This window comes from Pan paniscus, chromosome 5 (assembly GCF_029289425.2).
Source record: "Pan paniscus chromosome 5, NHGRI_mPanPan1-v2.0_pri, whole genome shotgun sequence".
Taxonomy (NCBI): domain Eukaryota; kingdom Metazoa; phylum Chordata; class Mammalia; order Primates; family Hominidae; genus Pan; species Pan paniscus.
In genome coordinates this window covers 39,707,863-39,825,168 of record NC_073254.2, presented here as the reverse complement: position 1 = coordinate 39,825,168, position 117,306 = coordinate 39,707,863, and the positions used below count along the sequence as shown (strand labels likewise).

General features: G+C 39.9%; 2 protein-coding genes and 1 pseudogene across 2 annotated transcripts; 1 reads left to right on the top strand and 2 right to left on the bottom strand.

Moving 5' to 3' along the window:
* Positions 1 to 26,008: 26,008 nt before the first annotated feature.
* Positions 26,009 to 26,517, bottom strand: LOC112440087 (soluble calcium-activated nucleotidase 1-like; annotated as a pseudogene).
* Positions 26,518 to 37,455: 10,938 nt separating this feature from the next.
* LOC117980544 (nuclear pore complex protein Nup50-like) lies at positions 37,456 to 39,273 on the bottom strand. Its single transcript, XM_034961577.3, is given in 2 exon segments — positions 37,456 to 38,903; positions 38,906 to 39,273. Coding segments are annotated over 2 exon segments (1,317 nt in total). The 5' UTR covers positions 38,997 to 39,273; the 3' UTR covers positions 37,456 to 37,677.
* A 1,087-nt stretch (positions 39,274 to 40,360) lies between these two features.
* Positions 40,361 to 98,533, top strand: CMAH (cytidine monophosphate-N-acetylneuraminic acid hydroxylase). The gene is made up of 15 exons (XM_008976810.5): positions 40,361 to 41,017; positions 41,268 to 41,471; positions 52,563 to 52,654; positions 64,448 to 64,557; positions 65,779 to 65,969; positions 69,504 to 69,651; positions 70,026 to 70,107; positions 70,894 to 71,031; positions 73,116 to 73,251; positions 82,398 to 82,538; positions 85,907 to 86,081; positions 87,591 to 87,707; positions 92,674 to 92,789; positions 95,009 to 95,105; positions 97,721 to 98,533. Exons 1-15 carry the CDS (start codon positions 40,941 to 40,943, stop codon positions 97,736 to 97,738), a joined length of 1,842 nt encoding a protein of 613 aa, XP_008975058.4. The 5' UTR covers positions 40,361 to 40,940; the 3' UTR covers positions 97,739 to 98,533.
* Positions 98,534 to 117,306: the final 18,773 nt, after the last annotated feature.

Here is a 117,306-nt window from a genome sequence, read left to right as displayed (position 1 = left end):
CCGAGCAGCCTAACTGGGAGGCACCCCCCAGCAGGGGCACACTGACACCTCACACGGCAGGGTATTCCAACAGACCTGCAGCTGAGGGTCCTGTCTGTTAGAAGGAAAACTAACAACCAGAAAGGACATCCACACCAAAAACCCATCTGTACATCACCATCATCAAAGACCAAAAGTAGATAAAACCACAAAGATGGGGGAAAAACAGAACAGAAAAACTGGAAACTCTAAAACGCAGAGCGCCTCTCCTCCTCCAAAGGATCGCAGTTCCTCACCAGCAACGGAACAAAGCTGGATGGAGAATGATTTTGACGAGCTGAGAGAAGAAGGCTTCAGACGATCAAATTACTCTGAGCTACGGGAGGACATTCAAACCAAAGGCAAAGAAGTTGAAAACTTTGAAAAAAATTTAGAAGAATGTATAACTAGAATAACCAATACAGAGAAGTGCTTAAAGGAGCTGATGGAGCTGAAAACCAAGGCTCGAGAACTACCTGAAGAATGCAGAAGCCTCAGGAGCTGATGCAATCAACTGGAAGAAAGGGTATCAGCGATGGAAGATGAAATGAGTGAAATGAAGCGTGAAGGGAAGTTTAGAGAAAAAAGAATAAAAAGAAATGAGCAAAGCCTCCAAGAAATATGGGACTATGTGAAAAGACCAAATCTACGTCTGATTGGTGTACCTGAAAGTGATGTGGAGAATGGAACCAAGTTGGAAAACACTCTGCAGGATATTATCCAGGAGAACTTCCCCAATCTAGCAAGGCAGGCCAACGTTCAGATTCAGGAAATACAGAGAACGCCACAAAGATACTCCTCGAGAAGAGCAACTCCAAGACACATAATTGTCAGATTCACCAAAGTTGAAATGAAGGAAAAAATGTTAAGGGCAGCCAGAGAGAAAGGTCGGGTTACCCTCAAAGGGAAGCCCATCAGACTAACAGCGGATCTCTCGGCAGAAACTCTACAAGCCAGAAGAGAGTGGGGGCCAATATTCAACATTCTTAAAGAAAAGAATTTTCAACCCAGAATTTCATATCCAGCCAAACTAAGCTTCATAAGTGAAGGAGAAATAAAATACTTTATAGACAAGCAAATGCTGAGAGATTTTGTCACCACCAGGCCTGCCCTAAAAGAGCTCCTGAAGGAAGCGCTAAACATGGAAAGGAACAACCGGTACCAGCCGCTGCAAAGTCATGCCAAAATGTAAAGACCATCGAGACTAGGAAGAAACTGCATCAACTAACAAGCAAAATCACCAGCTAACATCATAATGACAGGATCAAATTCACACATAACAATATTAGCTTTAAATATAAATGGACTAAATTCTCCAATTAAAAGACACAGACTGGCAAGTTGGATAAAGAGTCAAGACCCATCAGTGTGCTGTATTCAGGAAACCCATCTCACGTGCAGAGAGACACATAGGCTCAAAATAAAAGGATGGAGGAAGATCTACCAAGCCAATGGAAAAAAAAAAAAGGCAGGGGTTGCAGTCCTAGTCTCGGATAAAACAGACTTTAAACCAACAAAGATCAAAAGAGACAAAGAAGGCCATTACATAATGGTAAAGGGATCAATTCAACAAGAGGAGCTAACTATCCTAAATATTTATGCACCCAATACAGGAGCACCCAGATTCATAAAGCAAGTCCTGAGTGACCTACAAAGAGACTTAGACTCCCACACATTAATAATGGGAGACTTTAACACCCCACTGTCAACATTAGACAGATCAACGAGACAGAAAGTCAACAAGGATACCCAGGAATTGAACTCAGCTCTGCACCAAGCGGACCTAATAGACATCTACAGAACTCTCCACCCCAAATCAACAGAATATACATTTTTTTCAGCACCACACCACACCTATTCCAAAATTGACCACATAGTTGGAAGTAAAGCTCTCCTCAGCAAATGTAAAAGAACAGAAATTATAACAAACTATCTCTCAGACCACAGTGCAATCAAACTAGAACTCAGGATTAAGAATCTCACTCAAAGCTGCTCAACTACATGGAAACTGAACAACCTGCTCCTGAATGACTACTGGGTACATAACAAAATGAAGGCAGAAATAAAGATGTTCTTTGAAACCAACGAGAACAAAGACACAACATACCAGAACCTCTGGGACGCATTCAAAGCAGTGTGTAGAGGGAAATTTATAGCACTAAATGCCTACAAGAGAAAGCAGGAAAGATCCAAAATTGACACCCTAACATCACAATTAAAAGAACTAGAAAAGCAAGAGCAAACACATTCAAAAGCTAGCAGAAGGCAAGAAATAACTAAAATCAGAGCAGAACTGAAGGAAATAGAGTCACAAAAAACCCTTCAAAAAATCAATGAATCCAGGAGCTGGTTTTTTGAAAGGATCAACAAAATTGATAGACCACTAGCAAGACTAATAAAGAAAAAAAGAGAGAAGAATCAAATAGACACAATAAAAAATGATAAAGGGGATATCACCACCGATCCCACAGAAATACAAACTACCATCAGAGAATACTATAAACACCTCTACGCAAATAAACTAGAAAATCTAGAAGAAATGGATACATTCCTCAACACATACACTCTCCCAAGACTAAACCAGGAAGAAGTTGAATCTCTGAATAGACCAATAACAGGCTCTGAAATTGTGGCAATAATCAATAGTTTACCAACCAAAAAGAGTCCAGGACCAGATGGATTCACAGCCGAATTCTACCAGAGGTACAAGGAGGAACTGGTACCATTCCTTCTGAAACTATTCCAATCAATAGAAAAAGAGAGAATCCTCCCTAACTCATTTTATGAGGCCAGCATCATTCTGATACCAAAGCCGGGCAGAGACACAACCAAAAAAGAGAATTTTAGACCAATATCCCTGATGAACATTGATGCAAAAATCCTCAATAAAATACTGGCAAACCGAATCCAGCAGCACATCAAAAAGCTTATCCACCATGATCAAGTGGGCTTCATCCCTGGGATGCAAGGCTGGTTCAATATACGCAAATCAATAAATGTAATCCAGCATATAAACAGAGCCAAAGACAAAAACCACTTGATTATCTCAATAGATGCAGAAAAAGCCTTTGACAAAATTCAACAACGCTTCATGCTAAAAACTCAATAAATTAGGTATTGATGGGACATATTTCAAAATAATAAGAGCTATCTATGACAAACCCACAGCCAATATCATACTGAATGGGCAAAAACTGGAAGCATTCCCTTTGAAAACTGGCACAAGACAGGGATGCCCTCTCTCACCACTCCTATTCAACATAGTGTTGGAAGTTCTGGCCAGGGCAATCAGGCAGGAGAAGGAAATAAAGGGTATTCAATTAGGAAAAGAGGAAGTCAAATTGTCCCTGTTTGCAGACGACATGATTGTTTATCTAGAAAACCCCATCGTCTCAGCCCAAAATCTCCTTAAGCTGATAAGCAACTTCAGCAAAGTCTCAGGATACAAAATCAATGTGCAAAAATCACAAGCATTCTTATACACCAACAACAGACAAACAGAGAGCCAAATCATGAGTGAACTCCCATTCACAATTGCTTCAAAGAGAATAAAATACCTAGGAATCCAACTTACAAGGGATGTGAAGGACCTCTTCAAGGAGAACTACAAACCACTGCTCAAGGAAATAAAAGAGGACACAAACAAATGGAAGAACATTCCATGCTCATGGGTAGGAAGAATCAATATCGTGAAAATGGCCATACTGCCCAAGGTAATTTACAGATTCAATGCCATCCCCATCAAGCTACCAATGACTTTCTTCACAGAATTGGAAAAAACTACTTTAAAGTTCATATGGAACCAAAAAAGAGCCCGCATTGCCAAGTCAATCCTAAGCCAAAAGAACAAAGCTGGAGGCATCACACTACCTGACTTCAAACTATACTACAAGGCTACAGTAACCAAAACAGCATGGTACTGGTACCAAAACAGAGATATAGATCAATGGAACAGAACAGAGCCCTCAGAAATAACACTGCATACCTACAACTATCTGATCTTTGACAAACCTGAGAAAAACAAGCAATGGGGAAAGGATTCCCTATTTAATAAATGGTGCTGGGAAAACTGGCTAGCCATATGTAGAAAGCTGAAACTGGATCCCTTCCTTACACCTTATACAAAAATCAATTCAAGATGGATTAAAGATTTAAACGTTAGACCTAAAACCATAAAAACCCTAGAAGAAAACCTAGGCATTACCATTCAGGACATAGGCGTGGGCAAGGACTTCATGTCCAAAACACCAAAAGCAATGGCGACAAAAGCCAAAATTGACAAATGGGATCTAATTAGACTAAAGAGCTTCTGCATAGCAAAAGAAACTACCATCAGAGTGAACAGGCAACCTACAACATGGGAGAAAATTTTCGCAACCTACTCATCTGACAAAGGGCTAATATCCAGAATCTACAATGAACTCAAACAAATTTACAAGAAAAAAACAAACTACCCCATCAAAAAGTGGGCGAAGGACATGAACAGACACTTCTCAAAAGAAGACATTTATGCAGCCAAAAAACACATGAAAAAATGCTCATCATCACTGGCCATCAGAGAAATGCACATCAAAACCACTATGAGATATCATCTCACACCAGTTAGAATGGCGATCATTAAAAAGTCAGGAAACAACAGGTGCTGGAGAGGATGTGGAGAAATAGGAACACTTTTACACTGTTGGTGGGACTGTAAACTAGTTCAACCATTGTGGAAGTCAGTGTGGCGATTCCTCAGGGATCTAGAACTAGAAATACCATTTGACCCAGCCATCCCATTACTGGGTATATACCCAAAGGACTATAAATCATGCTGCTATAAAGACACATGCACACGTATGTTTATTGCGGCATTATTCACAATAGCAAAGACTTGGAACCAACCCAAATGTCCATCAATGATAGACTGGATTAAGAAAATGTGGCACATATACACCATGGAATACTATGCAGCCATAAAAAATGATGAGTTCATGTCCTTTGTAGGGACATGGATGAAATTGGAAACCATCATTCTCAGTAAACTATCGCAAGAACAAAAAACCAAACACCGCATATTCTCACTCATAGGTGGGAATTGAACAATGAGATCACATGGACAGAGGAAGGGGAATATCACACTCTGGGGACTGTGGTGGGGTGGGGGGAGGGGGGAGGGATAGCATTGGGAGATATACCTAATGCTAGATGACGCGTTAGTGAGTGCAGCGCACCAGCATGGCACATGTATACATATGTAACTAACCTGCACAATGTGCACATGTACCCTAAAACTTAAAGTATAATAAAAAAAAAAAACAAAAAAACAAAAAAAAAACAAAAAAAAGAAATTCAGTGAAACAATTATATTGCATTTGTATTTTTCTTCTGCACTGCCATTAATATTGGTTGGTAAAAATTATTCCATACTTATTTCCATGAATTTTGAAAAGACTTAAAACTGCCTGATATACTTGGGTGATATTCTTCCAGGAATGATAAAATGAGACAGAAATGGCCTTTGAGTGTTTTCAGGAAGGGAAAATGGAAAATGAAAGCTGGACTAAAAGGTGTTACAAAAGCAAACTAGTTAATACTTCCAAGAAATGAATATGCTAAGATATTGTTTGCTGATCAACATTTATTAAACATTTACTGTGTACCACTGATCTAGGCTCTTGGCCAGATATGAGCAACAAAAAGAAGATAGTATAGTGCTTGCCTTCCAAAATCTAGCACAGTCCTAGAAAGAATTCAGGTTTCACTAAGGCTACTTAGGGAGAGAGTTCTCTAGGTTCTAGAAATTAAGGCAGGCACCCACACAAAGACTCAGTTGCAAATGGGTGGAAAGAATGATTTTTATTAATCAGCACAATATCTTAAAAATCCCAGTGTAGCCTTCTTTGATAAAAGACAGAGTACATGACAAAGAGGCTTAAGAGGGGTCCTCTACTGCCCATTCTGGATTTCTGTTTTGAGACTTGGAAGTTCTAAAGTGCTTGCAGAGGAGATTCTGAGGCCCACCAGTAGCCTAAAAACTCCAAGCCTGCTCCCCTCACTGCCCCCACTCCTGGGTGGAACACAGACGTAGAAGATGCTACTCAGCTCAGTGGCCCTGCCCACCATGCACTTGACCCTGTGAATGCCTGTGGCTGGCCGTTCAGGTTAGTTCTTCTTCCCTCCTCTCCCACACCATGGAGACACAGGAAGAGAGGGAAGATACGTGTTTTTCTCTAGTGCTGACATTAGAGCCCGAGACTCCGGCCTTGCATGAGGCCAGATGGGCTAAGGTTTCTATGCTGGGTTTTTTGAGATCTCCCCAGACCCTTCCAGCAAATTCCTCTTTTTACTCGAGGAGGTTTTGGAAACAAATGAGTAAGACAGACATAGTCTCTGTAATAAGAGAATGGTGAGGCAAGGACACCTGAAAAACAGTAATAGCTAAGGTCGGACAGAATAGAAGGGAAAAAAAAAAAAAAAGCAAAAAGAGCTCTGGAGACACAGGAGAAAATGAAGCTCAGATGTCTGGGAAGGCGAGAGTATCTAAAACCTTTACCAGAGAAGACTGGAGGGCCTCTTTGGGAGATGAAACTCTCTGTTACCTGGAGATTCACCAAAGACTCTGAGGCTGAGGGGAACAGTATACTGTGGAACTGATTTCTGAGATCACAGTTGGAAATTGTGTGTTCAGAGTCCTTACAAGTCTGAAAAGGCCTTTATTTTTACAGCCACACTTGAGTCACCATTTGGCTGTAGAATTCTCCCTCAGAATTCTCCCTCAGAATTCTGTAAACATCACTCCACTGGGTCTCCTGGCATTTTATTTCCAAATAAGAGAGCAATGTCCACTGGTTTCTTTGCCCTTGGCAGACACCTGATTTTGGTGAAGGTGTTGGAGTGTCTTTTGTTGGGAGAAGTGAGTGTGAGGAGGGTAGGGGAGTGTTCTGGAAGTTTGTAGGATTTCTTGTAGGATTCTTTTCTGTCATTTACAAATTTCAACAGATTATCTGTAATATGGCTTTTTTCAGTATTCCTGCCCAACAATCCTTAGATTCTTTAAATATGAAATCTAGATTTTCTTCTATTGAGAAAAATGTTAACTTATTCTTGATCATTCCTTCATTTGTTTTCTGGAATTTCTGTTATGTAGAAGTTATCATATATTATTCTTCCTGTTTCTTAATTTTCTTTCATAACTTCTCTGTTTTTTAGGAGATTCCTTAAATTGGTTATCTGTTTCACAGTTGCCAGGTTTGGTTTTTGGCATATTATTCTGCTACTTAAGATCTCCACTATTTTTTTGTTTTGTTTTGGCACCCATGATTTTATTGGAAAAATCCTTTTGTTCTCTCCTTTTTTGTTACCCCTTTTCATTTATGTGACACCTTCCTGAAAATTACCCCTCACTTTGAGATTTAAATAAAATGTCTGGCTCTTCATCCCATTCTTGATGGGAAATTTAATGCCTCCCCTAACTCCTGTTTTTTTTTTTTTTTTCAATTCCAAGAGGTTTTGTACTTGGTCCCCACCTAGGTCCAATTTTCTTTGTCCTAGATTTCCTAATTGTACCTCTTCTTAGAGTCTGTTCTTATAGCCTGTCCTGGTGCAGACATGGAACACATCGTTTTCCTTTGTGTTCCCCAAATGGCATTCTTTCATTCCATTCACCTTGTGTGGACACACTTTCCTGAAGGTCTGAGGTGGCGAAAAGGGTGGCGTCACAGCTCTCCAGAGAGTATTCATGTGTTTTAAAAAGTCCTCCATCTGCCCCATTACCAGGGATTTGTCACCTACCACCTTACTAACAAGGCTCCTCTTCTGTCCTGTTGAAAGGAAGAATCACTAATGGATGCTAGCAGGGCTTAGTACCTAGGTGATGGGATGGTCTGTGCAGCAACCTGCCATGGCACGTTTACCTGTGTAACAAACCTGCACATCCTGAACATGTACCCCTGAACTTAAAAGTTGGAAATCAAAAAAGAGAAAGGGCCTCTGTTCTCTGCCTTTCTTATCTTCCAGACAGAACTCCCTTTACCTGAATTCTAAAGTCCTCTTTGTTTCTATCTGATATTTAAGTCAAAAAGATGTTGCCACACCTGTTCTCTCCTTCAGAGAATTCAGGTTCCTGCTATTATAATCCCTTTTTATTCCTTGATGCACTAAATTTCTTTTTCTGAAAATTCTTCCTTGTTTTCTTTACTAAATCTATCTTGCAGAAAGATATCTTTGCCCTGATTGTTCAGCTTATTTCTGGCAGCTAATTTTTCCCATATGTCTAATGTTTCTTGTATAAGAGAAAATAGATGGCTTTTATTTCTAATCAGAGGTCTATTTTTCTCAATGTTGGCAAATCCTGTGGGTTCCCTAAGCAATTGTGCATCTCAGGGTTTAGTTCCTTCTGGTGGTTTCCTGCTTTCTTTTCCTATGTGAGGCTTACGTAGAATTTATTTAACATGCAATGAATATGCAACCTCCAGCAATAAAATATGCACATAACATGAAATATGTTTACAATATGGATAAATTCCACAATCATAATGGTAGGAGAAAGAGGCCAGATACAAAACAGCATATGATTCCATTTATACAAAATTTAAGAGTAGGCATAACCAGTCTATGGTGATACAGATTAGAGGAGTGGCTATCATTTGAGTAGATGTTGACTGGGAAGGAGTTAGCTGGAGTCCTAGAAATTTTCTATATCTTGATGTGGGAGGTAGTTACATGACTGTATACCTGCGTAAAAAAGTCATAGAGCTATACATTCAAGATTAGTGCACATTACAGTATGTAAGTCATACCTCACTTTAAAAAATGTCATGTGATGTCATCTAGAACTAGGGAAGGAATAATTTGAGAGACCTTCTTGATTTGGAGAGGAAAAGAATATTTTGAGGGCAGGTGTTACTTAGAAGAATTGCTCTACATAGCAGTCTTTTCTTCCTTTATCCTGCTATCAGACATTTCTCCAACTAGAATAAGATGTGGTTACAACTGTCCTCTTGCTGTTTCCTGAGAATTGCTTAGTTGTTTCCTACACAGAATTTTAAACGTTGTGGTAAATACAAGTTCAAAGTCACATTGCCAGTGCTTCGGAAACTTATAATCTAGTTGGAGAGAAAAGACTAACATAAAAGAGAATTTAGTGTTGCTTTTTTTTTTTTTTTTTAAGTGCAAATTTTGAGGCACAGAATTCTCCAGGGATTCAGGAGAAAGAGCACTCAGTGGGAAAAGGAGGAACTGATTTTAATGAAGCGGGGAGGACTTAAGGTGAGTTTTTGAAAATACCTGGGCAGGCACAATGCCAGCTAGTTCTTCACTGTATTGTGTTTGTTTAAAGAAACATAGAACACCTGCTTGCTAGAGCTGAAACAGTGACTGGGCAAGACACGATATTTATCAAACTGGGGAAAATAAACCAAGTGGCATACAGATGTCTCAAGAGATTTAGACTTGGATTCTGAATTCCCACTAGTCTGAGCCCTCAGGGTTGAGAGGACAGTACAGTCAGGGGAGGGTAGGGATCGGGAAGGAACAGAGGCCAGGCCTAAACTGTATGCCCCGGTGGGAAATACTATACAGAGGTCTTTTCTTTTACAACAAAGCAATACTTATTATATTACAAAGAAAACCAAAATCTGTGTTTATGACAGGATGACTTACAGAAGGATACAAAAAATTAGGGAGTGATATATTAAGTTCTCCTTAATATTTTCTCCTCTGACACTACATTCATGTGTCTGCAAAAACATACATGTGCTTTCAGACACACATATGTATGAACACACACACACACACACACACCCTTCATACTCCTGTGCTGGTGGGGAATTCGGAGTTTATCTAAAGTACACACTTCATACTCCTGTGCTGGTGGGGAATTCAGAGTTTATCTGAAGTGCTCTTTGCTAGGCTCTGTGGGTGGAGCTGGGAGGGTAATGGTAAGGTTGGCAGATATATGAAGACAACTGAAATTCATATCAGCAGGCTGAATGTTCATGTCGCCAGAAGTCTGACTCGCCTGCTGTGCTCTTGCCTGCTGTGCTCTCGTAATTACTTTCGGAAAGGTTTTCTGGCTACAATAAAATCTGATTAAATTTGTTACCAAGCAAATTGAATTGTTCAGGCTGCAGCCTTTCTAGAAGTTTTAAACGTTATTTAAAAGAAGATTTCAACCTCACTCCATTTCAGCTTTCTCTGAGGAGCTGCTCTTGTGCTGTTTGGCCCCTGCCTACTCAGAATGGAACAAAGGTATGGTGTGTATTGTTTTTCTACTGAATTTAGGATATTTATTTTTGATGGTTTGTCTTCACGTCTTCTGTAACTAGATATAAGAATTGAGAGTTCTTGCTAGGGGATGGGGAGGGATTTAGGATGTTAAAACAGTTTTCAAATATATAGTATTTGCCGTCTTCAGAACACCTGATTTACAATTCACTCAGTTACTTGGGTATAGAACTTGCTTGTATCGCACCCTGCTTACCCTTGATATTCTATCTGCTTGAGCCCTCTCTGCAACCCTGTCCACTTTACCCAACCCCCTTATCAGCAACACTGCCTTTTCTGTATACTTCCCTTCTTTTTTCTGTGGCTGCTAGCAGATCTTGTTTTTGGAGCTTTCCTTCTGTCAAGACATTACTTACTGCTTTGCTCAGGTCTCAGAAAGCTTTAGGATCCAGAGAGATACTAAAGGCTGAAAGGGCATGGAAGACCCAGGGTTTGGACTTGAGGGGTGCTCTGGACTAAATGGTACACTGAATTCATGGATCAAAAGTGCAGTTAGTCTTAAAGCTCCAATCGATACAATGTTGACTACTTCATGGGGTAAGTAAGATTTTTGTGGGCTGGTTAGAACTTACTTGCCATTCCCAACTTGTTTTTATGGGAAAATATCAAGTGCAGTATAAAATAAACGTTTAGACCACTACCTAGTCATAAAGGGGGGGGTGCTTTCTGTGGTATATTTAATTAAACACATATTATTATAACATTTTGCTAAGTTCTAGTTCTCAAGTAAATATAAAGCTGTTCTAAAGATATTTTAGGAGTGGTGACATGTTTAAATCTCAGGTTTATAAAAAGGGTTGTAAGAATGACTGTTATGAGCCATTAGTTTCAATGTTGATTTATTCTCTCAACAAATATTTGTTGAAATCCTCATGTGCGCTAGGCTGTGGGGGTGCAATGGAAACCTAACACAAACTTGGTTCCTTCCCTTGCATAGCTTACAGTTTTCTAGGGGACACAGATATTAATCAACCAACCTCATAATTAAAAATGAAATTATTGGCTGAGCACGGTGGCTCACGCCTGTAATCCCAGCACTTTGGGAGGCCGAGGTGGGTGGATCATGAGGTCAGGAGATCGAGAGCATCCTGGCTAACACGGTGAAACCCTGTCTCTACTAAAAATACAAAAAAAAAAAAAAAAATTAGCCAGGCGTGGTGGCGGGCACCTGTAGTCCCAGCTACTCAGGAGGCTGAGGCAGGAGAACGGTGTGAACCCGGGAAGCGGAGGTTGCAGTGAGCTGAGACCACGCCACTGCCCTCCAGCCTGGGTGACAGAGCAAGATTCCATCTCAAAAAAAAAAAAGCCCTCCCCCTCCCCCTCCCCCCTCCCTCTCCCCACGGTCTCCCTCTCCCTCTCTTTCCACGGTCTCCCTCTCATGCTGAGCCGAAGCTGGACTGTACTGCTGCCATCTTGGCTCACTGCAACCTCCCTGCCTGATTCTCCTGCCTCACCCTGCCGAGTGCCTGCGATTGCAGGCTCACGCCGCCACGCCTGACTGGTTTTGGTGGAGACGGGGTTTCGCTGTGTCGGCCAGGCCGGTCTCCAGCCCCTAACCGCAAGTGATCCGCCAGCCTCGGCCTCCCGAGGTGCCGGGATTGCAGACGGAGTCTCGTTCACTCAGTGCTCAATGGTGCCCAGGCTGGAGTGCAGTGGCGTGATCTCGGCTCGCTACAACTTCCACCTCCCAGCCGCCTGCCTTGGCCTCCCAAAGTGCCGAGATTGCAGCCTCTGCCCGGCCGCCACCCCGTCTGGGAAGTGAGAAGCGTCTCTGCCTGGCCGCCCATCGTCTGGGATGTGAGGAGCCCCTCTGCCTGGCTGCCCAGTCTGGAAAGTGAGGAGCGTCTCCGCCCGGCCGCCATCCCATCTAGGAAGTGAGGAGCACCTCTTCCTGGCCGCCATCACATCTAGGAAGTGAGGAGCGTCTCTGCCCGGCCGCCCATCGTCTGAGATGTGGGGAGCGCCTCTGCCCCGCCGCCCCGTCTGGGATGTGAGGAGCACCTCTGCCCGGCCGCGACCCCGTCTGGGAGGTGAGGAGCATCTCTGCCCGGCTGCCCCATCTGAGAAGTGAGGAGCCTCTCCGCCCGGCAGCCACCCCGTCTGAGAAGTGAGGAGCCTCTCCACCCGGCAGCCACCCCGTCTGGGAAGTGAGGAGCGTCTCTGCCCGGCAGCCACCCCGTCCGGGAGGGAGGTGGGGGGGGTCAGCCCCCCGCCAGGCCAGCCACCCCATCCGGGAGGGAGGTGGGGGGGGGTCAGCCCCCCGCCCCGCCAGCCGCCCCGTCCGGGAGGGAGGTGGGGGGGTCAGCCCCCCGCCCGGCCAGCCGCCCCGTCCGGAAGGGAGGTGGGGGGGTCAGCCCCCCGCCAGGCCAGCCGCCCCGTCCGGGAGGGAGGTGGGGGCGTCAGCCCCCTGCCCGGCCAGCCGCCCCGTCCGGGAGGGAGGTGGGGGGGTCAGCCCCCCGCCCGGCCAGCCGCCCTGTCCGGGAGGTGGGGGGGTCAGCCCCCCACCCGGCCAGCTGCCCCGTCTTGGAGGGAGGTGGGGGGGTCAGCCCCCCACCCAGCCAGCCGCCCCATCCGGGAGGTGAGGGGCGCCTCTGCCCGGCTGCCCCTACTGGGAAGTGAGGAGCCCCTCTGCCCGGCCAGCCGCCCCGTCTTGGAGGGAGGTGGGGGGGTCAGCCCCCCGCCCGGCCAGCCGCCCTGTCTTGGAGGGAGGTGGGGGGGTCAGCCCCCTGCTCGGCCAGCTGCCCCGTCCGGGAGGGAGGTGGGGGGGGTCAGCCCCCTGCCCGGCCAGCTGCCCCGTCTGGGAGGGAGGTGGGGGGTCAGCCCCCTGCCCAGCCAGCCGCCCCATCCAGGAGGTGAGGGGCGCCTCTCCCCGGCCGCCCCTACTGGGAAGTGAGGAGCCCCTCTGCCCGGCCAGCTGCCCCGTCCGGGAGGGAGGTGGGGGGGTCAGCCCCCCGCCTGGCCAGCCGCCCTGTCCGGGAGGGAGGTGGGGTGGGTCAGCCCCCCACCCGGCCAGCTGCCCCGTCCGGGAGGTGAGGGGCGCCTCTGCCCGGCCGCCCCTACTGGGAAGTAAGGAGCCCCTCTGCCAGACCAGCTGCCCCGTCCGGGAGGGAGTTGGGGGGGTCAGCCCCCCGCCCGGCCAGCCGCCCCGTCCGGGAGGGAGGTGGGGGTGTCAGCCCCCCTCCCGGCCAGCTGCCCCGTCCGGGAGGTGAGGGGCGCCTCTGCCCGGCCGCCCCTACTGGGAAGTGAGGAGCCTTTCTGCCCGGCCACCACCCCGTCTGGGAGGTGTGCCCAACAGCTCATTGAGAATGGGCCAGGATGACAATGGCGGCTTTGAGGAATAGAAAGGCGGGAAAGGTGGGGAAAAGATTGAGAAATCGGATGGTTGCCGTGTCTGTGTAGAAAGAAGTAGACATGGGAGACTTTTCATTTTGTTCTGTACTAAGAAAACTTCTTCTGCCTTGGGATCCTGTTGATCTGTGACCTTACCCCCAACCCTGTGCTCTCTGAAACATGTGCTGTGTCCACTCAGGGTTAAATGGATTAAGGGCGGTGCCAGATGTGCTTTGTTAAACAGATGCTTGAAGGCAGCATGCTCGTTAAGAGTCATCACCATTCCCTAATCTCAAGTACCCAGGGACACAAACACTGCGGAAGGCCGCAGGGTCCTCTGCCTAGGAAAACCAGAGACCTTTGTTCACTTGTTTATCTGCTGACCTTCCCTCCACTATTGTCCTATGACCCTGCCAAATCCCCCTCTGTGAGAAACACCCAAGAATTATCAATAAAAAATAAATAAATTTTAAAAAAATCAGTTTGAAAGTGATGTGAGAGAAAAAGACATAGTACTGTGAGACTGTGTCACAGTGGGATTTGACCTTATATGGGGAGTCAGGGAATTCCCAGTGGGGCTACTGATTGAACTGAGACCTGAAGTATAAGGCACTGGGGGAACCTACTCCCAGTATTTCAACATAGTTTCTTTCTATTTTCCATAAGTGTCGGCTGGCTGAGAAATAAAGGGAGACAGTACAAAGAGAAGAATTTTACAGCTGGGCCGCCAGGGGTGACATCACGTATCAGTAGGACCATGATGCCTGCCTGAGTCTCAGACCAGCAAGTTTTTATTAAGGGTTTCAAAAGGGGACGGGGTGTAAGAACAGAGAGTAGGTACACAGATCACATGCTTCAAAGAGCAAAAAGCAGAACCCACTGATAAGGGTCCAACAAAGATCACATGCTTCTGAGGGGACAGGGCAAAGGGTAAAAGCAGAACCACTGATAAGGGTCCAGTAAAGATCACAGGGCAAAGGACAAAAGCAGAACCACTGATAAGCATCTATGTTCAGCAGTGCACTGCATGTATTGTCTTTTTTTATTATTATTAAATTTTTTATTTTATTATTTTATTATTAAAATTTTATTATTATTATTATTATTACCCTAGAACTTTAAGTTCTAGGGTACATGTGCACAACATGCAGATATGCTACACATGTATACATGTGCCATGTTGATATGCTGCACCCATTAACTTGTCATTTACATTAGGTATATCTCCTAATGCTTTCCCTCCCCCCTTCCCCCACCCCACAACAGGCCCCGGTGTGTGATGTTCCCCTTCTTGTGTCCAAGTGTTCTCATTGTTCAATTCCCACCTATGAGTGAGAACATGCGGTGTTTGGTTTTTTTTGTCCTTGCAATAGTTTGCTGAGAATGATGGTTTCCAGCTTCATCCATGTCCCTACACAGGACATGAACTCATCACTTTTATGGCTGCATAGTATTCCATGGTGTATATGTGCCACATTTTCTTAATCCAGTCTATCATTGATGGACATTTGGGTTGGTTCCATGTCTTTGCTATTGTGAATAGTGCCGCTATAAACATACTTGTGCATGTGTCTTTATAGAAGCATGATTTATAGTCCTTTGGGTATATACCCAGTAATGGGATGGCTGGGTCAAATGGTATTTCTAGTTCTAGATCCTTGAGGAATCGCCACACTGTCTTCCACAATGGTTGAGCTAGTTTACAGTCCCACCAACAGTGTAAAAGTGTTCCTATTTCTCCACATCCTCTCCAGCACCTGTTGTTTCCTGACATTTTAATGATCACCATTCTAACTGGTGTGAGATGGTATCTCATTGTGGTTTTGATTTGCATTTCTCTGATGGCCAGTGATGATGAGCATTTTTTCATATGTCTGTTGGCTGCATAAATGTCTTCTTTTGAGAAGTGTCTGTTCATATCCTTTGCCCACTTTTTGATGGGGTTGTTTGTTTTTTTCTTGTAAATTTGAGTTCTTTGTAGATTCTGGATATTAGCCCTTGGTCAGATGAGTAGATTGCAAAAATTTTCTCCCATTCTGTAGGTTGCCTGTTCACTCTGATGGTAGTTTCTTTTGCTGTGCAGAAGCTCTTTAGTTTAATTAGATCCCATTTGTCAATTTTGACTTTTGTTGCCATTGCTTTTGGTGTTTTAGACATGAAGTCCTTGCCCATGCCTATGTCCTGAATGGTATTGCTTAGGTTTTCTTCTAGGGTTTTTATGGTTTTAGGTCTAACATTGAAGTCTTTAATCCATCTTGAATTAATTTTTGTATAAGGTGTAAGGAAGGGATCCAGTTTCAGCTTTCTACATATGGCTAGCCAGTTTTCCCAGCACCATTTATTAAATAGGGAATCCTTTCCCCATTTCTTCTTTTTGTCAGGTTTGTCAAAGATCAGATGGTTGTAGATGTGTGGTATTATTTCTGAGGGCTCTGTTCTGTTCCATTGGTGTATATCTCTGTTTTGGTACCAGTACCATGCTGTTTTGGTTACTGTAGCCTTGTAGTATAGTTTGAAGTCAGGTAGCGTGATGCCTCCAGCTTTGTTCTTTTGGCTTAGGATTGACTTGGCAATGCGGGCTCTTTTTTGGTTCCATATGAACTTTAAAGTAGTTTTTTCCAATTCTGTGAAGAAAGTCATTGTTAGCTTGATGGGGATGGCATTGAATCTATAAATTACCTTGGGCATAATGCTCATTTTCATGATATTGATACTTCCTATCCATGAGCATGGAATGTTCTTCCATTTGTTTGTGTCCTCTTTTATTTCCTTGAGCAGTGGTTTGTAGTTCTCCTTGAAGAGGTCCTTCACATCCCTTGTAAGTTGGATTCCTAGGTATTTTATTCTCTTTGAAGCAATTGTGAATGGGAGTTCACTCATGATTTGGCTCTCTGTCTGTTATTGGTGTATAAGAATGCTTGTGATTTTTGCACATTGATTTTGTATCCTGAGACTTTGCTGAAGTTGCTTATCAGCTTAAGGAGATTTTGGAGTGAGATGATGGGGTTTTCTAAATATACAATCATGTCATCTGCAAACAGGGACAATTTGACAAAACTTAAAGTGTAAAAAAAAAAAAAAAAAAGACTTCCTCTTTTCCTAATTGAATACCCTTTATTTCTTTCTCCTGCCTGATTGCCCTGGCCAGAACTTCCAACACTATGTTGAATAGGAGTGGTGAGAGAGGGCATCCCTGTCCTGTGCCAGTTTTCAAAGGGAATGCTTCCAGTTTTTGCCCATTCAGTGTGATATTGGCCATGGGTTTGTCATAAATAGCTCTTATTATTTTGAGATACGTCCCATCAATACCTAATTTATTGAGTGTTTTTAGCATGAAGGGATGTTGAATTTTGTCAAAGGCCTTTTCTGCATCTATTGAGATAATCAAGTGGTTTTTGTCTTTGGTTCTGTTTATATGCTGGATTACATTTATTTATTTGCATATGTTGAACCAGCCTTGCATCCCAGGGATGAAGCCCCCTTGATCATGGTGGATAAGCTTTTTGATGTGCTGCTGGATTCGGTTTGCCAGTATTTTATTGAGGATTTTTGCATTACTGTTCATCAGGGATATTGGTCTAAAATTCTCTTTTTTTTGTTGTGTCTCTGCCCGGCTTTGGTATCAGGATGATGCTGGCCTCATAAAATGAGTTAGGGAGGATTCCCTCTTTTTCTATTAATTGGAATAGTTTCAGAAGGAATGGTACCAGCTCCTCTTTGTACCTCTGGTAGAATTCGGCTGTGAATCCATCTGGTCCTGGACTTTTTTTGGTTGGTAGGCTATTAATTATTGCCTGAATTTCAGAGCCTGTTATTGGTCTATTCAGAGATTCAACTTCTTCCTGGCTTATTCTTGGGAGGGTGTATATGCCCAGGAATGTATCCATTTCTTCTAGATTTTCTAGTTTATTTGTGTAGAGGTGTTTATAGTATTCTCTGATGGTAATTTGTGTTTCTGTGGGATTGGTGGTGATATCCCCTTTATCATTTTTTATTGTGTCTATTTGATTCTTCTGTCTTTTCTTCTTTATTAGTCTTGCTAGCGGTCTATACATTTCATTGATCTTTTCAAAAAATCAGCTTCTGGATTCATTGATTTTTTGAAGGGTTTTTTGTGACTCTATCTCCTTCAGTTCTGCTCTGATTTTAGTTATTTCTTGCCTTCTGCTAGCTTTTGAATGTGTTTGTTCTTGCTTCTCTAGTTCTTTTAATTGTGATGTTAGGGTGTCAATTTTAGATCTTTCCTGCTTTCTCTTGTGGGCATTAGTGCTGTAAATATCCCTCTACACACTGCTTTAAATGTGTCCCAGAGATTCTGGTATGTTGTGTCTTTGCTTTCATTGGTTTCAAAGAACATCTTTATTTCTGCCTTCATTTTGTTATGTACCCAGTAGTCATTCAGGAGCAGGTTGTTCAGTTTCCATGTAGTTGAGTGGTTTTGACTGAGTTTCTTAATCCTGAGTTCTAGTTTGATTGCACTATGGTCTGAGAGACAGTTTGTTATAATTTCTGTTCTTTTACATTTGCTGAGGAGTGCTTTCCTTCCAACTATGTGGTCAATTTTGGAATAAGTGTGATGTGGTGCTGAGAAGAATGTATATTCTGTTGATTTGGGGTGGAGAGTTCTGTAGATGTCTATTAGGTCCACTTGGTGCAGAGCTGAGTTCAATTCCTGGATATCCTTGTTAACTTTCTGTCTCGTTGGTTTGTCTAATGTTGACAGTGGGGTGTTAAATTCTCCCATTATTATTGTGTGGGAGTCTAAGTCTCTTTGTAGATCTCTAAGGACTTGCTTTATGAATCCGGGTGCTCCTGTATTGGGTGCATATATGTTTAGGATAGTTAGCTCTTCTTGTTGAATTGATCCCTTTACCATTATGTAATGGCCTTCTTTGTCTCTTTTGATCTTTGTTGGTTTAAAGTCTGTTTTATTAGAGACTAGGATTGCAACCCCTGCCTTTTTATGTTTTCCATTTGCTTGGTTGATCTTTCTCCATCTCTTTATTTTGAGCCTATGTGTGTCTCTGCATGTGAGATGGGTCTCCTGAATACAGCACACTGATGGGTCTTGACTCTTTATCCAATTTGCCAGTCTGGGTCTTTTAATTGGAGGATTTAGCCCATTTACATTTAAGGTTAATATTGTTATGTGTGAATTTGATCTTGTCATTATGATGTTAGCTGCTTATTTTGCTCGTTAGTTGATGCAGTTTCTTCCTAGCATTGATGGTCTTTACCATTTGGCATGTTTTTGCAGTGGCTGGTACCAGTTTTTCCTTTCCATGTTTAGTACTTCCTTCAGGAGCTCTTGTAGGGCAGTCTTGGTGGTGACAGAATCTCTCAGCATTTGCTTGTCTGTAAAGGATTTTATTTCTCCTTCACTTATGAAGCTTAGTTTGGCAGGATATGAAATTCTGGGTTGAAAATTCTTTTCTTTAAGAATGTTGAATATGGGCCCCAACTCTCTTCTGGCTTGTAGAGTTTCTGCCAAGAGATCCGCTGTTAGTCTGATGGGCTTCCCTTTGTGGGTAACCCGACCTTTCTCTCTGGCTGCCCTTAACATTTTTTCCTTCATTTCAACTTTGGTAAATCTGACAATTATGTGTCTTGGAGTTGCTCTTCTCGAGGAGTTATCTTTGTGGCATTCTCTGTATTTCCTGAATCTGAATGTTGGCCTGCCTTGCTAGATTGGGGAAGTTCTCCTGGATAATATCCTGAAGAATGTTTTCCAACTTGGTTCCATTCTTCCTGTCACTTTCAGGTACACCAATCAGACGTAGATTTGGTATTTTCACATAGTCCCATATTTCTTGGAGGCTTTCTTCGTTTCTTTTCATTCTTTTTTCTCTAAACTTCTCTTCTCGCTTCATTTCATTCATTTGATCTTCCATCACTGATACCCTTTCTTCCAGTTGATCGAATCAGCTACCGAAGCTTGTGCATTTGTCACTTAGTTCTCGCGCCTGGTTTTCAGCTCCATCAGGTCATTTAAAGACTTCTCTACACTGGTTATTCTAGTTAGCCATTCGTCTAATCCTTTTTCAAGGTTTTTAGCTTCTTTGTGATGGGTTCGAACTTCTTCCTTTAGCTCGGAAAAGTTGATCGTCTGAAGACCTCTTCTCGCAACTTGTCAAAGTCATTCTCCGTCCAGCTTTGTTCCGTTGCTGGTAAGGAGCTGCGTTCTTTTGGAGGGGGAGAGGTGCTCTGATTTTTAGAATTTTCAGCTTTTCTGCTCTGTTTTTTCCCCATCTTTGTGGTTTTATCTACCTTTGGTCTTTGATGGTGACGTACAGATGGGGTTTTGGTATGGATGTCCTTCCTGTTGATTAGTTTTCCTTCTAACAGTCAGGACCCTCAGCTGCAGGTCTGTTGGAGTTTGCTGTGGGTCCACACCAGACCCTGTTTGCCTGGGTGTCAGCAGTGGAGGCTGCAGAACAATGAATATTGCTGAACAGCAAATGTTGCTGCCTGATCGTTCCTCCGGAAGCTTCGTCTCAGAGAGGTACCCAGCAGTGTGAAGTGTCAGTCTGCCCCTACTGGGGGGTGCCTGCCAGTTAGGCTACTCGGGGGTCAGGGACCCACTTGAGGAGGCAGTCTGTCTGTTCTCAGATCTCAAACTCCATGCTGGGAGAACCACTATTCTCTTCAAAGCTGTCAGACAGGGACATTGAAGTCTGCAGAGGTTTCTGCTGCCTTTTGTTTGGCTATGCCCTGCCCCCAGAGGTAGAGTCTACAGAGGCAGGCAGGCCTTGAGCTGTGGTGGGCTCCACCTAGTTCGAGCTTCCTGGCCGCTTTGTTTACCTAATCAAGCCTCAGCTATGGCGGGTGCCCCTCCCCCAGCCTCGCTGCCACCTTGCAGTTCGATCTCAGACTGCTGTGCTAGTAATGAGCGAGGCTCTGTGGGCGTGGGACCTTCTGAGTCATGCATGGGATATAATCTCCTGGTGTGCCATTTGCTAATACCATTGGAAAAGTGAAGTATTAGGGTGGGAGTGACACCATTTTCCAGGTGCCATCTGTCACCCCTTACCTTGGCTAGGAAAGGGAATTCCCTGACCCCTTGTGCTTCCCAGGTGAGGCGATGCCTCGCCCTGCTTCAGCTCACACTTGGTGGGCTGCACCCACTGTCCTGCCCCCACTGTCTGATGAGCCCCAGTGAGATGAACCCGGTACCTCAGTTGGAAATTCAGAAATCACCCGTCTTCTGTGTTGCTTACGCTGGGAGCTGTAGACTGGAGCTGTTCCTATTCAGCCATCTTGGAACCACCTGACACGTTTTGTCTTGATAAACATCTTAAACAACAGAAAACAGGGTTCGAGAGCAAAGAACTGGTCTGACCACAAATTTACCAGGGTGGAATTTTCCCAACCCTAGTAAGCCTGAGGGTTCTGCAGGAGACCAGGGCATATTTCAGTCCTTATCTCAACTGCACAAGACAGACAGTCCCAGAGCGGCCGTTTATAGACCTCCCCCAAGGAACGCAATATTTTCCCAGGGTATTAATATTAATATTTCTTGCTAGGAAAAGAATTTAGCAATATCTTTCCTAGTTGCACGTACATTTATAAGCTCTCTGCAAGAAGAAAAATATGGCTCTTTTTGCCTGACCCTGCAGGCAGTCAGACGTTATGGTTGACTTCCCTTTTTCCATAAAAATCGCTATTATTCTGTTCTTTTTCAAGGTGCACTGATTTCACATTGTTCAAACACATGTTTTACAATCAATGTGTACAGTTAACACAATCATGACAGTGGTCCTGAGGTGACATACATCTTCAGCTTACGAAGATAACAGGATTAAGAGATTAAAGTAAAGACAGGCATAAAAAATTATAAAAGTATTATTTGGGAACTGATAAATGTCCATATTAAGATGAAATCTTCACAATTTATGGTCCTCTGACACAGTTCCGGCCGGTCCCTCCGTTTGGGGTCCCTGACTTCCCATAACAATAAGGAGAGTTAAATCTGTGAGGAAGGGATCAAAAAAGAATATTCTGGGTATAGGGTTGTACACTGAGGAAATGAAAGAAGACCAGCTATCATTAGGAGGAAGAACATAGTACAAAATAAGCTGGAGGAAGTGCGTAGGGGTCATTACATATGCTTCACCTCCTAGGCTATGTTAGGAATTTTGCTGTTTCTCCTAGGAACAATGACAGACTGAAGTGGAAAAAAAGGTTGATAGGGTGGAATTATTTTAAATTTCCATTTAATCTATGTTATTCTGCCTCATTCTTCATGACATTATTATGCGTTGCGTGCCTGTGTCAAAACGTCTCATATACCCCACAATTATATACATCTATATACTCACAAAAATTTAAAATTAAATAACTATGTTATTCTGGTCATTGTGGAAAGAACAAATGAGAGAAAGAGTGAATGTAGGGTGACCAGTTAGGGGTCTATGGCGGTGGTCCAGAGGGCCATGGTGATGGCTTAGATTAGGGTGACAGGGAAGATGGTTATGAGAGAGAATTAAGAGGTAAGATTAATGGATTTGACTTAGCTATAGGGTAGGGAGAGAAAGGGAGTCGTTGAAGATAACAGGTCGTCATGAAGGACATTTGAAGGATGAGAATGAGTGAGATGCACTGAGCTGAATTTTGGATATGCTAAGTTTCAGGTGTCTTTAAGACATCCAAATAGATATGTATGAAAGGCAGTTAGCTATACAGATACAACGTTATGGCTCAAGGTCTGCCCATATATGTGTTTGAAAGTCATTTGTGTTCAGGAGATAATTGAAGCCAAGAGTATGGAGGAGACTCTGTAGGGAAAAAGTGTCAAATGAACAGGACACAGAACTGAGCCTTGAGGAGCTACAACATTGACCAGATAGAGGAAGGATCCATCTACAAAGCAAACAAAAAAGGACTGAAAATGTAGGAAGAAAACTAGTAAGCTGTTAGGTGTGCAGAAACAACAACCACAAAAAGTATACCTGGCTATAAAGAAAGGGAGAAAGAGAACTAGCTGGAGGGTCTTTGGGGCTGAAATGCTTTAAAAAAAAAAAAGGTTTGGAAGGTTTAAAAAAGCAATGTAATGTAGATTCCTTCTACATACCATTCTTGAAATGACAATATTGTAAGGATAGCTGGGCAATCAGTGGTTGCCAGAGGATATGAACAGTGGGGATGTGACTGTAAAGGGTAGTCCTTGGGAGTTTCACTGAGGAAGTTCCTTGGTGGTGATAGAAGAGTTATATGTCATTTTGTTTGTTTGTTTGTTTGAGATGGGGGTCTCGCATTGTCAGCCAGGCTGGAGTGCAGTGGTGCAATCACAGTTCACTGTAACTTTGAAACCTGGGGCTTAAATGATCCTCCTCTCTAAGCCACCCAAGCTGTAGCTGGTACTACAGGTGTGCACCAGCACGTTCCACAAGAACTATATATCTTTTTGTTCTTCACATTCCTGTCAGACTTTATAAAACAAATGGATCCAGTAGGGAACAAACACAATCATTATGCTGACTGTCAGGAATATAGAGGGAAAGAAAAAAGGTTAGCCTTAAAGTATTTGAAAACCACTGACTGTATGAAAATGCTACTTCCAGGCACCTGGGCTGTGGCTCAGATGCTGATATTAACACATCAGAAAGGTCTCAATTTAGTGACTGTCCCACATGCTCCAGCCTTCCTGATTTTATCTCTCTGTATTTTTTAAATGACAGAGCCTGAACATCGTGGACAATAATTGAGGAGGATCAGAGAGCCCAGCCAGGCAAAATTAGAACAGACTTGGGTCTTGCAGGCTATACCTGGTGAGATCTGAGTTCTTGAGAAATGTGTCACATTCAGGAACCTGCCTTCACTTTTTCTGCTACTTATTCTGTAATGGAAGAAACAGACCACCACTGTGTGAGAGGGGTCCTTCCTGGCTTCCCTCCTCACAGCTGTGTTTCAAAGGGGAAGAGATCTGTGAAGGGCAAGCACAGGCACAGAGCCCACAGAGTCCACTGGGACCAGCATGGGGACAATCAGAGTCTGTGGTCCTCCTGCCTACTGCATGCCCTACACTATCCTGTGGGGGTTGGGGGGAGATAACTGCCGTGGGGGAGGAGCACTGTGACTGAAGGAAACATCTTTTCTCAGCTGTGGGCGTGCCTAACCTCTGTCTCAAACCCAACTCTGCCTTTACCTTGGAGTGTCCAGAAAAGACAGCAGGGGCCAAATGACAAGCCAAAGTTAGTGTGACATTTCCACGGAGTAGGGGTTGCAGAATTGCCATTGGAAAGAGGAGAAATAAAGGCCATGGAAAGAAACTCTAGGGAAATGACAGGCCTTATTCACAGACTATGTCCAGAATAAAGGAGCCCCAGGGTCAAGGGTCAACAGTAGGCCTGTTGGAAACTAGGGTCCCATTGGAGTCAGGAAATAAAAAATTCAAGTCATTCATAAAAGTCTTGAAAGGCATGACAATTTCTAACAGTTGCTAGAAATGGTACCAACTCTGGGTTCTTGGGCTGTTAATGCACAGAAATTGGCATGAGACTGAAAAAGTTTCCTCAGACAAGGCATTATTGGAGTTTATACCTGGACATAAGAGAGGCAGCACAAGAGAGAGAGAATTGCCTGACTGAAGCCAGTAGGGCTTTTTTTTTTTTTTTTTTTTTTTTTAAATTAGGCAAAGCATGGGAATTGACTTCAGGGGTAGGGTATGCAGGATGGGCTGGGAAAGTGTGAAGGGTAGGGTATGCCAGTCAGCATATCTGGTTACAGTGGTTATCTTCAATAATGGGCAACCTGGTGATCTGGCTGGCTACAGCAACAGTGTAAATCAATGGCTCAGCATTCCTTACCTATGTGGGACACTCAACAACCTTGGTTATCTCCTAAGGCCAGTTTCTGGAATTATTTAAGTAAAAGGCATGGTTCAAACATTGTGGCCTAAGCAAGGTAGTAGTGTGGGTTTGTGGTGAGTAGGGATGCACGAAAGAATGTTCTAGTCGATATAGGCTGAAGCCAAGCTCCGTTCCTACTCGGTCTCAGAAAAAGGCAATGTTTTCTTTAGTATACATTGGCCAATAACTCAAACTTTTATAAACTTGCTTGACCAGTTGTCACTGCTTCATTGTGATCTCTTCCGCCACTGGGAATGGATTTATTAACTACAGGGCTTTGTGTTGTGGGAGAAGATTTAGTGATTCCAAGAAAGGAATTCACTTTTATTAAAATAGGTTAATAATTAAAACTTCAAAGTGCTACCCAGCCATAGAAGTTTCCTGAAGAAAGAAAACAGAGAGTCATTGGCCATATGAGGTGGAGATGGTTTCATCTGAAGTGTGGGAAAAAACAGATAGGCTTGTGTTCTTTCCTGTGGCAGGTGTGGGTAAATGTGTCCCCCCCAGGGGCCTGCCCTTGTCCATAGCCCTACAGTGTCTTGCAATGTAAACATTTTCTTTTCCAAGGATCTGGTAGGGTGGACATAAATCCAAGGCTCATAAAGTAGGAAGAAAAGGGGGTGGCCTGGGAGTTCCTAGCAGGCAGATCCTCCTCATACTCATTGTATTTCCGGGGTGGGGCAGTGCTTCACACATAGTAGGAGCTCCAGGAATACTTATCGAACAAAAGAACAAAGGTAAAGGGAAGAAAGGGAGGTCAGATGGAAGAAAGCGCATGACCAATTCAAAAACTAGACCCCCTATGAAGTTGCCTGCAGTGATCAATTTTACCATGAGCTGGCAGCACAGAGAAAAGTTCTGGCCAGGGCAACCTCGAGGTTCCTGAACCTCTGCCCCTTTTCTCAGCCTGGGACTGAACTCCCTGTTTTGGAGATCTCTAAACCAAGTATACACCTCATTGTTCCAAAAACAAAATAAAACAAAAGTGCAGTCCTTCGGCATTTATAAAATGTGAGTTCCAATGTAGCTTAAAACTGCCCACCCCTCAGCCTTGCTTAATGTTTTAATTTTTAAAATTTAAATAAATTTTGTTCCTTCATACTTTACACTTCGAATTTTGGTGCCTGGCAGAAGGACTAGTCCGTCGAGAGAGAAAGACCATGATACAGGTGGCGATTTGGCCGCTGTCCTCTTTGGACTTGAGGTCCACAATGATGTGGTCGTTGGTGTTGGGGATGAACTTGAAGAATGAACTTTAACGTGCGCGGGGCCCACCTCCCCCATGTGGCTGACGGAAATGTAACCGAAGTCCTGGGTGGTGCTCAGGAGTCCTCGCTGCACCGCTGGGGGCAGGACCGGCGCTGCAGCACTCTCCAGCAGGCGGACTAGGGATGTGAGGCAGCCTGGCGGTCGGATTTCCGTGGCGGCCCTGGGAGCATTGCAGCTGCACACCCAGTTCTTGTGGTCCACGCTGCCCTTGTGGCCTGCCACTCTCACCCATTCCACGTTCTCAGTCACTATGTCCCCTCCTTGCCCAGGCTGCCCCCCTACAGACGCTGGCCCTCCACTGCCATGAACCCCTTCTCCACTGCCCCATCGCCTTTGGAGAGAATTACCCGAGACACGGCCTTGCTGCCATCTATCTGATAGGTCACCCCTCTCCCATGGTCCATAGAGTAGTTTCCCACCAGAGACGTTCAGATCCGAGAGCTCCATGCCCCTCTCCACTTTCCACCAGGTGGGACTCTAGAATGCAGTGGTCTTTGTTTCATTTCACCACCACCCTGTCCCTGCTGTCTGATAAGGTTGGGTATCCCCTTTTCAGGTAACTGAACCAGGTGTTTTCTTCTTGGGCCCTTGACCCTGTGCCCAGGTCAGCAATGACTGCGACTGGGTATTGAATCCTACCTGGCGTCCTCTGGAAGGCAACCAGGGGGTAAGTGTCATTGTCCATGGCCTTGGTCATGGGCGCAAGCACAGGAAGGCCCCGCACACTTATCTGGAGAGAGCGCACAGACTCATTCCATTCCAGGTGGTCAGAGGGCTGGGCAGGCATGAGACTGAAGGGCAGGCGGGACCCAGTGGAGCAGGGAGTCCGACTTCCACCCTTAGTAAAGCTCGCCTGGCCTGAGTTATGTGAGAGTAGTGATGGCTACACAAATTAAAGCATAGAATAAAATTTCATAGAACTGTATACACACACACACACACACACACACACACACACACACACACAAATAGATGCCTGTGAAAACTGGTGACATGAGAATAAAGCCTGTGCTCTAGTTAACAGTACTGTACCAATGTCAATTTCCCGGTTTTGATATTGTAATACAGTAATACAGTTACATAAGAGATCACTATTGGGGAAGCTAACTGAAGGGTACAGGGGACTCTGGACTATTTTTGCAAATTTCTGTGAGTCTACGATTATTTCCAAAGAAGATGTTTTAAAAAGTGAAAGAATGAAAAATATGAAATTTGCAATGACTTTTTCTTTAGTATTTTGCCCTTTAAGTGTAATCTAATTATTACAATCATCATTATTACTCATGCATAGTGTACAGGAAGCACTTCTCTTATTAAAATATAACTCAAAACTTCCAGAACTTGTCACTGGAAGACACTCCATAGAGGCAGTTTGGCTGACTTGAAAGCCAAACCTGTTTGCAGTAGGACCTTCCTTAATTACAGCGGATTATAGCTTGATTATACTTGATTATAGCTGGTTGCAGGAGTGGGCTGCTCTCTCTTGAGAGGTCAAACTTTACTTACAATTGTACATCAGAATAAGTGAGGAGTGAATATACTTTGAAAAGGCATATTTGAAACAGCAGTTTCCTCATTGTTTTTATTGTGGAATATAACATACAGAACAGCTCAAAAACCATAAATGAAGAACACTTAGAAAATGAACACCAGTTTAACCTAGGTTTAAAGGAAAAAAAAAAAAGAAAATGTAATATTACCTGTGAGCACCCCAGAAATCTCTCATATGCTGCTTTCTTTCTTTCTTTTTAAAATAACTTTATAGATAATATGATTTAAATACCATAAAATTCACCTGATTTAAGTGTACCATTCAATGGTCTTTAGTATACTTAATGGAGTTGTGCAACCATCTTCACAATCTAATTTTAGAATTTTTCCATCACCTCATGAAGAAACCATGTGCCCTTGATCAGTCAGTCTCCATTTTCTGTCTACACCCCCACCATTGTCTCTGATAACCACTAGTCTACTGTCTCTGTGAATTTGCCTATTCTGGACATATCATACAAATGGAATTATATAATATGTGGTCTTTGGGTCTGACTGCTTTCATTTAGCAGAATTTTTTGAGATGCATCTATGTTGTAGCATGTATCGTAATTTATTCCTTTTTATTGCCAAATAGTATTTCATTATATGGATGTATACATTTATCCACTAATTGATAGACATTTAGGTTGTTTGTACTTTAGGGCTGCTATGAGTAGTAGCAAAGTGAACATTTATATACAGGTTTGTGTGTGTGTGTGGACATATGCTTTCAGTTCTTTGGGTGGAGACCGAGGAGTAGAATTGCTGGATCAACAGAAACTCTAACATGTTGAGAATCTGCCAAACCTTTCAAAAGTTTATCAGCAACAGTGTTTGTTGGTTCCTGTTTCTCTGCAACCTCAGCAACACTTGATATTACCTTCATTTTTTCTTATAGCCATCCTAATGGATGTGAAGTACCATCTCACTGTAGTTTGGTTTGAGTTTCTATCATGACTAAGGATGGTTAACTTCTATTCATGTGCATTACTGACCATTTATATATCTTCTTTGGAGAAGTGTCTATTCAAATCGTTTGATTGTTTTATTTTATTTATTTAAAGATGGGAGTCTTGCTATGTTGCCCAGGCTGCTCTCAAACTCCTGGGTTCAAGTGATCCTCCTCCCTCAGCCTCCTGAGTAGCTAGGGCTACAGATGTGCACAACCATGCCTGGCTCCCCTTTGATTATTTTTAGTTGGGTTGTTTTCTTATTATTGAGTTTTAAAGTTTTTTGTATATTCTTGATACAAGGTTCTTACAGATATATAATTTGCAAATATTTTCTCGCAGCTTGTGGGTTATTTTCATTTTCTTGATGGTGTCATTTGAAATGCAAATGTTTTTAATTTTGATAAAGTCAAATTTCTCATTTCTTTTCTTCTTTTGCCTGTGCTTTTGGTGTTGTATCTACAAAATCATTGCCTGACCCAAAGTCACATAGATATATTCCTATATTTCTAAAGTATAGGTTGGTGCAAAAGTAATCATGGTTTTTATCTTGAAAAGTAATGGCAAAAACTGCGATTACTTTTGCACCAACCTCACAAATGACTCAAAGATGTTCTCTGTGTGTTGGCTCTTAGGTTGTTTATTTCTTCACAGCAGACTGAGATCCATTGGCTCAAAGGCTGCCAGCACCAGACTTAAAATTGTACACATACAATTGTTTTAAACATAGCCCAAATAAGCAGATTTTTAGCCATTTAGGGCCTGATCTGCATACTCTATGAAATTGGCAATATTTATTATCCATAGATAAGATAAGCCCCAGTGTTATAAAGTTGCCAGGCTGCTGCTGTCCTTTGAGTTCACTAACTCTGAGACTCCCTGCTGTGCCTCTGACTTATCCCCTTTCCTAGAAGTTTCCTTGCTCTCCTCCCCTTCTGAATGGTGGTCCCTCCAAGACTCTGGATAGTTTCAAGATGTGAAGGACTCATTCCTCCTGCTTACTTGCTAAAGCAGCACCCTGCTAAAGTTTGTGCATGTTGCTGCCAGCTCATCATATCTTTTTCTTCGATCAGTCCAGAAATTCTGGAACTCACTCCCTACAGTTTTCCTCTAAAAGTGTTATAGTTTTAGCTATTATATTTAGGTCTATGATTCATTTTGACTTATTTTTTGTATGTGGTGTGGGGTAGGGGTACAAATTATGCTTTTGCATGTGGCTATTCAGTTGTCCCAGCACCATTTGTTGAATACAGGATTATTCTTCACCCCATTGAATGGTCTTGACACTTTCTTGAAAATCAATTGACCACACACACGAGCTTATTTCTGGACTCTCAATTCTATGTTTATCTTCATGCCAGTACTACACTATCTTGATTAGTGTAATATTGTTGTAAGTTTTGAAATGGAGAAGTATGAGTTCTCCAACTTTGTTCAAGATTATTTTAATCAGAGTCCTTTGTGTGTTCTTAAGAATTTTCGGATCAGCTTGTGAGTTTCTGGGATTTAGAAAGGAATTGCATTAACTCTGTAGAAAAATTTGGGGAGTACTGCCATCTAACCTTCTGATCTATGAACATGGAGTATCTTCCTCTTTATTTAGATGTTTAATTTTAAAAATATTCTGTAGTTTGCAGTGTACAAGTTTTGTACTTCTTTTGTTATACTTATTCCAAAGTGTTTATTGTTTTTAATTACATTCTGAATGAATTTTTTTCTTAATCTCTTTTTTGAATTGTTCGTTGCTAACATGTAGAAATGCAATTGATTTTTGTATATTCATCTTGTATCTGACATTTTGCCTAACTTGTCTATTAGCTCTGGAAATTTTTTAGTAAATGTTTTAGGATTTTATATATACAAGATCATGTTGTCTGCAAATACCTTTACTCTTCCTTTCCAACTTGATGACTTTATTTTGCCTAATTTTCCTGTCTAGAACCTTCAGTAAAATGTTGAATAGAAGTGGTGAGAGCAGATATCCTTATCTTCTTCTTGATTTTAGGGAAAAAGTATCCAGTCTTTTGCTATTGAGTATAATGTTAGTTTTGGGTTTTTCATAGGTTCCCTTAATTAGATTGAGAAAATTACTTCCTACTATTAGTTTGTAAAGTGTGTTGTTGTGAGGGGGTGGGAGTTAGTCATGAAAGGGTATTTTTTTTCAAAATTTTTTTCTGCATTATAATTTCTTTTGAGACTATTACGTGGTTTTTACCTTTTATTCTCTTAATGTTAAGGTATATTACATTAATTGATTTTCATGTATTAAATCAATCCTGCATTCCTAGGATAAATCCCAATTGATCTGGACAAGTTTATGGACTATCAGTACTAATTTTTCTCTAAATGTTTGATGGAATTCACCAGTGAAGCCTCTGGGTTCTGTTTTTCTTTGAAAATACTTTAAATTACTGATTCGATCTCTTTTCCTGTCATAGGTTTGTTCATGTTTTCCATTCCTTTATGAGTCCATTTTGGCAATTTGTGTTGCTCTAGGAATTTGTCCACATTACCTAAATTATCTAATTTGTTGGCATATATTTATTCATAGTATTTACTTATAGTCCTTTTAATATTTGTAGGATTAATGGTAATATCTCCTCTTTCATTCCGGATTTTTTTGTAATCTGTGCTTTATCTCTTTATCTCGTTCAATCTACCTGAAGGTTTGCCAATTTTGCTGATCTTTTCAAAGAACCATTTTTTGATTTTACTGATTTTCTATTTTTTTGTTTTTTCTACTTCTTTTATTTTTACCCTGTTATTATTTTCTTATTCTACTTGTTTTTGGTTTTGTTTGCTTTTCCTTTTCTAGATCTGAAGTTGAAGTCTTAAGATTATTAAGATCGTTCTTCTTTTCTATTATAGCCATTTAAAGCTATAAATTTGCCCCATATCTTGCTTTAATTGCATCCTACATATGTGCTCCTTTCTGATTAAAACTCTCTCATTAAAGATATATACTACCCTGACTCTTGTAATATTTTTCTCATTTTCTGAAACAATACACTTTAGTTTTCTTGTTAGGGAACTTTATTTAAATGGAGTCACGTTGCCTCTGTGTGTGTGTGTTTTGTTCTTTTTATCCAATATTATGTCTGGGCATTGGTGCACGTTGTTACAAGTAGTCTTAATTGGTTTATTTATATTTTTGTGTTCCACAGAATGCTACTTTACTGTTATAGCGTATAATTTACATAACATATAAATACATAATTTATCATTTCATTGTTGATGAACATTTGCATTGTTTCCAATGTAATATACTCAAATGTAATATGAGTAATGCTGTGATGTACATTCTTGTGCATGTATCTTGAAGAACATATGCACATATTTCTCCAGTGTTGAGACTTAGCTAAGAGTAGGATTGTTAGGTGACAGTATATGTGTATTTTCTGTTTTAGTGTAGAATGCCACACTATTTTTCAATGAGATTGAACCTCACTACATTGTCATTAGTAACATATGAGAGTTTCCATACTCCTATTATCAACATTTAGTACTTGCAGTTGTTTTAATTTTAGTTGTTCTGGTAAGTATAGTGGTACTTCATTGTGGTTTTTATTTTCACTTCCCCATTGCTAGTAAGGCTGAGCTCTGTTTATACAGTTAATCATAATTTGGATATTCTATTTTATGAAGTACCTATTCAAACCTTTTTGCCCATTTTTCTTATAGATTGTCTTTTTCTTATTGATTTGTAGACATTCTTCTATATTCTGCATAGAAATCCTTTGTCATATTTATGTTGCAAATTTTCATTATGTGTCTTACCTTTTTACTCTTTTATTGTGTTTTGGGGTGTATATGTTCTTTTGGTGTAATCTAAAATTGCAATAATTTTCCTTTTGGGTAGAGCTTTTTGTGTTTTGTTGAAAAAAATCCACCGTGTCCCAAGATTATAAAAAATTTCTCCTAAATACCTTCCAAAAGCTTGATTGTTTATCTTTTAAATGTAAGTCTTTTAACTTGTCTGAAATTGATTTTTATCTATGGAATAAGGAAGGAGTCCAATCTATTTTTCCAATATGGGTTCCCAATTACCCCAGCAAGTTTAGTGGAAACATTTATCCTTTCCCTAGTGATCTACAGTGTCACTTATCAAGTGTTGGTGTATATGTGGACTTGTTTCCAGGCCTCTATCCTGTTCCCTTGATTATTTTATCTACCACTGAGCCAACACTATACAATCTTAATTATTATAGCTTACAATAAGTCTTGATATTTGCTAGGACAAATCCTCTTTCATCTCCCACCTTGTTCTTCTTGAAGAATGTTTTTTCTCTTTTTGGCCCTTTGCATATCTTAATAAATTTTAGAGTAAGTTTTTAAGCTGTTAAAAAAAAATCTGGGGGTTTTATTGAGACTATAGTAAATCTACAGATAAATTTGGAGTAAATTGATTATCTTCATAATATTGAGCTTCCTATCTATGAACATAATATAACTCTTCATTTATAGATACACTTAATATCTCTCAATAGAGTTTTATAATTTTCTCCAAAGAGATCTTTTGTTAAATGTATTTCTTGATATTTCATTTTTTATGCTAGCTTTTAATTTTTATTTATTTATTTATTTTTTGAGATTGAGTTTCTCTCCTGTTGCCCAGGCTGGAGTGCAATGGCACGATCTCGGCTCACTGCAATCGCTGCCTCCCAGGTTCAAGCAATTCTCCTGCCTCAGCCTCCTGAGCAGCTGGGATTACAGGCATGTGCCACCACACCCGGCTAATCTTGTATTTTTTGTAGAGACAGGGTTTCACCATGTTGGCCAGGCTGGTCTCGAACTCCTGACCTCAGGTGATCCACCCACCTCGGCCTTTTCTGCTATCTTAAGTGATATATTTTTAAATTCAATTTTTGTATTTTTTATTGCTGATGTGAGAATAAATTGATTTCTTAAACTATTGATTATATATCTAACAGCTGTACTAAACTCTCAGAGTCTTATAATTTATATGTGGGTTCTTCTGAATGTTTACGTATACAGTCAGTTCTAACTATCTTCAAAAATGATTTTTTTTCTTCCCACTCCTTATGTGTTTGACTTTTTTTTTTCTTGCCTTAATGTGCTGAGTAGCTTATTCAGGTCTCTTTACTTTTACCTAATGTCTTTTTCTGTTTCAGGGTTACATCTAAGATACCACATCACATTAGCTAAGGAGCTATCATGTCTCCTTAGGCTTCTCTTGGCTGTAATATTTACTTAGATTTTTCTTGTTTTGGATGACCTTGAGTTTCAAGGAGTACAGACCATGTATTTTATAGGTTACCTCTCTACTGGAATTTATCTGATTTTTTTTCTCATGGTTAGACTGGGATTATGGGTTTTCAGGAGGAAGACCACATCATATTAAAGTTACATTCTAACATAATTTATCACCGTTGATATTGATGGATTGTCACATTTCATTACTGTTAAAGTTACTCTTTGTTTTCATCATTTCCATACTGTACTCTTTGAAAGGAAGTCTCTATGAAAGGAAGTCTCTATGTGCAGACCACATTTAAGAATTGATTATTTCAGATTTTCTACATATGCAATCATGTTATCTGTGAACAAAAACAGTTTTCTTCCTTTCTTCCCAATTTGTATACCACTTATTTATTTATTTGCCCTATTTTATCATCTAGAACTTTCAATGCAATGTAGAAAAGCAGTGGTGAGAGACGACATCCTTACCTTGTCCTTATCTTAGTAAGAAAGCTTCTACTTTCTCATTTTTTGTAGATGTTTTAATTATTTATTTATTTATTTGTTTATTTATTTTTTTAAGATACAGGGTCTTGCTCTGTCTCCCAGGCTGGAGTGCAGTGGTGTGATCATAGGTCACCCCAGCTTTGAACTGTGGGCTCAAGTGATACTTACATATTGGCCTACGGAGTAGCTAGGGCTATAGATGCATACTGCCATGCCTGGCTAATTTTTTTTTTTTTTTTTGAGATGGAGTCTCACTCTGTCACCCAGGCTGAAGTGCAGTGCCATGAGCTCAGCTCACTGCAACCTCCGCCTCCTGGGTTCAAGCAGTTCTCCTATTTCAGCCTCCCAAGTAGCTGGGATTACAGGCGTAGGCCACCATGCCTGGCTAATTTTTGTATTTTTAGTAGAGATGGGGTTTCGCCATGTTGGCCAGGCTGGTCTTGAACTCCTGACCTCAGGCGATCCACCTGCCTCAGCCTCCCAAAGTGCTGGGATTACAGGCATAAGCCACCGCACCTGGCGCTTTTTTATTTTTATTTTTTAGCAATGGGGTTTTGCTATGTTGACCAGGCTGGTCTTAACCTCCTGGCCTCAAGTAATCCTTCTGTGTTGACCCCCAAAAACACTTAGATTAATGGGTATGGGCCGCTGTGCCCAGCTGTAAATGTTCTCTATCAAGCTGAAGAAGTTTCACTGTATTTCTAGTGTGCTGAGAGTTTTTATCATGAATGAGTGTTGGATTTTATCAAATGCATGTGATCATGTGACTTTTCTTCTTTAGCCTATTGATGTGATACATTATATTAGTGATTTTTGAATGTTGAACCAGCCTTACATGCCTGGAATAAATCCCATTTGGTCATAGCATATAATTCTTTTTATCCATTGCTATATCTGATAATATTTTGTTGAGTATTTTTGCATCTATGTTCATGAAAGAAATTAGCCTGTAGTTTTTTTTCTTGTTATAACTTTGTCTGATTTTGGTATTAGGGTGATGGGCTCATAGAATGAGTCAGGAAGTATTCCCTCTGTTTCTGTCTTCTGGAAGAGATTTTTGAAAATTGGTATAAATTCTTCTTTAAAATTATAGTAGAATTCACCAGTACACCCATCTGGGCCTGATGCTTTCTGTTTTAGAAGGTTCTTAGTTACCAATTCAATTTATTTAATATATATAGTACTACTCAGATAGTCTATTTCTTTTTGTACAAGTTTTGGCAGATTGTGTCTTTCAATGGATTGGTCTGTTTCACCTAGATTATCAAATTTGTGAGCGTAGAGTTTTTCATAGCATTCCTTTATTATCTTTTTAATGTCCATAAGTTCCATAGTGTTGTCCCTTCTTTCATTTCTGATATTGTATTTTTTGTTTTTGTAGACACAGGGTCTGTTTTTTTTTTTTTTTCCTTTGAGAGAGGGACTCGCTCCGTCACCCAGGCTAGAGTGCAGTGGCACGATCTCAGCTCACTGCAACCTCTGCTTTCTGGGCTCAAGTGATTCTCCAGTCTCAGCCTCCCAAGTAGCTGGGACTACAAGTACGAGCCACCAATGCCTGGCTAATTGTTTTGCATTTTTTGTAGAGATGGGGTTTCATTGTATTGCCCAGGCTGGTCTTGAACTCCTGAGCTCAAAGCAATCCGCCCACCTCAGCCTCCCAAAGTGCTGGCATTACAGATGTGAGCCACCACACCTGCCTTAGACACAGGGTCTCACTTTGTTGCCCAGACTGGTCTTGAACTCCTGGGCTCAAGTGATGCTCCTGCCTTGGCCTCCCAAAGTGCTGGGATTACAGGCATAAGCCACTGTGCCCAGCCTGATATTAATATTTTTGCATCCTCCCTCTCTCTCTCTCTTTTAAAATATTAGTTAGCCTAGCTGTGGGCTTATCACTTTTTTGATCTTTTCGAAGAACCAGCATTTGGTTTTGTTGCATTTCTCTATTAGTTTTCTGTTTTCAATTCCATTGATTTCTGCTCTAATTTTCATTTCTTTTTTTCTGCTTCCTTTGAATTTAATTTACTTTCCTTTTTCTAGTTTCCTAAAGTGGAAGCTTATGTGATTGATTTTAGATATTGAGTATCACAGGGTACAGTAGGTAAATTTTTCTTCTTTTAACCATGGAGTACACATTTTGTTCGTGTGAGGATATTCTTTAATTCACTAGATATTTACTGAGCACCTACCACGGGACAGGCACTGTAGTCTTGGCCTTCATAGAGTTTACCTTTTCTTGAACAGAATACTGAATATCTTCCCATTGAAAACAAAATACCTAAGACGGAGAGCAAAATGTACATACAGACTGAAAATTCTGAATGAGTTGCCTTTTCTTCCTCCACCCTTTTTCTCAGATTATAACCCTCTGGAGGATTTCTAGCTTCATAAGTAGTCTTTATTTGGGCTCCTTGCCCTGCTTGGACTGAAAATATAGTTGACATTTATATCATTCCTATCCTTGCCTCTCCCTCAGCTCTGAGCTTAGAAGCCCCAGCCACTGGTCTTTGAAGAGATCCTCAGGGTGTGAGGTGCCATCAGAGCATGAATGAATGGCATTTTTACCTCATAAAACTCTACTCCTCTGTATTTTTTTGAGGTCTAGATTTTGAATTTTCAAAATAAGTTTCAAGAGCATCACTGTTTATTGCATAGGCCCTCGAAATAGTAAACCAATGACATTTTTATTAATATAGGTATTTTCTGTGATCTCTAGTGAGGTAGATTTTAAAAATTCATTTGTTACACACTTATATCTGGTTCCTGCTAATCTTCAGAAAAAGAACAGGATGGAGATAAGTCAGGTGAGATACATACATTGACTATGACGCTGACTTCTAACTAGTTCCTAGTTTAGATCATAATTAAGCATCAGAAAATAACAGAGCCCAGGATTAGGGTGAGACAAGTGAGACCACTTTTAAGTTGTAGAAAATTTAAGGAATGTAAAAAAAATCTTGATTAAAACAAATTATTTTAACACTATATTTTTTCAATTTTTTTTTCTTTTGAGATGGAGTCTCACTCTGTCACCCAGGCTGGAGTGCAGTGGGGCGATCTCAGCTCACTGCAACCTCCGCCTCCTGGGTTCAAGTGACTTTCCTGCTTCAGCCTCCCACGTAGCTGGGACTACAGGTACCTGCCACCACACCTGGCTAATTTTTGTATTTCTAGTACAGACAGGGTTTCACCATGTAGGCCAGGTTGGTCTTGAACTCCTGACCTCAGATGATCCGCTTGCCTTGGCCTCCCAAAGTGCTGGGATTACAGGTGTGAGCCACCACACCTGGCCAACACAATATTTTTTTAAGGCCAAAATGAACGCACAAATTCCATGACAAACGAAATATCCAAAACTTAAAGACAGGATGTTATACTGCCACACTGCCATTACTTCTGAGGCAAAAAGGAAAAAGTGTGCCCCTGTATAAATGTATTTTAATGGTTATTTTCAAGAATATTAATGTATTTGAAAAAATATTGAAATGTTAAAAAGTAGGTGTATTAAAATTCATTTTAGTTTTTTTTTTTCCAAAAATTGCATTCAAATGTATTTTACACTTTAGGCAGTTCTTAAGAAGGGAGAGTGCAGTTTCTTGACACTTAACATTTAAAGGTTTTATTGGCCACATTAATCTTCCTCACAAAAGTTTTAAGTTATCTATAAGTTCTTAGAATGTCAAAGAAGAGAAGAAAAACTGACTAAGGGGCAGTGGAAGAAGCAGCAACTTGGCAATAATTCCGCAGCCGACTTCGCGTGTTCAGGCATCCTTTTTCTCCAGTAAAATTTTGTGCAACTCGTCTGCATCCTCGCTGGTTTTTACCCGAATCAACATGGTGACTGGCATGGTGGCATTCTTCTCGTCAATTGGTGGATTTGGAACACAGATGATAAGAACGTTATTCTTCCCTGTTCGCGTACATGGCATATTGGGTGGAATCAGAACATTCAGCAATATGTTGCCTAAATTGGTGTCTGCCCGCACCAAAAGCTGTGTCTTCTGATTTGCTGTAGGTTTTAAATGCAGAGTACCTATGCCTTTCTCTTTAAACTCATTGTCTTTCTTGTAAAACAGTTTACACTTTTTGGAGTAAAAAGCATCTTCTTTTACTTCGGTAACTACTACTTTGGGCGGCTCATCATTCTCTTCTTCATCTCCACCTTTGCATTCACCACTGTCACCTTCCGCTTGGCCCTCCAATGGTTTAGTGGGAAATGGTGAAGAGACTGGTTTACTCTGGGTAGTATCTTTGCCAAATAAACTGGAGTTTCCAGGGGAGAAAGAAAATCCAGTCAGGGGGACAGAGCTTAATGAGCCCAAAACAGAGCTATCAACTTTCTTGCCGAAATTAAATGAGGCACTTGTCGCTCCTAGTGATGATGGGTCCGTTTTCTTTTCAGATGCCACCTCCACCTTCTTGTCAGGTGTATCTTCAGTTTTGTTGCCATGAAACAAAAACGTTGACTCTTGCTGTAATTTTGTTGAGCCAAAAAGGGAAGGAAACTGTGTTTCAGCCGCCACTTTGTTAGATTCACTTTCAGAATTCCTGCCACTGTTCCCGTGTTGCTGTTCAATGTTTGCTAAATATTTCTCATAGTCTTTAAAGACAGGTGTCAGATCACAGAGGGGGTTTGTATTCACGTGCTTCACTATCCAATCCCGCACGGAGCAGTTCAAGGCGGCCAACTGCTTGTGATAGGCATTTCCGACACAAGCTTTACTGGAAGCAAGGCCAGAGGAGGAGGGCTGCTGACTGTCCCCATTAGTTTTGGGATTTGAAACTTTATCAACCAAGGCGGTAGGGCCATTTGCAGCAAGAGAACCAAAGGCTACCTTGGGCTCTGCCGCTGCCTTTGCACTGGTGAAGGGAGGGGCACTGGTTATGTTGTTTCCATTCGACAGTCCTTCCAAAGGCTTCCCTCCAGCGCCACTACCAAATCCAGGAAAGCGTCCTCCTCCAGAAGGTACCACCAAACTTTTAAACCTTTAAGGGCTCCTCCAGTGTCAGATTCGAATCCAACATTTCTGCGCTTTGCTTTCTTTATGGCTCTATTCTTCAAGACTTCCTCACTGGCCATGGAGAATGTTCCCACCTCTTCAGCTTCATCTTCTTGATCCCAATTCCTATCTGTCAGTTCCTTCTCGGCATTTCTTTTGGCCGTGTTTTCGAACCTCCTCGGCGGCTGCCGCTGTACTCGCTGGGTCTTGGGTGCGGCGAAACCCGGGGCGCAGCGGCGCAGGGGTCTGGAGCCCGCAGGGGTCGCCGGGCTGAGCGCGCTCGGCCGCTTCCGGTGCTGCGCTGCAGGACTCGGAGGACTTGGTGTTCGGCAAGCCCAGAGACTCAAACACCATGTCCATGGGGGGGGGGGGGCGGGGGGGCTCCTCACGCTGTGTTCAGCAGGGAGGCGAGAGCGCCAGTTCAGCCAGAGACCGCTGGGGAACCGCGCCGAACACGCTCCGGGCGGCCATTTTGTAACTCGAATCTACCCCCAAAACCAATTCGAAAAAAGGCAATTCATTTTAGTTTTAATGTTTTATAGCAAAACAAGAATTTGCTACAGTTTTATTTTTCTGATTTTGATAGAAGCAAATTCATTGATATCTTTAAAAATACTTTGGGGAAAAACTAATCATTTAAACAATACACAGAAAAGCATGTATATAGGTGCACATATTTTTTTCTTTTGCCTTCTGCTCCAATGTGACTTTCATGTGGAACTGAGAACAAAAGTGTGGTTGAGTGAACCTGTTCTACATGGTTGTGATATAAGTTGAAATCTAACACAGAACTTTGGCTATATGAATTCATTCAATGGAACAACAAAAATCTAGAGAGGTTTGCCTTTTATACTCTCAGACTAATTATTCCAGGAATTGCCTCAGTGCTTCTGTTAGCTTGGTGTCAGATATCTGTACTCGTAAGAACAAAGTCAAAAAAGAAGTCATGAAATTTAGAATGGATTCTTCCTATCAAATACATTTAGAACATATTTTTGGAATAATTTCAAGTCCATTGGGAACACAATTACTAGGAATTTGGGACAGAGGTGACAATGAGAATCTGCTTTGAGAAAGTAGATCATAATATTACAGAGCTATGCCTTCATCAGTTTAAAATTGGAAGTGGTTTCTCTGTTATTTTCTACCCTGGAGTGTTCTTAAAATTATTTTTATCTCCTTTAAGAAATTTGCAGCGCTTCTAAAAATGAAACTGAAAGTGCCACAAATATGCTTGCGCTCCAAATCAGTTTTAAGTTAACATGCAAAGAGAATTTTGGCTACTTTTTGTTTGGAGTCAAATATAAAACTAAACAACATGTGCCCAGATTTCCTACCATGGATTTGCAAAAGATATTTTGAAACCTTTTTTGGCAAAAATCATATTCCGTTATGAATCAGTGTTGCACTGTAAACAGAGTGTTTAGAAATTTGGGTTTGAGAAGTGTAACGGCTAGTTTCCTTAAAAAAAAAAAAAGATTCAAATGCTTGGTTTGCAGCTGGAGCTTTTTGTAAATTAATCAAATTGAGTGCAGTGGGAGGGGTGATTCATTAAGTAGAGAGCTAGTGAAGACATATCCTGTGAAAGGCAGTGGGCTAAGTGGTAGGGGGAGAAGGAAGATACAGAGTGCTTTCAAAAGTGCCTAAATGTAAGTCAACAGGGCAGTGTGCCAATTACAATGTTATAATGTTCTACAGAAGAGGGATGTACACCAAGAATGCCAGCCTGGACCTCTGGTGTGTCTTGGAAGACTTAACCAGGAAGGGGACGATTCGTTTCTATTTGACCCAAGACTGATGCTGCATGGTGAAGGAGAGGAACTGCGTTCCAGGCAGAGGAAGTCCAGATGCGCAAGAGCAGAGATGGGAGGGACAGCACAGTGGCTTCTCAGAATTGAATATGGTGTTAGACTTCTAAAAGAGCTGTGGTAGAGGGAGAAAACTGTCAAAGGAAATCAGTAACTGTTAAAGGAAAATACCTTAAACGTCCTGTTTTCAGGCTGACTAATGCCTTAGGGGAGCAAATGAGCAACAGAAACGATACGAGCAACTGCTGTTCTTTCAAAATACCCAGGCAGAGGAACCGGCAGACGATGGGCAGGCAAGTAAGAGGGCTATTAGTTCCCTAGAAAAGTGGAGAGGCATATTTAACAAGTAAGATGTATATTTACATTCATATCAAGGTGAGGAGAAATGCATCCTCAGGTAGCCACTAAACCTGGGTACTTGGAACGCAAGGGGCTTACAAAGTATTTTAGGGAAAAGGGGTTTTGAGCTGTCAGTTTGAAATGATTGTCTCTTAAAACCTAACATTATTAACCTTCCCCCTCAAAATGTTTGCCTTTTCATAGCACCGAACAAACAACTGAGATCCTGTTGTGCCTATCACCTGTTGAAGTTGCCAGTCTTAAGGAAGGAATCAATTTCTTTCGCAATAAGAGCACTGGCAAAGACTACATCTTGTACAAGAATAAGAGCCGACTGAGGGCATGCAAGAATATGTGCAAGCACCAAGGAGGCCTGTTCATAAAAGATATCGAGGATTTAGCCGGAAGGTACCAAGAGTCCTTTGCTTTCTCACTGGTGACCTTTCTTGCAATTAGATTTGGCAGGAAATGTGTTCATCTAGAAATTTTAAATGAACCAATAAGCAAATTACTTCCCCTAGAAAATTTTACTCTTGCGTGTTTAGGCCATTTCTCTGATCTAAAAGTTGTATGTTCTATTTAATTTTCCTCTCTCTTATAAGAACTCTAATTTAAAATTTATTCCTGACTTGATAAATAGTAAAACCTCTCTGGGGTATGTGTGTGTGTGTGTGTGTGTGTGTGTTTGGTGTGCATAGGTAAAGCACACATTTACCTGGTTTGGTATTCAAAGACCCAAGCCTCCTATGGGTCTCCTTCCTCTCTCTCCCATAAGTGTGTGTGTGTGTGTGTGCATGCTCCTGTGTGTGTGCATGTGTGTATAGGGGGGCTCTTTTCCAAAGCCTGCTGGACAGCAGATAGAATTTTCCCGGGAGGCTAGTTGTGATTACTAAACAAAAATAGCAGGGCCCCGACTGTTCCTGCCCTGAACAGTGACTCTTCTGATCATTTCCTAGAACTGATATTGTTGCCAACTTCCCTCCCATCCCCTCCCCTCCTCTACTGTCCCTTCCCCTTCTCTCCCTTCTGTATAGATCACCTCTCCCCAGTGCAGCAGCAATACCAGGACAGGATTGTTTTGTTAGTTTTTTTCTCAATGACTGCCAAAGAAATAGCAGCATGGCCTGGCAGAGCCAGATAGCACTCTTGGGCATGTGTTTTGTCAGTCTAATTCTCAACACCAGTAACTCTGTGAGTGTTTACCCCACCTTTCAAGCTTTGCTTTAGCCTAATTTGCCCTATGTGGCTTTAGTCACTTGGTATTAGGCTTTTTTCTTCCACTGTGTTGTCAATCTTATTTCTCAGGTCATTTAGGGGTAGTTTAGTGCTGGTGCATTCAGAATAAGAGCTGAGTAGTTGTCCACGAGTTACCTGTTACCCAAATCTAGAATGCTGTCTAACGTTCACACAGATTTACTTTGCTCTGTACCTAGTATCAAGGCCCAGCCCCTCATGTTATTTGATTTTTAAATGCTAACTAACCACTATGAATCCTGAAGACCTGACACAGGTCTCAGTTAATTTAGAAAGTTTATTTTGCCAGGGTTGAAGACGTGCACCCAGGACACAGCCTCAGGAGGTCCTGACAACATGTGCCCAAGGTGGTCAGAGCACAGTTTGGTTTTATACATTTAAGGGAGATATAAGACATCAATCAACACATGTAAGATGAACATTAGTTCGGTCTGGAAAGGTGCAGGGAGGGGGCTTCCAGGTCATAGGTAGATAAGAGACAAATGGTTGCATTTTTTTTGTTTCTAATTAGCCTCTCCACAGAAGGCAATGATATATGCATTTATCTTGGTGAGCAGAGGGATAACTTTGAACAGAATGGGAGGCAGGTTTACCCTAAGCAGTTCCCCACTTGAAGTTTTCCTTTAGTTTAGTGATTTGAGGGGCCCAAAATACTTTCACATTTCCCCCCTTTTCTTTTTAAAAATCTGTTGGAGAAAGCATTTTAGAAGAAAATGAGTCTCTGGCCTCAGGTTGCATCTGATCTCTCATGGCTAGGATGGTTTATTCCTAGATAGGTAGGTCCTGAGTTATTAGGAAAGCTCCTTTTTAGAAGGTTGTGAAGTCTCATGTCCTGTGAAGAGAAAATAGGGGGAGGACAACAACAAACAAAAGAACAATTCTGGAAAATAGATATATGCCACATTACTCTGAAGTCCATACATCAGTAGGCAGGTATGAAAGTGGCTTATGTATGTAAATAGGTCACTGTTATTTTCTTCTGAAGCTCAAGTTGTTTAGCTTCATTTCACAGGGCTTTATGAAAGCACATCTTAGTTTCCAGTGACTCCAAATTTGGAAAAATGGAGGAAAAAAAGAAGGAAAAAAATTGAAAACATTATTTTGAAGACATGTAGCTAAGAAAAATTAGAATTCAGTCAAAACTGTAAAAATAATAAAAATTGAAAAACATTACACAAGACTAGAATCTAACAATAGATGTACTATAGTTTTCGAAACATAATTTTTCTCTCTCCCCTTTCCCATTTTTATGAAAGACAAATCATGGCAGGACTGGTTTTCTTTATTATACTTGGCCTAATTCTTTGTATACAGTGCAGCAAGAATAATTATTTTTTATATAAGCTTTTAAATTGGCTTTGATGGAACTTTTTCCACAGAAGGAATCTCAGAGAAGACTTTTTTAAAGCACAGCCCAGCCATGGATTTGTACCATGAAATACCTATGAGTTGGGTGAATTCCTCTCCTTTTGAGCTCCTAAGAAAAACCTGGGGCTCCTGGGCCTGTCAGTAAGTGACCTTTTTTACTTACCACAGGTCAGGAACCCTGTACAGGGACTGTGGAGACAAAGGTATGAGGCTAGTTTTTCCAAGGGACTTTTTATTGGCTCCATAAGTCAAGTTTAATTCTTTAAAGGAAAGCACACTATTCCAGTCAAAGCCTTGGTAAAATAACCAGTTTCTTCAAATGTGTGCTGTTACAAATGAAAACAGATTCTTATTGCACTTATGCAAATAACTGTATTGTCATAAGTAAAGAATACTCACAAATATATTCCAAATTCTGTAGAAATCAGGTAGTTTTAAAAACAAATATGCTCCAAATTTTGTTCAAAGGAATATACTCCATTGTTAAAAAGCTGTAAATAGCTTAAAAGTTTCTTGATTTTGAAAAACAAATTATCAGCAACATTTTAAGCAAAAAGCTAAAAAAGATTACTTCAAACTTCTATTAGTTTAGTCCATGCAGTTAATTCTTGTTCTGCTTGATATTCATCAACATTTCAGCTCTCCATGAGTCCTCGAAGTTTTTTCTCTATTTTGATGTCACAGTCTCCAGAGCTATCAGAAACATGCATTCAAGAACACCTGTTAAGAGTTTTATAGCTGATTATAAAACTACCTCTGAAAAGGACCAAAAAAAGATGACAATTGTCTGTGAATAATGAAAAGTTTTACGGCAGCCATAGTCAGACATTCTGTTACCTCTGTAGCACACAATAATTTAACATAAAAATTATAATTATTACTGATAACATACAGTGTGTCATATCAGAATAATAGGAGTTTCCCATAATTTTGGAATACATACCAATAACATATTTATACAAATACAGCCCAAAGAAAATCAAACACCATTTCATATTGGACAATGCTTCCTGTATAATTTTCATACCAAAAAAGCCAAGTATGTCATTTTTGGACTTTAGGGAACCCATTAATACCATCTTAAAGGACTAATTAGTTCAGAAAAAGACATAATGTATAATTTGATTTCAGAAAGTTTGTCAAATATCAAAGGTTTTAAACACTTAATATCACAAAATAGGATTACAGGTCATTGTAAAATAAGTCATTCATTTAGCCAAAGTGATAAGGATTTCAAAACAAAAGGGCAAAAACCTTCATTCTTTGAGAGAGAAGACTTAATTTTCTAAACATTAAGCCCTAATAAAAAAACAGCATGAAGCCAATTAAATTTGTTTTCCAAAATTTTATAAACAATCCATAAAGGTTTAATCTTGATCATAAGATATACCTTCCATGAGCCTTTTATATCTTTGTAACCTTTATTAAGGAGTTGGTTAATGTTTTAAGAAAACCTTGTTAATTTGACATGGGTTGATATGCTGGTCTTGCATCAGTGTGCCTTTGACATTAATGGTTAATTTATAGAGAAACTGAGCTCATTTTATCTCTAAAAATTAACTTTGTGATCTCACAATCCCACCTCTTCTGCAATAGCCCCTGGGCCTTGAGGAGTTGAATGCCTTTAATTTCTGGCCCTGCGTCTCAGGAATGCAGTTTATTTTGATTGGCATCTTCTAGGGGGCCTGGAGATGAGGTTTTAATTGCTGTCAGTGTTTAAGATTTAGCAGGACTTGGTGTTCTTTTTAGACCCAAGAGTCAAAGCCCTGTAACTCAATGTCACAAGGACTTTAAAAGCACATACAGGAAGATACAAGAATGTAATAACCTTAATTAAAAAAAATTTTACATCTCAGTTTTTCCTAAGGAAACCAAATTTAATAATAATGGCATGGGAGTTATTTTGATAAATGTAAAATCTGTTAGGCCAGTTACCAAAAGGCAAAAGAAAATACCTTCTGCAGTGCACAGAATATTATGTTGGAAGAAAACAATTCCTTTAGACCTTTAAGGAAATGTTGTTAGCATCAGGCCACCAAAAACAGAAACTGAGCAGGGAAAAAAACTTATATGAGCTGAAAATGAGTTGAAGGGGAGTGTTACTATTTCACACTTTTTAAAAGAGGAGAGAAAACCAAAACCAGCGAGATGTAATATAAGTGTATAAGTGGCATTTTTTTTAACATCAAACCCAGCCTCTAGAAAGACCATTATTATTTCCCTTTAATCATAGGCAACTTGATCATATAAAAGTTTTTGTTTTGTTTTGTTTTTTATAAATCTTCTTATTGTGACTTATACAGATTGTTCATGACATGCTTGGGCTTTCTGGTTTGTCTTGAACTAACTTCCTTCCTTCCTTTCTCTCTCTCTCTTTCTTTTTCTTTCTTTCCTTTGTTTTTTTTGAGATGGAGTCTCACTTTGTTGCCCAGGCTGGAGTGCAATGGCACGATCTCAGCTCACTGCAACCTCCGCCTCCTGGGTTCAAGTGATTCTCCTACCTCAGCCTCCTGAGTAGCTGGGATTACAGGTGCACACCACCATGCCTGGCTAATTTTTGTACTTTTAGTAGAAGCAGGGTTTTGCCATGTTGGCCAAACTAGTCTCAAACTCCTGACCTCAGGTGATCCACCTGCCTTGGCCTCTCAAAGTGCTGGGATTACAGGCTTGAGCCACTGCACCTGGCTGAACATCCTTCTTTCTTAAACAGTCATTTTACTCTAGGACTAAATTTACCATACAAGATTCTTTCTCATATGGAATTATTTCTCTTTAAGCTTTCTTACTGAAAAAAGCTCTTTATTTTTATAACTTTCTTTACATGTCTTTTATTTCTTGGTTCCTTTTACCTTGTTTTATACATGCCCTTTAAATAAGCTTTGAATTAGACAAAAATTGTTCACCTTTTTTAAAAGGACATACTGCTTTTTTTTTTTTTAGAAAGAATGTTTTCCTACAAATATATTTTTATTGGAAAATGCCCAAATAATGAAATATCTATTATTTAATATAACTTTAGATTCTAAATTATAATGAGTTTGTCTACAAGTATTTATCCTATTACATTTACCTAATTATTTTAATCATTTACCTAGATCACTTGTAAAAACTGCGATTATCATTATTTGAAGTTATGGAATTGCCATTGCAAAATTATAACTGAGACAGTGAAAAAGATTTGACCTAACTGACTCCATCCTGCTCTTGCTTCTAACCTCCAAGCTGTTCTTGTTCATTTCTGGTTGTAGGTGGGCCAAACTAATTTTGGGAGGAACTTAGTTTATAGTTTAGCTTTGAAACAAAGATAGTAACAGTCCTTTCCCAAAACAAACTTTACTGCTCATGAACTAGACTGCCTAAAGCCAAAAGATTAGAAGTTATGGTAATCTTACTAAATTCAAGATGTTGCTATTTTAATTAAACTAATATCAGTGTCTTATTTATGAAAGATTACACAAGTAAAGATCATTCTGTCTTGGGCTGAATTTATAGTTTTATAACCCCTATGCCAAAGTTTGACACCTTATAGTATTTGGCAGGGATAACTATGAAACTGCTTGATTAATAAATGTAAACAAAAAATGTATGCTGGCAATTCTTAAGACATTTCTAATATTACTTTACCAATAATTTTTAAAGCTAGCTTATTTATTAAAAATTTTACTTAAGTTATGTAAAGTTGAAAAAGCATTTTACTAGTCTTTTCTTCTCTCCTGATAATGTATTTATTTATGTATTTATGTATTTATTTATTTATTTATTTATTTTTTAGTTAGAGTTTCGCTCTTGTTGCCCAGGCTGGAGTGCAATGGTGTGATCTCAGCTCACTGCAACCTCTGCCTCCTGGGTTCAAGCAATTGTCCTGTCTCAGCCTCCCAAGTAGCTGGGATTACAGGTGCTTGTCACCATGCCTGGCTAATTTTTTTGTATTTTTAGTAGAGACGGGGTTTCACCATGTTGGCCAGGTGGGTCTCAAGCTCCTGACCTCAGGTCATCTACCCACTTGGGCTTCCCAAAGTGCTGGGATTACAGGTGTGAGCCACTGCACCCAGCCAACACTTTTAGTTTCTTAAGCCAATTAATTAGAGCTCTTTTGTACATTTTCAGTAGTGAAACACTGTGTACACAACACGTAAATACATAGATATATTGGGCATGCTGATAGAAAAGTACATCTTATAGATTTATAGAAACCTTTTTTTCCCCTTAGACTTTCAGATTCCTGATAAACTGTTTCACAACCCTAGGCAGTTGTCAGCTAAATAGCCTTAAATTTGCATACTAAAGGAAACAACTCGGGTGAAAATCATATAGCAAAATTTATGTCATAAGGTACAGAGAGGAAAAAGTCTGGTGGTGTTAGAGGGAGATTAAAAATGGATGCCAAATTAAACATAAAATTATAGAAGTCTAGCATAGGATTCTATAAGGAGACTAATTTTATTTAGGTAGGGAATGACTACCTATCTTTTAACTGGATCTCTGAGCTCTGGGCAGAGCCCATACTGAATCCTGGGTCTCCAAAAAGGGAGAATTAATATGAGATTAGGCTACATGGTGCTTTTACAGTGCACTCAGAAAAAAAAAAATTAAAGACATTTCTAAGTGTCTAAACCACATTCTTCCTTAAAAACCCAAGAGTAACCTCTGTTGCAATAACTATTTTAGTCAAAAAAAAAAAAGTAACACAATACAAAAGTAAGCTGTTCAAGAGCTGAGACAAACTTGTCTGTTTACATTCTTGAAAAAATTTGTTTTCCCTGGAAAGGGAGAGTCTGGTGCCTTCTCCATTTTCTTTAAGGAACCCCAGGCTATTATAAACTATTTTAGGTCCTCCATGCAGCAGAGGGTGCAAGAGAAAGGAGAGATAGTAGAAGTAAATGAAGAAAACAGAATTCTGTCAACTGAAAAGAAAAAAACTTTTGCTCAAAAAAAAAAAAAAAAAAAAGACAAGGTCCCAGGAGAAAAACAAAAACATGAAGGCCTTTTAAATACAAACACACACATATGCGTGCGCGCGCACACACACACACATGCATCTTGGATGTCAGGTTTTAATTAAGCTGACTTTTAACCATTGAGCTCCTTAAAAAAAAACTTTTAAAATCTCATTACCATATTTCAGCTAGGACAAATTGCTGCTATTTCAGAAGTATAGCCATTGCTCTTTCAGTTTGGCCTGGCTAACAAAAAGGTGGCCTTGTTATGTAAATGAAGCCCCTTAGAATAAAAAATTTTTCTTTTTGGTTTTTTTTTTTCCTTTTTCTGGCCATTTTTTCCCCTCCACCCCATACCACATGTGTGTGTGAGTGTGTGTGTGTATGTGTGTGTGTGTGTGTGTGTGTGAATTTAGCCACTTCAGAGGCCTTGTTCCCCATAATTTGGAATTTCCTTTGGATTTGATCAAGTTGGATAGAGTTGATCAAACCCAATGGGAAAAAGTCCAAAACAACAATGAAAACAGGAATGAACAACAACAACAAAAAAAACAGTTAAGCAAAACAATCACACAACTTATATCATTACTGAGTACTCTAATAGTAAGGAGAAATTAAGACCAGCTGGTTGTTAATCTTAACTTTAGCCAAGACAAACCCCAATTCAGTTACTTACCTAGGGATGGGTCTCAGGGTGTAGACTGCTCTCTACCATACTAGAAGCAGAGAGAAAAAAAACTCATCTTCCCTGTTGGAAGTGAGCTCAAACTCCATAAAGGAGTTACCTGTCTTCCATAGCCATGGAAACAGGAAATCTTCCCTTCCTTTTTGGAAGCAAGTAAAAGTTTTTTTGGAGTTTTACTTGCTTTTTTTTTTTTTTTTCCAGCAAAATAAACTTAAGATCTCTACCACATTTGGGGCATCAGGGATTCTCTGGAGGGGGGTGCTCTCAGGCCTCAGCAAATTGTCCTGTTGGTTTGAGCCATAAAGTTAGCTCATGCTGGTACCAAGCATAGATTTGTCAAAGGTCAGGGGCATCTCCACTCAGAATCCCTTCATGGTTATCAAAATGTGAACCCTGAAAATCTGAGACAGGTCTCAGTTAATTTAGAAAGTTTATTTTGCCAAGGTTGAGGACATTTGGCCATGACACAACCTCAGGAGGCCCTGATGATATATGCCCAAGGTGGTGAGAGCACAGTTTGGTTTTATACATTTTAGGGAGACAAGAGACATCAATTAACATATGTAAGATGAACATTGGTTCGGTTTGGAAAGGCAGGACAACTTGAAGCAGGGAGGGGGCTTCCAGGTCATAGGTAGATAAGAGATAAATGGTTGCATTCTTTTGAGTTTCTAATTAGCCTTTCCAAGGGAGGCAATCAGATATGCATTTATCTCAGTGTGAGCAGAGGGGTGACTTTGAATAGAATGTGAGGCAGGTTTACCCTAAGCAGTTCCCAGCTTGACTTTCCCTTTTAGCTTAGCGATTTGGGGGGCCCAAGATATTTTCCTTTCACACCAGTATTGCACCTGTAGCTTGCTTGGCTCCTCAGATAGGGCTGCCAGCTTGACCAATAAAAATACAGGATGCCCAGTTAAATGTGCATTTCAGATTTAAAAAACTAATGTGTTTTTAGTATAAATATGTCCAAAGTAGTTAATGGGACACCCTTTTAGCTGGCAACTCTGCTCTAGGAGAACCTCTAAGTAATTCCCTGATGGCCCATTTTGATGTTCTTCCATCTTCTGGGTGGATTCAAGTCAGTGAAGCCTCAGACATAGTTCTGTCACTGGTAAACTTCCACCAGCACTTCAAGGTGTTGGGGTTTTCTCTTCCAACTATTACAGCTTTGGGACTCTGGGTTTCCTCTCCTAGTTTTTTAACTTAGCGGGCCATTTCACAGAGTGCCACTTAGCCAGCCATTTAAGGAGGCCTTAAAGTTTACTGATTAAGAGCATCATCTCTCCTTATAGACTACCTGGTTTAGAAGCCTGATTCCACGACTTACTAGCTAGGTCATAACCCTCGACAGGTTTCTTAGCCTTTCTGGACCTCGGTCTTCTCATTTCTAAAATGAGGATGAAAATATTACCTACTTTGTCAGGTTGCTGAGAGGATTAAGTGATGCCAAACACATAAAACTTAAAAGAATGCCATATGGTGGTATATGGCAAGCACGTCAAAAAAGTGAATTATAGTTACTATTTCTCTGCAATGAGCTTCTTGTGTAGCTTATATAGAGGGACTTTTTTACAGGAACTCAGATTGTTTTTGTATCTAATATGCTCATCTAAGTATAGTGATTGCTTTCCCACAGACTAGCCTTTCTCTTCTTCATTCAAACCCTTGCAGGTGATTGACCTGTTCTCTTGACACATTAGTCCTCCCCTCTTAGCTCTCCTGCCCATGAGGAAGCAGGTTCTGCCAGCTTTATTCCCAGATGCAGCTCACCAAGCATTTGCATGTTGAAACTGCATTTCTGTGTTAACTTATGCTCTGTATTCTCCCATCCACTTCTCTGAGTTCAGTAAATTATAGTTGGATTCTCTTCGTAGCTATTTATCTGAAGAAACTGTCTTTTCTAGTTTCTAGTTTCCAGCCAAGAACAGAGACCTACCTGTTCTACCCACCATTATTCAGCCATTTTTCTTCTCAACACAACCAAGATCAACAAATCCTATAAGCCATGATTCTCATCTTTAAAGCCTATCAATTTTTCACAACCTCCTCTAACTGGAAAGCTGTTGTCTCCCTGTCATCTATGAGCGCATGGTTCTGCCAATTTTCCCTTTCATGGCCTGGCATGCCAAATAGCTGCAGTTGGAATGTTCCATCAGAATTAATTGAAAGGTTGTTGGCTACTCATCAATGAGAAAGGAGTCATAAAATAATCCTTCATAAATTGAAGCGTGGAATATGCTTTTTGCCTCATAACTTGGAGAACATGAAATAATTCTGGATATAATGAAATTCAGAAATATCAGCATGATTCACTTATGTTAAAGTAGATATTTTTAGTTTTAAAAAATTTGGTGTTTCTGGTTTGCGACAGATTTCTTTATTTTAAAAAATTCTTTAACTCTTAAAACCAACAAAAAATCACCAGAAACACCACCAAAATAGAAAAAATGGAACTATTTATATCCCACCTCTAGCCACTCCGTCCCCCTCAAAGTTGTGGTAAGATGGGGAAAAGATACTGAGCAACCTGTTTTATTACAGTCTGGTTCTCATGCTAAAACAGGGTTGCTAGTGTTAAATAAAAATACGAGACCCTTGGTTAAATTTAAATTACAGATTTATCAACTAATTTTCTGAATAAATATGTCTTAAATATTACAGAAAGCATATTTAAAAATTCATTATCTGAAATCCATATCTAACTGAGCATCTTGTATTTTATCTCACATATATGCTCTAAAATCTTAAACTATAAGATCTTTTCTCTTTGAAATATGTAACCTTTGGTTGACTATTCTAGGGGTCAAGGATTTTAGAGTGATATAAATTATAGATATATATTTACTACTATAGTTTTTCCTTGTATTGGCCCCAGTTGGATCTTATCCAGCTTGGCTTTTATAAAAGAGGTGTTTCTGAAGACTTCTTTATTCTGCTGTCTCTGTTCTCTAAAATGTGTCATTTTGTGACATGGAGTTTATCTTCAATTTATTAATTTTATTTCTAAAATTACCTATTGATGATTAGGCTTTATCTTCAATTTATTAATTTTATTTCTAAAATTACCTATTGATGATTAGGCTTTTTTTAAATATTTAAGTATTAGCTATTGATAGTTTTTGTTTTATGTATTTTGTGTTCAACCAACTAATTCCATTATAATTTAATATCATTATGAAAGAATACATTTAAGCTTAATAAAGATTAATTTTTATTTTTACCATTTCATAAACTTAAGTACAATTTTTCATCCAGGTCTGTTAGATGCACAAAGCACAACTGGAAATTAGATGTGAGCACCATGAAGTATATCAACCCTCCGGAAAGCTTCTGTCAAGATGAGCTGGGTAAATACCATCAATAATGATAAATGTATTCTGCTATTATTGTTACTGAGGTTCTTGTCAACTTATTTCTAATCTCACTTGAAGCTTAGGATACATTCTGATTTTAAACTGTTAGATCTCTTTTTAAGTACAAGGAGACTTTAAAAATTTTGTGGAAAAATGGAATTAAGAGATAAAAAATATAAGCTTTATTTCTCAACATAAGCTTCATCAAGGCCAAGACGCATTTGTAGGCGATAATATCAGCCATTTCGTCTGTCCCTAAAGAACTGAGGGTCCTGGGAGTTTAACCATATAAATGCAGTCTTTTAAAAATTATTAACCAAAGAAAAATGGGTGCCCTTTAAAGTTTTTTGGTTTTGTTTTGTTTTGTTTTTAGATAGAGTCTTGTTCTTGTCACCCAGGCTGGAGTGCAATGGTGTGATCTTGGCTCACTGCAACCTCCACCTGCTAGGTTCAAGCAAGTCTCCTGCCTCAGCCTCCCAAGTAGCTGGGATTACAGGTGCCCACCACCACACCCAGCTTTGTATTTTTAATAGAGACAGGGTTTCACCATGTTGGCCAGGCTGGTCTCGAACTCCTGACCTCAGGTGACCCACCTGCCTTAGCCTCCCAAAGTACTGGAATTATAGACAAGAACCACCGCACCCAGCCTAAAGATTGCTTTTTAAGATTAGGAAAGAAAAATAAGTCAGAAGAAGCCAAATTGGTACCGTAACCAGGTGGATGCCTAATGATTTCCCACAGAAACTCTCACAAAATTGCCCTTGTTTGATGAGAGAAATGAGCAAGAGGCATTTTTGTGGTGTGATTCTGGTGAAGCTTTCCTGGGCATTTTTCTGCTAAACCTTTGGCTAACTTTCTCAAAACAATCTCATAATAAGTAGATGTTACTACTCTTTGTCCTTGCAAAAATTCAGCAAACAAAATGCCTTAAGCATCTCGACAAACTGTTGCCATGACCTTTGCTCTTGAGCAGTCTGGCTTTGCTGTGACTGGACCACTTCCACCTCTTGGTAGCCGTTGCTTTAATTGTGCTTTGTCTTCAGGATCATACTGGTAAGGCCATGTTTAATCTTCTGTTACAATGCTTCGAAGAAATGCTTCAAGATCTTGATCCCACTCGTTTAAAATTTCCACTGAGAGCTCTGCTCTTGTCTGCAGCTGATCTGGATGGGTTTGGCAGCCATCAAGTGCAAAGTTTGCTCAACTTTAATTTTTCAGTCAGAATTGTGTAAGGTGAATCAATTAAGATGCCTGTGGTGTAGGCTATTGTTCGTGCTGTTAGTTGTTAGTCCTCTTCATTTGGGGCATAAACAAGATTAATTTTTTCTTTGCAAATGGATACGGATGGTCTGCCATTGCAGGCTTCAACTTGAACGTTGTCTTCTCTCTTCTTAAAATGAGTTATCTATTTGCAAACTGCTAATTTCTTTGGGGTATACATGCACATGTAAAATTTTCAAAAAGTACAAAATTAAATAGAGTAAAAACTAAATTTTCTCTCCTCCTCTGATCCCTAGTCACCAAGTTCCCACTCTAGAAGCAACTACCATTATTATTTAGTTTCTTGTGGGTCCTTCTAGGGGTATCTTTTGCATTTGTAAACTAGTACATATTTATAATATTCCCTTCCTTAGTAGCAGACTGTATACATTGTCCTCCACTTTGCTTTTTATTCTGAATGGCTCTTGAACTTAGAAAGCAAAAGAAAGATAATATTGAATATCCCTGATAAGCAAAGTGTTGACCCAGAAGCTGCTAGTGAGACTTCAATTTCTCTTTCCCTCCCATCCATTAATAAACACAGAGATTTCTATTTTGTACCTGGGCATGAGGGAGAAAAAGGAAGGGAAATTGGGTGGTGGAGTCTGTGGTTTGTGGGGAGCTAAAAATGGGAATTGTTCTGGCCCGTAGACCAGGTTGGACTGCCCAAGCTCAGGAAAGTGGCAATCAGAAAAATAATGGCACTATTTTTAGGAGAGAGTTGGAGGATTCGTGGGAAGTAGGAGATGGCCAGAACTCGTTATCTGACAAAGAAGAGCCATTTCACGTCCTGGTGTCCACATGTGACACACAATTGGAGAGGAGGCTATTTCTTCTACCTACCCTTGGAACCTAGCAATGATGTGACATTCCTCAAACTCCTAGGCAGACAATGTGAAAGATTATAAGCCAGGGTAGGAAAAGAGGGAAAAGCAGACACCAAGCAGTTACAGATCAGGTTGTGGGCATGTGTGTAGCATGCTTCTGGGGAAGTCCCCAAAATACGTTTGGGACACTTGAAAATGTGCTAATTTCTAGTCAGCAAAACAGTTGGGGCTCTTGCCATCATCATTTGTGCATAAAGATAGACCGCAACTTTATTTTATATTGTCAATCTGGTGAGGCCTGGGAAAATTGGGTTATATGTAAAAATGGAAAATGCTAAATATACAACATATGCAATACCTTGTAACAGGATGGTGAAATGGAAGTTGAGGTTGCAAAACAACAGATGCCCATTCCAAATTGAAGTTCTGAGAAAGGATTTACAAAGAGGCTGAGAACCAGTAGATCATTCTTAAATCCCTCACCCTTATAAGGAATACTAAAGCATAAAAGGGGAGTTTGAAATATAACTTCTTAGGAAGAGTTATTTGGAAAGCTGTACTGAGAGTTCATGCCCCTTGCAGGGGCAACTTCTGAGGGATGCCGGCCCCTCTCCTTAGGCCAGAATTTAGCTGGACCACCTAGAGAGTCTGATATGTGTTCTCCAAGGTTAAGGGACACAGTGGGCTGGTGTCTGATTCTCCCCTGAGAAATCTCAAGGATGAAAGATTGGCCATGTAGCTGTGACAGACAAGCTGAAGGAGAAGAAGTTGTGTTAGGCACACTGGCACTCCCAAAATTCAGTGGGGCTAGAACAGTTGAGTGTTTCCTATGGATGTGATGTGGACCATGAATGGGAGGCATAAACGTAGAGTCATTCTAGGTCCAAAAGGCCTGCAGAGAAAAGTTGGATGTATTGCTACGTTGCTAGGGGCTAAGGAAAGCATAAGTAACCAGGTAGCATAGAGATACCCAGGTGCAGAGAACTTCAGGTGGGTGTTTCCAAGCAATTGGACGGATCCTCGCAATAACCCACTGAGGTATCCCTTAGAATCAGCTTTAAGCAAAAGCCAAGCCCAGATAATGCTGCTGCTCCGTGACCAAAGGACCCTTGCTCTCTTTCTTTAACTCTCCTTTTTCCTCCAGCTCCATGTCTGGAAGGGTCAGGAACCTTGGATGAAGGCATGAGGGGAGAGGAGGAATAGAAGCATTGGGTGAGTCCAGGCATGGTGGCTCACACCTGTAATCCCAGCACTTTGGGAGGCTGAGGTGGGTGGGTCACCTGAGGTCAGGAGTTTGAGACCAGCCTGGGTAACATGGTGAAACCCTGTCTCTACTACAAGTACAAAAAGTAGCTGAGCATGGTGGTAGGCACCTGTAATCCCAGCTACTTGGGAGGCTGAGACAGGAGAATCGCTTGAACCCAGTAGGCACAGAGGTTGCAGTGAGCCAAGATCACACCATTGCACTCAAGCCTATTTCTGATACACAAAGCAAAAAAAGCATGTTATAAACATTATAAATAGAATGACTCAATTATTTAAAAAATACATGCATAAGCACATGTGGGTGATATAAGAGCAGTCTTAGATTACCTGTTAAGGGAGCTGAGCTGGAAGCTTCCTGGGCTATGCCTCCAGGCTGTGGGCTTTGAATATAATACCTTTAAATTTTTTTTAGGCTCAAATTATTATAGGCATACTATATAGGCGTGACCACTCTCACCCATGTGTCTCTGTGAGACCAACACCAAATGCCTTTTTAAACAAGAGTGTGTTGCCAGCATTCTCCCAGTTCTCCTACAAACAAAGGTGTTACTTATTGAGGTATGTGTCCTTTGCCATTCACTACAAGGAAATAGAATGCTATTTTGGGAAGAGTTGCTAAGTGTTTTAACTACAAATTCATCCTCCCTCCACGTCTCAAACAGGACACCTGGACCACTAGCTATTTTCTCCAGTGAACTCCACCCTGAATCTGTTGACTTAGCCCAGAAAGCCTGCCAGCTGCCTTATTACTAGGAGCTGGTTATGTGTGCTGTACAAATACTGTTAAATTTATTTGACATAAAACTGATAATAAACATAGGTTTGGGTATAAACACTGTTAGTTTGTGTAAGTGAAAGGACAAGAGACTATCAACTTTATGAATATATAACCAAGTAATCTACAACTGCTTAGGGGCTTTTATGAAAATCTCTAAATCTTTTGATCAAGACCTTTACAGAGACACTGTAGCAAAGTGTTAAGAGCAAAGGCAATGGGGCCTTCTCACCTGGGTGCGGATCCAGGCTCCAATACACAGTCTGGGGACACTGGGCAATTTAGTCAATCCCTTTGTGCTTTAATTTCTTCAAATGTGAAATAGAAATAATATTTTTAGTAGCCATCTTACAAAAAACAGGTTGTTGTAAAAAAATGTTTAATTTAATGCCTGTTAAATTCATGGTAGTTAGTACACAGCATAATTTATTTGTATACATATGTCTCAAATAATCTGCATATATCCTTGGGACTGGGACCACAGGAGCAGAAATAAGGGATTTCCCTCCCAGCAGGAAGTTGGATGCACTGGAAAATTAGATTAAGGCTACTGTTAACCATCATGCAGGCAAAAGGCAGGGCCAGAGCTGGCAGCAGGGTCAGTGGGAGGACAGGAAATAACAAATTCTGGGAATTTCAGCCTTAGCTGGAGTGAAGACACTGCCACGAAGGGAGCATTTGTTAACAGAGCTCACTTTTTAGTCCAGTGCTACCAACGCTGTAGGGATTTCATACCACATTCTGAGAAAGATAAGGGCTTGATCCACCTGGGGACATGTTATCAGTGATGAGCATCTGATTTTATTATTATTATAAAAAATAATATATGTTCACAATTAAAACGTTGGAATTCAGAAAAGTAGAAGGAAGAATCTCACCTACACTTGCATCACCCAAAACATTTTAGAATGTTTTGTTCTGGTGGTTGCTGTCCTCCCTCTCCCCATCTCCTTCCTCTTTCCTTTTCTCTTTCTCCTCTTCCTCCTCCTCTTCCTCTTGGTAAGAAATAATCTGTGTACCACAAAATTTACCCTTTTAAACTGCACACATTAATCCTTTTTAAAAAAATATTCACACGTTGTGCAGCCACCACCACTATCTCATTCCAAAACATTTTCCACCACTCCCAAAAAAACCCTGTAATGATTGTCGTCCTCATTCCCCTTTTCTCCAAGACACTGTCAACCACCAATCTTCTTTCTGTCTCTATGGATTTTCCTATTCTGAACATTTCATATATTGGAATAATACAATATGTGGCCTTTTGTGTGTGGCTTCTTTCACTTAGCATCATGTTTTCAAGATTCATCCATGTCATAGCATATATTAGTACTTCATTTACTTGACTTTTATGGCTGAATAACATTCCTTGTATGGATATACCACATTTTGGCTATGATGAATACTTTTCCTATGAATATTTATCTAATTTTTATGTGGGCATATGTTTTTTGTTCTCTTGGTTATAAACCTAGGAATGGAATTGCTGGGCTATATGGTAACTCTATGTTTAACTTTGAGGAACTGTAAAACTGTTTTCAAAAGGACTGCATCATTTTACATTCTCATTAGCAATGTATGACTCTGTTTCTCCTCATCCTCACCAAGACTTGTTATTATCTGTCTTTCTTGTTGACATCTTTTGAAGCACAAAAGTTTTAAATTTTGATGACATCTAATTTTTTTTTCTTTGGACCTTGTGCTTCTGGTATCTAAAAAAGTATATGGTTAGAATAACTAAGTCTTTTATTCTAATATACTTATTAGACTAACATACACACACATAGATAATAGTCTAAGAGAGAGTCTAAGAAATATATCTATTTCTCTCTCTCTGTCACTCAGGTTGGAGTGCAGTGGCATGATTACGGCTCACTCCAGCCTCTGCCTCCCGGGTTCAAGCAATCCTCCCATCTTGACCTCCCAAGTAGCTGGGACTACAGGCACACACCACCATGTCTGGCTAATTTTTGTATCTTTTTGTAGAGAGAAGGTCAGACTATGTTGACCAGGCTGGTCTCAAACTCCTGGGCTCAAGAGATCTCCCCACCTCAGCCTCCTAAAATTCTGGGATTATAGATGTGAGCTACCACGTGTAGCCAGTCTAAGAAATATTTTTTAAATTGCCTAATCCAAGGTGATGAAAATTTATTCCTATTGTTTTAAGAGTTTTATAGTTCTAGCTCTTATATTTAGGTCTTTGATTCATTTTGCATTAATTTTTGTACATTGTGTGATGTAGGGGCCCAAATTCATTCTTTTGCATGTGGATGAATTGCAGCACCATTTTCTGACAGACTATTCTTTCCCCTATTGAATTGTTTTGGCATCTTTGTTGAAAAATCAATTGATCATAAATATAAGGGTTTATTTTTGGACTCTTTATTCCATTGATTTATATGTCTATCCTTCTGCCAGTTCCACACATTTTGATTACTGTAGCTTTGTAGTAAGTTTTTCAAATTGGGAATTGTGAATCCTTCAATTTTATTTTCTTTTTAAAGATAGTTTAGTTACTCTAGGCCAGCTTGTCTTGAGTCTTTAGGGTCAGCTTGTCAATTCCCAGGGGGTGAGGTATGGGGGGGGAAAAGCAGCCAGAATTGTGATTAAAATTGTGTTGACTGTGGATTAATTTAGGGAGTATTACCATCTTATCAATACTCAGTCTTGATCCATGAACATGGAATGTCTATTAATTTATTAAGTCTTCTTTAATTTCTTTCAATCATATTTTATAGTTCTCAGAGTATGAGTTTTATACTACTTTGATTAAATTTATTCCTAAGTATTTTATTCTTTTTGATGCTATTGTAAATGGAATTGTTTGTAAATTTTATTTAAAAATTAACGGCTAGCGTATAGAATATTGCTGATTTTCAAAATACCTTGTATCCTTTGAAGGTTTTAATAGTTTCATTTGTAGATATCTTAGGGTGTCCTATATACAAGATTGTGTCGTCTGTGAATAGAGACAGTTATCTTTTTCCTTTACAAACTGGATACCTTTTATGTCATTTTCCCGTTCAGTTGCCTCCATGTAGAAATGGAGGTTTTAGCCAAGGAAACTGCTTGTCTGGTTCCTGCTTTTAGGGGGAAAACAGCTGTCAGGTTTTCTTAGATGCCTTTTTTTTTTTTTTTTTTTGACGGAGTCTGGCTCCATTGCCCAGGCAGAAGTGCAGTGGCGCAATATCTGCTCACTGCAACCTCCGCCTCCCAGGTTCAAGAGATTCTCCTGCCTCAGCCTCCCAAATAGCTGGGATTACAGGCACGTGCCACCACACCCAGCTGATTTTTGTATTTTTAGTAGAGACGGGGTTTCACCATGTTGGCCAGGCTGGTTTCGAACTCCTGACCTCAAGTGATCTACCCACCTTGGCCTCCCAAACTGCTGGGATTACAGGCATGAGCCACTACGCCTGGCCTATTAGTTTCCTGAGTGTGTTTTATGACAACAGGATGTTGGATTTTTTTCGAATGCCCTTTCTGTGTCAATTGAGATGATGATGTGGTTTCCTTCTTTGTTCTGTTAATGCAGTGTGTTACATTGAATGATTTTCAAATGTTGAATCAGCCTTGCATCTTTCAAATATTGAACCAGTGTGGCATAAAGTCCACTTGTTTTATGGCCCAAGGTAAAGTGTTCTCTGTATGTCTATTAGGTACAGTCAGTTTATGGTATTGTTCAAGTCTTCTATTCCCTGTTAATCTTCCATCTAACTGTTCCATTCTCTAGTTTTCTTGTTAGACTTAATTTTTCAAACAGTTATTTTATGTAAACCATTTTTGCATCTTGTGAATATTATGATATTAGACATAATGTCAGATTCTATGCACATATAATTTTATGTTCACATTAAATATTAACTAATATATTTAGCCATTTTTCTGTTAGAATTTAAGATCATCATAGTTTTATTTAAAATTAAAACTGGTATTTTTGCGTTTAAGAGCTTCTCTGTATTTGGAGTTGTTTCATAAGGTAGTTGAATTACTGGTAAAATAGTATGGCAATTAAAGCATTCACCACCAACCTTCATATACTTCAGCCTGAAGGTGGGCTTCACATGGCCCAATAGCCTCAATGTGAAAGTAATGGAAGACATATAGGAGTATATTTCTGCAATCTAGAGATAGGGTGGCACTTCTTCACTCTTTGGATAACACTTCAAAAGTACAGCTCATAGGGCAACAAAAATTTTAAATATGGACGAATATGATTTTATTAACGTGAGATTTCTGCTTAATGAAGGAGACCATGGACAAAATTAAAAGACATAATGACAATTTGAGAGTTTTTTGCAATGTTTATAATCAACAAGGGATTAATATCAAGCATAGAGTAGGAAGTAATGCAAATTGACAAGAAAAAGACAGAAAAATAAAAAGGGAAGAAAGAGTATGAACTAGCATTTTACCGAATAAACCTAAAGGCTATTAAACATATGAAGATACTTACTAAGTAGTAATCAGAAAACTGCAAGTGAAGCAAGCAAGTTTCACTTTACATCATTTAGAGTGGTAAAAAGCTAGAAGCTAAGATGATGCCAAACGTCAGAGACGTAGAAGTCCTCATCCACGTGATGGGAGTGTGGCTGTTGCAGCCATTCTGAAGAGTAATCTGGCAGTAACTAGCCAGATGAGTTTTTTGTTTGTTGTTCTTGTTTCTTTTTATTTTGTTTTGTTGTTTTTAGAGCCAGGGACTTGCTATGTTGCCCAGGTTGGACTTGAACTTTTGGGCTCAAGTGATCCTTCTATCTCAGCCTCTCTAGAAGCTGGGAGTACAGGCATGTGCCACTGTACCTGGCTCCTGATGAGGTTTATGAACATACTAGGATCCATAAATCCTGCTCTTGTTTATACCTCAAAGAAATTCTGTTGTGGCAGAATCTAGGAGTCTATCCCTGGGAGAGTGAATTTGTAAAATGTGGTAGACATGAACCGTGGAATACTCAACTGCAGTTAGATGTGGGCTAGATGTACACATGGCAACATCATGGTTGTCAAAATCATAGTGTTGAGTGAAAAACAGTAAGAAACAGATTGGAGACCTAATGCCATTTATATAAATTAAAAATGCACACACACACAATATAATACATATTTTGCACAAACATTTAGAATGGCACCTTGGAGGGGAGGAAAATGAGAATGGGAACTAGAGATAAAGGGAATAAATAAATAAGATTAAAAAGAAAAGAGCTTTGCATGGATCAGATACATGTCGTGAACTAGAAAGTATGACTAACACAACCCTTTCCACTTGATGTCCTAAACGAATGAATGAATGAATGAGTTCATCATATGTTCCTTCTTTAATATGTATAGCATCACCATGCATTCTTTGACACTGACAAATTTTTGCTCCCACTGACTGGTTTATGAGCGTGCCTTTTCTCCCCATACCTTACCAGCTCAGAACATTCTTAGTCTTTCAGACTGTTCTCATTTGAGGCAAAAATTGCATCTCATTGTTTTTACTTGCATTTTTCTATTAAATATGATGCTAATATTTCACTAAATATAGTTTGGCAAAATGTGTTTGCTAAATTGTTTTGGTGTTAGAAGTTTTTCATTTTACATTTGTATCTATTCAGATTTTCCACTGGAATTATTTCCATTGCTATTAAATTTAAAAGTCCTCTCATATTTGATATTCTATTTTATACATTTTCATGGCTTGGTCGTTTTGTGTCCTTAATCAACTAGAATACTTAGAGAACTAATTGCCGCAGCACCATGTTAGATGGTCCACATATTTATGATACCTTCTTTAGAATAAACAGTTAACATAATTAGGATCCACTTTTTGGCTGACCTAATGTCAATAATCAGTGATTTGATTATTATAGTTTTATGGTATATTTTTGTTTCATTTCACCTTCATTATTCTTCCTTAAAAAAGATTTAGGGACTACCATTTGTTTGTTTTTTCTGGATAAAGTTATAACCCAAATGACCTAGATTTTATCAGCTTGTAAGGTCAAATTAATAATACTATATTCTCATGAATTTATTTATAATAGTTGGCAGATGTCACATTCTTCGTTGCATCTATGCAATTTATCTTTGTGCAAGGAGCATAGCGATCTTTATGGTAATTGCTTCAGAACAATGATTAAGAGTTACAATTGCTTCTTGGCCTTTTGGCTAAGATCAAGTGAAGAATTACAGACTTATTTTTTTCTGCATCTCTTGAAAAAGAAAAATTATGAAGAAGGGGTAGCTATCAGTGCAAGAGTTTCCTGAGGGTCTCCCATAATACAGTTGTATTTTTCTAACGAGTTTGCTAGTATATAGGTTTGTTTGTCCTACAATGAACTTTTAAAGTTCTATATATTCCTTTAAGTATAAAATAATTACCATAATAATACTATTATTTATTAAATGCCTGCTTTGTTCCAAGCATGGTGCTAGACACTTTAGTATCTATTATTTCATCTAATCTCCACGACAACTCTGTGAAGGTATGTATCATAATTTTATAGATCAGAAAACTGAGGCTCAGGATACTGCTAATAAGCAGCAGAAATAGGATTCCCACCCACATGTTCCCAAAGCCAGCATTTTTTCTAGTTCATGACTCTAATTTTCAACCATCATATAACCTTGAAATAATAATATGTACCTTCATTATACCACTTGCATTTTCAGGAACATAGTTCAATAATGCATTCTTTATGTATTCCTGATTTTATTAAGAAAGCCATTTGTGTTTCACCATTAAATAAGGTGATAGTTATGACTAAGAAAAATATTTTTATTACATTTTCTTAAGCAATGTTTAAAAGGTATTAAAAATTAAGTGAACACCCATGTACCCAGCACCCAGCTTAAGACATAAAACATTAACAACAGAATATATATCTTTCCTTGATTATATCACATATCCCCCCACCCATGCTCTGGAGGTAATCACTTTTTTGAATGGGGCTTCAGGATAGCTATTCTCTATTCCCTCAGCTTTATTGAGGTATAATTAATTAGCAGAATTGTGTACAAATGCTCCTCAACTTACACATGGTGTGAAGTCCTGATAAACTCATCATAAGTTGAAAGTACTGTAAGTCAAAATGTAGTTAATACACCTAGCCTACCAAGCATCGTAGCTTAGCCTAACGTACCGCACGCATGCTCAGAACATGTACATTAGCCTGCAGTTGGGCACAATCACCTGGCAACGTGGTCCACTGTAGAGTATCTGGTGTTACCCTTGTGATTGCACATGGCTGACTGGGAGCTGCACCCGCTGCCTGGCATCTTACTGTGTATCACTAGCCCAGAAAAGATAAAAATTCAGAGTATGGTTTCTACTGAATGTGTGTCATTTTTGCAGATCAGATGCCCCTCCCTGTGCATTCCCATAGCGCCTCGAAGTCATCTCTATCAATCATTCATTTAGTCGTAAGGAAGTCTTGTTTGTATATGTGTATCCCTGACATGACTGAGACCTCATAAGTTCTATAAGTGCCATATGGATAAAGAAATGAATTGGTGTTCATCTTAAGTCGTAGTCTCTGCAGATATTGCTGGATCTAAGGGAGTGGCACCCTTTGTTTTGATTTTCCTTTGATTTTTGGAAGACCATGCATTTCTATTTCAGTGATGCTTTTAAAAAGCCATTTTTGTCATTAATCCAGATTTGTTCTCATTTGATTCTAGTTGTTGAAATGGATGAAAACAACAGACTTTTACTTTTAGAACTGAATCCTCCTAACCCTTGGGACTTACAGCCCAGATCTCCTGAAGAGTTGGCTTTTGGAGAAGTCCAGGTAAGGAAATATTAAAAGGATAATATTATTAAAAACAAAAACGTGACCAAGATGTCCATTTAACATCTATATCTGTAAACATCCTATATTACCTTGAATACTCTTTGAGATGGGTATTTAGGACATATGGTAAAAAGTCATATGATAAAACAAATTGTTTAAGGAACCCCCAGAACTTGGCAGGGATTACAAGGAAAAAAAACAATACAAAACTTTGGGAAAAATCCCTAAGGAAACTCATGCAAAACTATTTGAGATTACCCTTGATGCCAGATCACTACTGAATAGAATGGCTGGTTGTATTTTCTGGCTTTAGAAGAGAATTTCCTTCAGAGGAAACACTTTAATAGTTTGGGAGAGGTACACAATCAAAAATTTATTTTTCTGTGTATTTAGGAAGTTTGTGTATATTTGGGCAGCTAATTTTAAGGAAACAAATGAGAACCTGCCCGGAATAGACATAATAAAAACTAATCTATGCCTTGACCTTTCCTCACCCACTTTGTTGCCTTTTCACATGACGTTCCCGCTATCTCATCTCTGCTTCTCAATACATTCCTTTTCTATGGAGGTGCCAGGCTGTGGCAAGAAAATGAGGAATTGGATTTGGAATCCCCATGGTGCCAGTCTCTAAGTCATTGTTTGTATCCATTCTTAGAGGACCTTGGCATCCAGAAGGAGTAATTATTTAACAGGTAATTTAGAAGAGAAAGTCTTGCAAGCCTGTTCAGCCAGTTGTCAGTTGAGGCTGCGTGGCTATGCCAACCCACCAAACTCACGAGAATCATCCATTCATATTGCTATTCACAGCCACTCTGGCATTTAAATCCCCAAATGTTTGTGATAACAACTCTAACTGCCTTTCCTTGTAAAGTATGCTTTAAAGGACTGATCACAAAATATATTCTTCAGTGTGGACTGTAAATAACTGTTTAGGAACTAATTTAAATAAACTAAAACTAGGTAAACAAATTGATTTGTCATCTAAAACTAACCATGAGAATTTATATTTGAATAAAGTCATGACCTGTGCTGGGAACCGTGTTCTATGAAAGGCTCTTTTTGGAATGTATTTGAGTCCAAGATTTTGCCTGATCATGCTTAGAAGCAAAGTACTCCAACCTGTGTACTATGTCAGCCACCCAAACCAAACATTTCAGCTCATTGTTGCTGACCAGTAATGAACGATTCAGTAATAGGGATCTCACTCTCTTTTAACAGATAACATATCTCACTCATGCCTGCATGGACCTCAAGTTAGGAGACAAGAGAATGGTGTTTGACCCTTGGTTAATCGGTCCTGCTTTTGCCCGTGGATGGTGGTTGCTCCATGAGCCTCCATCTGATTGGCTGGAGAGGCTGTGCCAGGCAGACCTCATTTACATCAGTCATCTGCACTCAGACCACCTGAGGTAATGAAGTCCTGAGCACACAACTCCTAAGCTCATGCTGCAGGAAAGGCATCAAATGTTCTCCGATTCTTTTGCAATCACTGCTCACTTTGAAGTAGGTTCAGTTGGGATGATGAAAAAAGGACTAATTAAGATAAATATTTACATTTGCATAGAAAGTTTATACTTTTAAAACTGTTTCTAGAAAGACAAATATGGTATGTTCTAACTTATAAGTGGGAGCTAAATAATGTGCACAAATAGGCATAGAGAGTAGAATGACACACTGGAGGTTTAGAAAGGTGAGGGGGTAGGAAGTAGGTGAATGATGAGAAATTGTTTAATGGATAAAATGTAAATGATTAGGATTAATAATGCTCTGATTTCACCACTGTGCAATCTTTGGTTGTAACAAAATTACACTTGTACCCCATAAAATTATACAAATAGAAAAGCATTTCTACACTTTACACCATTGGGAGTGAGGAAGGAGCTATTGTAAGGAAGGCAGGGGAGGATGAATAACCGTCTCACTTCCCACCCTAAGGCAGAACACATTTTCTATAAAGGGCCAGAGTGTAAATATTTTAGGCTTTGCAAGCCATACAGTGAGAGTTGCAACCACTCAACCCTGCTGTTGTAACCCAAAGGCAGCCATATAGATGGTCCTGAATAAGACTGACTGTGTTCCAATCAAATTTTATTTATGGATAATGACATGTGAATATCATATAATTTTCATGTATTACAAAATATCATTGTCCTTTTGATTTTCTTTACAACCATTTAAAAAGGTAAAAACCATCCCCTCAGCTGTGGGCAAGCTTCAAAAGAAAAAAGAAGCCACCCTTAGCTTGCAAGGTTGTACATAAACAAGTAGCAGCAGGTTGGATTCGGCCCACACATGGTTTGCCAAGCCCTGATTTATAGTATCCTAACACTAAACACCCAACGTAGTAATCCTGACTGAACCTCACCCAATGTTTCATGGGAACCAGAGTAATATGATACTAATGATAGCAACTGAAATTTTCCCTGACCCAGACAATTAAAAAGAAGGGAGAAAGGAGGACTTTAAGTTAAGAAACCACACGTATTTGCAAAGGTACTGAGCTATTAGAAGAGGGAAGCTCATATTCTCAATTCCTTTGCTTAACTATAGGGTCATATGTCTTCATCATTATTTTGAAATTTGTATCACTTCTGCTGGATTGCCAGTATAAACACATAGCAATGCCCATAATGTGCTACTCAAGCAATTCGACTTTGACCCTACATGACAAAATGGTTAGGGATAACATGTTGGTTGCTGGTTGACTGGCCCCTTGATATTTTATTCTAAAGCATATGGGAATTCTAAAGTGTGGATATGCTCTGATTTATTTTTCAGGGAAGTGTTTGTTTTTGTTTTTTTTGTTTGTTTGTTTTTTTGAATTAACTGATTTAGTAACAAATTGCTTGCAACATACTTCTTAACTGATCACAACCCCCTAGGACTGTGGTACTACAACTAAAATTCTACTTTATATGATACCTTTGTCCCACACTACTTCCTGGAACTATACTTGCATAATTTCAGGATTACAAGAGCCCTGAGTTCGTTTGTTGTACAATAACAGTAAAGTGTGGTAATAATTTTGTATAGCTTGTGTAGGGACAACAGCACATAAATGATATGATTGCTTTATAGTGTCTAAGATGCAATTACCTAAAGTCTTAATGAGAGACATTCTATGGGAATACACTAAATTTAAGAAGGGTAAGAACTTTTAGGGAGGGTAAGAACTCATTTAGTTGAGTTATTCTGTAACTACTGTACTGAAAACCAATTTAGTTTCATTTCAGGGGCTTGTGTGGACAGTTGTCATGCATTAAAACAACAATTTTCAACTATAGTATCACAACACATTGGTTGTGCAGTGTGTTGCAGATAGTTTATTATTGAAAAGGGGCCAAAGCCTGTGATTTTTACTCCATTGGGTCTATTTCCTTGATAGACCCTTACTTTTAGACTCTTGCCTAATCAACTAATAAACATCAAGATTGCTTGTCCCCGACCCTTCTGTCTGACCTTTATTTACTGAATAAAGCCTCCCTGGTTTACAAAAAACAAGGGAAAAGGCCAGTTGACCTTTATTTACTGAATAAAGCCTCCCTGGTTTACAAAAAACAAGGGAAAAGGCCAGTGTACTTTGGTGGATTGCCAGTAAGAATTATTAGCAATTGAAAAATCCAAAGCAATGAACATCCACTTTAGAATAACTTACCATAACTCCCAAAGTCCTTTAAAATGCAGGATTTCATTGCTGAACCCAGAGATTGAAGGTACATTCAAAGAATCATTGATTTTTTGAATCTTTTGTTTTTTGGGGAGAAAGGTTGTTGCTCCCCTCACTTCCTTCCAGATTCTACTTATTTGGATAGCTTTTAACGCAATGCTGGAACTTGAATATTAGTACAGCCAAGTGCTGATATGCAGATTTTAAAAATACTTTTCCTATGATTATATATCTTATTTTACCTGATCTTATACTCTGTGTACAAGTCTGATTCTTAAACCAGATAATATGTTCATTAAAGTTAGAAACTTTCTTCTTATAGAAGAAGCACTAGGTTTAGAATCAGAAAATCCAAATTTGAATACCAGTTTACTGTGTGTTGTATATTTCTGAATGTTTCCTCATCTACAAAAACAAAAAATTCATAGCTTTTTGATAAGAACTGAATAACATAGTATGTAAAACTGCCCCAGCACCAAGTTTGAAATATAATAGATGTGTGATCATTTGATTGTTTATTCAACTTTCTACCACACCCTACAGTGGTATAATAACTCTGTTATATAATGAATGCTCAATAAATAAAAGCTGACTTAATATGTCTAGATAGTCAAAAATACTTGGATGATTGATTGTGCACTGAGTTGGGATTACTACAAATGTTGGATGTAGTTCCTCAACACTAAATTTTACTGTCTTGCCTAGCTGGTAATTCTGTCCCTCCTTAAGGATGAATAATATAGTCTGTTAAAGTGTGGCTTTGATATACAAAATATATTATTTATCCTTAAAAAGGGACAGAATCTTTGAAGGTTGAAAAACCAACCCCCAAAATGGTCCTGAGACATGGGCTTTTGTCCTGTACTATGTCCCAGTCCTCTCTCTGAGAGCTACTGCTTGAAGAATGCAAAGAAATGAGGATCTCTGTGATCTTCATTTCTTTCCTCTACAGCATGACTTTTTCTCATCTGTGCCTACTGTTAGAACTACCCCTCCTTCAAGCAGCATCACTGTGGAAAATGGAACTTGCCTAGCTGGTTGATATCCACACCATGAGCATTTGATATGTTCTAACAACAAAGATGAATCCCCTCAGAATCTCCCGTCACTTTCACAGTCATCCTTGAACAGAAACTTTTCTCTGGACTCTGGTGAGAGTCCAGTTTTTCAATTCCTCACTTCTCTGTCAATATGTTGGTATAAGGAACAAACTGTCTGTCATACTAGATGACACTATTTTTTTCTCTTTTCAACCTTTCCATCTGTCTTATCCTAGTTACCCCACACTGAAAAAGCTTGCTGGGAGAAGACCAGATATTCCCATTTATGTTGGAAACACAGAAAGGCCTGTATTTTGGAATCTGAATCAGAGCGGTGTCCAGTTGACTAATATCAATGTCGTGCCATTTGGAATATGGCAGCAGGTCAGAAATCTGCTTTCTTTCCATGCTTTCCAGTTATGCTTTCTGTGATGAATGTTAGGTGAGATAGTCACCGTAAGATTAAGGAAAAAATGGGTCAATGTGGTATGTCCCTGATACTGCATAAACACAACCTCTATTTGAACTTCAAATGTTAGGCAGACTGTCCTGGGCAAAGATGATTTTCTTTCCATTAACCCATACTATTATAGTACAACTCTACAGAACAGGTAATAAATCTAGTTCTGAATAAGGAAATTTCTTCAAATGTGAGGTTCAATTGACCAGTCTTTCCAGAACAGGTGATTACCTTCTCAAATACTGAATTAAAAACCAAACTGAAATTCACAGTTGTTGGTTTTATTGTTAAATTCCAGGTGGACAAAAATCTTCGATTCATGATCTTGATGGACGGTGTTCATCCTGAGATGGACACTTGCATTATTGTGGAGTACAAAGGTATGTTTTTATCCCCATTGATAATGAAAAATGGAAAACATTCTTAATAGGAAGGATAGTAATATCTATATGAAATTTCATCACATGTTCATCTTTTAGCTCCATTTTGAAAGAATATAGCGTGTTATATCCTTGTTCTAGAAATATGGAGCTATCTTTCAAATAATTTTTCCAGAAAACAAATTAGAAATAATGTCATCTAGATAGTGACAGGAGCAAAGCTTTCTTTCATAAGGCAATAGATATTTTACATTCCACTGATAGTGATTTCTTCAAAACTACATTTATTAAATAAATGTCTTTTATTACTTTCACCTAGAAATATCATGTAATATAATCATGCACTGCTTTTCATATGAAAAGATGGCCTTACTGCCCCAACAATCATTTGAATATGAGCTTTGCATGTAATTTGCAAAAGGTACAGGGAAGTATGTTAATCCACTCTTTTCTGATCCTTTGGGCTCAACACCTGGAAAAAGTTGACAGAAGAAAGCAGTCTATCTATGAGCTAGAGTGGAATTAAGATAAAAGTCTTCATGAGACACCTAGTATCCACCAAGTCAAATGGGATGAATTTAGTCGCTTGAAAATTCAGAAAATATACTATTGAAAGCTTTAAGTTTTAAAATCTTACTGTTTGTTTTTCCTTTGATATAATCAATTCTTCTATAATCAAATAAGTTCAATTATACAGACTGTATACAGAAGTCCTTGTCTTGGAATTCAAACCATGGGTGTTCAAGATTTCGCCTTGAATATCTATACCTCTTTGTTTCTCCACAGGTCATAAAATACTCAATACAGTAGACTGCACCAGACCCAATGGGGGAAGGCTGCCTATGAAGGTTGCTCTAATGATGAGTGATTTTGCTGGAGGAGCATCAGGCTTTCCAATGACTTTCAGTGGTGGAAAATTTACGGGTAATATTTTGTATGAAAGTGATACCAAGTATCACGCATGGCACATTGCTAAATGCTGTAAGAGTAAATACAAATGTAATTGAGACATGATCCCTCCCCACAAGAAGCATGCAATCTTATTGGGAAACCAGATTTGTAAGTTGCAGATTACCAACTAAGGTTTCTAGCTCAAAACATGATGGAGCATGAAGGAAATGTTGAGATCTGAGAGCACCTCAGGAGGAGCCAAGAAAGAGAATCATTTCGATTCACCATGTAGACCATAGAGCAGAACAGGAAAGGCCTGAAGTGGGTCATCCAGGCTTAGGTGCTCTTGGAATATGGTTCCTAATGGGGTGTGTGCAGCCTCAATGTAGACACATCCCCTTGGCACTGTGGATGCTCATATCAGGGAGCAGTGCGTCCAGAGGAGGGTCCTCTAGTTGGGGACCTCTAGTGCACCCAGAGGAGGGTCCTCTGGTTGGGGGTCTTAGGCAGGAGCCCTTCTGCTCTGGGTCCGAGAGTGGGGTTGGGGTTGACATGGGGGAAGTGTGTATCCTCAACACTAGTATTGTAAGTGCTCAATACATGTCCACTTAATAAATTAATGTATCTGATAAGTGATCCCTGTCTAACAGTGTGGCAGAAAATGCCCTGCTTTGCAATATGAAGATAACCTTTATCCCGTTCTTTGCTTTCTTCTCTAAGTCTATATTCATTGCCTCCCAGAGTGTGTAACCACATGAGAAATAGAGGGAAGGTTCTGTCCTTAAGAAGTTAAAAGTGTGACTGGGAAGGTAAAACATACTTATTAAGGGTTAACTAGCATCATGCCATTCTGTGTGATGGTGAGTTTGTGTGTGTGTGCACATGTGCGTGAGTACACACATATACATTTAAAAAGGTCTTGAATATACCAAAATATTATGTCTAGGTGATGGGTGGCTTGTATATTTTTTCTGTATCCTTGTCTGTGTTTGTCAAATTTTATAGAAACAATAACAGTAACAGCTCCCTGACCTTGTACCCTATATGTTCTGCGTCCTGTCTAATTCCTCAAGTTCCTTCACTGCCTGTCACTCTGATGCTTGCTATACATCAGCCCATCCTGCTTTTCGTTTCTTAGACCCAAAGTGTCAAGTGCACACCTGCCCTGGGTCTTTGTGTTTGCTGTTTCCATTTCCTGGAGTGCAGCTGGCCCTGATTTGCATGTGACCAGCAACTTTTCATCTATGTCTCAACTCAAATGTCACCTCTTCACTGACCATCCTGTCTAATGATTCCCTCCATCTCATCCCACTCACCCCAGCCACTCTCTGTTCCATTGCCCTGTTTTATTTTCTTCACGGTGCATCACTCTTTGCGATGACTTTATTTACTTGTTCATTATTTGCTTCTCTCACTAGAATGAACACTCCATGAGAGCAGGGACCTGCTTTGCCTTGTTCACCACTTTATTCCCAGTGGCTAGAACCACGTCTGACACAGAGTAGGTGCACAATAAATATTGGTTACGTGAATGAATAAGCAAATGAACGGCGCTGTGAGAGGGGCATCATGACTCCATTTACAGAGAAGATACAGACATGGAGAAGTTAGGTAGTTTGCCCAAGGCTGCCCAACCAGTAAGTGGTGGGTCAGGATTTTCATCCTAACTGACTCCAACGTCATGCTCTTAATCACTGTGTATTTGTCAGATTATGTTGAACACACCAGTTATAATCTACAAATATAATGAAGCCATTTTCATTGTTAGTAAAGAGTTAACAATTTCAAGAATTACAATGCCCTTAAAATGTGCATGCACACCAACTACGATTATGCATCCTACCCTGTGTATTCAGCTAGGGTCCGAATGAATTGCCATATACAAGGAGAAAGCTCAGTGCCTTTGGCTGGCTTGGTAACATTTTCCTAGTAACCAATTGAAATTTCCAAGATAAAAACTCCGGGGAAATCCTCCACTAATGACATGGAGCCTTGTTCTATTTCTGCCTTAGTTACCTGTCAATTTTATCTCCTGAAAGAGTTCCAATCTGCTAGAACGTGTGTTTTTCTGTGATTTTCCAGCAGAGGAGACTCTAATCTAAATCCTGTCATTTCAGAGGAATGGAAAGCCCAATTCATTAAAACAGAAAGGAAGAAGCTCCTGAACTACAAGGCTCGGCTGGTGAAGAACCTGCAACCCCGAATTTATTGTCCCTTTGCTGGGTATTTTGTGGAATCTCACCCATCAGACAAGTATGGCTAGACACTTTGTACATTTTTACATACAACTTAACGTATGGTGGAATGAGCGACTTTGCTGTGAAAGCAGTGTGACATGAGAAGGAAAGTGATTAGTAGGTGTCTGGAACTTTTTAACAAGCTGCTGGAGAACACAGAGCATGAATAAAAGTTACACTTGGCAGCCAGGAACTCTTTCAGGAGATAAAATAACAGATAGATATTCTCCGAAAGGATCCCAGGAAAGAGGATGGCAACTGCCATTTATTATGTGAAGTGAACTGGGGACTTTTAACTAAGCCATCTAAGTTAATCTCCCAAGAGCACTATGCGTAGGAAGGGGGTATTGTTCCTTTTTTGCAGATAAGGAATCTGAAACTCAGAAAGGTCAAGGGACGTGCCCAAAGTCACCCTGTTGGAAACATGAGTTGAGAATGGAACCCTGGTATGCTTAGTTCCAAAGCTCTTTTCTCTATACCATACTGCATTCCAGAATAGAATTATGTCATTATCAGATTGAAGCTGTCTTCTCATGTTTTAGGTATCTAATGCGATTTTCTTGCAGCAATATAACTTCTGCAAATACTATGAATCATCACCAATGTATGAAATTGTTGAAAGAAATAAAAGACCATGAATTTGATCTTGTCCCCTTTGCCTATGCTCAGTTAAGTCAAGAAAACCTACATGATTAATTTCAAGATTTTCTTGAAACAAAAGAATTGCTTGCCAAATATGCAGGAATCGAAGATAAAATCTGGCAGGGTAGTTTGTTTTCTAATCTGATATCACAATGCCTATGGAAAAACTCATTTTGAATCTCATCCTAAGTCTGACTCCAGCGTCATGCTCTTAATCACTGTGTATCATCAGATTATGTTGAACACACCTTGTGTTTGAACACAATGAAAGGAAAAGCTTAATTGTGACTTAGTTACACGAGAAGAACTATTTTATTAGGTTCCTAGAGCTGTTGTAACAAAGGAACATAAACTGGGTCATGTAACAAAAATTTGTTACAACAGCCCTAGGAACCTATTACAATTTTTGTTAACAAACGTTTGTTAAGTTCTAGGGGTCAGAAGTTTGAAATAAGGTGTGGGCTGAGTCATGGTCCGTTTAAAGCTGCTGGGGAAGGATTGGTTCCCGGCCCTCTCCCAGCCTCTGGTTGCCTCAGACACTCCTTGGCTTGTAGATGACAATCTTTACTCTGTCTCTTCACATGGCATTTTCCCTGTGTGCCTGTGTCCAAATTTTCCTTTTTTTATAAAGACATCAGTCAGATTGTTTTAGAGCCCACCTACATGATCTCATTTTCACTTGATTACCTCCATAAGGACCCTATCTCCAAATAAGGGCACATTCTGAGGTACTAGGACTTAGGACTTTAACATTTCAATTTTGAGGGGAAAACAACCCATCACACGTATTTATGTTAAAATGGAAACTTTTCATGGCACCAATTAATAATAGTTTTATACATTTTTTAAAAACCAATATGCAGATTTTATTTTTAATTGACAGCATTAAAATTGACTGCAAAGTTGAGTAAAATTTGAAGAGTGTTTCATTAGTATTGATAATTTATAGTTGAGTTTTGATTTATGTAATACCCCTTTGAATTCAATGGTAATATTAATGAGTTGACACAAAAGTTAGTGAATTTGCTAAACTTGGACAGGCATAGTTTTGAAACTGTTATGCTTTTGCTTCAAAGCCAAATCAGTTCTTCTAAAAAAAATATGAACCAATTGTGTCAATGTGGATTTGAATGTTACATGAAAGTACATTTTTAGTACTTGCTTCTTTTTATTGGGAAACTTTTTGGGTATGTGTGGAACAACTTGAGCATGAGAAGCTACTTTTTGAACTATACATTTTATAAAATCTATAGATCAAGTCTTTCTGATGAAAATGTAGGATCTAAATTGAGATGTACTCTGTTTAAAATATACATTGGATTCCAAAGACTTGATAATGCAGAAAAGAATGCACAATATCTCAATAATTTTTAAAAATTGATTTCATATTAACATATTTGGATTAAGTTAAGTAAAATCTATTGATTTTACCTGTTACTTCGTACTTTTTTAATGTTGCTACTAGAAAATTTAAAATTACACATGCTTGAATTGTATTTCTATTGAACAGAGTTTAATAATTTTTGGCATCATAGACCTTTTAATAGAGTAAAATCTTAGCTGTATAGAACTTCTGGGAACTTGGGCATTCTAAATAGTGAAATCATGCTAGGTAGCAAAATTTTCTGGATAGGTATAGTTTATCTCTCTAGATGTGAAAATTTTATGATTTAGGTATAATTGTCTTCTCAGAAAGAGTATTAGAACATAATTGATCTTTTCTTGATATCATGGATTCATCATTTCAAAGTTTTAGAATGTAATGTAACAGCTTGATGTTCCTACAGTTCACTGGAGGATAACAGGATATGTTCTAGTCCATTGAGCTGTTTGCCCCTGCACTAAACAGCCCCAGGCAGTAAAGCATTATATCTGCTTGTTACAGTTTTGCTAAGTTAGTGATCATTCTTCACTGCTGTAACAAATCTTTACCAGCAGTCTCAATCCTTCTCTTTGATTTGCTGCTTCTAGCCACCTAAGTAATTAAGTCAAAAATTAACTTACTTTCACTTTTTGTACATATGCTTATGAGAGAGGCCCTGAGCAACTCTCCTGGTGAAGGACTGCTAGAAGCCTCACTCATAGATGACACTCCAAGGAAAAAGAATCATTTTCTCAAATCAAAGCAATTTCGGTTCGAATAATACGAAGAGAATCCTTGTTGCAGTCTTTTCTCTCGCTAACCTCTCACCACTTTGCCCCACAAGCATATGCAGTTTCCGGAACATGCACAGCAGAACAGGAAAATCGAAGCCCTGGCTTTTCAACCGGAAGATGAAGGGGATACCTGGGAAGCAGAAAATCATGGAGAGATTTCAGATAGGAGGAGGCTTAGGAAAGTGAGCCCATAAAATTATGGATAAACTCCTGGGTTAACTCCAAAGCTGCACTGTGCGTGTGGACCTGACCCTGAACAGGATATCAGAGTTCATATGCTAAAAACTACAAAACAGATGAAAGAAATCAAAGACTCTAATTAGATAAATGGAACAGCATACCATATTCATGAATTGGATGTTCAATATAGTTCATATTTTAATTATCCCCAAATTTATAGATTCAGTACAATGCCCATCAAAATCCCAGCAGGATATTTTGTAGATCTAGATAATGTCTAAAATTTATAGGAAAGGCAAAGGAATTAGACTAATCAAAATAATTCTGTAATAGAAGAATAAAATTAGAGGAACATATTCTCTAATTTTAAGATTAGCTATAAAGCTGCAGTAATCAAGATAGTGTGATACTGGTGAAGGAATAGACACAGACATCAATGGAACAGAATAGAGAATCCAGAAATAGATCCACACAAATATGGCCAATTGATTTTTGGCAAAGATGCAATTTGGGGAAATGTGAATGAAAAAAGTTTTTTTGGGGGGGTGGGGAAGGAGTCTCACTGTGTCGCCCAGCCTGGAGTGTGGTGGCGTGATCTCGGCTCACTGCAGCCTCTGCCTCCACCTCCCGGGTTCAAGTGATTCTCCTGCCTCAGCCTCCCGAGTAGCTGGGACTACAGGCACACACCACCACGCCCAGCTAATTTTTTGCATTTTCAGTAGAGATGGGGTTTCACCATGCTAGTCAGGATGGTCTCAATCTCCTGACCTCACAATCCACCTGCCTTGGCCTCCCAAAGTGCATGAGCTGCAAGCCACTGTGCCCGGCCCGGAAAATGGCAATTTAATGGAGAAAGGGTAGTCTTTTCAACAAATGTTACTGGAGAAATTGCACACCCATACACACACACAAAAAAAAAAACCTACCTCGATCTGAACCAAAAAAAACCTACCTCGATCTGAACCTTATGTCACATGCAAAAAGTAAGTAAAAATGGATTATAGATATAAATGTTAATATAAAACTATAAAATTTTTAAAAGAAAATATAGGGGAAATATTCCTGACCATGGGTTAGGCAAAGACTTCTTAGATGTTGCATCAAAAGCATGATCTATTTTAAAAATTAATATGTTATTCTTTATCAAAATTTAAAATGATTGCTCTATAAATAGGAAACTATTAAGAGGATGAAAAGGCAAACTATAGACTCTGAGAACATTTTGCAAATAGCATACCTGACAAAGAATTTGTATCCAGAACATATAATGAACTCTCAAAACTCAGCAATAAGACTACGATTTAAAAATAATTTTAAAAATCAACAGTAAGATTGAAAAATTGGCAAAATATTTGAACAGATACATCACCAAAGAAGATATATGGATGTCAAATAAGCATATGCAAAGATGCTGAATAGCATTAGCCATTAGGAAAATGAAAATTAACACCACAATGGCATAACTATTAGAATTAATGGCACTTTGGAAAATTGACAATACCAACTTATGTCAAAAATACAGGCCAAGAGGAGCCCTCACACTTTGCTCTTAAGGATGCCAAATGGTGCAGTCCCTCTGGAAAACGCTTTTGCAGTGACTTTGAAGCTAACCTTACTGTATGATCCAACAGTTCCACTCCTGAGTATCTGCCCTAATTAAATTAAAACTTTTATTCACACAAAAAATCTATATGCAAATATTAATAGTAGCTCTATTCATAATCACCAAATCAACCCAAATAGCCTTCAACAGGTGAATGGATAAACAAGCTCTGGTATAGTCATACAACAGACTACTACTCAACAATAAGAACTGCTGCATACAACAGTGTGGATGAATCTCAAAGGCACTGTGTTGAGTGACAGAAGCCAGTCTCAAAAGGTTACATACTAAAAGATTCTATGTATATGATATTCTGGAAAAGGCAAAATTATAGGGATAGAGAGTAGATCAACGATTGTGAGGAGGTAGGGGTTAAAGAAGGATTTTACTGCAAAGGTGCAATGCAAGGAAGTTTTGGGGGTGATGAACTGTCCTGTATCCCGATTGTGGTGGCAGTTACATGAATCTATATTTGTGTTAAGATCTATAGATCTGTACTCCCTCAAAAAGTAAAAAAAAAAAAAAAAAAAAAAAAAAAGGATCTCAGTAAATTTGAAAAATTAAAGATCAAAAAAGGCAAACATGGTGATTCTTAAAGAGCACCTTAAGCCTTGGTAGTTAAGGCAAGCATATTGGGTTTTTTGTTTGTTTGTTTGTGGGGTTTTTGTTTTTTTGTTTTGGTTTTGGTAGAAACAGAGTCTAGCTCTGTCACCCAGGCTGGAGCGCAATGGCTCAATCTCAGCTCACTGCATCCTCTGCCTCCCAGGTTCAAGGGATTCTCCTGCCTCAGCCTCCTGAATATCTGGGACTACAGGCATGCACCACCATGCCCAGCTAATTTTTTTAAATTTTTTGTATTTTTAGTAGAGACAGGGTTTCACCATGTTGGCCAGACTGGTCTCCAATTCCTGACCTCAAATGATCCTCCCACCTTGACCTCCCAAAGTGTTGGGATTACAGGCGTGAGCCACTGAGCCCAGCAAGCATATTTGTTTAAATCATATTTGTGATACAATCAAGTTATATTACATGCACACTTTATGGACTTCATAATCCCTTGCAAAAGCAATACATATAATAAATCTATCCATTTTGTGTTATATGGAGTACAATTTTATTTTAAATGCTAAAGGAAAGTTTATAGATGTTTAAACTTTGCTAAGATTTCCTTGATTGTATATAAAATTTATTTGATCCTGAGCTTATGCAGTGACTCATCCCCTAGCTATAACATTTTCATGAGCAATCATCTGCTTCACAAAAACATTTATTTTATCATACAGTTACTGATATTTTGTGAACAAAGGGCAGGGACTGTTTATGTGCAGGCAGGAAATGCATGTGTCATTTTACCAAGAAAGTACACTTACCTGTATTTGTCTGAATTTATTGGATAATAAGTCAGTCTTCGAGGCGAGTTTTTGTGACAGTAATCTTGTTAGGACTGCCCATGACTTCTCATCAACTGGAAGCAGCAGTACAGTAGAAGGAGCGGTGTACATGGGGATTGTGGTTTTGGTTCTACCACCATCTATCTGACTTCTCTGCACTTCATTTGTCTCATTGTTAAAAACCTGTCATCATTTTGACATGCTACGTTCTCTTGCAACGTAGCTACATGTGTATAATTGCTTAATGTGGTCTCTTGCTGATGTGTTTCTTTTTAAACTTCTTGTTGACATTATTTAGCTCTCTTGTATCTTCCAAATTTTTTCAGAAAAGATTGGTCTAAGGTTAAAACATAATTTCTTTTGATCATTGCTCTTCGTTACTCGTAAATTCATTTGTCATTCACTGAGCAGCACTGTGCTAAGTACTGGAGAACTAGAGATAAAATGATTGTCTGTTCTCAGAGTGATGGTCTATTAGAAGAGAAGAACAACTGTAATACAGAATGATCAATGCAGGCAAGGGGATACAGATGCAGGAGAGGAGACGAACACTGGATGAGTCTATGAATGCTGCATTTTAAAGAAGGAGTAGGAACTGACCAGCAAAGATAAAAAGATGCTGGGATGAGAAATTGCAGTTCAGAACAGGAGACAGGGGTTGTATGAGCACTTTAGGACATGCTACGTGATTTGGATTTTTTCCTGGAAGGATAGGGAGCCTGATAGTCGGGTGAGGAACAGGGATGTAATCAGATGTGAACTGGAGGGGTTAGTTTGTATGCCTGTGTGATGGCAAAGGGAAAGGGAGACCAGTTTGGAAACTATTGCAATAACCCAGGAAGGAATAATGAATGGCAGTGGGGAGTGAGAATGCAGATTCAAGAAATATTAAGTAGGTTGAGTTGCAAGGACGTGGAGAAGAATTGGAGGTGGTGGGTACTTGACCACTTAATGTGATGCTGTCATTTAAAGCAATTAAAAGCTGTACTGTTGCATGTAAGCAGTTGGCAAATACTTTCACTTCCCACAATACCCCATCTAGATACTGATTTTATTTTTATTTTATAGAGAGACAAAGACACATCAAGAAGTTACAGAACTTTGTGACCACCACACATTATGTTTTAGGAAGAGTAATGAATAGTAACATAGTTGGAGGCAGGGAAACCTGTTAGTGAACCATGTAGAGACTAAAGGCTGGAAGAAGATGAGACAAGGTGGTGACTGTAACAGTGGGAGGATATTAATGTGTGTAAAAAGAGAAAAGCTACTGACATCTTTAGTGCAGTGACAGCGTTCTCACTTGTGTCTACAAAATTGATTCCAAGATCATAAATGTGTCACCTTAGTGCTATAGAAATACAAATGATTATGTACTTTTTACTTATCTCACTAAAAATATCTATCACGTCTGTGTAACCAATTTGTAGCTCAAGAAAGTAAAATTCCCTTTAACAGAAATGTCTGTCTATAAAACCCATGTTAGGTGAATCACAGTGACAAATCTCGTTCTCTGGATCTTTCTCTTTCTGCTCCAACACAACCACAATCACCTTCTTGTATGACATTGAAATTGAAGAGTTAAGGCTTTTCAAGAAAGATTGTGGTATGGAATTAGATTTGGGAGACACCACGCTTTTATCAATGCCACAGTTAGAAATTAGATCTCAGCCAGACGCAGTGGCTCATGCCGGTAATCCCAGCACTTTGGGAGGCAGAGGTGGGCGGATCACCTGAGGTCAGGAGTTCAAGACCAGCCTGGCCAACATGGCGAAACCCCATCTCTACTAAGAATACAAAAATTAGCCGGGCATGGTGGTGGACACCTTAATCCTGCTACTTGAGAGGCTGAGGCAGGGAGAACTGATTGAACCCGGGAGGTGGAGGTTGCAGTGAGCCAAGTTGTGCCATTGCACTCCAGCCTGGGCAACAGAGCAAGACTCTGTCTTGAAAGAAAGAAATTAGATCTCAGAGCCCAGGAGTAGTCAAGACCAGCCTCAGCAACAAAGTGAGACCCCATCTCTACAAAATGTCAAAAAATTAGCCTGGCATAGCGGTGCATGCCTGTAGTCCCAACTACTTGGGAGGCTGAGGCAGGAGAATTGCTTGAGCCCAGGAGGCTGAACCTTCAGTGAGCCATGTTCATGCCACTGTACTCTACCTGGATGAAAGAGTGAGACCCCGTTTCAAAAAGAAAGAAAGAAAAAAAGAAATTGGATCTCAAGATGGGTTGCAACTGAGGATATGTGTGTGTAACAAGTAGATTTTTTTTTTTTTTTTGAGACAGAGTTTTGCTCTTGTCGCCCAGGCTGGAGTGCAATGGCACAATCTCGGCTCACTGCAACCTCCGCCTGCTGAGTTCAAGCGATTCTCCTGCCTCAGCCTCCTGAGTAGCTGGGATTACAGGCACCCGCCACCATGACCGGCTAATTTTTGTATTTTTAGTAGAGACGGGAGAGGGGATTTCACCACATTGGCCAAGCTGGTCTCAAACTCCTGATCTCAGGTGATCCGCCCGCCTCGGCCCCCCAAAGTGCTGGGATTACAGGCATGAGCCACCACGCCCAGCCAACAAGTAGATTTTTAATGGTTTTGAATGTAAAAGCTTTTCAGATTTTACTCCCAAAGTTTTGTGGCAACTGTGAGGGCTGAGGCTTCGCTGGCTGCACAGCCTGTGTCAGACAGCTGGGTGGAGAGCTGGGGCTGGGCTGACTGCTAATGGTATGGCCTCAAGCAAGTCATGTGTCTTCTCTAAGGCTCAGTTTCTCTCTCTCTAAAATGAGCATCATAATAGTGCCTCATGGGGCATTGTGAAGGTAATCAATTAGTTCATATTACACACTTAGTATAATGCCTGCCAAATAATAGTTAATCCATATATTAACATTAAATACAGGAGTGTGCAATTCCCACCTATTTTCAGTAGTCAGTCTTGCTGCATCTAACTTCAATTCCAATCACCATGCAATTATACTTAAAAACAAAGTATAAGTACAGCCTTCTTTGACTGACACTTCTTCTCTAATTAGGGACATTAGCCCAAATATAGTCTTTATTTTTCCATGGAATAAGTGGAGGAAGATTGGAAAGTGAAAATGTGGAGAAAATAAAACAAAACAAAAATCTGTACTCATCAGACCATGCACCTGAGAATAAACTTTCTTACATGGGAATGCTTTTATTTCTCAGGTACATCAAGGAAACAAACACCAAAAATGACCCAAATGAACTCAACAATCTTATCAAGAAAAACTCTGATGTGATAACATGGACCCCTCGACCGGGAGCCACCCTTGATCTGGGAAGAATGCTGAAGGATCCAACAGACAGGTTTGGCTTAAATATTTTTAGAGGATAAAAATGTTTTATAATTTTTTTTCAATACTATTAGAAAATAAATGGCTCACCTCTGGCCTCTTGACAGGTTCCTATTTTGTTTGTTATACAGTAAAATCCACACATCACTTTTTATTTTATTTTTTTGAGATGGAGTCTCACTCTGTTGCCTAGGCTGGAGTGCAGTGGAGCGATCTTGGCTCACTGCAACCTCCACCTCCCAGGTTCAAGCGATTCTCCTGCCTCAGCCTCCTGACGAACTGGGATCACAGGCACATGCCACCATGCCCGGCTAATTTTTGTATTTTTAGTAGAGACGGGGTTTCACCATGTTGGTTAGGCTGGTCTTGAACTCCTGACCTCATGATCTGCCCACCTCCACCTCCCAAAGGACTGAGATTACAGGCGTGAGCCACTGCGCCTGGCCTACCTCACTTTTTAAAAATGGAAGTCTTACCATTTAAATAAAATGAACTATCCAATAAGTATGTCACAAATCTCGGGGAAAAAAAGACTGAATTTTTTCCTAATCTTTTCATCCTATATAACAGTGACTCAAATGTTTTCATCATCTCAGAACCTTACTAGCGAGTAAACAGTGAAGAATCTTTTATTAAGTTCCATTGATACAGCTCAAAAATAAATTATTTTATGAAAGTAAAAAGCAATAAGAAAATTAGTTTTCATATCAGTGCAAATATTACCCAATTTCCCATTCCACAGATAGTACATTTGAACAAGTAACAATAACACACTGGAAATGCAATCCAAGAAAAGTTAACATGATGCCACAAAGCTATATTTTTTTGAATACTACTCTAAGCCAAATGAAACCATCATGGGCTATTTGGAAATGGACTAACATTTTGGAGAGTGGTACATGCAATTACCAAAAGCTCACCCTCTCCCAGCCTTACCTCTGCAAAGTCAGTATGAATGATAAATCAGCTCATTCTGTCTTTTGCTAACTTCCCATATTAAATGAGTTATCAAATCTGGTCAATTCTCCTTCATAAAGCACTCACAAATCCATCACTCACCTCCAGCCTCTTCTGCCCTGGCCTTAATTCTGCCTCTCAAAATTTCTCACCTAGACTCCTGCAGTGCCCCCCAACTTGTATCTGTGCCTCCCTCACAACTTCCCTTGATCCATCTTTCATGCCAGTGTCTTCAATCTGCTGGTCACAATCCATTGGCAAGTCACAAAATTAATGCCATTGCTCACAGCCAATGTTTTAAACATGAAATAGAATAGAATAAAATGGAATAGGATAGAAAATACCTGAGTACATTGCATGTAACAAGGGTATTATTTCATGAAACTTTTGTTTCATAGGTACCCTTGGTAGGGGGACTCCAGGGTCCTAATGTAAAATGTAGTCTTTACTGGGATGATAGGCAAAATGTTTGAAAGCCCCTGCTCTTCATTGCTGACAAAGTAACCTTTCTAAAATGCAAACATTCTTGTTTAAAATTCTGTAGGATATCCTTAGTGCCTCCAGGATAAAAGTGTTTTTAATTTTATTTTCCAGGTCTAAAGGTTTTTAATTATTCCAGTTCTTAGCAAGGTATTCAAGAGCCTTCGTCATTTTACATTTGCCTAACTCTCCAAAAATCTTCTCTTTCGATTGCCCCAGCAGTAGTTTTCAAGCTTTAATGAACATCGGAATAATTGAAGAGACTCACATAAATCCAGATCCCTGGACTCCCTTCCCCCACAGATCCTGATTCAGTAGATCTGAGGTAGAGCCCAGGAATCTGCATTTGTATTCTTGTGCCTCACCAAAGCATTCTGGGTGACTAGAAAGTCAACACCGTTGGGTCTTAGCGCTAAGACAAAGTATAGAGGACACACAGAGACCAAGTGCTCTAACTGCCTTGCAAGGGGAAGAGGAAAAAATTGTGACCAAGGAAAGCTTAATCTGGATCTTTGGCATTTAGAGATGAGGAGGGTGTCACGAGTAAGTAGAGAGGAGAAAGAGATTCTAGTCAGAAGCAATGGCATGTGCTGGAGAAGGCAAGTGTATAATGGGTTTGGTGAATGCGGATACTTTGAATGAAGGCATAAATATATGTGATTCATTCAGAAATGATTTATTGAACTCCTTCTGTGTGCAAGTCATCATCCCAGATACAGAGGATACAGCTGTGAAGAGGCTTTTGCCCTCATGAAGCCATCTGTCTTCCTAAGTAGAGGGCTGGTGAGTGAAAGCAGAGGAAAAGGGTGAGGTAGGCGGCAGCCAGGCTTGGAGAAAGGCCCCAGAAGCCAGTGCAGGGAATTTGTCCTGTGAGTGAGGGGAGCTGCAGAAAGTTATAAAGCAAAGAAGGGACATTACTGAGTTTTGTTTTAGAAAAACCATTTCAGCTTTGCAGAGAATGGACTGGGGAACAAGTAGAACCACTGGAGTAAGGGAGAGTGGTTGGGAGGGTGTGGCTTTCTATAGAAAGAGATTAGTGAAGCTCTAGACTGAGGCAAGGCAAGGAGTTGCAGAAGAAGATTTGAGATACATTTAGAAGGAAGAAGCTTTAGGATTTGGTAAATTTTTTTTTTTTTTTTTTTTACAGAAACCAGTACATCTGTAGCTTTAGGCATATAAAAGTATAGTTTTGAGAAGAAGGTCAGCTACTGCCACGTCTTTATGAGATGGGCACCTATTTCCCTCCTTATATTTTCTTTATCCAGATCACATCCTATTCCATTCTCGGGATTTAAAATTCCATGTTTTATGCAAGGATACATCTTCACGTGGGCTGGACAGAATTCTAGGATTGTCAGAGAACTCTACCACATTACTGGCTGGGTTTAAGGATAAAAACTTGCATCTGTCTATTGGCTGTGCTTTGATTAGGACAGCAAGAGCACCATATATTAGAGACACAAAGCTCTGGGAATTTCTTAAAGATAGGCTAAAGTCATCCATATATCCAACAAATATTTATTGAGCACCTGCTATGGGTTCAGTCATGGTTGCTACTTTCACCAAACTTATATTCTAATTGGGGTGGGGAGGCACGAATATGCAGGCATCCACAAAATCATGGCCAGATTATAAGCAACATTTCCGTAATTTACTTGTTTGGAACAAAGAGGCCCAAATTAGTGGTTTTCACACGTTTTTTTCTAGACATAGACTTCTGTCTTCAAATGAAATCTGACTTAGAAACCTATCACACTAGACAATAGGAGCTGCTCTGATTTAGGCAATGGTGGGACCACTGAGGCACTTTTGTGGGACGCCTTGTGAATTATCTGAGGGGTCTCAAAGCTGCTACTCTGGTTGACTTTTGCTACTTAAGTACTAACTTTTGCCTTCATTACTTGTTACTTTCTTTCACTGTTCTCACACCTTTGTGTCTTTAAGCAAGGGCATCATAGAGCCTCCAGAGGGGACAAAAATTTACAAGGATTCCTGGGATTTTGAACCTTATTTGGAAATCTTGAATGCTGCTGTAGGAGATGAAATATTTCTTCACTCATCCTGGATAAAAGAATACTTCACTTGGGCTGGATTTAAAGATTACAACCTTGTGGTCAGGGTATGCTATTGTTCCTCTTTGCTTTCTTGTATAATGGAAATACATGAACACCCCTTTGTTTTCCAATAAGCATTTATTAAGTCCTATCAACTGCCTAACAGAGAACAGATTTCACAATTGATCAGCAATCTCTTGTTGAATATTTAGAGAATGTACTGAAGTCCCTAAGTTTTTCTTTTGGAACATCTTTTATCTGCTATCACCACGTGTTTTTTGTTGTTTGTGTTTGTGAGTGTTTTTGGCATGGCAGGAACAGCTATTTAAACTGTGGGGCTAGAAGGTAGGATCCACCCAAAGAGGTAATCGCCTGGAGCAAGGTGAGGTAGAAGCAGGTAACCCTTATCTGCAGCTATGCTGAGGCTGAATTGCACAAATTAAGAACTAGGCCTAGGTCTGCAGCTTAATCTAGACCTAACATATACATACAGAGCCACAAGCTAAGAAAGAGTTCATGTTGTAACCTAGTCACCAAAACTGGACAGATCTCCAAAAGCAAACTAAATACTAGCAGACAGAGGGTGCAAGACAAAGAGGAGGTCTGAAATGGGACAGGAGTAACTGCAAAGTCAGTGAGTAACCAGCCACCTGTGGCTTATATGAGATGCCTGAGGTTGTGCAGGGGAGCACAGTTTAGGGATGTCATCAGGAAATGGACAACACTCACACTCTTAAGACACAAGTATTCGTTACCCTCAGGGTAAGAAGTACTCCCAAGTTTATCTTTCAATTCCTGAACATTAATGCCAGATAATACTTGCTATTCTCAAAAGCAATGATCCCCAAAAACCTAGCTGGGGCCCATGGCCAGTCTGTGACAGAGTTTTTGCTGGCAAATAGTGAAATAAGTAAGAGAGCAGGTATGTATATCAACTCTCTTTTCTTGGGATGAATTGTTATTATTTCCATGACTACGTCCTTTCTATTTGGGGGGTATTAAAACATTATTTCTTCAATGAAATAAAAGGGTAGCAGAGGCAAGGTTTTTTTCAGTCCTCACTTAGCCAAATAAATGGTTAATATCTATATTAGTTCCCAGATAATTTCTAGAAAATTGTCTTTGAAATCTAATGACCTAGGAAGCATTGGTAAATGGTATTTTCATTAGGACAATTGGTATGAAAAAGAGAAAAACTTTTGACAGTTTTTTATAAAACATTTTCAGTGAAACCATTTCTATTTAGCTGCTATATGACAATGAGAAACATCTCACATTTATTTCCTCGCCTGCAAATTTATGGTGGGATTTGATGTCTCATTACTAATAGTACTTCAGATAGCGATAACCAGCTGTATACATTTGATGTTAGTGACATGAAGCGGTTTTGCTAATATAGACTAGGATTTGAATGTTACAGTTCAGGTGAGAGAAGAGACTCTTAATATTAATTTCCCATTCATTCCTATCATCTATCATTTAAGAGCATTTGAGTCTTACACATTCTTAGAATTTTTAAAGACCTTGACCACTTGATTGACATTCTTCTCTTTACCATGTTGTCATTTGCACAGATGATTGAGACAGATGAGGACTTCAATCCTTTTCCTGGAGGATATGACTATTTGGTTGACTTTTTAGATTTATCCTTCCCAAAAGAAAGACCACAACGAGAACATCCCTATGAGGAAGTAAGCAGCAACACTGGTGGAAGTCTGCTTTTCTTCCTTCTTTCTTTCTTTCCTTCCTTCCTCCCTTCCTTCCTTTCCTCCTAAATAAACTTTTAATTTTAGAATAACTTTAGATTTACAGAAAAGTTACAAGGATATTAATTATAATTAATATAATTATAATTAATACAAAGTATTATTAACAACTCACTTTACTATGGTATATTTGTCACAACTAACAAACCAATATTAAAACATTGTTATTGATCAAAATTCACACTTATTTCTTTATGAGCCATTCCCAAAGATTGACTTCTCTGTCTGCTCACTTCCAAACACCTGCTCAACCTAAGCTGTTATTAGACCTGTGAGCATTGATCTCTACCTTCATTTTCCTCTGCCCCTCCCAATGGGTGTCTCTGGAAAGGGAGTTAGATCAACATGAAGCAACACATATTTTATTGAATTCAAGTTCTGAACAAATCCCTCGCCAGTGGCAGCATTATGTAAAGATCCATGACATTGGAGACAGTGTCAAGATGGGGACTGATGCCCCTTTCTGCTGATCATGATTCCTGATTAGGAGGCTTTGAGCAGTTATTTAAGCTGTCTGAGCTTTAGGGGTTTTTGTTTTTGTTTGCTTGCACAGGGCTTGCTCCCCACTTGCCAGTTTGTCGTGATAGTTAAATGACATAATATATGTGAGCATGCATTGTAATTTAAAATTGTCTATGAATGTAAGAATCATTAGTTATGAGGATATACGGTCTGCCCTTAAACTTATTGTATGTGCCATTTAAATGTGTGATGTCCTAAATGTAGAGGTTTAAATATACCTTCACCTAATAGATGTAATAAATGTGCTCTTGAACTACATTTTAATAAATTGACTAGTACTTGCTATTGAAGAAATCCTATATGGAAACTTCAGTAAAACTAATAATCTGCTACCTGATTTATAGGTAATAATAAAAAAAAAAAACTGGCACTGGGCACGGTGGCTCACACCTGTAATCCCAGCACTTTGGGAGGCCAAGGCAGGTGGATCCCCTGAGGTCGGGAGTTTGAGACCAGCCTGGCCAACATGGTGAGACCCCATCTCTACTAAAAATACAAAAATTAGCTGGGCGTGGTTGTGGGCACCTGTAGTCCCAGCTACTTGGGAGGCTTGAGGCAGGAGAATCGCTTGAACCCAGGAGACAGCAGTTTCAGTGACCTGAGATCATGCCATTGCACTCCAACCTGGGTGACAGAGCAAAACTCGGTCTCAAAAAACAAACAAAAAAACTGGATTTTTACATGTAAGAAAATCCTGTGTGAGGCACCGTATAGATGATAAATAGGCTTACATCTTTTTAGACAAAATAAATCTTTACATTTATTGCTTTATATATCAAACACTTACCAAGCTTGCTTTATGCCAAGCACAGTGTTAAACACTTTGGAAATGTTAAGACATTTAATCCAACAACAACCCTGTGAACAGATACTACTATCTGCCCCCATTTTGCGGGGGAAGAAACTGGGGTTATAAGAGTTAGAATAACTTGCCCATGGTTGTATAGCTAATGAATGGTGATGCGGGGCTTTAACTCAAGCAGTCTAGCTCAAAGTCTATGCTCTTAGCCTCTGTGTAGCCTTTCAAATCTGAATTTACAAAACCTATAAATTGAGGTATCTTAGCCTCAAGAGATTCACCTTTGAAAATTTTTAAATAACTTCATTTAAAATATTTAATTTGGAAAAAAAATCTCTTTTTCACAGCTTTCCATAATGCATCTGCTGGATAAAGCAAGCAGCAGCTCTGTTGCAGATTTAAATACACCATGGGGCAAAATCATGATGCCTGCTCTGCACATGGTACTGTTATACTGTGGCTTGAGGGCTTTTATCTCCCAGGATTTTAGGGAGAGTTCTATATGCTGAGGTTTGGTTAAAGAGGTTATGCCTATATGTGGAAGAGCTCCTTTTCTTGCTACCCGGAGCCTTCTCATATTGCCTCCCTCCTGCCACCTTTTTGGGAGGTATTAATTGCCTTTCAAACTCATCATTTCTATCACACTGACTCTCCATTCTTAAATGCATGGCTCCTGTAGCTCGCCATCCTCCTGCTCCAACCTGGAAGGGCTCCTCTCTAGCTCTGCTGCAAATCTGCTACCTTTCACTGCCTCCAGACCCCACTCATGCCTTTCCCTTCCTTGCTTCACTTCTATGTGGGACTTTCTGCTTAACTGTCTCCTGCCTCGTGGTGTGTAAGTTTCAGCATGTAATTCTGGGTGACTAATCATTTTCCATAGACACCGGAAGGCATTGCTCCTTTGGCTTCCAGTTATAGACAAGGTTGCTCTAAAGAAAACTTATGCTAGGTTGATCCTCCTTTCTTTGTGGGTGACTTTTAAGAATTACAGGATTAGTCCATATTTACTGATAAAAAGACTTTTTTCAGCTGATTTGGGGCTCTTACATATAGATGTAGGATCTGTCATCCAGTAGGCTCTACTTACAGAGGGCTCGCACACTGGTGCAAGGCACATCTCATAAATTGGTGAAGCTGGGTGCAGACTGCATCAAGTAGAATGCGGGATGAGAAGGGGGCAGGCCTGCTGAGCTCCGGCTGATCTGAAATTTCCAGAGAACTTGGAAATCTGGATTTTCATGTGAAATACCCAAAGTTATAAATGTAGAAAGCTGAGTCAATGTTCTTAAAGAGTTATAGACCATGAAATGAGAGCTAGGCTGTATTTGGCCAAAGGATCATCAGTATGCTTTAAGCTGTGAAGGTGAGGAGAGAAGCCAGCTGGGGGACCCCCGAGTGCCAAAATGTGGAGGCTCTTGCTTTCAGCATCACAAACACACTACCTGCCCTTGTTCTCCCCCTACCCCAAAATTGATTCTATGTATTGAGAGAACTGTCGAAATATATTTGACCTGGGAGCCATATATAGGGTAGGGAAGGGGCCAGCTATCTCATGGACATAACTTTTGTGCTTGCCCTGCTGTCATCCACAGTACCTACTTCTCTTCCCTCCACATCTGAACACCCCTCCATGTACTGTCTGGGATTGTACAGCCTCTGCCCTGCATCTTCGGTTTCCACTTGTCTGCATGCTTTCTAGATTCACGTAATTAGTTGAATTCTCCTGTCAATGAATCACTTCCTTTTCTTTTCACTGTGGCAGTTTATTCCTGTATAATTGCTTTGCAACATTTTAGTTGGATCTGGAAATGCAGAGGAGATAGGTTATGCACGCAATTTGTCCGTCATCGTGAACCAATAGTCTTCTCCTTAGCCCAGTGACAGTACCTCCTTGTTTTCCTGAATATTCTTTTGCGTTCTTTTGGAGTTCCTCTTTCCCCAGCCACTGCTTAAGTCTCTTGTTTCCTTCCAGGACTCTGTGTTCATTCCACTGTTCTTCCCAAGTCTCTTCCTGGGTAAACTCACCTGCTAACATCACTTTTCTGTTAATGACTCCAAAAATAATCCATATGTCCGGCCCAGAGCTCTCTCTGGCTATCTCCAATGCTGTCAAGCTTTAGGTTCTTAATAGTCAACTGCCTGCTAGATATAATTGTCTGGATATCTGAATGCTTAATACATAATTTTCAACTAGTTCAAAGTTCAATTCCTCATCTTCCTTTAAAATGTTCTCTTTCCTTTTTCTATCTGATCGTTGGTAATATCATTCTCCAAGTCAGTCAAGCTAGAAACAAACGAGTAATCTTTGGTTCTTCCCTTTTCCTTACATCCCCAAATCTAATCAGTCATCTAGACCTTTCCATTTTACACCCCAAATATTTCTTAAATCTACTTCCAATTCTCCTGTGTGCTTCTCTCCCAGCTAAAAGGCCAAAAAAGGCCATTTACCCTGCATTGGGAGGAACCAGGTCCTGGTACTGCATCTTAACCAGGCCGACCTTAACCTGACCAAACTGTAGAATCATGTTTCTAAACCTCTATTAGCAAAACTCTGCCCTATGTTTGTACCCTCAGTTCACGATGGATATAATTGTTTTATACAAATGGTGCAAAAAAGAGAAATATATCTAAAAATGCCAAACTTCCACTCATTCTGTGTCATTTAATAGCCTGTCACTTATGGAAAGTTTGCCTCTACTGATATTAGCATGATATTTACCGGGAGAAAATTTGTTGCAGACACTGAAAGGGCTCCTCTAAACTCTAACATTGGTGCCAATGGATTGTTAAAACTATGTGCAACCAAGGATAACTTCTCTTTATTTTCTTTATATAAGTTATCTCATTTTTTTCTCTCAACAGTCTCGTAATAGAGAAACGGAGGCTTAGCAAGCTTAAGGTCACATAATTAGTAAGTGCAGGGCTGAGACTCAAGACCATCTCTGCTTGTCTCCTAATCCTGTGCTGCTTTGGCTCTTCAACAGTTTAAAAGTTGGGATTCTTTAAGGATAAGGATCTTGACCACTTGATTTAAAGTAATCCTGTTCTATGACAGGCCAGAAACTATAGACTGTTGTGAGCTTCCAGGCTCTGCTTTGCCTCTGAATGTTCAGGTGGAGACTTGAACACTCGGCTTTTAGAATGACGATAACAGCAAAGATTTCTTGAGTGCTTACTATGTGCCAGGCTTTAAGTATTTTATATACATCCTCACAACAATCCTATGAGGCATGTTCTATTATTGTCTTCATTTTATAGATGAGAAAGCCAAGGCACAGAACGGTGACCAAGATCACACAGCTAGAGTCTGGATTTGAACCCACGAATCTGCAGTTTGTGCTCTCAGATGCTCCCCCTGCTCTTAATCCATTTCCTGTTTTCCTTCTTTCGAGTCCTGCTGCACTTAGCATCTTTCCTTTTCTCCTCAGCCTGTGATATCTGCTCCCGGAGACTCTTCTCCTTGGCTCTCCGTGCCTCTGCCATCATGGGCAGCTGCTCCTCCCAGGGACAGGAGGGATCCATACTCTGCTTCCTGGGTTGCCCCTGCTAGTGGTTCCATGTCTATTTCAGATCCATAGCCGGGTGGATGTCATCAGACACGTGGTGAAGAATGGTCTACTCTGGGACGAGTTGTATATAGGATTCCAAACACGGCTCCAGCGGGATCCTGACATATACCATCACCTGTAAGTCTGGAAGCACCTGGCGCCCCCAGGCCATTGCTGAGGATGCTGTGGATATGCATAAGCAGTCAGTGACTGCAGAAGCCCCCAGATTCTGACTAATATGTGAGATTCCACCATTAGAGCTTCATTCCTTTGTTAGTTTGTTAAAAAGCAAATCTGGTTAGGAAGGTATAACATTAAAGAGTCATTTATACATTCATGTGAATGTGTTATTGCACCCTTCTGGAAGTGGGTTTTGGTATAAGAAAGAGAAATACATTATAAGAGGGAAAGGGTATGTTTGCCAAGACAAGAATGAGTATTTGTGTGGCAAAGGCATGGTCATTGAATTAGTGAATTCCTGCATCACATTTTTGTCTGTGCTCACCTCTGAGCAAGAATTTGGTGGGCTAGTTGGTTTAAGGGAATGGCCCACTGAGTTTCTGTCTGCCTGCACTTCAAAACTGTTTAAGTCTTTAGGATCATATCTAGAATATTTGCACTGAAATTCAGAAAGGGCAATTTGCCATTTTTATATTTGCAAAATAATCACTAAAGGAAAGAGTACTTTTTCTCATTACCACAGATCCTCTGAAAAAAAAATGCAGAAATTTAATTTTAAAATTCTGATTATTTAAAATGTGTAAGCAAAAGTTTGTACTCTGAGCTTGCAAGCAGAGGCATTTATTAAAATTTCTTTTTTACTTATTTCCTTTTGAATGTTTTTAAATGATATGAAAAAGCTTAAGAATCGGAAGCTGTGTAAAATAAAAAGGAAGTAACCCCACCAAGCACCTCTCATGAAACCCTGTTTCCTGCCCTTCCCTCCACCCACTCTTATGGTAAGCTTTGATAATAGCTCAGTGTGTATCCTCCCAGGCCTGTTTCTGGACATAGCAACATTTCTCTACATATATTTGTTTTCAATAAGATGTCCCACGTAGTTGGTAGTGAGGGAGTGTTATTGTTGCCGTTGTTTTTATTTTTTTTTAATTTTGGCAAAGCACACGCCACCTTTGGGATGTTGCTATTGTTTTTAAATGAAATCTTAGTACAGATATTCTGCAACTTGCATTTTTTACTCATCAATATATTTTAGATAGCCTTCCACATTGGGACATCCAGGTCAACCTCAAATCTTTTAACAGCTGTAAGACATTCCAAGTTTTTTGCATTTTCAGCGGATCATATACCTAACTCTTGTTCTAGAAAGAAAGGAATCTGGCAACTTTTGAGGGGATCTTGGGGATTTTTTTTCTTAAGAAAATAATTCCATCTTGGAAATCACTAAACTCTATCTTGTTCTATTGTGTTTTGGTAACAAGGGTCACAAATGTAAGATGTCATCATAAATATTGGGAAGCAGTCACAGTCCACTTTATCTTGTTGCTCTGAAAATGGGATTTGTGAATTTACTAAACATTCTTCTGGTTATAAAAATAATACATATCCACTGTCAAAAATTTGAAAAAATATTTTAAAATGAAAAATTAAAACTACAAATAATCCCACTACCCAGAAATAATAATTGATATTTTGGTGTCTAGCTAATCTTTCTTTTTTTGCTTCCAAGCACATATACCATACATACTTTTCTACCTGTGTATTTATCAACGCGATTTTCCACAGTATTGTATTTTCCTACATCATTTTTAATGCCTGCTTACCTGATACCACATACCTATATTAGCACTTTATTTAACCTCTTTGACCTGTAAGTCATTTCTAACTTTTCACTATTTGAAACAATGGCAAATAATCATGTGGATGTGTCTTGCACACGTTCATAGTGACTTCTGTAAGTTAAATTCCTAGGAGCGGGGCTGCTGGATTCTATGAATACAGCATCTAGGCTTTTAGTGCCCTCTGCCAAATCGTTCTTCGGGAAGCCAGTTCACCTTTCCAAAAATAATGTATGAGAGAATACATTTACCTGTACATTCACTAATACTAGATTCTGTTGCTTTTGTGTACAAGATATAGATCTAGATTTTCACATATAAGGATTCCTTAAAGCAAGGAACATCATAGTACATAGTACAATAAAAATAAGACAAAATCTCATTCAAGGGACTATCTGTATTCAACACCCTGAAAGTTCTGAGCTACATCAACAGCTGGAACAGTACAGAAACACTATCTCTCAGGGAGGACAGAGTACCAGGTACCAGATAGATCCTGGCAAACGAACAGGCATGGAAGTTTCCAGAGCACATTCCCATGCTTTATCTCTCTTACAGGTTTTGGAATCATTTTCAAATAAAACTCCCCCTCACGCCACCCAACTGGAAGTCATTCCTGATGTGCTGTGAGCAGAATGGGCCTGGGATTTTGCAAGTAAGGAATATCCTGTAGGTTTGGGAGCCGTCCTACCGTGCATCCCGTGACACTCTCTTTGACACCTAAATTAAGCAGACACTTTGCCTGACAGAAACCCGACTTTTGGGGGACTGAGAACAGCTAACATTACAAGACCATTCAAGTGTTTTAAAAAGTAAATAAACAGGCTAGGCGTGGTGGCTCACGCCTGTAATCCCAGCACTTTGGGAGGCCGAGGCGGGTGGATCACCTGAGGTCAGAAGTTCGAGACCTGCCTGGCCAACATGGTGAAACCACGTCTCTACTAAAAATACAAAAATTAGCCAGGCATGGTGGTGCTTGCCTATAATCACAGCTACTCAACAGGCTGAGGCAGGAGAATTGCTTGAACAAGGGAGGCAGAGGTTGTAGTGAGCCAAGATTATGCCATTGCACTCCAGCCTGGGAGACAAGAGCAAAAGTCCATCTCCCCACCCCCACCATCAGAAAAAAAAGTAAATCAGTAGTGCATCCAGTCCAGAGTCCATAGAACCTTTGGCCTGGTTGAGGTAAACACACAGCCAATAAGTAAACAAAACCAAAATCGTCCAGGTTGTGAGTGTTTAAAACATAATCCTGAGTACACGAGGGAAAGCAGCAACAAAAACTGAAGAGAGACAAACTAAAAACCAAGGGTGAGATGGAAAGCAGCACCTCCTCATTTCCAACAGACCTCTCTCCTCTTTTGGACTAATGACGATGAACTTGCCTGGCACAAATCAGATTTGACATTCCTTTCCTACAGCCTGAGATATGATTTTATTAAGTGAATTATAAAACCTGTCTCAGCTGGGCTCAGTGGCTCATGCCTGTAATCCCAGCACTTGGGAGGCTGAGGTGGGCAGATCACTTGAGGTCAGGAGTTTGAGACCAGTCTGGCCAACATGGTGAAACCCCATCTCTACTAAAAATACAAAAATTAGCCAGGTATGGTGGTGGGTGCCTGTAGTCCAAGGTACTTGGGAAGCTGAGGCATGAGAATCGCTTGAGCCGGGAGACGGAGGTTGCAGTGAGCCAAGATTGTGCCACTGTACTCCAGCCTGGGCCACAGAGGGAAACTCTTGTCTAAAAAAAAAAAAAAAAAAACGTGTCTCCTCATGCTTCTGATTGAAGGGACCATATAATATGACTGCAAAGACAGTAAACTCCTTGACTCATGCATTTATTTATTCCACAAACAGGTATCCCATCCCATTGTGTTATAATAATCTATTAATTGTTTTTCCCAGTAGATACTGAGATTCTTAAAAGTAGGAACTGTCACCTGGGTAGCCCTAGTGCCTAGCACAGTGCTGAGCACACGTATGGTTTTATTCCTAATATGAATTCAAGGAAGGAAGGTACAAGTGAATTTCTCTTTCCCATTGTCAGCATGACTCGCCTCTTAAAATAGGCTTCAATGTCTTTAGCAGTAAAATTAAGGTTTGAATTAGAATATCTTTTACATACTTTCCAGTTGTAAAGTTACTTGTTCCATATTCTAATCTAGCATAAAGCACTGGGCTAGAACTTCTAAGTTATAATTATAAGCTAGAAGGGATGCTAAGGAAATCCACATGCAACTTTATTACAAGGTAGACTCTCATGAGCACTGTATTTGTTGTACAAACTGATTGTCAGGAATACTGAGGAAAGAAGGATTGCATGTGAGGTTTTGAGATGACCAGGAAGAACATTGTAGAGAGATAGCATTTGAGGAGTAAGGGGTAGGGGATTGGCTTAAAGATTGGGAAAAGTTTCAAACAAGCTAAAACAGAGAGAGAGGAAGAATATCCCAGACAGAGAGAGTGAGTGAGGTTAAAAGGTGGAAAAATACAAGGTGAATTCATGCAATGGCAAGTCTTCCTCATATGGCACCGAAGTAAGGGAAACCAGGAAAGGGGCAGGAGTGGGAACTGGGAGAATAAGGAGAGTTAAGAGGGCTCAATGCAGATGCTGAGCAGGTTTAGCCATTGTGAAAAAGCAACAGGAATAAAAGCTAAGGAGGCAGCAGGTAGAGCAACAAGTCCAAGGTCTTAGAGATGGAGCAGTTTTGAAGGAAGACAAATTAAAGGTGTTTCTGTATAAGTGGGTGAATGAAGTGGAGCAGAGATGAAGGCAATAGAAATTAAGAGATCACTGTGTGCATTTGGACATTGCTGTCTCAAGGAGACTTGGAGTCTGACCTTTTGAGTTAAAATTCCAGCTCTGTCACCTACCATATGACCTTGGACAAATTATTGGATCTCTTTGTGTTCCAGATTTCCATCTGTAAAATGAATGTAATAGCACTTACCTCACAGGGTTATGTCATAGTATAAGGCATGTCTAGAAAAGTGACATGCCATGGTAAGTGAACAATAGATGTTGACCATATCAGCCCCATGAAATAAACAGGAATACCATGTGGCCCACAGTCAGTTGGTAAATCCTTAAGACTTGGGAGGAGGGTCATATTCCAGTTCACATTCCAGTTTTAGATTCTCACTTATCTTAAAGCATTATAGACCTTGAACTAAATAAGAATAAAAATTTGCCCCAGTGCAGTAAGAAAATGAAAAGGCATTGAAATGAGACTCATACTGTTGTTCATTAATAATATCTTCATTTCACAGGAATGCAAAACCACATGAAAATTTCAAGAATTCACTGATCTGATGCAAAATAAAAATTTATCATTACAGCTTGAACCCAGGAAGCTTACAGCAAAGAGACTATGCTTTATGACATCAGCAATAGATAATTCCACGTTGCCTTTGTGATTTGTATATATAGCTTACATTTGTGGATCACTACATAGCCAGATTCAAAAATATTTTACTTGTTCCATCCACAGTTCTCTACAGAAAGAACCAATGAACCCAATAGGAACAAATTCTCTGTGGAAAACAAAGCATAACTGTAGTAGATACGAATCCAATCACAGAGGAAACAGGAAGAGAAAAACATCCAAGACTACAGTGAAAACTGGAAATGGTCTGTTTTCATGATATTCGTATGATTAAGATGCAAATTTTTTCTTAGGAAAATGTGATTGTTAACTAGGATTCTGTTTTAGATGTTGACATTTCTAACACACACACCACTGATTTGAACTTCAAAATTTATTTTCTGATTATATATGCTAGGTCTGATTCTGAAGATACAAGAATTCAATGGTGGAATTTGTCTCCTGAAATTTCTAGATTCATAATTAGAAGTGTTTATTACCAACTTCTCGCTTAGATTAACATCAATGATGTTTGATTATTCTGGTTAACTGCTCACATGCATAACAATAATGCTAGAAATTCAGGAATTATAATTTTGTGATTTATACTGTGTGGTAAATGATTCAGTTCTCACTGCAAATAAATATAATGTATATCAATGTAATGTAGGTCAGAATGTCTATGGTGAGCAAATAAAAGATTATTTTAAAATATGAATTTTTCTCATACTAAGTCTATATTTATTCTCCTGCTATCTTTCCAGTTCTCTCCTGATACCCTGATACCACCCATTCTTTGACATCACCAGGACCACCAGTTCACTGACTTGATATCAGCTCCTATGTCCTCACTTCCCTTTGCACTCCTCTCACATATACCCCACATCTCCTGCTGTCTCCCCATCTCCAGTATCTCATGTTTCACTTCCATTACTTAAATAAAAAACCATGAAATCATCTTTCTACTTGGCTCTCACATCCACTCTGTCAACAAATTGTCACCTCCATCTTCAGAATATACCCAGGGTCTGACCAATCTCTACCACTTCCACTGCTACCAAGATCAGAAGAGGAAGGAAACTCAAAGGTACGATAATCTTGGCATTAGGGACTGATTTTCCTCCACAGACACCTGCCAATTCCAGAAAAGGCCAAGAAACTGAATGCCTCAAAATTTGCTCAAAGCCATTTACTGGGAGATGTCTCGTGGTCGACACACTCCTAGTATGAAGTCACCCTAAAGAGTGACAGGGAAGCTGCTAGCTCTTGTGTGCTGCTACCACACCTGGCCCCCTAACTTGTTTTTTGAAGCAAAAATATTGACACCAACACGTGACAAGAGCATGTGGGGAAACAAAAATTTCAGGACAATTTCAGAAATGATCATAGATGCAAAATTCCAAAGTATCAACAAATCCAACCTAGCAATTTATAAAAAGGATAATTTATTACACTTCAGTTGGCTTTAGTCTCAATGCAAAGTTAGTTTCACATGTGAAAATCAACCACATTAACTGAATAAAGGAGAAATTTTAGTCCCAGCATGGTGGCTCACACCTGTGATCCCAGCACTTTGGGAGGACGAGGTGGGAGGATCACTTGAGTGCAGGAGTTTGAGACCAGCAATTTCAGACCAGCCTGGGCAACATAATAAGACTCTACAAAAAAATTTTTTTAAATTAGCTGTTCATCATGGCATGCACCTGTAATCTCAGCTACTCAGAAGGCTGAAGCAGGAAGATCATTTGAGCCCAGGAGGTGGAGGCTTCAGTGAGCCACGGTCGTGCCACTGCACTCAGCCTGGGCAACAGTGAGACCCTGATTATAAATAGAAGAAATTGTATAGGATTATGTCAATTTATGTACAAAAAAATTTGATAAATGCTTTAATAGCCATTTGTAAACTTAAGTGAATAAAGAAATTCATAGTAACTAGGAATAGAAAAGATTTTTCTCTGAAAGAAACACTACAGCAAATATTTTAGCAGTGAGATGTTTAAACCTTCCCAGATTGGCAGTATTTCAAGGAGACCAGCCATCAACACTTCTTTGCAATATAATGAAAATTCTAGTCAGTGCAATATAAGGCAAGAAATATGAAGTGTAATTATTAGAAGAAATAGATTAGTTGCAGAGAATATTCTTGTGAACACACAAAATTCAAAACATTCTACAGATAAGTAGAAATAATGTTTAGCAAGGTTTCTGATATAAGGTCAATATACAGAAAAAAACTAATATTAGTGATCAACAGAAAATAAAATTTTAAAGATACCTTTCATAACAGCATCAAAATATCAAATACCTAGGAATAAATCTAATAAAGTATGTGCACTATCTCTAAACAAAAGCTACAAAACAATATTCAGATAAAACCTAAATATCAAAGACGTAATAGAGGGACATGTCATGCTAATGAACTGGAAGACTCAATTTTTTTTTTTTTTTTGAGACAGAGTCTTGCTCTGCCACCCAGGCTGGAATACAGTGGCCCGATCTCAGCTCTCTGCAACCTCCACCTCCAGGCTTCAAGCAATTCTCCTGCCTCAGCTTCCTGAGTAGCTGGGATTACAGGTGCCTGCCACCACACCCAGATAATTTTTGTATATTTAATAGAGATGGGGTTTCACCATGTTGGCAAAGCTGGTCTCAAACTCTTGACCTCAGGTGATCCGCCCGTCTTGGCCTCCCAAAGTGCTGGGATTACAGGTGTGGGCCATCATGCCCTGCCAAGACTCAATATTTTTTAAATGTCAAATTTACCCAACAAGTTTTAAGCCTTTCAACAGGTATTTGTTTTACGGAAATTAAGAGGCAGTTTCTAAAATTTACATAGCAATAGAAAATTTCAAGAGTAACCAAGGCACTCTTTTTTTTTTTTTTTTCCCTGTTTGGATGTGCAACCACTTTTTATTCTTTAAAAAGTTTTGATTTGTTTTTATGACACATAATAGATGTACACATTTTCAGGGTACATGTGATAATTGAATACATTCATATAATGTGTAAAGATCAAATCAGTGTAATTGGCATATCCATCACTGTAAACCAAGGCACTCTTTAAAGAAGATGAGGAATAAGGAGGATAGGAAGAACGACAGAAGGAGGTGGAGAAGGAGGAGTAGAAGAAGATGGTATATGTTCTACAGGATAACAAACTTATAGTAATTTGACAGTAGGGTAGTGGCTCAAGGGAGACAAATAGATCAATATAACATAATGGAAAGCACAAAAACTCGGGCAAACATGGAGACTTACTTTCAGACGAAGATGGTACTGCAGATCAGTGGAGAAGGTGCAGTCTTTTAAATAAATGTGCTAGTTGAATTGGATATCATATGCTGGGAGCCTTGACCCCTATGTTATAACAGAAACAAGGAATCAGTGTGAGGTGGATTATAGATCTAAATGTGAAAAGCAAAACAATAAAACTTCTAGACGATGATATATGGAAATATCTTTGTGACCTTGCTGACAAGATTTCTTAAACAGAACACAAAGAAGCACTAACCATCAAGAGAAAAAAATGGAACAATTAGACTACAGTAAATATAAACTCTATTCATGGCTCACGCTGTTTACCCAAGAGAAATGGAAATATGTTCACAGAAAACTTAATGTTTGCAGCAGCTTGATTCAGAATTACTCCTAAACTGGAAACAATTCAAATACCTGTCAACTGGCACATGGCTAAACAAAAGGTAGTGCATCTATACAATGACATACTATTTCATAATTCAAAGGAATAAACTGTTGACACATGCAATGTGAATGAATCTTGAATGCGTTACAGCACATGAAAGAAGCCAGACTCAAAATACAAATATATAGATGGAGAACAAATCAGTGGTTGCCAGAGTTTAGTGTGAGGGAGAGGCAGTTACTATGAAGGAGCAGCATGAGTAAAATTTTGCAGGGGATGGAACCGTTCTGTATCTTGATGGTGGTGGAGGATACACAACTCTATGCATTTCACAAAACTCATAGCACTGTACATCTAAAAGGGTAAATTTTATGATATGTAAATCTCAAAATAACCTATTAAGCTCTTAAGAACCTATTCATAAGCTACTATTAACCTATTCACTAAGAATGATACTAAGGGAATAAAAAGGTAAGCCACAGAGTGGCTCTTACAAATTTAAAAGACCAATAATATAGTAATAGAAAATTTTGAACCACTCACAAAAGAAGCTTTGAAAAGATGCTCAAATTAATTACACACTGGGGAAAGGCAAATTAAAATTCCGCTGAGACACCACTACCCATCTACCAGAATGGCTAACATGAAAAAGGCAACTTCAAGTGTCCCTGAGGATGTGGAGCCATAGGAAGTCTCATACTCTGCTGGTGGGAGTATAAATTAGTACACTCCCTTTGGTTAATCATTAGGCACCCCTAAAGTGAACATACATGTAATCTATGACTCCATAATCCCCTTCGTCAGTATATACCCAACAAAAATGTACACATGTATTCACAAAAACACGTTATCTGTAAGAATGTTCATAGCATCCCTTTTTCTAATAGAAACCTGGAAGCACCCCCAAATACCCGTCAGGAGAAGATTAAATTGCGGTATATTCATACCATGGAATTCCACTGAAGCAATTCTTTTTTTTTTTTTTTGAGATGGAGTCTCACTCTGTTGCCCAGGCTGGAGTGCAGTGGCCTAATCTCGGCTCACTGCAAGCTCCGCCTCCCGGGCTCAAGTGATTCTCCTGCCTCAGCCTCCTGAGTAGCTGGGATTATAAGCACCCGCCACCATGCCCGGCTTTTGTATTTTTAGTAGACACAGGGTTTCACCATGTTGGTCAGGCTGGTCTCAAACTCCTGACCTTGTGAGCCACCACGCCCAGCCTGAAGCAATTCTTGAAAGTGATGATCACAGACCCATGGAGGTCCCAAGACCCTTTTGCAAAGTCCTTGAGGTCAGAACTATTCTCAAACTAATACTAATTTTTTTTTGCCATTTCCTCCACTTGTTGACCCTTACATTGTAGTGTGTATAAGTACTGACACCTTATTCTGGACGGAGGTAGAGACATCAAACCATGCTGTCATTGTATTAGGTGCTTACAGTTAAAAAAAAAAAAAAGTTTGTTTTATTTAACATCCATGATGATGCAAGAAAAAGCACTGATTTTGCCGGGCGTGGTGGCTCACACCTGTAATCCCAGCACTTTGGGAGGCCGAGGCGGGTGGATCACGAGGTCAGGAGATCGAGGCCATCCTGGCTAACACGGTGAAACCCCGTCGCTACTAAAAATACAAAAAATTAGCTGGGCATGGTGGTGAGTGCCTGTAGTCCCAGCTACTCAGGAGGCTGAGGCAGGAGAATGGCCTGAACCCTGGAGGCGGAGCTTGCAGTGAGCCGAGACCGCGCACTGCACTCCAGCCTGGGGGACAGAGCGAGACTACGTCTAAAAAAAGAGAGAAAGCACTGATTTTATTAAGTGTATAAATTTAGTAAGAATCTTGAGTACATGTTTTATAGGAAGAGTGAGCACAGCACTTCTGCTCCATACTCAAGTGTGACGGCTGTCCCGAGGGAAGGAGCCTACGTTATTGAGCCATGAACTACACTGGCCATCTTTTTTCATGGAACACAGTTTTGCTTTGAAAGAAAAACTGACACAAAAAAACTAACGAAGCATGGTGGTGCAGGCCTGTAATCCTAGCTACTCGGGAGGCTGAGATGAGAGGATCACTTGAACCCAGGAGTTAAGAGAAAATTAAGGAAATACAAATGGCCAATGAATAAATGAAAAGAAGCTTAATTTACTAATATGATGCACTGAGATAAATGTACGAGAGGGCACTGGCAAAATTATGTATCATTTTAGAGCTTAGAAGAAATAAGCATCTATCAATTAGGAAATAAATATATTAGAGTAAATCACATTATATTAATATGTAGTGGTTAAAAACAATGAGGTAGCTCTATGTTTATTGATCCAGAAAGACGTACAATGCACATTTAAAAAGAACTAAGTTATAAAAATATCACTTATGTTTAAATAGCACTTTACAGGCACAACTTGTTTTATTATGCTTTATTGTACTTCACAGATATTACATTTTGTGTGTGTGTGTGAATTGAAGGTTTGTGGCAACTGTGCACTGAGCAAGTTTATCAAGCCATTTTCCCAGCACCAGGGGCTCACTTCATGTCTCTGTGTTACATTTTGATAATTCTCATATTTCAAATGTTTTCATTATTATTATATCTGCTATTGTGATCTGTGATCAGTGATCTTTCATGTTACTATTCTAATTGTTTTGGGGCACCACAAACCCATATAAGACAGAAAACAATAAATATTGTGTGGGTTCTGACTTCTCCACCCACATGCTATTCCTCCATCTTCCTCTCTTCCCTCTGGCCTCTTTATTCCCTGAGATGTGACACTATTGAAATTAGGCCAATTAAGATCCCTACAATGGCCTGTAAGTATTGACGTGAAAGGAAGAGAAGGTCACATGTCTCTCACTTTAAATCCACAGCTAGAAATGATTAAGTTTAGTGAGGAAGGCATGTTGAAAGCCAAGATAGGCCAAAAGTTAGGCCTCTTGCACCAAAGAGTTAGGCAAGTTATGAATGCAAAAGAAAAGTTCCTTAAGGAAATTAAAAGTGCTACTCCAGTGAACACACAAATAAGAAAACAGCCTTACTGATGATACGGAGAAAGTTTTAGTGGTCTGGATAGAAGATCAACCCAGCCACAACATTCCCTTAAGCCAAAGCCTAATCCAGAGCAAAGTCCTAACTTTATTAAATCTATGAAGGTTGAGAGAGGTGAGAAAGTTGTAGAAGACAAGTTTGAAGCTAGCAGAAGTTGGTTCACGAGGTTTAAGGAAAGAAGCAGTCTCCATAACATAAAAGTGCAAGGTGGACCCTTCCTTACACCTTATATAAAAATTAACTCAAGATGGATTAAAGACTTAAAACGTAGGACCTAAAACCATAAAAACCCTAGAAGAAAACCTAGGCAATACCATTCAGGACATAGGCATGGGCAAAGACTTCATGACTAAAACACAAAAAGCAATGGCAACAAAAGCCAAATTTGACAAATGGGATCTAATTAAACTAAAGAGCATCTGCACAGCAAAAGAAACTATCATCAGAGTGAACAGGCAACCTACAGAATGGGAGAAAATTTTTGCAATCTACCTATCTGACAAAGGGCTAATATCCAGAATCTACAAAGAACTTAAACAAATTTACAAGAAAAAAAACAACCCCATCAAAAAGTGGATGAAGGATATGAACAGACACTTCTCAAAAGAAGACATTAATGCGGCCCACAGACATATGTAAAAAAGCTCATTATCACTGGTCATTAGACAAATGCAAATCAAAACCACAATGAGATACTATCTCATGCCAGTTAGAATGGCAATCCTTAAAACATCAGGAAACAACGGGTGCTGGAGAGGATGTAGAGAAATAGGAACACTTTTACATTGGTAGTGGGAGTGTAAATTAGTTCAACCTTTGTGGTTGAGGATCTAGAACTAGAAATACCATTTGACCCAGCAATCCTATTACTGGGTATATAACCAAAGGATTATAAATCATTCTACTATAAAGACACACGCACACGTATGTTTATTGTAGCACTGTTCACAATAGCAAAGGCTTGGAACCAACCCAAATCCCCATCAATGATAGACTGGATAAAGAAAATGTGGCACATATACACCATGGAATACTATGCAGCCACAAAAAATGATGAGTTCACATCTTTGCAGTGACATGGATGAAGCTGGAAACCATCATTTCCAGCAAACTAACACAAGAACAGAAAACCAAACACCACATGTTCTCACTCATAAGTGGGAGTGGAACAATGAGAACATATGGACACAGGGAGGGGAACATCACACAGTGGGGCCTGTTGTGGGATGGGTGGATAGGGGAGGGATAGCATTAGGAGAAATACCTAATGTAAATGATGGGTTGATGGGTGCAGCAAACCACCATGGCATGACCTGCACATTCTGCACATGTACCGCATAACTTAAAGTATAATAAAAAATAAATAAAATAAAAAGAAATGAAATAGTGCCATGACCTTGGAGACTCGGGGAAAGGGTGGGAGGAGGGTGAGGGACAAAACACTACACATTGGGTACAGTGTACACTGCTCGAGTGAATGGGTGCACCAAAATCTCAGAAACTGCTGAAGAACTTATTCATGTAATCAAACACCACCTGTTCCCCAAAAACCTATTGAAATTAAAAAAAAATTGTGCTGAAAAAAAAAAGTGCAAGGTGAAGCAGTAAGTGCTGATGTAGAAACTGTAGCAAGTTATCCTGAAGATCTAGTTAGGATCATTGATGAAAGTGGCTATACTGAACAATAGATTTTCAATATAGATGAAACAGCCTTCTACTGGAAGAAGATGCCCGCTAGGACTTTCATAGCTAGAGAGGAGAAGTCAATGCCTGGCTTCGAAGTACAATGTGAATCTTTTGCTCAGGGCTAATGCGGCTGGTGACTTTAAGTTGGAACTAATGCTCATTTACCATTCTAAGAACCTAGAGCCCTTAAGAATTATGTCACATTATTCTGCCTGTCCTCTATCAATGGAACAACAAAGCCTGTTTTCAGGTAACACACTTGTTTTCAGTATACGTTACTAAATATTTTAAGCCCACTGTTGAGACCTGCTACTCAGAAAAAAATTATTTCTTTCTAAATATTATTGTTCATTGACAATGTGCCAAGTCACTCTGGTGCTGTGATGGAGATATACAAGGAGATTAAGGTTTCATGCCTGCAAACACAACATCCATTCTGCAGCCCATGGATCAAGAAGTAATTTTAACTTTTAAGCCTGATTATTTAACAAATACATTTCATAAGGCCACAACTGCCATTGATAGTAATTCCTCTCATGGACCCGGGCAAAGTAAATTTAAAACCTTCTGAAAGGATTCACCTTTCTAGATGCTACCAAGAACATCTCTGATTCATGGGGAGGATGTAAGAATATCAACATTAACAGGAGTTTGGAAGAAGTTGATTCCAACTCTCTTGGATGACTTTGAGGGGTTCAAGACTTCAGTGTATGAAGTAACTGCAGGTGTGGTTGAAATAGCAAAAGAACTAGAATTAGTAGTAAATCCTGAAGATGTGACTGACTTGCTGCAATCTCAAAACTAACAGATGAGGAGTTGTTTCTTATGGATGAGCAAGGAAAATGGTTTCTTGAGATGGAATATACTCCTGGTGAAGAGGCTGTAAACACTGTCCAAATGACAACAAATGATTTAGAATATAACATAAACTTAGTTAATAAAACAGTGGCAGGATTCCAGAGGATTGACTCCAATTTTGAAAGAAATTCTACTGTGATTAAAAGGCTATCAAAGAGTATCACATGCTACAGAGAAATCCTCTGTGAAAAGAAGAGTCAACTGATGTGGCAAACTTCATTGCTGTCTTATTTTAAGAAATTGCACCAGCCACCCTAGCCTTCAGCAACTACCACCATCAAGGCAAGGCCCTCAAGGAGCAAGATTACAACTCGCTGAAGGCTCAGATGACCATTAGCATGTTTTTTAGCAATGAACCATTTTTTAAATTTATATATATAATTGGTTTTTAGACATAATGCTCTTGCACATATAATGAACTATAGTATAGTATAAACATAACTTTTATATGCACTGGGAAACCAAAAAATTTGTGTGTGACTCATTTTCTTGAGATATTTGTTTTCTTGTGGGGGTCTGGAATCAAACCCACAATAACTCTGAGGTATGCCTGTAAATAATATATAATGTATATGTGCATGTGTGGGTGTGTGTAAGTGTGCATGCATGTGCGTGTGTGTGTGTGTGTGTGTAACTCCAAGGACAAAGATGTGAAGCACTTACACCAATCTATTAACAGGGAGAAGAAAGACAGGAAGGTAATGGGATCTTCTACCTCTTACTCTATATGCTTCTGTACCATTTAAATGTATTACTATAAAGCATTTTTATATTTGTTGTGGAATTAGAAAAACAAAAACATTAGTATATATAACATTGTAAACCCTTAACTCCACCGCTGTAACTCAGTTATAATATTTTTAGTATTCTTTTCTAGCTTTATTAAATATTTCTATTTTTAGTTAGATATTTTATATCTTCTTAGACATCATGTTTTCATATTACTACATGTTAAAATAATTATAATATTCCATATTCTGAATGAGCCATAGCTTCAACTTTTCTTCAATTGTTGACTATTAAACAATCTTATGAAGAATACCATCCATATTACATTTTTCATGTTTTAAATTCTTTTCTTGCAAGAAAATTCTTGAAATTGGATTATGGAATCAAAGGATATGAACAATTGTTCTGATGCATCTCAGTCTTCCAGTGAATGTGCAGGCCCATGTAACATGGACAGTCTTCTGTGTTCTACCTAAACATATATTTCCCACGGTGCTCCACAATGTTAATTCTGCAGAAGCTACCACTCTGCTGTTTGCAAATGTTACTCGTGCACTCTTTCTTTTCCAAAAATGCCTTCAACACCTTTAAGGGGATAATGTTTTCTGAGAAACAACGAAAACCTTATTCAGTGCCTCCATATATTCTAAAGCATTAACCAAACGTAAGAAAAAAGATATCAGAACTTTGCCTTCTTGTCATGGCCATGATATTATTTTAACAGCTAAAAATCAAGGTTAGTTGAACCAAAAAAATAGTTAAACTAGAATTGTAAGAATAAGTATTTTCCCTGTGGACTCAATTTTAATTTGAATGGAGAAAATGCTACCTTGAACAGTTGCAAGTAGGTACATTAGGAAACTGCAATGAGCCTATGTTGTCGACAGGTGGCGGAAGAGGACCACATCAAACCCCTGCCGCCGGCACACTAGTTCCTTTTTGCCCCTTTGAAAGCTGTAGCTGTGGACTCCATGAGGACTTCAAAGTAATTAAAGCGGCTGCCTTTCACCTTTTCAAGAGTTTGTTTCATCTGATGTATCTAGGAAGAGAGGGGCTTCCTTTGGGGTCCCAGTGGTCCCTTGGAAGCTCTCCCTTGGGTCTTCACGCAGATACCCCCTCCACCCTGTAGCGTCCTGTTCACCCCACTGCCTTGCAGGCTGATGTGCGGCACGCTTCACCGAAGCTTTTGGGTATTTAAGGACACTACAGAGCAGAAGGTTAAAAATTAAAGTTTTATGCTAAGTATGACTTCCTCTTATTTTGGTGAAAAACTAACCTTCCTTCCTTCCTCCCTTCCTCCCTCCCTCCCTTCCTACCTTCCTCCCTCCCTCCCTTCCTTCCTCCCTCCCTCCCTTCCTTCCTCCCTCCCTCCCTTCCTACCTACCTTCCTCCGTCCCTCCCTCTTCCTCCCTCCCTTCCTCCCTCCCTCCCTTCCTACCTCCCTCCCTCCCTCCCTACCTTCCTCCCTCCCTCCCTCCCTACCTACCTACCTTCCTCCCTCCCTCCCTCCCTTCCTACCTTCCTCCCTCCCTCCCTCCCTTCCTACCTTCCTCCCTCCCTTCCCTTCCTTCCCTTCCTTCCTGAATGAGATGGAAGATCTCACTATGTCTCCCAGGCTGGCATCAAACTCCTGGGCTCTATCAGTGTTCCCACCTCACCCTCCCTAGTAGCTGGGACTACAAGCATGCCCCACCACACCCATCTCTAAGGCTCCCTTCACAGGAGGGTGCCTTGGGATGCACACAACTCCTAATCATTCTTTCCTGCTCTCAAATCCAGGCCTCTTTATAGGGAGAGGGAAAAAAAATGTATCTCTCATTCCTATCTCACCCAGGCATTCTTCACCCAAGATTTAGGAGACCTCTTCCACTCAAAGGAACTCATCCTAGGACCTCATAGAAACTCATCCTAGGACCATGCCTGTTCCTAGGCAGTGCATTTCCAAATGAAATATTCACACTAATAATTCCTCAATGGCTTCATAGATGCAATCAGCCACCACCTGTATCACTGCAAGACCCCGGGGTCCATGGCTGAGAGGGAGGGAGCCCTGCTGGCTTTGGACTTCAAGGCCTCCTGGCATCCAGGGCAGGCAGGTACACTCTTAGTATGGCTGTCTTAGAGATCTTCCCATGGCTAAACATGCAGGTGAAGGTGGACTCAAACCCACAGACCTTTGAGCAATAAATGTTTATTTTCCCAGAAAGTTGTCTCCATTTTTAGGAAGGAAGGGATATTTTCCCAACTTGCCAAGCAGAGGAGTTCAAACGTCACTTTATTAGGCAAAGCAATGTTACTTCTCGTGTTTTGAAGTCACTTCTCCCCAACCACCCGCCGAGCCATTTTTTTTTTTTTCAAATTATGCATCTTTAGGCCAACCAGGAATAGGAAAGGGGCCTATGTCTAAGACATTCATTTCTTAATGAACATTCCCTTCAGTACACAAAAGCTAGACTCCCTTAACTTTGAAATGCCATGTTGTAGGGGGTAGATTCTTAGGGTCCTCCTCAGCCTCAGCCTGTGGGCAGGTGGGAGTTGGGTAGTTTTGTTCTTTCACTTACATAACTAAAAAACCAAGATGGGAGGACTGGACGCTCTGTGTAACCACAGATATCACGCCATTGAAGGGTGCGGTCCGAATGAGAGAGTCTCATGTGTTAATAATTATCTGCTACTCACAAAATGGTAGCCCTGCCCAGTAATCCAGCTAAGAAGCTAAAAAGAGAATTTTTCATTTTTGAGGCATGGACCTACCCCATCTGGACCTGTGGAGAGCCTGTTTCCATTAAAACAGCATTTACCAACCTGGTCATTTCAGTAGCTGTGATTGGCTCAGGTGAATGAAACTTAGCAGTAAAAATTTTCATTTATCTCTTTTGCATGGAAAAACCTCTAAGACTGGGGTAAATGTGCTTCCACAAAATAGGTCAAGTAAATTCTTATAAGGCCAAGCAATGAAGCAATGTTTCCAGGGGCCTCAGGCCAATAGTTCTGTGGGAAAAAAAAATGAAAATATCAGTGGCCTCGCAAGCCAGGAACAAACATTTTGTTGCCCTCTGGGTAGACAGATGTTACTAAGCATTAAGTTCAACTAGACATTTGGGACTCAATGATTAGGGCATTTGTGACCATTGCAACAGTGAGTCCCAGCTGCCCGAACCCCACCAGCTAAAGTATCCACAGCTCTGGTGCATCTCTGTAGAACTTACAGTGAATTCTGGAAATGGTACATGCCTAATAATTATGTTATCATTGTACACTTTTTTTTTTTTTTACAGAGTGTTTATGAAGACAGACATGCTTCAATAACATTACCTAGGAAATGTAGCATTTGCGTTCCTGCCCAGAAGAGAACTATTTTGAGCTTGCTTGGGTCCCATCTGGAACTGACTTTTCCCATTAAAAGGACAAAATACTAAACTTTACTCTTATTTCTCGCTAGTGACTTGGGGCAGAAAAGAGGTAACTGGAGAAAAAGTGTCCCGATTAAGGAGAAAGAGCAGTACTACAAAATTGGGCAAATAAAGGGAGAAATCCTTCCCGGGATAATAATTCATCCTGGGCTTATATTTTGTAAAGCTTATTACAGAAAGCAAAAACTCCTTAGGGATATAATTGCAAAAACACTCTGAACTTATAGTGCTACACCAAAATGAAGAATTTGCTTTGATGCATGATTAGTTTTAGCATTTATCTGAATTTAGTCCCCTGTAGAATAAGAATAACTTTGGACACAGAGGAGATATGAACTGGATAGCCAGAGATAAATAGAAACACAAATCAGAACAGAGCAGAGGTCATTCTTATCGCCATATTCAGCTAAGGGTTTTCATCAATTTATATTGGAAATGAATGAACAATTCATACTAAAAACTCATGGTATCATTTACAGTTTATCATGTGTAACGTTCAAAGTAACTGTAAGGAAACCTACAACTGATTCTCATTCCAGAGTGTGGATTTGATTTCAACTCCTATGCTTGTGTTTATAGGCTCAGGATTTGAAGAACCCTTGGGTGGTGGTGGATGAGATGACTCCTTTAGGGGGCTCTGACTCGCCACTGAGACAAGATCCTGGGTCTCCATCCTGGCTAACACGGTGAAACCCTGTCCCAGCTACTCAGGAGGCTGAGGAAGGAGAATGCCGTGGACCCGGGAGGCAGAGGTTGCAGTGAGCCGAGATCGCGCCACTGCACTCCAGCCTGGGAGACAGAGCGAGACTCAGTCTCAAAAAAAAAAAAAAAAATCCTGGGTCTCAGACAGAGTAGATCAGGTGAGGTGAGCAGCAGCTCCTGTTCCTTCTGGAGTGTCACACACCCCATTTCCACAGCACTCCTTTCCTTTGAGCCAGTTATAGCTCCCATTAAGTTTCTTCTTTCTTTGCATCTGTCAAGACCTCCACCATCCTCAATGCTTACCTCCGTGGCATGCCCAGCCTGCACCTCTCCTTCTCCAAACCCCCATCACACCATACAACTGAGCCTCCAGTTGATGGCTGGCTATTTAAGGTGAATTAGTGTTAACTCCTCTGCAAGCGCTGGAAGTCAGGGACTACATCTTATATTCTGTGGTCATACTGCCTAACACAGTGACATTTTCAGTTAATCCTTAGCAATAACAGCTAGCATTTATCAAGTTTTATGATGTATCAGGTGCTTTGTTAAGCATACAACATACATTGTTTCTTTTAAGATACAGAGATTTTGTCATCTCTATGTTGTCAGTGAAAAAACTAAGGCTCAAAGAGCTAGTTAACTAGACAGCCCAGTGTCACATTATTCATATGAATCCACTCGTGTCTTCCTCTACGTGAGGCAGGTTTCTCCTATGCCCTCTGCGTGGGTGTAGGGGAAGGTGGTTCCGGTGATTTCATCTGGCCCCCGGACCTTTGCAAGTTCGTAGCATACTCCCAGTGTGCCCACAAAACCTGTGCTTTGCAATGCTAAAGGCATTTCTGGAGACATGAGAGTGGCTAGGTGGGAGGGGAAGGGCTCAGGAGGCCTGGAAATAAGTTCCCAAAACACAAGCATTGGTTTAGGAGGAATTCGGAATTGGTTTAGGAGGAATTCTCCCTCTCCATCCTGTATCTGCTGCTTTTTCTCCACTTAGGACACTTTAAAAAATAAAATAAAATAACTGGGTTTAAGTATACATGTGGATATTTTATTTTCCCAGCTGCAGCAAGAACAGCCTGGATGTTTCAGATTCTTGGGGCTTTCAGAGATGGGTCATGTCAACAATGCTGTCCTCTCTTAGGATATTAAAGAGTATTAAAGGATTTCATTCAGAGGGTTCTTCTGACATGTGGTGGGTTGGAAATATGATCCAAAGTATCCAAATTACAAATGTAAGAAAACAGTAATACTGAATGTTAAATTATTATTAAGGACTTACATTTGGGCTTTCTACTGGCTTTCAGTCAATATGCTTTGGTTTTTTTTTTTTTTTTTTTTTTTTTTTTTTGAGATGGAGTCTTACTCTTGTCACCCAGGCTGGAGTGCAATGGCGTGATCTCGACTCCCTGCAACCTCCGCCTCCCGGGTTCAAGCAATTCTCCTGCCTCAGCCTCCTGAGTAGTTGGGCTTACAGACGCCTGCCACCACGCCCAGCTAATTTTTGTATTTTTTAGTAGAGACGGCATTTCACCATGTTGGCCAGGCTGGTCTCAAACTCCTGACCTCTAGTGATCCACCCGCCTCAGCCTTCCAAAGTGCTGGGATTACAGGCGTGAGCCACCGCAGCTGGCCATGCTAAGCTTTTTAACAGTCATAATGACTAGTGTTTATTGAGTGTCCATTATGTGACTGTTTTGCATATATTATCTCTAATCCTCATAGCAACTCTGAAAGATATGTATTATTCAACCCATTTTATAGACGAAGGCTCAAGGAGGCTCAGTAACATGCCCAGAGCCACAATAGTGGGGGGCCCAGAATTCAGATCTGAAGTAATTTGATTTCAAATATTAAATATTTGGCCATTTTCTCCCCAACCAGCATTGTGGCTGCTAGCCATCCTTTATATGAAACATTCATCTCAATTACTAAAAGTGGCTTAAACCTATTTTCTCATACTAACATGAATATATACATCTCTGTTCTCAGCAGAAGACACAAGAGTACAGGGATCAGAAAAACCCTTGAATGTTGCAGACTGCCCCAGTGCCATCAGACTTCAGATGTGTGACTCATTTTATTTTTGGACAATACGCGTAAGTCACAATAATACATCCTCTTTTTCCAAGGAAGGATGTTTAATAAGAATAAAGATGGCCAGGTGTGGTGGCCCATGCCTGTAATCCCAGCACTTTGAGAGGCCGAGGCGGGTGGATTACCTGAGGTCAGGAGTTTGAGACCAGCCTGACTAACATGGTGAAACCCCCGTCCCTACTAAAAATACAAAAATTAGTCGAGCGTAGTGGCACATGCCTGTAATCCTAGCTACTCCAGAGACTGAGGCAGGAGAATCGCTTGAACCCGGGAGGTGGAGGTTGCAGTGAGCCGAGATTGCGCCATTGCACTCCAGCCTAGGCAACAGAGTGAGACTCCATCTCAAAAAAAAAGGAAGAAAGAAAGGGTCTAATATTGAACTTCGCATAAAAGGGGCCACAATTAACCAATTTAATTAGGTGGAATATGCTAAGCTTTTAATAAGCATTGTCTCATTTAATCACCAAAAACAGCCCCTGTAGAATTGGTATTTACTGATGGTCTGACCCCAAGCAAGTTACTCTGTCCCACTGAGCTCCAGTTCCCTGGTCTACAAAATGGAGATAATGATAGTTCCTGCTTCATAAGGCTATGATGATATTAAATAATCCACATAAAGTGCTTAGCCCAGCACCCAAAACAAAGTAAAAGCTCAGATAGTGTTTGCTCTTGTCCCTATTTTACAGATCAGAAGCCTGAGACTCATAGAAATTAAGTATCGTGCCCAGAGTCACATCACTGAGAGCTAAACCTCAAAGTGAAATACACTAACCACTCTGCTATACTGCCTTGCCTTAGCTAATGGTTGGTTTAATTAAATAAGTTAATTAATTATTGAAATTGTATCTTTTGTCCCCTGACTCTACTGTGTCTGGAGATAAACTCTGTTGGTTAGAGCACAGGGCTACAAAGACCAAGGCTAGTTAATACATTCCTCACCAGCCATCCTGCAACCCCAAAAGGATGATGGATGGAGGGGCTGTGGATGAATCCATGCATAGCCATCACTGCTATCAGAAAACAATCCCAGCCCTACTGTTAGTAGCCCTAGTTAGAGTGACCCTGTGTTCTGGTATGCCCAAACCAGTCTTGGTTTATTGCAGTCTTCCCGGTACAATTATTAACAGTGCCCTCTCGCTCTCAAAAGGTCTTGGTTTTGGCCAACAATTATATGCCCACTCTACCCATAAGTGGTAGAGCAGCATGTTCTCATCATCCACTGCCTCCTTGGTCCTGTTCACAGACTGTCAACAGCCATGTCTTGTACACTGGGACTTTTCCCCTACCCCTCATGGCTGACTGCTTTAAACCTCAACCTTTTCTCCTTGAAATTCTCCCCTCCATACTTTCTCAATTCTTCCTGGCTTCAGATGCTTGGCTATGGTATGGGGTTTAAAGATGTTGGCTGGAACCCTATGACTGGAGTCGGTAGCCTGGCCCCACCACTGACAGGCTGGCAAATCACTTCATCCTTCCCTAAGCCTGAGTGTCCGTGTCTGTAGAGCAGAAGAATAGGCTGGCTCTCAAGGGGTTCTAATAATATGGTGCTTGGAAAATGTCAGCTGCCCATTAGTCATACTATTATCTGTTTGTGAAAACAACAAAAAAGAGATCATGGAATAGTCCAGCAAAATTGTGCCTGCTGGGCACCAATTCACGGAAGCATGACTAAGGATCATTGGGGGATGATACAGAAAAGCATGAATACACTATTTTGCTCCCATTAAAGAGGGATGGAGGCTGAAACTACCACGTAAATCGGGGAAAGCCTGAGTATGAATTGTGAGTGGCATTGCTGGCCCCCTGCCTAACACTTGTCAAGCTACCTAGGATTTTCCTGCTACTTTCCACAACCTCTGCCTCCTGGATTCAAGCAATTCTCCTGCCTCAGCTTCCCGAGTAGCTAGGAATACAGGCATGTGCCACCATGCTCAGCTAATTTTGTATTTTTAGTAGAGATGGGGTTTCTCCATGTTGATCAGGCTGGTCTCGAACTCCCAACCTCAGGATTCGCCCACCTCAGCCTCCCAAAGTGCTGGGATTACAGGCGTGAGCCACCGCACCCGGCCTGGTCTGAGAGTTTTTCTTAACTCCTAAGAATGTACTGTTCAATCTCAGAGCCTCTGAGTTCCCCTTAGCTCTTCAAGGAGCCCTAATGCAGTATCTTCCAACCTGCCTGCCTTCCTAGTAAGGTGCCCCAAGCTCTGGACTTGTTACCATCTCTACTATGTCTCATCTTGTAGGGAGCTGCTCTCTGCTAGCTATTACCCTGGTGGTATGAAAACTGCTAAGTGTGGTGGACAGGTGTTGGTATTGCCTTCCTAATATCCAGTTTCTCCTCTAACGGTAAGAGCACCTGAAGTTTTCCTTGCTGATCAGCCCCCTCTCACTCTCATTACATGTGGCTTGGGTGGGGCTGACCCTTCTTTCCCACCCCAGCCATTGGCGCAGGACTGTGACCTCATCCATTAGTGTCACAGTGGTTGGTTTATAGAAGACCACACGGCTCCATTTGAGTCAAAGGGACATAGTCTTGAGATTTGGGCTGGAATGACAGGGAAAGAGCCACACCTTCCTTTGGGTTGTTAAGTGAGTAAGAAGTTACGAGAGGCCATCATTGTCCCCAGAGAATAAAGCCAACTGAGAAAAACAGAGTTGACAAATGAAAAAAAGATTTCTGACGACATTGTTTTGACACCTGATCCACCTGAGCTTCAAGCCATCTACCATAATGATTGAGACAATTAAATTCTGTTTATGCTTATACCATTTTAAGTTTATGTCACTTACAACCAAAAGAGTCTGGTTAATACAACAAGAAAATGCGTGATCCCTCTAAGGTTTACATTTTAGCATTAGACAGGTCTTCAATCCAAAGAGATGAATTCGTGTGGTAGAATGTTAGTCACTCATGTCAAGCTAAGGTGGCCAGAATATTTTGAAGTGGGCTTAAGAACTAGGGACACTCATACCCTGCCCTATGTACCAGTGACTGGCTCATCTGCCTGGCACCAAGTCTTGCCCAGCTCAAAGGACAGACCCTGTTGGTCCAAAGGAGCTTCTTGGTTGGCTTCAGGCCTGAAAAGGTAGCCAGCCCTATGTGTTCCCTCCATGAGAAAACGTTTCTCACTGAGATCCATTCAAAGCACTTCTTATCACCAACAGGAGTAAGCTCTGCGATAGGAGTGAAGAGTGTCACTAAGTGAGAATCAGCTACGGTGGCAGCTCGTCCTAGAAATGTCACGTCTCATCCTGCCTCCGTGTGCTGGCCTATCCAAGTTCAGGTTTCAGGCAGGCAGCTGGACTCAGCAGGAAGAGTCTCTT

Bases quoted from the DNA above. Each gene is read 5' to 3' on its own strand.
- CMAH (XM_008976810.5), top strand. From the start codon at position 40,941: ATGAGCAACAGAAACGATACGAGCAACTGCTGTTCTTTCAAAATACCC. The intron at 52,655-64,447 runs GTAAATACCATC...ATTTGATTCTAG, and splicing joins CTTCTGTCAAGATGAGCTGG to TTGTTGAAATGGATGAAAAC. The intron at 64,558-65,778 runs GTAAGGAAATAT...CTCTTTTAACAG, and splicing joins TGGCTTTTGGAGAAGTCCAG to ATAACATATCTCACTCATGC.